This window comes from Neodiprion virginianus, chromosome 1, assembly GCF_021901495.1.
Source record: "Neodiprion virginianus isolate iyNeoVirg1 chromosome 1, iyNeoVirg1.1, whole genome shotgun sequence".
NCBI classification, from domain to species: domain Eukaryota; kingdom Metazoa; phylum Arthropoda; class Insecta; order Hymenoptera; family Diprionidae; genus Neodiprion; species Neodiprion virginianus.
Genome location: NC_060877.1, coordinates 29,447,732 through 29,554,143, shown reverse-complemented (window position 1 = coordinate 29,554,143; position 106,412 = coordinate 29,447,732). Strand labels below are relative to the sequence as shown.

The following is a 106,412-nucleotide window of genomic DNA, read 5'->3' as shown; positions in this document are numbered from 1 at the left end:
CGTTAAAAAAAAATCACGAATATTTAACCGAATAAGGAACAAAACGATCTGAGCAAAAAAAAAAAATGATTTCCGCATTATTTCTCGTTAAGTACAGGGTGAAATCGAAATTTCCCACGGACGCCGGGAGATGGCTGCAAGTAAAAGTTAATATAACTTATACCGGCGGAGTAGTTTTCTGATTGCAAATTACTCAGTTAAGTAGCGACAGGTATTCACGAATGAAAGTTCCGATTACAGGGAACCATCGGTTCCTGCCTTACCTATTTACGTGATTAATGTATGATTTGGTATTGCCAGCTTCCACGTCGTTCCTCCAGTGTTGTTGTTGCCTATCATGACAATTAGGTGTTCCCTAGAATATAGTTCCTATTTTTTAACCTCACGACACGCGTGTGTTACGTTTACCAATCTTATCGCAAACTATCGCAACAAATATAAAAGATGCCACAGAGACTTGCAAATTAAACATTAATTGCATGAATCAGTTGAAGCGGAAAAGGCAAATATTTTCCACGATCCATAAGCAGAAATCTGTTATTTCATAAGACATATTTTCCCGTCTCTCTAGCGGTAGCAACGAACTGTACGAATTCACCCGGAAACGCCATAGATTTCGTCGCCTTGATTGCGAGTACAGAGCGTATAAATCAGTGAAAAAATGAAAACATGACCCACAAAGGCCGAAAAATAGTTGCAACTGTTGCGCTTACCGCACCTGGCGCGATTCAGTGATAACGATTTTGATCTTCGTGCAGGGGCTTCGCAATATGTACGCATATGATATACATTACGTTGTATACCGTATATTCATGCACAAAACCACTCGTGTACGAGCTGTAGAAAATGAAAAAGAAATACATCATCGAAAGATAAGTTGTATGTGTATAGAAATAAAAAATCCAAAATGCTGTACTCGTGACGTCATTCAAACGTCAGAGCTACAGAGTAGACCGTATAATACGTGATAGTCACGAACATTTATACATACATAGTTTTGAGATATTCTTGGCGGACCCGCGGACCTGTTTTCGTGACAGTCACTCCATCAATCACTCAGCTAAGATATAATTAATGATATCCGATTAAAAGTTGAAAACAGAGTTTTTATCTCGACAATTACCTCACCGATTCAAAGTGCTGCACGTGCCTTTATACATCGATACTTCGTGTATGCGAAGATGCCGTCATGTTCGCGAAATTTGCATGTACGTATACATACTCGTACGTACGGCAGTCAGGGTCATTATGCCTAGTGCACGATTTATAGAATGAGCGGCTTCTCGTAGTGGTGAAAAAAAATTTCCCATTTTCTCTAGGCGAAAGGCCACCTTCCGCGACGCTTCATATCCACCCGATATTATCATGCGCAATCCTATGCAAATTTCAACCACGTCTAATATTCGCGATGTCGACTCTACGCTATAATTCGCAGGCATGTATGGCCGTAAGCACTGGGTTTGTGTTTTGCGAAATCGCATCGCGAATGCCACGCACTTACAGGTATTGTACGTTTCAACGCAGCTGAACCTAAGACAGCAGCATAAAAAATATGGGAGGGAAACTGGGAAGACGCATATCCGCGTATAAAGTTATATTGTTCCACCGTTTCCGATAAGGATGCATTTCAAGAACGCAGGTTGTCCGTATCTGTACAGAGTACATATGTCGAATAGAAAATTACTGATTTGCGTTCAAATAAAATGCCCCGCGAACATTACGATCTACCCATCGTTGAATGAAACAAGAAAGTACGCATAAGCTTGGAAAACTGGTTCTCCTGCCAAAATTAACCAAATCGAATCGATCAATTTCGCATGCGGCTGACTCATACGAAACCTGCGCGTGTAGTGTATACATATAATTGACTATGTATCGCGGATTAAATTTGTACATTTTTAAACATCGAATTATAGATTTCCGGTTTTCGGTTCACTGAGAACAATAGGTCAGCGTCTACCTTCGCATTGTCTATGATAACGAGAACGCAGCTTCGATGGTGATTTTATAACTCGACAGTCTCTATTGTGCTGTGCAGCACACGCTCGCCCTTTATCGGTGTGCATATGCGTACAAATACAATGGCCATGTGCCCGGTGTACACATGGTGGTTGTGTGTATGTTGCACATGCATACAGACCTCTGAACAGCGCCCCGCGAAGCTATTATAGAGCCGTGTTATACATAGATTACAGTACGCATAGGGCAAGTTCGAGAACGTTCTGAGATATGCATGTATGTGTGTATGTGTTATTTTATGTAATGCCGCTGTAGTGACAAGTTGATCCGTCAAAAATAATCGGAGAATCGTACAGTTTCTCGAAAAATATTTACACTTGAAAGAGCAACGAGTGATAAACTTTGTTAATTGAAAGAGCACATATAAGACGCTATAATATAACGCGATATGAGATAACCGTGCACATAATACTCCGTATTTAAACAGCAATTCCGATTACAAACGTATATATGGTTTAAGATTTGCGGTTGTATGTTACGATACACGTACAGTGTTGGTGAATCAGCGGCGCGAGTGAATCGCTGGAAGAGTCTCCGGCAGTGAGACCATGTAGATGATAAATTTCAACAAATTTCAAATATTATACGCTCGAGGTGCAGGTGAGCGAAGATCGCAAATGGCTGCGATATCCGACAGCCAAAGAACGACGTTGTAATATTCACCGGTTCTTCTGAATTTCTACAGAACCGAGAGTACCGGCCTCGGTATATTTCAACGCTACGTATTATTTCCGAGACGTTTAATTTATTAAAATCTATTCAAACTGTACGTGTAGGCCGGTATAAGATAATCTGAACAAGGTAACCGCATCATCTCTACCGTAAACCTTCTCTTCCTAGTTTACCAGGCTCCGGAGCTTGTGCATCGCTTTTCTCTGCATCGTAAATTTTTGTACACAATTAGGAAAACGGAAATAAAAACAGAATATCAGATTAAAATGCCGAGTTTTTGTTCCGAACAATGTTCGGAATATGTACAGAGCGATCGCTTTTGCCACTGAATAGACCATACGAGTCTAATACCTAAATTGTTTTGTACAACGGAATAAATTTCTCTAAAGCACGAGTTGGATGTACATACATCCATGAAATATATGTATGTATGCACGAATCCCAATATAACACATTGGCATGGAAGACGTGAGTTTGGAGAACTGGGGAACGAAGCCTGCTTGAAAAGCAACGGGTGAATGAAAAACGGCATGGATTTAAAGAGTTAGTGCACTCGAACCGCTGAACTTAATACCTATATGCGCAACGTTAATTAACTTTAACTCTTTCTGTAGTACCAAGTTACAAGAGCTCGTCAATTATGCAATACAAAACCCATCGTAACTTATACAATTCATGGTACCTATATCGCTCGATCCACGTCAAACCGGACGTTTTTTGGTAAAAAATTATAATAGTGATTCCGAGTTTTCTTCATATTTTTCAGGCACATTCTACACGTGAAATAATGGAGTACGTGTTTCGTGAAAAAATGTCTTTGATGATGAAATGATTTTCTTTCAAGAAGATATGCACGGTTGTAATTTGCAAGAATTCACAAATACGTCGCGCGTAGGAACATTCAAACGACTGTATCGTCGAACCCATTAGTCGCGCAAAAAATGCAAGAGACCGATTTTCGATACCTTGAGTCGTTCTATGTAATGGTGCGTTTCAAATTTGCGTTTGACGTTAGTAAATTATCATTTATTTGTTTATGAATTTCATTAGCCTCTTTCATCATCAACTTATCCCCACTTCAATTCTAAAGAAACAGTGAAAATTTGAAAATGGGATTTATACGGGCTCTATATTTAAAAACATCTTTTTAAAGGTCTCTTCGACAATATTGAATACTTTATGATAAGATGAACGTCAGAAAAAAATCAACCACAATAAAGACGATAAGAAAATTAAATGTGAATAATAATAATAATGCCCAAGTCATCAGTAAATTGTTTGAACAAAACATTGTTTTATAAATTTATAAAAAATTCTGCAAAAATTCATGTGCACTTAGAAAACTTGACGAATTCATTTCACATGACCAAAAAACATTCCCTAAAAATTTGTCGAACGCAATTTTGAAATATACCACTACATATAATGACTTAAAATCATGAAAATCGACCTCTCGCATTTTTTTATACAACTAATGGGCTAGATGATAGAGCAATTTGAATGTTCGCACGACGTTTTTTTTTTGTTTTTTTGCAATTTTCAACCGTGCATATCGTTTAAAAAAATCGTAAATTTCTTTCGCGAAAGACGAGTTCCATTATTTCATGTGTAGATTGCGTGTGCAAATTTAAAACAACAATCGGAATCATTGATTATAATTTAGTGTCCCGTTTGACGTGGAATGAGTGATATACGGATTATTTATAGAAGCTAATGTGTCACGTTATTTTTCATTGTTCGAAGTGTCGCGTAGCGTAATATCAAAATCATTACAGCGATCGAATTGCATACCTAGCTATATGTTCTGCATATATTATAAGTATGTAGGTGGTGAGGGGTAATTAGGTATGAATAAAATCCAAGACATGTAATTTATTATTAAACTTTTTTTATTTTTGTCACTCCTACTGTAAATATTACAAATTAGAAATAACATCACATATATGTAATATATATATATACATGTATATATATATATATATATATGTATATATATATATATATATGTATGTATACAGTTCTAAATACGAAAGATATTGCGAAGAGTCAAGTGATACTAGACCTATATAATGTATGTTTAGAAAATTGGATGCGATCGGAATACACCAAATCGGAAAATTCTACCGGTTTTACCCGATGACATTTATTCAAATATTACATACTATTGTGGCCCGCGTTATAGCTCTGCCTCTATTTATTTCTTTCTCTCTTTCTCTTTCTCTCTTTTCCTCTTGCTCTCTCTCTCTAAACTTTTATTCATATTGATACGCGTGAGATCGTGTTGTTGTCTCTTTGGTGTTTTAGTGAAATATTTTTCAGCTCGTTCACCATTTGGACGAATAAAAATATTTCTCTAAGACCCCTTTAACTTATGATGACTGCTTCAACTGAGTTCTTTCGACAAAGAGAAACAGAAATTTGGTTAAGATACAATACTGTCATGAACTGTGTTATCTATTATTCTAGTACCAATACTTCAAGATATCCGTCAAGAAAAAAACGAGAAAAAATGGAAACAAAAAAATTGCGAAAATTATATACGTATTTACATAAGTTAATTAGAAGTGCACCGCGAAATTAGGCTTCAGTGTCTTTCGCTCGTCATAACGACGTTCGTCAAACACGGAAGCTTGTAATCATGACTTTATACAAAGTTATCAAAGAGCCTGCAATGCATACAGAAGTTCGATTATAATATTCGGAAGATTTTACTTTCTCTTTCTCTCTCGGTCTCCCTGCGCGAGAAAATTCGGTTCTGTCGGTTTTAATACCCGTAAATCTTACCGAAGGTTTTACGGGTATATATAAACCTCGCATTTAAACCTGTACACATTTAGGTAAACCGAACGCAGAAACGCGCAGGAGTCACTGCCCAGAAATTGTCGTTACAAACATCATTCCGCATCTGTGCGTGCTATGCAGATATAAATACTTTATCGTAATATCGTTGTGTGAAAAATTAAATATTTCACATACATATATATATTCTTAAATATATATGTATATATGTAGATATATATTTTATAATTTGTTGTATTATTTTTTTCATCTTTATTTGTATTTTTTGTTATTATCTTCATTATAGACTTTTTAACTCAGTATAAAATATAGACAATAGCATTCTATAATCTGTTTCTAGATAATCATAATAATGATATAAGATCACATATATTGAAATTCGGAGGCCATCCGTCTGGTTTGATAAATTTTAACAAATCAAATAGACGAGGCACCACAATGGCCAGTTGTTAGAATCATGTACGGTATATTTTGCATGCCCTCAACGACCACGGAGTCGTTCGAACATTTGAATTCAAATTTACTATTGATTTTCCATTCGGTCCTATGTAGAATAGATGCAAGTAACGATTTAAATTTTTTTTCTTCTTATTTACTTTTTGTATTGCTTCAAACGGCATACTGATAGCCGCATATTCATCGCACAGCTCCGAAAATAGACAGGAGAAAAAAAACCTTAAAACTTATATTAATCACACTTGCTTTTTTTAATATCACAATACCACCAGCGGATCGGTATTACCTTTCCCTGCGGCGGATAATATATAAAAAAAATTCGAGATTATCGTAATAAGTGTAAAAAAAATATTTGAAAAAAAAAGGAAAGAAAAACATCTAAACAAAGCATTCGTTCGTTCGTTCGTTCGTTCGTCCGCTCGCTCGATCGATCGATCGATCGAAACACCTCAAAATTATTTTTTGACACTGGTTCGTTTAATTGAATCCACAGGTACGGTTTTAAAAACTACGCTAAGGACAGTCGTTTGCACGCATAATTGAAAAGTAGAAAATAATGAAAACAAAAATTATCAAACACTCTACGATTACTAACATGTTACACGGAAAAAAAAAAAAAAATGAGAAAACTAAACCAAGAAACGAAACGAAACGAGAAAATTGGACAAGTCCGTGATTTGCAAAAAAAAAAATGTGAATTACGCGAAATGGCGAATGGGATGACTTGTAGCAGCCGGTAAAAGATTATACAACTTTTATCAGGATGAACGATAGACATGATGGTCCACGACCTGCACTTGAAGTAACTAAACCTAGCCTACTTAGACGACTAATATATATATATATATATATGTGTGTGTGTGTGTATATATATATATATATATATACACACACACATATATATATATAATAAAACATCACTTTTACACTACATATCACGTGAAATTTGTTAAAAGTCTTAATGATGCATCTTCCTTAACGAAGACATTGTACCTCTTCTCAGAAGAGCTGACGCTAGTACTATAATTTGTTTTCTCTATCACAATATACTCCTACTGTTAGATTAAATATGTTTCCGATACATTGCAGCTGATCATCCCTCCAGTTTTCATATCGAATAATCAAAACATATTCAAAATGTGTTACTTCACGATAATGGTTTTAAAATCCTAACCATAGTAATATTACAAGACGATTTGCAAAATTTTTATATACCATTAAATATTCCAGCTGCAGTCTCTCCTCTCTCAGTTTTTGTATCTTCTATTTATGGACCTCTGCATGATTATTACTCGCTGCCCGTGAGGATGAGAAGATCTTCCAAGAGTTGGAGATGTGCGGGCTGCATCAAAGAGTGTCCATACCAACTGGCACGTGTTAAGTTTGTGATCCGTTGTTGTTAATGTTTTTCTCACTCATTGAGAAGTTGTTCATTTCACTCATCGGAATCAACAAAGGGTTCAATGATCTTGCTGGTAAGATCGGTACAGCTTCTTCTTTTCCAGAGTGAAATCTCTGCTGATCATTATTGTCCCACCGCGAGTAAGATTTCTGTAAAAAGAACAAAGGAAATCTCCCATCAGTCCTACGTTTCCAACTCAAGCACCCAGTTTTCAAATTCGATCTAAAACCACATTTTCTTGAAACCCTATTTTTCATCCAAATTAATTGTACTCACTTGAGAAACTGTGGTAGCAGAATATGCCATGAGGTATGATCTTGCTTGAGAGTTAGGTAGAGCTCAAACGTGGAAATTGCACTGGGGTCGCACTGCACTCTGGAAAGCTTTCGGCACAAGCTGTCATTTTCGAAGCTTATGAACAACGTGCAGCCTCTGTAAATAAAAATTAACAATTTCGTTAAATTACGTGAATTCTGACGAGGATTGAAGTTGACAAGCAAACTACATCAGCAGTGTTACGAGTCTTGAAAATGTAAAAAATCTGTATAATTACCTAAGACCACAAGGCTCGTTCTCAGCCATGGCGAGCACTTCTCCTGCAATTCTGGGAAGAAGATCAGCAGGCAGTAAGACTTCGCCGCAAGCGAGCTGGGCATGTTTAGCTGCCCTGAGTTCAACCTCCAATCGCCTTGCCAACGCCTGGCAAGCACCGTCCAACTCTTCAGTAGCATATCCAGCTGTAAATAGAGGAAAATGCAATTTTGTTAGTTGGGTCGTCAATAATTTTCGTGGATTATAAAAATTAATAAAACCTAATTCTTGCTGAAAAAATCTACTGATAGTATGGCGACGTTACTAAAAATACGAAAAAAACATACACGATCTACAAACTGTAAGAATCGTATTTCTTGATTAATGAGTTAAAATCATTCGAAACTGAGAACATTTTTTTACACCACAAAACGAGTTTTTCTGGTTCTTTGTTAAACATGTTTCAACTTTTTTATTATCAACTCGTTAACATCAATAGCATCTATTCGCGACCTTTCTGAGCTCCAAATTAAAACTAAGCACTAAGTTTCAATTGATAAATAAGAATATGCTGTATATCTACATAAAAGAAATATAGACCGGTTCGCCGGGACGTTAGAAGGTCGGATAAACGTGATGCAACAACTCGCCAGTGTACGCAAAGTATGAATACAAACGTTAACGAAGGTAGTTGAAATAGAAATTTTGAATAAAATCGGATATAACCCTTGTGAGAGTTTTCTTGAAATCGTTAATTATCACGCGACATGAGATTTCGAACGAAATTATTGCACTACAGCTGAGATTTTTAGCGAGACCAGCTGTGCCAGGCGGAGAGAAAAAGAAACCGTAGGAACTACAGTGCTGAAGACGGAAAAGAAAACCCGTAATTACAGATTTTCCATTACATTTCAAGATTAGAGATTTTCTTATTACGAAACGAATGAGCTGTTTTTACGTCCGAGAAAAAAAATAACACGGCAAGAAAATATCACGACGCGATTGTCTGGTAGTTACGTACCTCTGTTGTTGCTGAAATTCACATTCACCGGGCACGGTAGCACCTCCATTTCAAATTGAAAAATGATATTTCTCTTATAAACACAGTATTATAAAAGAAAAAGAAAACCACTACTGTTGGTTCGTAAGCTGATGAAGAAGAAGATGAAGAAAATGTTCTGGTCAGTTCAACGGAACAAAAGATTACGTTAAATGAGCCGGCGGAGCTTTAGAAGAGCCACACAACCGTCACTTACTCGTCGTTCAAACAACTTGATTCGCCGGCACAGATGACGCGGTTTATATACCGGCTGCTCCCCTCTATCGTCCCCCACCAAATCGCCTAGCAACACCGGCTACGTGATGTCGCGCTCGCCTCGCACTTTGCTTTCGAGAAATGTCGTTAGGAGTCGGTTTTCCTCGGGTTTCAGGGAGGCTCGCCCATGCCCATCGCCCTACTAGTTTCCTGACAATATCGGAATATGTACGCTCTTTCATTTCGTACAAGTTTCAATCTTCTCGACAATTTTGCCCTTCTAATGTCTTACCAATTTACAATTTGGCAAGTCGCTCACCACCGGCAGAGAGCCACGATTCAGTCTAACGATGCGATCACTCGACGTAACTTAGATAAGCGAGCGAGCCGCGATGAACACCTGAAAGTGACGACTGTGTCATTTTCACGGGTGTAAATTGTGTGAGCGAGCTGTTTCTTTGTTTGGTGTGGCTCGATATACCTACATCGGTTCGCGTATGAAAATCCTACGCGCACGCTCTGTACTAAAAATTTCTGCTGTAATAACGATTTAGGATTACGAACTGTCCAACTTTGTTTCATCATCCCCCAGCCTTACTTGATACCCCTTATTTCTTTGTCGTCAGAAAAGCAAGCGATCGGCTGTTGTTGGTACAGACGTGTGATTTTTTCTCATAATTCCGTTCCATCGCTTGAAGCACATTTGTGCTCCGTACAGCACATTTTCTGTACCAACGTATAATATATATTATAATGTATACACATACGTACGTACAGACCCTTACGATGATTCTGACGGATTCAAGGCCATCGTTGTAATCTGCCGCAACTTGTTCAACGTGTGAAACAGATGCGAACGGTGGCCTTGAATGTGTCAGAATCAATCTAAGGGTCCCTACAACGATCGCGGACTGTTTCATTGTTCGAATCGTATATACATGCATGCACGCATACCCGTACGCTTGCATAATGCAAATGGTGTTCTATCTGCGGTAAATACTTATGTATGCCGGTGTTACAGCTGTACATAGATCTACGACCGGTTCTTTCAATTCAGCACCGATTCTGACTAATCGCAACTCCGATACAATATAGAATTGAAAATCGCTAATTCTAGCTTCATCGTACGAGTGTGTAGTGCGCCGTCATCACTTGCACATAATATTACCATACAAGTATCTCGTATCGATCTGTACATACTAATGAGGTGATATTCCATTTGTTGAAACCTTCAAAAATTCTTCATCGCGAATTTCAATAAACGTGATACTTCAAGTGTTGCGCGAAGTTTGAAAAATTGGGAAACCTCGATAGACGTGACTTAATTTTTGTCTCATTACTGCGGAGGGTTTCCAGCTCTTCTACGATATTATAGAAGCTGCTAGCTCCGAAACGGCCTCCCTCCCAGGAAGTCGTCGTATTCGGCAACAAGTCGAGACCGGTCTCAGCATGCGGTGATCTCGTTTGTGCTCGCACACTCTTGCGGTTCTGCCTCGCTCCGAGGTATAAAAACAATAATAATAATGATAATAACCGTAGAATCTATCGTTTCTGAACTTAAAACTTGACTATCTCTGCGGGATTTTATGAAGTGAAAATACTGTCTAGGGCTTGAAATGCTTTTGCGAAAAACAGTTTTCTTGTCATTTAGTCAACCATGTAGCCTGTACATTACTTTGAACCAAAATCTAATTAGACACACTTGATATAATAATATCCGTAAAAATCTGTAATCTCAATGTGATTATTGATTTTCTTGGCCACACAAAACCTTGCTGATTACTTGTCGTTTAAAATTACTTAGATCAATAAGAAATTTATCACTGTTTGAACAATCGTTGATGGGGAATATTGAATTTGTATCATTTTGTGTAAGCTCATCGTCGCATGCTACGCACACATAGCGTGATTAATGCTGTACTCGATTCTTCCTCTTTGTTACATCCATTTAATTCATTCATGCGTAGTTATTTCTGTATTCACTAAATTAATTACCGATACGAAGAATAAAGGTATTCGTCACCATCCGCAAGCTGCAAAGAGCTAGCATGAAAAGCAGAACCAGATAAAACAATAAAGAAGTGCCAGAACTTTGTAGGCGCAAGTTAGGTTTAGTATTGCGTAAGTTTTGTCAAATTTTCACCGGAACTAACGCGGATAACTGACACACCGCATCCAAACGACTCGTCAACTTGATCGCTTTGTTGCATCAGATTTCGCTTTTTCACGCCGAAGGCCAACTTATAGGAGGTGACTCACGCAAAGCAACGTGAACGTTCCACTATATTGCAACAATTTTGATAATATCGTCGGCAGTAGCGGTTTTAATTTCTACGAATACCGAATGATACGCAACGTCGTGTGACGTCATGCGCCTAATCATACAACTTCATAGATATTTATTTCATTATGTATACCTAATATGTAGACATATGTATTTTTACAAACGAGCAGTCATTTATTCTTCATTACGAATTTTCTGGAACATATTATAGTTAAATGGATTGTACTTATAAACAGCCGCAGAAAATATATTTTGAAAGTAAAGCCTGCAGGCAATCAATCTATCAAATCTCTATCCTTACGATACCTAGGCATGAGGCATCTTATTTTTTGTTGTTTCATTTTTCTCTTATTTTCTGAACAAGAGGTTACATAGATCCACGCAAGGTGAGGTCAGGGACTGCCTGAAATGATGCAAAGGTATCAATGGGGTGAAAACCTGAGAAGCAAGAACCACTGCTAACTGTAACTATATGTATAATATTAGAAGACTAGACTCTGGTTTCTAATGCTTCGCACGATGTGTAACGCATTTGCTGCCGGTCTTGCAGCCAGTTTTCGGGATTATATGTATATGTATGTTACATATCATGTGCATAGAGTTGCTATCAAGCGTTTGTTGTAAACGTCATTGTTGTGTCACTCTGTCAAGTGTGACCAAGCTGACTACGTGCACACATGCAGATATTCGCCTTGACAAGTGTACGTAAATAACAGTTTCAGCGATCGTTTTGTACACGTGCCACCATTTATTCGGAAAATACATAAATTGCTCGTTTCTTGTACCTTCTGTTTATCTGTACAGTATATGCATACAAGGGTGTATTTATAGCTGCAGCAGTTGATACCGATGACAAAATTACGAATAAATGGTATTAAGAATGCCAAAAAGGACGGAGAGTCCAAACGCGTGGATCGGATTAGCATTTCCACTTTTTTTTGCTTTTTGTACGTTGGCCATATCATGCATAAACAAAAGAATATAAAAAATTGATTACCGGGAACTCAGGCGGTTCCATCGAACTACGTGACTGAATGAGCACGTGGAGCATCGGCTACGTAATTAATAGAGATTGAGCAAATCGTCTGTAATGGTGAAAAAAATAATATTCATGAGTTCGATTAGCTGCCGTCTATAAATGGCTTAATAGTTAGGAAAACAAATATGGGCTTTTACCTCATATTACTCAGACAGAAATCAATTAGCGACTTTTGTTTTTTATAATAAAAATTCATTGGTCAATAGTTAGAATACGATGAGTACAGACTTGTAAACAAATGTAAAGTGCAAAGCTATGCAAATCCGCATTTTTAAAAGACTTCATCAACCACACATGAACACATACTTCGTACCATTGTCAACCTTCTCATTTTATGGCAATAAAATCAATGGTCACACCGTTCAAGTTTCTCGTTTGTAATCGTTAATATTTTTCGAGAACTGATTGTGCGGAGTACGGTTATTTCTTGAATTTATTCTAGGCGAAATCAACCAATCGAACCGAATAATTAACAAGCTTTGAGGCAGAATCGGACATGCAAAAGTCCTTTGAATGTCATCGGTGCTGTGCATCAGCTGGGGAACCGGGAGACCAGCTGTGGATACAGCTGATGAGGTGACATTGAAAGTAATACCAGTTCATCGCGACATCTTTTGAAGTCGTTGCGAACTAGTCAGGCCAGCCGACTCATACGTGGTCATGGTAATAATATTTTTTACGAAATTCTGAAGTTTCAAATATTGCGAATTTGATTTAAAACGAATATTCTATTACAGAATAACGAAGTAGTTCTTTGGATTTAAGCACGGCAAGTTGTAAAACATTTTCTTCCGTATCCTTGTCTGCAGTGATGCGAACTACTCTATCAGCAAAAGATGTGTAAAATATATGACTTATTTATTTCCTCGAGAAGCGACGCGCGCGGAACGACTTCTTTTCAAATCCTCTAATTCTATCGATACATAGTTTTCATCAACGCAAGACCCAAGATGAGGTCGGCGGCTTGTTCACATAGATTATTTTGTTGATTCAAAGTAAACAATTTTGGCCCCAGACCGACTGTGAACAACTCTGGAAGATTCACGGGGTGCCACCTATTGATAGGCTAGTTCTTGAACTACTCAATTACAGCCGATACTACAGAGTACATAACGTCTTGTACACCCTGAGAGCCGCTATCTATTTTCCAAAATGTCTGCGCTGTGTGACGTGTAGTTTACATTGAACAGTGCAAATTTAAAAAAACATGGAATATTTCAAAAGTGGGCTAAAATCTGTTCTCGGTGCACCTCCGCCCGGGAACCAGCCGTCCGGTGCTGACACCGTAAGTATATTATAAATATTTTTCAGCGTCGTTGCCACAAAATACTTAGCCAATATGTGCTGTCAAATTGTCACATTTGTTCATTCATAATCTTGTCGTTTTTCGAGTCACCCGGTTTCCATGTAATTTTCCTCCTGGTCCACGTGATAAGATCTTGAGCTTCAATTGAACATCATGAAAGAAGAATATTTGAAAAGCTGTTGTAACATCTGTCTGATATTCGTTGCAGTACGACTCATGACATCCAACCACCTTCGACAGTCATTTTTATCGTTTGAGAATTTCCCAGCTCAATTAGTTGATATGTTTCACTTTTATCTGAAGTTTCGTAACGAAAGTGCAGCTGGAAATCGACACATTTAATGTAATTTCTGTCATCTAAATGTGTCTGTCAATACATATCACAACTTCAAACTTCTGTCCACTTATAACATATATAGCTGAATAATGAAAATTCCAAAATGAGTAATAACGTTCATATCAAGCCTAGGTCATAAACTTTCATACGGATTGCCCATTAGCGATATTCAAGTTGTCAATAAAAGTGAATTGTATTTTTTCCATTGACTACGAAGAAGTTTTCATTTGACTTCTGACCACAGGTAGAACGTTTAGTTGATCGCTTGCAATCGTCAAGTTTGCTGGACGACCGAAGAGATGCGTGCCGTGCATTGAAAGCACTTTCAAGAACATATCGTCTGGAGGTTGGTACACAGGCTATGGATGCACTTAGGCAAGTGCTTGAGATGGATAGAACAGATTGTGAGATTGTTGGTTTAGCAATGGATACTTTGTGCAATATTACAAGTCCTGAAACATTTGAGGCTGAAGGTAATAGATGAAACTAAATAAATGTTTATCTAGTGAAATTATGTGCAAATTTATGTAACTATACTTCTTTATTTTATACAATTCGATTTTCAGTTGAAAATTATGGGCCCAAGAACAAAATCGGAGAACAATTTACAGAAATATTTATCAAACAATCAGACAGCACTACTCAAGTTTTAGCATTTTTAGAGGAATTCGACTTTAGAGTTAGGTGGCCAGCCCTCAAGCTCCTGACACATCTATTAGGTAACCGACCAAAGGACATTCAAGAAATAATTCTTGTCAGTCCATTGGGAGTTTCAAAGTTAATGGATCTCCTCAGTGACAGCAGAGAGGTGATACGCAATGATGTAAGTGTACTTTTATTATTCTGATATTCAGATTTGCACAAGCTACATCATTATGTTTACACAGTGACCCAAGACTATCGTCCCATAGGCTATCAATGTATTCCTCCTGAAAATATGCAATTAAAACGTTTTTCACCTTTGATAGGAAATTTGTCTTTAACGAATTACAGCCAAATTGGCTAATCTGGCAGCATCCAGCATGACTAGAGAAATAAAAATCGTTTCAGACGCAGATTTTCAAAATAATCACATTGATATTCTACGGGCCTATCGTCCTGAGTCACCTTGTATACTAATATCATTAACTCCTGCAATCAAAACTTCTTTCAATTCACAGGCGCTATTACTGCTCATACAATTGACTAAAGGTAATGCAAATATCCAAAAGATTGTTGCCTTCGAGAATGCATTCGATCGTATTTTCGATGTGATATCCCAAGAAGGTTCAGCAGACGGTGGTATTGTGGTCCAAGATTGCTTGTTGCTAATGTTAAATCTACTACGAGGAAACATCAGTAATCAAAACTTTTTCAAGGAAGGTAAGGTGTTGCAACTTACTGTAACTCATAAGGTTTTCAATCAGTTTCTGAGATTTTTCTGCCAGTCTACAAAGAAAAAGACTTCTCTTATCTTCAGATTTTTTAATGAGATTATTACTGTTCCAATAGGAAGCTATATACAGAGACTGACACCTATGTTTGATTTGCCACCGGAAACTGATGAGAATCCATTAAGTGGCTGGAGTCCTCAAAAAGTTTGCAATATGCATTGCATGGTACAAGTTATTAGGGCATTAGTTGCTCCCGGTGGTCCAGCACAGGTAATTTTGGATAGAATTGAACCAAAAAGACGTGGGTAATCTTTAGCAGAACCACATCAAAACTTTGTCAATGAGTTATGACATAATTAGATGTTCTTTAGAGTAATTACGTGCCTTAATTAAAGTTTAGGTGCTCGATGTTTTTCGAAAAAAACATCTCGTATCTCTTCATTATGTTTCTTGCCAAAATTGATCAATTATTCAAAAAGCACTATAATTACAACCATGTTGACGTATAATTTTAACATGAAACGATTGTGGCTAGTTTCAAGGCGAGGAGACAGTACGTTCATCAGTTATGGCTAAAAAATCTAGTAAATTCGCATTATTTTTTCTGTAAGAAATATCAAGTTCTTGGAGAATACTAAGAAACAGGAGATTAAGAATTGGATTATGATTGAGCATCATATGTAGACCTTTTCACTCACTGTTAATTATTGCCTGAAAACAAATATTTTCTGCATCAACCGATTTCCCAAATTCTTTTTATTTAATCGCTTTCTAATAGTCCTCTGCTACTGTGACGTCATATCGTACTTCATTGTTGGTTTCTCTTCCATAACTCTGATAATATTATTCACGTGCCAGAGGATTACTTCAAATGATACAATTTCATAAAATTGTCAATGAATGGTTAAATCGTGTTATTGTTATAACTGTTCACCATGTTTAAAGGCAACAGCCGCTTGTCAACGGACGATGAGGGCATGTGGTTTACTTCAGGCTTTGTGTGATATATTAATGGCCAGTGGAGTTCCTGCTGATGTGTTGACAGAAACTATCAGTGCAGTTGCTGAAGTTATCAGAGGGAATACAAGCAATCAGGAATTTTTAGCTAGCGTTATGGCCCCTAGCAGTCCTCCTAGGTAAGCACCTCGTAATTACATATGAAGTTGATCTCTGAAATTAAAGTGTGATAATAAATTGAAAGATAATGATTCCTCCATAATATGTTTTTTCTCAATGTATTCCATATCTTGTCAAGTAGTCACAGAATAGTATTCAAACATACACTACTCAAGAGTGATACCTAATCGAAATATGCTTTTTTCCATCAGTAGTCTGTTCAATTTTCTATTTTCCACAGACCTGCTATAGTTGTTCTGCTAATGTCTATGGTGAATGAAAAGCAACCATTTGTTCTTCGCTGTTCCGTGCTTTATTGTTTCCAATGTTTTCTATATAAAAATGAAGTAGGACAGACGCAACTTATCCAGACACTCTTACCACAGGGTAACGAAGCAGCATCTCTCACAACAGGTATAAATCCAGTTACAATACATGGAAAATGTATATTCCAATCAATATTGTCATAATTCGTTTGACTATACATTTTTTGGGTAATCTGTCATCCATTTCTCAAAGGACAACTATTGTGTGGTGGCCTATTTTCGTTGGATCCCTTATCAAATTGGTTTTCGGCAGTGGCTCTGTCTCATGCCCTAATCGACAATTCGATCCAAAAAGAGCAACTGTTAAGGGTACTTCTTGCTACGAATATTGGCAAGCCGCCTGTTACATTAATGCAACAATGTGTCATGCTTCTTCAACAAGGAAATAAGACACAATGTAAACTGGGGCTTTTAATGCTACTTTGCAGATGGGTGTCGCATTGCCCACCTGCTGTAAAAGCATTCTTAACTATAGAATCTTCAGTCGCTTATTTGACCGCACTGCTGTCTTCTCAAGAAGATACTGATGATTTGCAAGAGACACTGCTTCAAAGTATGTGCGCTTTATTACTAGGCTTATGCGTACACTTTAATGATGACAGTGTGCCTAATTATACAAAGGTACTGTAGAAGGTTTGAAATATTGACCACATTTCACACTACTTTTGCGAATGCACTTTGAGAGTTGAGTGATAATTGATAGGAAGTAAGTATACTTGCATGTTTTAGGAAAAGTTATGCCATTTGATAGAAAATCGACTTGGATTGGAAAGATTTCAGGATGCTATCGGAGGAATCACCCGACATGAAATTTACTCCAGAACTCTTAAACATCCTCAGCCTTCAACAAAAGATCCGTCTGATTTGCTTCTGGACCACGAGTTTTGTAGATTGCTGAAAATTTTGGAAGGTAATATGATTCCACGTAGTACTTTGTTTATAAATGACGGATGTAAAACGATATCTAATTTTGTGTAATCTACATAGGTGTAGTAGTGAAGTCAGTACAGGATGGAAGTAATCCACAGGAGGGCAAGGATCCTACGTCGACATTGTCGCCATCTGATTCTGCTCTGGTGTCACAATATAAAGAGCTTATCAGGGAGCAGGATGCACAAATCCACAGACTTAACCAGACGAACGAAACTTTGGCTAAAGAAAAAAGGGATTTGGAGGTACGTATTGGTTGCTGATGTATTAGGGTGGTGCAAAAAGAAGAAAAATTCTATTTTAGTCAAAATCGATGTTTTCAGATGACTGTAATGTGTGTTGTAATGATGATAACTATGTTTTCTTATAGAGGTTTGAAAAGCTTGAAAACCAGCTTCAAGGATCTATGCATAAGTTTAAAAAATATTGGATAGTTTACGAGTATTTTAATTTTTAAGGAACAGTGAAATTTTCCCATGTTAATTGAATGGGAAATATAAATTAAAATAGCGGCCTATTAGTATTGAGCTAGAGAGTTCATCTTTTGGGAAGATCTTTTTTCTATCAAATACTAGCATTTGAGGGGGTAAGAGCGAAAAAAATGCAATTTTTTTTGAACCACCCTAATGTAGATATTCAATGAATGCAGGTGTGTGTATATATATATATATATATGAATTTTATGCAGCATAATCATTACTTCTTGTACATTTTACTCTCATTTGCAGACCCAAGTATACGAGCTACAGACTTCCATCAGTCACTTGAGAGACCAGAATTTAGTTCTACGTGCAGCTCAAACAAACTTAACAGAAGCCAAGGAGCTTGTGCCATCTGTAGATACTATTGATCTTACAAATGTAGAATTGGAGAAATATAAAAATACGGTTCGAGATTTGGAAAACAGGCTAGCCGAATGCACGTTGAATTTGCAAAAACAAGAACGAACAGAATGTAATTCAAACAACAGTGAGTATGAAAAATTGTTGAAGGAAAAAATATTGGAACTTGAAAAAATGAAAAAGGATCAGGAAAATTTGTTAGAACTTTTAACAGAACAAGATAGCAAACTGATGCAATATAAAGAGAAACTGGTTGCGCTAGGTGAAAAAGTAAGTTTGAAATACAACTTCCGTTAATTCTTGAGGAAATATATCAATCAGTTGTGGTATTTTTATTACAATTGTTTAACATCTTTTTCCAGATCGAATCAGACGAAAGTTCAGGAGAACTCGATACCGACGAACAGCCAGAATCCAGCAATTAAAATATTACCGAAAAATGTTTAACTCAATCACGGGAATAAATTTTAGATCCAAAATGAAAGAATTATTCATTATTCATGGCATCATCTCTTCTCCATTTAAAACTATATTTAATCAGAATTACCTTGATCAAAGTATTTTTTATTAATTATATTTGTTAATTGGTCACGTTATTCTATTCCTATCTTTACAAATTAAATATTTATTGTGTACTTGTAGTCTCGTATAAACAATTACACATCAAATTCATTGAATTATTCTGGTTCGTTCAGTTGTTAGAAATTTGGTAGCTATTGCACGGGATTTATGAAGCAAATGTTTGGAACTTATTATTGGAAAGAGAACTTCTTTATGTTGTTTATTCATTTTGACAAATCTCATATTGAACAAGGCCGCTATACACATATTCATTTACTAAGGTTTCCATGTTCTAGACACACCCTAATGAGGAAATAGCCTAATGGAAGAAGCATTCCTTTTTTCAAAACTTTTCATGCTTGCTAAATTTGGTTTTACATGATTTGGAAACAAAGTCTCACATAGTCTTCATTCCGAACACGTCAAACAAGTTTTTACGGTGAAAGCAATCTTGGATACATGCAGTAGAGTTCCATTTCTATTTGGGTGTATATTGACAAAAAAAATTAAGTGCATAACAATAACTTACGAGTCTATGATATAAATATCTCAACTATTAGAATCTCTGGTGTAGAATTCTGTTACAAACATGTCGGAATTTATGTTGATGATGTTGTTCTCTATTTCTTACATGTGGTTGACAGTAATAATGAGACAATTCACATGATAATTAATTTTATTATAACAGAATCCTATACTATATACATAAATACGTCAAGCTAAGTTTATAACTGTGCCTGACGTTGCTTAATAACAGCTTGCACGCATTTAGCCATTGTTGGTGATGCACGCGACACAACATCTGTCATAAAGAATTCATCTAATGTCTTCTGCTTTAGTTCAAGTGGATCTGATGCGAAACTTCCAGTTTTCTGAAAATAATCCACTCATTTTAACCTTTTTTCTCACATTTTGTCATTTCTTTTTTAAGTGTAAAACTGAATAATTAGCGTACCTTAGCCAGTTCAAGAGCCTGGGCGAAATAATTTGCTGGTTCAATATCACCATACCTAACAAGGTGTGGGGCCACTTGCTCTAGTCTGCCACGCACATCGTGGATAGTGTCGTAAGGAAGTCGGACACCGATGAACTATTGATTTTACACAAATATTAAAAAATTATTTAATTTTTTTTCTTTAATCCAGGAATCATCTAGTAGTAAAAAGTTAGTACCTCTGACAGTGCTCTGATAATTTTCCAGTCTGGGCGTGCCATTCCTGGTGGATTAACTGCAGTACCAGTCTGTTGAGCCCGGCCCTCTGTATTCACGTAACTTGCATTCTTCTCTGTGTAAGCAGCGCCGGGTAAAACGACATCTGCGATACATGCTCCTTGATCACCATGACTTCCTGAGAACAAAAATAATGATGATCTCTTGCCACTTTCATAATCTATTTGCGTGAAAAATGCATAATGTGGATGGTAGATATAAAGTACTGACCAAGATAAATGATAAAGGTGTTTGGAAAGTCTTCTCTTTTTATATCTGCATCATCCGCTCCTAATAGGAAAAGAACTTGGGGGTTTTGGGCTTTAATTTCTGCCAGACTAGATCCATAGCCAAGATCCAGGGCAGCAACTTGAGAAGCATTGCTATGAAGTACATTTAATACTTTCCAATTTTCCGGGGCCTGTAATGCATTTAAACCGGATTCTCATAAAAACAAAACTCGCAGGAATGAATACTTTTTAAAGAATTGTAGAATTGGAGGTACTGTACCTGAACGGTTTTCCCCAAGGAAGCTGCCAATGCCTGTGTTTCCGCAAGGATCTTACTGCCATCGCTGCGAGCAAGCTGTTCCGCACCTAATATTATGAGTGGTGCCTTTGCATTCTTTAAAGTAGCGCAAAATGGATGAGTACCGTTTTTCAATTGAGAAATCACTTCAGCAGAATCACCAAGATGCTGAAATTCATGATACAAAATGCTAAAGTTGAAAACAAATTAATGCAAGCTGCAGGTACCTAGAAAGCTTAACCTTTATGTACCTCATATTCATATGTGAGATCCACCTCAGGTCCAATCAAGGCGATGGTTTGCTCACGATGAAGATAAGATTTTCGAAGCCTAGTATTCACCAGAGGTGCCTCAAATCTAGGATTCGTTCCAATGAGTACAACAACATCAGCTTCTTCAATCCCAGCGATTTTGTTGTTCATAATATAACTGCTTCGTAGATCAATTCCTGCTCCATCTTTTGGGAAAGGTTGCTCTGTAGCCAAAGTTTCGCTGCCAAGTTTATTAAACAAATCTTTCAATGAAATCAGAGCCTCTGCATCAGCTAGTTTCCCAGTTACTGCAGCAATTTTGGTTGCCGGAGCTTGTTGTAGAGCTCTGCTTGCTGTTTGCCATGTAAAAATTGGTAAAATAAGATTAGATTTACAACTTCTCTGAAGTACAGTTCAATCAACAAATCTTTAATCGTTAAGTTAGAACTAGAAAAATGTGTGCTGTCAATAAGTAACTTTGGATTTCAGGTATAAAAATTCCTGGTACTTTATCAACAGGTGACGCAAGAATCTCACTTACTCACCAGCAACCAATGCATCTTCCCATTCAACTGGTTGTAGCTTTGAGTCTACTTTCATCATCGGAGTTAGGAGGCGCTGACGTTTAAGACCGTCACATGCAAAACGAGACTTGTCTGATAACCATTCTTCGTTAATTTCCTAAAATAATCAAATGATGAATTGACACATGCGTAATTTTATATATTGATGTAGACTGATAATATTCAGGTGCACCTAAATTGGGCAACTTAGTTACTACATCTATATATTGCTGCTACCAACCTCATTTAGCCTTGGAAGAACTCTGAGGACTTCCCCACTTCTTGTAGAAACAACGATGTTGCTGCCTACAGCATCAAGGACATCAATACTGTCTGTTCGACGGGTTTCCCAAGGACGGGCCACAAAAGCATAAGGTTTACTTGTCAGGGCTCCGACAGGGCATAAATCAATGACATTTCCAGATAGCTCAGACAAGAACATCTTCTCAACATACGTGCCTACCTGATATTGATTATTTTATATTGTACTTAAATTGATGCATTATGTTTTTTAAATTTACACGAGCAAATGTTATACGTGAAGAAATCCCACCTGCATGTCAGAGCCACGTCCAGTTGTTCCTAGATCATCTACACCGGCGACTTCAGAAGCAAAACGAATACAACGTGTGCAATGAATACAGCGAGTCATGACTGTCTTGATTAAAGGTCCGACATCTTTGTCTTCAACCGCTCGCTTTCCACTAAAGTTGATATCCACAAAACGGCTTCGGTCATTACCAAAAGCCATGCTCTGATCTTGCAGATCACATTCACCACCCTGATCACAGATGGGGCAATCTAATGGGTGATTGACCAGTAAAAACTCCATCACACCTTCACGAGCCTTGCGTGTCAAATCAGAATTGGTCTTTACTCGCCATCCTTTCATCACTGGCATTGCGCAAGCAGCTACTGGCTAAAAACAGAACAAGTTTCTTATCTTGATAAGTATTTAATAAAATGAAAATTTTACAATTCATAAAAATTGAGAATAGAAAGATTCACCTTGATTTGTTTTTCAATTTCAACCAAACACATTCTGCAATTTCCAGCCACTGCGAGACGCTCATGGTAACAAAATCGGGGAATCTCCACTCCGATTTTAGCGGCAGCCTAAACCAGCAAATCAGACACTTGTATATTTGATTATTTTGAAGTATCTCATACATTGTTTTGAGTTGCATGAAGTTGACTTGTTTCGTCAATTTTGTTGTAATCCTATGAATCGATATTTATCTTCCAACTGGGGACAAACATTTTCTACTTAATTTCTGCATTAAACAATTGCTTTTCATGGTCATAATACCTTCATTTGCTGCTCATTCAGCGCAATATCAAACTTTGGTCAGTATTTATGAATTCTGTTTATTAATCAGCACTGTTATGTTCATAGAGATCAATGTAAACAGATGTCGGAGCAAATATTCTTTCTATGCTGTTCGAGTTATGGTTTAAAAGAGATCAACTAGCCAGAATCTAGAATTCTAAAATTCTTTTCAATGTAAAATTGGAGTTTATAAGAGGGGACATATGAAATTTCGTGTACCTGGAGTACAGTAGTTCCTGGATCAACTAGCACAGGGATGTCGTCAATAAACACCTCGATCTGCTCAGGTGGGGCTTGCAGCTTACTGGCTGTGGTATGGAGTCCAGTGGCACCAAGCCTGCATCCCGACAGACCAGCCGCTCTAATCAGTGGAAGCCGCAACATTTTCTAAAAATCAATCAACAAATCATGCTGATTTTTGTTATATAATAAAACAGTCCTGTAACGCAAAGGTATTTGGCCGATGTGTTAACCTAACTCACGATGTTGTAACAGAACCGATAAAATGAATATACATGGTTGAAGTGACGTAACACTTTGCAAGAGAAACAATGGGGACTAAAAATTGCAAAATGATTTTGTGATAACTACCGATGATAATTGGCCTATAAATTATTGTTGAAAAATCAAACAATTACCGAAGTCAAGAAAAACGAAGTCCCTTACCTTCAGGTGTCAGGACTGTCGCCTTTCAGAGCAGACAGCTTGGTACAATCATATGGAGACTGGTCGAAAATTTGAGAAAAAAATTACAAGTACGAGAAATTGAGTGCAATTAAATTAGTTTACTCAAAAAAAATCTATCAGCAGATGACGGGAGCTAAGCACGGAAAATAGGCGGAATTGCTTAAAATGGGTTTATGTATGCAATTGTATGTTAGAATTTACGTTGCGCAGTTGACGCAGAACAAAAAGGTAAAGTCAGATGCGAAGTCCATTGGTTAGACGAATTTGTCCAATGTTGTTTTTTTCCGTAACGCGTTTTGTACTACACACCAAGTGGTTCTATTGCAGGTGATTTCTAAATTTAAAAAAATATCTATATAAATTAATACGTCCTCTGCTTGAAATAGTCGCAAGAATTCTCAAGTAGCATCGACTTTTCCGGTTGTTCTTTAACGATTCGCGATTCGATTGGCAGAAACTCAACCGGAAATGCATCACTCATAAAAAGTAAAGTATTGTCCGGACTAAATGAACCCTGCGTATCAGCAGCTCTCTCTTCCGGCGAGTAGACTAGAGAGGCAGACTGCCGCAAACTTTCGTATAATATTTATTAATAAAATACACGCTCGCAATGGCCATTGGTGATCTTAAGACTGACAAGGGTTTGAAGGAGTTGAACCGTTTTCTTGCCGACCGCAGCTACATCGAAGGGCAAGTATATTATACGGGGTTTCTGTGCATATTTTAACTCACGTGTTCCACTTGTCGGCATGTAAAGTCAACCTCTGTCGGTCTCTTCCGTTTCAGTCACCAATCTTATTTATTATCCGTACAGACGAAGATTCACTGACATCAATTTTTTTTTGTTAATGTCTCCTCACATCGTCATGTTTCATTCGAATGTCGAGACTTTCTAGCCGTTCGCAACGATATTTTTGCATGCTAAAAGTTATTAAGATTGGCCTGTCAACTATCACCTTGCCCACCCGGCTTTGCAACTTCGGAACTCGTTCCATATTCCCCAATTCGAAGATTCCAAAAATAAATCTGAGCGAGCTGTCTGATGCAACATATTTTTGTGATTCGCCAATTTGTGGTTATGTCTTATTTTCATTGATGAATAGTTTTATTTTATATTGTATACATACATTACAACAAATTATCGTTGGAGTTCTAATACGTTGGCACTCTTACGTAGATGGCAACCTTCGCAAGCGGATGTCGCAGTGTTTGAAGCTTTGGGGAACGCTGCATTGGGATCGAATCCCCATGTCCAGAGATGGTACACACACATCAAATCCTATGAACACAAGTCTCTTCCGGGCGTGAAAAAAGCCCCTTCCATCTTGGGTGGAACTGAGACTGCTCCACCGCCCAAGGCTGCCAAACCAGCTGACGACGACGATGATGTAGATTTGTTTGGATCCGACGAAGAGGAAGATGCGGAAGCTGCTAAAGTTAGAGAGGAAAGGCTCAAAGCTTATGCAGAAAAGAAGTCCAAAAAACCTACATTAATTGCCAAGTCCAGTATTGTGTTGGATGTCAAACCATGGGATGACGAAACAGACATGAAAGAAATGGAAAAGCATGTGAGGTCTATTTCTATGGACGGCCTGGTTTGGGGTGCTTGTAAGTATTCTCTGCTTGTTTTTGGTAATGATTTTCGAATGAATTGTTTTAATTGAGAATATTGGAATTTCTAGCAAAACTCGTGCCTGTGGGATATGGAATCAACAAGTTACAGATCATGTGTGTTGTAGAGGACGACAAAGTTTCCGTCGACTTATTAGTTGAAGAAATCCAAAACTTCGAAGACTTTGTGCAGTCAGTTGACATTGCAGCCTTCAACAAGATTTAAATATCGTCTGCTCCGTCAATATTGAATTAATAAATATTAATTGTTTGTAAATACAAGCTGTTACTTTATACTCCTAGCGAAATTCCGTTACCGGTCTTAAATCTAATGTGCTAATAGTTATTGTTTTTCCTACGTAAGTCGTATGTATAATTGTTGCGGATTAGATCAACTCATCTAATACGACTCTTCCTATAAATTACTATGAAAATTACTGCACTCAACTAGCAATAAATTAATATTTGGCCAGGTATATTATTCCGTCTGAAATGAAAATTTCAATCTTTTCTTTTTATTTAAATCTTGAAGATCCTGGTGAACCTGAGCTATCATTCATTCTAAGCTTTATAGTATTATACTGTTTGAAAGGTAAACAGCCAAATAACTTGTAATCTTTGATTGACCACACTCATTTCCAGTCAGAAAGATAATTAATCGGTGTATAAGAACAAAGCTGGACGAGTATATAAGTGGCATCAGAAATAGCAGTTGCATATTGCTGGGCTAGTATCTTGCAGATTGATCTTTTGAATTATATGTTCTCACGTAATCTAATCTTGTCTTACAAACGACGGAGCTTCTCGTATGTTTGTACTTACAGACTTCAGACATACTCGCTGTTTTGTATTACCGTATTATTATGAATATCATTTCAGGTTTTTCATGAATTGAAACAAACCATACGTAGTCTACGAACAGGAATTGTTTTAAATATTTTCTCTCGAAACTGATTTTACCGCACATATTATCAAATTTCTGTAATAACACAATATTTATAACTGAAAGAAAAAACAAAGAAATTTTAGATTATATAGCATTTGTTTTATTTTATATGTATGTATGCATGTATATTACGAATTGATAGTAATTTTGATTTTTACGTTTTATACAATCTTTGACTTCAGCCAGACTACTTTCAACAGAATATTACTATTTTGCTCCAAATAGGTCATGGAATCGACCTATAACTTCAATTACCGTAATAAAGCCATTGATCGAACGGTAACCGATTCGAATACGCTGTTGTACAGATTGATTGATTTTTTGTTTTCTCATGAAATTAGCATTCTCGATAGATCTACTGAGTTTTACTATTTATAAAGCCGCCAGAGAAATATCTACAAAGGTACGTATCGCCAAAAATAAATCTCTGTACAGGATTAAAGTTCGTTAACCCCTGAACCTTGCTATTCTCGATAATATACCGTATATTCGAACCATATTGGCTATTACGGCATCATGAAACATGCTTCGTAGGAAACCTTTCTATCCACAAAGTCCATTCTCTGCTGTACGAGCGGAAAGGCATCCGCAACGGAATCTTGTGGAGTAGGAATACCTTAGGCGGAGTCGGGGAGGGGGAAGGGGATTTTCGTTGGTCGTGGCGCGCGGGGAGCCGGGAGCTTCGTGTTGGGTTGAGCGCAGTTTGCCCCGGGGGGCTAAGGAGGACGGGCAAATGATCAATGATAATTTGAACAAGCGTATAGACTGATTGAATTGAGAATCTGGAAAGGGGCGAGGGGAAATTGTTATACATATTAGACGGAGTCGAATTTCGATGCATCCATATTGTACAAACGAGTGAACACATTCCATGCTCGAAATTCGGGAGCGTAAAGTAAACATGATTTGTAATTGTTATTTCATGAATCATCGTCCGGAGTTCTGATGAGGGTATTATAAGCGGTAGAAAGCTCGCTTCTGAATATCGTGTGGGAGTTGATTTCATAAAAACATGTTGTTAGGGTCGGAGAGATTAATCGACGTCAAAAGGCAATTGAGGTCGTGCGAAGTACGAATTGAAAGAAGAAAAAAAGTCTTTCCGATTAGGTTATAGCGCGGTAAAATGCTCCGATTCGAATTTGACGCGTGTGATATGATAAAATACCAGTCCAGTCGCATAACCTCCTGGTTGGCCGATTGGTTTCTAGTTTCTCCTAACCGGCGCAGTTGGTTCCCCTCCCGTTTGCGCAGTAGCCCCCATCAGCCATCTTTGTCAAGTGGTAACCTTTGTTGATTTGTGAAATGTGACGCTGTTTTACTAGATAATTAGTGTTTGTGATATCGTGCTAGTAAAGTTACGGTGATACCATACGTGGTGGATTACACATGGACAGTCTGTGACAGGTAATATGGCCTAATATTTATCAATGAATGGTGAAAAATTCGTTGAATATCTTTCCGACGCATAGAGGACAGCGGGGACGGCTAGCTCGGCCCGTACGCCAAGTGTCCACGTTTAGTTTCCAGTCGTTTCCCTTGCTTCTGAATGCATCTGCGTCATCCGGCAAAGGACATAACGAAAGTTCGATGTATACGTGATGCGGATTAACGTTTTATTATCAGGCAAGGGGCTAAATATCAGTTGTAAACTGGGTCGAAACATGAATCGTAACAGTATGCCCAAGATGGCTGCCCGTCGGGAATGTTAGCTTCGAGAATGTTATTCATATGCCTAACTACAGTCGCAATTACATTGTTAAACATGTCCGACATTTTCACAAGGTCGCTCATCCCGCCGCTTTACACCGATTCCAGATCATTACAATTCATTTCCAGATCACCGTCGTGGTCGGAAACGAGTGCATTTCATTCTTCGCCTTTTGGTAAGCGACGGGCGGCGGTTGGCCGCCCGGTCAGGTCGAGCTGCTGCCGCGCGGCAGCTGCACCTTGGGTGAGAGTCTGAGAGGGGCCAAACACCCGGCCTGTCTTACCGGACGGAGAGACAGACAGACGTTCAGCCAGTATTTTATTTTACTTAATAAGCTAAGCGTGCACAGGCCCGAGTTTATTGTCGTCCTTCTAGCGTTTGCGCGCCACTCCAATCCTAGGTCAAGGTGCATCTTGTCTTACTCGTGTCGCGTATCACCGTTTCGTATTCAGTCCCGTTTTACACTCTGATACTCGTTTGTATTATTATTGTCAATAGTTTAATTTCTCAAGCTTGCTAGTTGCGTAATCAATGTTGTCGGGCAGATTTTGTGAATTTTAATGCTGCTGTCCGTGTACTGTAAACGTAAACATCGTCACGGTAAGAACACCTACATTTTCTAACCAATTGCGGCGGCACGGAAATTTTATCGCTGTACGTAGTTCATAAATGTTTTAGTAAAAGGGTATAGAGAGAAGCCTCAATAACGCGTTCAATTGCCCACCTCTTGTTTTCGGTATGTATGCACTCGACTTTCATGTCCATGTTTTTTGGCGGGAAACATTCGTTTGGGATCAGTGATCGAAAGTGTGACGTTGATATCGAACACGTTGTATATTTCATCACGCGCATTCAAAATACAAATTAATTTCTGACGAATATAACATGCTTGACCATGCAGATCTCAAACCTTTCACCGGATGACCCGACATTTCGTAGTACGAATATTGCTTGAGATAGAAATTTCATTCGCAAAAGTAACATTGTAATCACTCGTGTCACGCTGTCAAATCGCTGTTGAGAATTTTGAGGTCGTATTATACCAACTCAGGCTGGAATATACAATGTATCTACACACCGACGGCAATCTATTAATACCACGTTAGCCGGATTATTTTACGAGACAATCTTGAAATCAAACTATTGCACTCTAAGACTCCTCGAGGTATATACCTAAGTATTTTTAATACATACCTGAAATCCAGATCTCCTTCTACAAAGACTAGAAATCTTGGGTTACGTAAATTGAACGACGTTTCCTACTAAAGTTTCTAGTTTATTAGTAGCGCCAGCAATGTGCTTGGCAAACGGGATGAGCCGACGTCTAGAACTAAAAAGTGTGCATAGAGATAGACACATATGCAAACAACATCGTCGCAAATTGTAGCATGTAGGTGTACGTTTTATTTGGATATCAGAGCCGCACATACAGTCGAAAGAATTAATATTCAATCGGAATAATATGGCTATCGGAACAGGGAACGCAATGGTGATCAACCGCGAGCGTAGGACAAGGAGAGAGGATCTCTGTACGTCAGAATCTGTCGTTGTTCAGATCGATTAGTCTCTCGCGGACCAAGTGACGCGTGATACAATACATACTGTGGAGGTCCCGTGATTCTATGCTTTTTAAATGCCTAAAAATGGATATCTCGACTTTCCTTATATTCTTCATTATTGTTATGATGATAAACATGATAATTCTGTTATTATTATTATGGCGAATGATCGCCTCGCACCGAAGGCAGGTTGAATTAATTCTTCGTTTCCGGTTTTTAAAAGGCTAATTTCAAAACGTCGGTTAGTGCTGTCGCTTCAATTAAAATTCATCGCTAAATCGTTCTTGAGATTCGAAACGAGTTATTCAAGTTATTCCGCGTCCAAGAACATTATTACTGCATTGACGGGCTAAATGCATTACGCGCGGCAACATGTGTCTTTCTGTCACATGAATAATTTGTACAATGTACCCACATTGCTAAATTATCATTCCTACAAATCGAAAAATTATAAGCGAATGTCAAGAACAACTTTGTACTTGAATATATATCGATTTACACACGTGAATTCCAACGGCGAGCCTAAATCCGCGAGTCGAGTTTGACACACAAAAAAAAGCAAAAAAAAAATAATTCAATTATAATCCAGGTTGAGGGCAGCAGGTAAACGTTTAACGATCGGGTCATCTATCACCGAAACATTATTTCACTTTCACGTACCTAATCCATCAAATGAATGTACACGATTTTTTGACAGCACTTTCGATTACCAAACTGAAATACGCAGATGGACAAGTGTAGAGTTATTGATACTCGTAAATTCATGACAAAAATTTCAAAAACCATTGTTCACTACCGATTAGCGAAACATTATCGAAAGCGGGGCAAAAATAGGGACAGAACCGTTCGAGTCAGAAATTTACAACAGTATTTCACCTTTCCTTTTCGTATTTTTTCCATGTACGTTCGTCGTCTCTATTTCTCGGCGGTTCGGATGAAAAAGAGTCGAAACCGAGATTAAAACTGTGCTCATTTCCTTGTAGAACATACGCGGAGGAGAGTTAAGGTGGCCGGTGACGGAAAAAGCTGAGGGCGCCGTGGAGCCGGTCGTTCGAGGTGGGACTGCGAGACTCGGGCGACAGAATGTGAATGCGATTGAGTGAATGCGGGACCGGGACTCGAGATCCGAGTCAAGTGATTCGCGAGGCATTCGCGACTCATTGTCAGTACGGAGATGGGGGAGCCGGAGTCCGCGGACACGTGGTCGGCGTGGTTTCTGGACGCAATACGAAAGATACGGAGCCAGAAGCAGCGGCCGAGTGTCGAGCGGATATGTCACGCTATACGGCAGCATCACAATTATCACGAGGAGGAAATCGGGGAGCATCTTGAGGTCGCTGTAAAACGCGGCGATGTACTCAAGGTATTCAACAAGGGACAATCCTCGTACAAGGATCCTGGTGGCCTGCAGTCACGTCCGCTCAAGGTTTCCAAGTCGACGGACCTCAGCAAGGTCTTCGGCAAGGCGGTACGCGAACTTGGCGAGCGCGAGGGCTCGACCTTGAAAAACATCGAGAAGTACATACGGCAGAGTCATACTGTCGAAGAGGACAGCGATGGGGATCTGAGAACGGCGCTGAGATTGTCGGCCAAACGTGCCGTTGACCGGGGCTTCGTCCTGCAGGACGGGAGGTTGTTCCGGCAACCGGACAGGCCTCCGAACACGGGGAAACGGCTCAGCGAATCCACAGCCCAGAACTCGACCCTGGATTCACCGGCAAAAGTGAGTATTCTATTCCCCCCCACCGCAATTTAATTTTAACCACGTGTACTCGTTGTGCAGTCACATTTACGGTAACCATTTACCCCCCACTCCCTAAAATAATTTCGGATCATCTGTTTCTATTTTATTACTTCATTCTATCACGTTCACACTGAACACAAGAGTAGGACAGAAGATTTGTTGTGTACACAGATCAATTTACGCTATGTCGTTGTATTTATTAATATTATGTTATATCATAGGCGATACTAGATTATGGCGTAATAGTGCGGAAAGCTTGTTTCTATATTACGCAAGCCAACCTAATGCAGAAACAAGGTGAAATGCGATCGCAGTCTCGATACAACCTCCTCAGCTGTCTACCGTATATTATCCAACGTGCAGATTATTCCTAATGCATAATAAATTATACCTACGGACAGTGGGATACGCTAATTGGGAATATCAATCTGATTAGAACAACTTGTACAGTCGTCATCACTTATCAGTTGAATAATTGTCGTCGAATATCAGTATAAATTATATTAATAAGCGGTTTATTAGTATAAACTGGAATTTGGCATTAAGTAATGAAGTTGGGATTTATGCAAAAGTTGACCATCTGCTTTTACGTCATCTATGTCAATGACGTCACGAATATCTACCCAAATAATGTTCATACTATCTGCACTATTACAAGACGCATAGTGTACCTACGCAACGTGCGATCGTATTTGCTATTAAACCTGCTCCGTACCACAATGGTTCAACTACCGTTGCCAAGTCGACGTTACCCACTCGCTCGCTTTCTATCGTGGTTTTGTTACGGGTCAGATCTACCGAAAAACATACGATAATTTTATACCTACGAATATAAATTATTATTATTATTATCAATTTTATTATTATGAGCATCGTGATTAGTATTTATGCCACATACGAGAAAGTAATCGTTCAATAGTTCAGGAAAAGAGATTACAAAGTAACTAGTCGTTTCGTATCATGATTTCGTGTTGTCTCTGTAACACGAAGTGTCGAAAATAAATTGACAAATCAGCGTTTTAATTTGCAAACTTAGGGCTGCGATAGACGCGGGGAGTAATATTCTAGCACATTTGTATTCTTAGCTCGTTGCGAGCTAACGATACGGACAAGTGATCACCCCAGTGCAGACGGCCGTTCTTTGCGCCTTCCGTTAGCCTTCTTCGATGTTATCGCGTTCCTTTCGACTCTATACCTATGTACATACACCATATGTATGTATAACGAAGCGATACCGGAATAATTCTGTTTTTATCTTTATTTAAAATTTATATTCTCGCTTGAGAATATAACTTGGCAAACTGAGGAAACGTCGAGCTGAAAATCCGCTGTAGTATAACTTGTATGTCCAGGCAAGCGTGACGAGGGGCTACCAAATTATTTGAATATGCGAGCTTTTCTGTTCACGATGTCAGAGCTTAGAGTATTCGTGTTATAATTACGACTCGCGGTATAAAAATTCGGTATGCACGCCATATCGTCGTGTCGAATTATGAGAAATGAGTAACATCATTTGCGTAATAACTTCACAATTTATTGGTCTTATAGGTACGACACGCGAGTCATTCGAGGATCACCCTAATTTTTTTTACAGAACTGTCCAGCTTCGCAATGATGGGTTTCCTTTTTTCTTTTTTATACTTGCATTCAATTTACACTTGATAATATTACAGGGTTCGTACGAACAGGGAAAACCGGTAAAACTCAGGGAGTTTTTTACAGCAGGGAAAAGTCAGGGAGTTTCGAAATTAAGACTGGAATTTTGAGTCAGTCGTGGAAATAAACTCGTCCTTATACAAAGTACCGTCGATCTCAATAAAAAAATATATCGCACTTGAAATTTTGTTTCGTCGCACCACTTCATACATTCTATGTATATTACCTAATACCGAACCTTCTTTCGTTTTTTTTTCTTACGGAAAATTGCAGGCTGTTTGTAAATTGATAGTCAGACAGTAATAAGTTAGTTGTTAGGTAATATTAAAGGTATTAGTGATAATTTGTAAAAAAATTGTCAATGATCAGTGGCACATTTCATGAAAGATTACTGGAAAATCCCATTTTCAGACTGGAATGCCTGGAAAATTCAGAGAATTTAAGATTCCAAAAAGCGGACGGAACCCTGTATTAGATTGGTTATAAAAAACTTGTGCCTAATAAACTCTTCTGTATCAGTTATCGGTCGTATAATAATAATGTAGAAATCGTATAGTAATTCATTCGCTTCCCAAATAACAGTATTTGACACTTCGCCTGAAACTTTTTTCTACGGCATTATTATAACAAGCAGTATATTTGCAATGAATGGATACTTTAGTGTGAAGTCTCTCAAGCGTTTCAACGTCCGACTGTGATACGTCGGATGATTTACGCTGTTTTTTAAATAACGAATCGACAACCCATTGTACCGATGTAATTATAGCCTCTATACCATCTAATTCGCTCGAGACAAACGCGTCCGTCCCAGACATGTCACAAAGCCGTTTAATGTAATTAGTACATTGATTGATTAGTTTATGGGATATCATGTTGCCGGTCATTTGCCCGCTTAGTTGTAAGACTTGATATATATAACACATGAATGATATTACCGTAATCGCGTGAAAAGAGTTTCAAAATAAGAAGAAATAAATAAGTTTAGTTTATCTGAATTTAGAGTTCAATATCTTTCACGTCAGGTCCCTGAGCACATTTGAATTGTACACTATTTTCCCCTGCATTTTCCATGTTAATTGCAGGATTCATCCATTAGTTCAGTGTTGAAATACATCGCGAAACAATAAAAACTAATTGTAAGGCAATGAGCGCATGTATTATATCACCTTGTGTATGAGGCGGTGCAGGACAAGAGGTATAGAAGAAATGGAGGAAAGGTGGACGAGTCGAACTGTTAGGCCGCGTGATCGATTACCACCTGACTGTTACGCATATATGCATACAGTATAATGTATACATTAGTGCGCAGTGCCGTGGTAAATTATAGAGTTGTTCCCGGATGGTTTGTAGAAGTCCTTTAAAAGTTCGACATGGGCCTCGTCCTGACAATCATTTGAAGGCTTAACATTCTCTTATTCTTGTTACTGCAGGTATTTCCGCAATTAACCATCCTTACTTATCTAAGTAGTTCTTGTCGTTCCTATCCCTGGGACTCGTTGTACATTATACAAGCACGCGTAGCCGTTTGTTGGTTGACATTAATTTTCTATTACATCTCCGTCGATCGCTCCGTTTCGGGTTCTAAAACGGAATTAACCAATGATGTGATAACATCGGAAAGAAGCTCTCCATTTCTACTTTGTACTTCGTTATGCGTGCTTCTCCCACTCCAACTCAATTTCAAAGCTCCAATTATTCACGTGCGAATCTCTTATTGTCAATAACAACGTCCAGCCTACACGAAAAGAAAGAGAGAGACAGAGAGAGTAAGTGGAAGAGAAGCATTGTGGGGGTACTTGAATTTACGGAAAAACTCCCCCTCGGGGGCTTTGGCGCTCTTATTGAGAGGTCGGACTGTACGTGATCAGTTATTTCTACTTTTCATTTTTTTTTATATGCATCGATGACATAACATAATTCATATATATTTGCATATGTAAAGAAGCGCTTTTGTACACGGTTATTCGTGTGAATTAAAAGGAAACAGCTTGACGTCCTTGTTAAGTTTTTTTACTTTACAATATGGTCGAAAAACTGCTAAAGAGATGAGTGAACGCGGGGTGGTATAAATCATGACAGAGGAATATCACACACGTCAACTATGATTATTTTTCATTTCCCTCTATTCCCCAATTTTTTTCTTCAAATATTTCAGTAGAGCCGGGGGGGGGGGCTGAAGTCGCACCGAGTCACGACCACTGCCCACGCCTCGATGGGCCAGTGGTATCTCGGTTGGCTTCCGGTCGCTCATTTGCATATCGTTTCCTTTATTGATCCGTGCACTAGCAAGAACAAAAACCTTTTTTTTCTTTTACCTGCCTTTTTTTTCTTATTGTTTACTCGTGTTACCCTGCATGCTGTGCCGTGCGTGTATGTCACTGCGTCAACGCCGACGGCAACGACGTGCGACGCCCAGCGTTGCGACGACGCGTGCAGCTTGTCGTCGTCGGCAACAGAAAGTATATAACGCCTGATACGAGTCTTACAACCGCGTTCCCTCGCCTTCCTTCACCTTCTCCCTCTTCCCTTCTTTTGTTGCCCCACCACAAACCGGAAAGTTATTATCTGCCTTTCGCGCGCTTTTCGATTCGCTTTTCGACCGATCAAGAGACGCTTGAGGTAGTTGTACTGTAATACGATGTTTGCCAAATTTGAAACGTATTCAAAACTTTTTTAATTTTAATTTTTTCACGCGTAACAATTTATCTACGTATGTACGAATTATTTTTCACTCTGCGGGAAAAGTGCACGCGCGATTCTGGGGACCCCGTGAACTCGTTTTTCTTTTACGTTTTAATTGTTGTTCATTTATAGGATTCCGCAGGTATACCTCGAAGTATGGAAGGTTACGAGCTTTACTGTTCGATTCTTATATTTTGCGATTTAATCGAGAACCATTGTATTCATGTGTATTGAGACCCATATACGAGTATATTATTGTACGTTCAACGAATATACACAAGTATCTTTTTGAATCAAGGTCACCAAGGATTGGTGTCACGATGATGTGCTTGGGATGATATGGATCCTGTTTGTATTTACTTTATTTTATTTTTAGAAAGTTGTTTATTTCCATCTTCATTCTATACTGGCCACTTGAAAGCCATGATATAGCTGAAGCGTGTGAGAGACAGAGAGAATTGTTAACCATTCATTTTGTATCTCATCTACTGTATATGTCGAATGATAGACATCAACTGTCCACAACTTTCTATTATAAGAAATCAATCGAAACTGGCGCTTTTATAGTTTATTCTTCGAGGCTGCATTGCTTCTTCTCTTTTCGACATATTCAACACCTGTCTGTCTGTCTGTTTATATGTTAGGTTATCACTCTAAAATTACTGAAACGATTTTGATTCTTTTTTGTCTGTGGATAGCTATGTCAGGCTAGGTTTTAGTCTACATTTTAATACAATTAGATCAATAGTTTTAGAGGTATACCGATATTTCTAAGCCAAATCGGAACAGGATCACACACTTATGCGAACGCTGACCTAACTGTTACAGATAGAGAAAAATTACGTTTAAGAGTTTCCAAGGATAAACTCTACAAAAACATCCGAGAGAGCATATTGCTATGATCAATAGTTTTGCCACAAGAAGTATTTGAAAATGTTGGATGGAGTCGCACTGGGCTGCTACTATTCTCATAAATAAGTGGATAGAACTGTATATACACATTCTACTGTGTGACAGAACTGTACAACTGTTTAAAAATGAAGGGCAACGGTAGAGTTATTCATCTTGATATCTGCAGGGTTACTTCTCACGTGTTGAAAATGATCAGGAACCTGAATATTAAATTATGAATTCTTTGTGCATTGTCGAAGTAACTTGCAAGGCATTTTAATGTATATGATAACTTCTTGACAACTCACTGTGATTATACCGGGCTGTTATCTCACTTGGTGTAACATTCAAATCAATAAAAAAAAAGACGATTTGACTGATCATCCTAGCCGGGTTGTACAGCAAAACTTTATCAAATTTTACACTACATAACAAAACGTAATTTGCAGAAACTCTTCATGTAAATCAAGGATGGGATGGGTTAGAAAGCATTATAACTACAAACAAATTAAACTTAAGATGCAATAGCTACATGGTTGTATAACATATGTATTTACACATCGTAAATGTATGCATTACTGATAAAATGGAATACATGGAAACAAATGGTGATCTGCTTTTGAGTCGCAAACGTCATGCAAATACTTAGGACAAGTGACTTGCATATTTTCCCCTACAAGTCTTCTATCTTACGGAATCGTTTATACAATGTTTTACATCAAACATACCTATACTTTACATCATAATGTAGCCAAAAGTAATTTCTGAATATTAGTTCTAGAAAAATTCTAGAATTTATTGTAGTGTTATGTTTTATCGCCATTTCACAACTTTAGTCCGTGAACCCATAGTAACCGAAGGTTTCTTCAATTCAAAAAACGTTTTGCACCCGTATTGAAAATGTTATAATGACAAAGAAATCACGCTATACAGTCATTACTTATGCCCTAACTTGAAGCTGAGCATGTCGTTGATCTTGGTTCCTCAAATTCATTATTATTGATGTTTATTTTGTCTAGCCTCCTGCACCATTGCCGATATGCAAAGAGTGTCTTGGGACTACAACAGCTGGAAATAACAACAACAACAAACGTAACGCTGCAGAGAAGTTGAGTAGATGTAGTATATGTGGTGCAGCGCTTCACAATTCGTGCGCTCCTCCAGAACTTTCGATTCTTGTGGACAGAGGTACGTCATGGAGCTGTGACGATTGTTCTCCGACATGCGCTGGCTGCAAACTGGAGCAGGCGTCTCAGAACTATCTAGTTAAGTGTGCTGGATGTATCAAGTGCTATCACCCAACGTGCTTAGACCCCGTTTTGGATAAAAAAAATAAAGCACCGTGGAGGTGTCGACACTGTCAAACTGCACATGCACCCAACACACCAAAGGAAGATAGTAAAAAACATAAAGCGCATGATGCATCTAATCTTGAATCTGGGACACCCACAAGTACAAGGAAAAAACTTAGCAAGATTCGTGAGAATAGAAAGTAAGTTGAAATGTGTGATTCACTCTTAAAATAAAATTACCATGCACAAACACTAGCTGAAAAGGTTTAAAGATAGTTTTCAAAATAATTTTTTCAGAGACAAGAAATGTGATGTTTTCATCAAACAAGTTTAGTGACATATAGGTGACGAAATACTCGAAATCATTTGTTTGATGTTTATATCCATTGAGTAAACACTCTTTAGCCCTAATGAATTATGATGAATGTCGTGCAAAGAATTGAAATTTAGTTAAAGTATGATTCTATAATGGACAATCAATTAGAACTGTAAAAAATTTACCATAATTCTTCGTAAAATCTAATTGTCAACAGCAAATTGACGAGGTAATCGAACATTCCCAATTTAATATGCTACATTGCAAGTATTTGGTTGACTTACAGATTAGGAGTATCACGGAAGAGCTTGGCAGGTGTGACTCCAGCAAAGAAGAGTACTGCGCCCGCAGCTCTGGTGGAGAGCTGCTCGGACGGTAATGCGGGTGTTGTCTCTCCCTGTCAACCAACCCAAAATCCTTCTCCATTACCACAACCCCCCACCCCACTCGCAGGCCAGGGTAGGCTGCTTGAAGAAAAGAACGATAGGATCTCTAAAGAGAAGCAAAAGTTCTTTAGATCGAGCGCGTTTAACGCAGATCATAATAAGCTAAAGCGGGTGGGGGGCGGTGATAAGTCTAGGTCCTCTCAAAGTGTCAGTCCTAAATCGTCTCAGAACAACGTAACCCCTAAAAAAAGCACCCCTAATAGAAGGGTGCCCCCAGTGTCTAGCAGCAGCGGCAGCGAGGTTAGCGAAAGTGATAGTTCTGACGATACAGATAGTTCTGACGACCAGGATAACGACGATGCTGAAGGTAGTTCGAGTAGTTCAAGTGATTCTAGCGATTCGTCTTCCTCCGATGATGACGAGGAGGAAGAACAAGAAGAACATCAAAAATCATCAGGGCCTTTCTCTTGTGATCTTAACGAGGACAAACCTTGGGGCTTTGCTGCAGCTGCTGCTAAACTAAACGTGGAATCGCCGTTTTTTAGCAACATAACAAACACCTTTGGTGCATCATTACCAAAACTTGACTTGAGTACTAAACCTACGTTTGGATTTAATATACAGCCAGCTATAAGTCCTTTGGACAATAAAAAGAAGCAGAAAATTAGCCATGACAGCTCGACTTTCTCATCTGACAGTAAAATCAAACCCGGTGTAGGTCAGTTGAAAGGTCTATTCGACGGTCTTAGCCACTTCTTTACAGCTCCAACCAATAGCAGGGCACGATCAGGTACTCAGGCCCCAAATTATGCTCCTGATAGAAGAAAAAGGCCCAGCCCTGAGGAGCGCAGCAATTCGAATATTATTGTTAAATCGAATAAAATATCGAAAGGGAATCAGGAATGTAAACAGGAGGAGCCAACAGGAAATGTTGGAAAAACTGAAAAGAAAAAGCCTAGTGATGTCACGGAAATTCTCAGAGTACCTAGACCTGGCATATTTATACCTTCTGATGAAAGTTTCTTTCGATCGAACTCACAAGATTCGCAAGAGTTCCAAGATTTTCATAAGCAACCTAAAATGACACCCTCTAATTTAGTGAAAACTGCAGTCAATAGCAAACGTCATGAACAGGACCAAAAAAAATTTTTGAAAGGTGTTGACGAATCACGATGTCTCAAATATGGCAGCATGGTCTCACCTTGTTCATCGCCTTCCAGTCTAATGAAGAATGAGCAGCATTCGCGAAAAAAACAACTGATCACAGAGGCCACCCAGACTCGCCACCCTGAGCCCGCTATTCCAAAAAATATCCCCGGCAGCAATTCCAACCTTAAACCAAATCCAAAACCCAACCCTCGAACCTATACTAGCGCCACCACCACCAACACCACCACGACACCCCGCGCGACACCCTGCTCCACCAAGAAGGGTAAGAGTCTACCCCACCCATTCACGATCCAAACCTGAAAAATGCACCCCATCGCGACTTCCCTTAATCTAATCCTCGCTCACCACCGTGGATGTGTTGGCGGTGTGGTGTGGTGTGATGCGTGCGTGCGTGCGTGTGTGTGTGAGTGTGTGTGTGTGTGTGTGTGTGTATGTGTGTGAGAGATATTCTCTTCAGGATAACGTGATTGTTTTAAGGTTGAATTGAGTGAATTTATGAAATAATCTGCTTCATAAGTCGGTAACCAGCTCAAGTATTTGTAATTGTTATTAACGTGATCAGTAGAAACATTATTTAAACTGAACAATCATGTTTTTTCAATCGCTTAACAAAATCATGGTGTAATTTGAAAAGAGGTATACAAATCAAAAACATTGTTCTGTTTGTTCAATCAACTCATGTGTTATACAAGGATAAAGTACTGTTCAGCTTGTTGTAGATGAATTTTTGGCTTTCCGTATCGGATGTTGTGTTCAAGTATTTGCAAAAAATTAAGACCTTGATAAATTATTATTCAAACGTTATACCTCCACTTACATTACATTGTGAAGTAACTTTCCACATTCATTGCATGATACTTTGATTATTTTTTGGCACTATAATTTTTTTGTTTCATTGTTATGGTGATTTCTCGTAGAAAATGTTTTATGTATTGCTTTTTTGCAATAGCCACCATATTCTGCTGAATTTAAATGCATTTATTCTGACTTCATTGACTGAGACTCAACTTAAAATTTATTAACTAGTCGGCGTCAAGACAGCGAGCTTTTATCAATTTATGCTATTCAATATAATATCAATTACGTTTAGAGGAAATTTATTGTCTCATCTGAACCTCCAACTTAAATGCGCGAGCCATCTTTCCTGGTGTATAAAGAAATTCCTTTTCCAGCCCAAATAACAAAGAAAACAACTATCCTGCATCCAAATAAATGGCACTGGGTGGCAGCTCACTCACTACTACCATTATCATCCATTCTTTATTAACGGGGCTACTGTAGCTGCGGTTCTTGATATCTGACAGGCATAATTATTCATCACTCATTGGTTTCCCTTATTCAATACCCCAGAGTACTCGACACTTTGCCAACACATTCCGCCTTCCCAGAGCTTAGCTTTGTTACTCACAATTAACACTAATTCAATTATTTGCACCTATTGTTATTTGAATTTATTTTTACATATAGCATAACGTATGTAGGATTACAATTAGCATTCATCCCGTATAATTCTATGCCCGTGAATTATGTATTTCTTGTAAATAACACATTGCACTTGTTTTAAACGAACGAATTTTTCAAATCCATAGTTATGTCAAAAATTAGAAAAATGAAATCAATTGCTAAATAATGTTTGCATCCAAACTATGTAGTCATGTATATGACTTTTGAGATAGTTTATTACTACATGAAATGTTGCTTATTATGGAGTATTATAAAGCAACTTGAAGAAACCATCATATTATCCACTTTTGATAATCAACGTCTTTGAATTTATCAGATACAAAATCATATGAAACAAAGAAAATGTTAATGCTTGAACTAAACAAAATTACTGTGAAGTATTCAGGGCTCATTGCTACTACAATAGTATGCTTTTCAAATACTTCTCAATGGATACCTTCATTTAAGTATTCGCGTACATTTTTTTTCTTTGTCTGTATATAAACTATTAGCTGGAAACTGATGAATTCTACTTGGAAGTTGAGAACTATCCATTTACGCTTTGCAGATGAACCCGTTGCAACCCAGACATTACCCCCAGGTGTAACGCAGAAGGATGTGGATCTATTTAAAGAGGCTAGGGAACGAGCTAACGGCTCAACTGTGACATCTGTTGAGGTTACAGACTCGTCTCTGAGTCCTGGTGGTACCGGACCTGGATCTGGTAGCAGAAATCCTGCTGCAATCGTTTTTGGCAGATACGAAGTCGAGACTTGGTACTCCAGTCCATTTCCTCAAGAATATGCTAGATTACCCAAGTTGTTCTTCTGTGAATTCTGTTTGAAGTACACTAAAAGTCGAGCTGTGTTGGACAGGCATATGGATAAATGCCAATGGAGACATCCACCTGCCACAGAAATTTATCGATGTAACGGCTTATCTGTATTTGAGGTGAGTCAGTTTTATTTGTTATGAATAATCATCATCAAATAGCTCATTACTTAACATCTCTTCAATTACCGTATTGGTCTGAATACAATTTGAGGTTTTTGTTACCTGATTCTTTCTGAAAAATTAGACGCGGCTGGGAGGGCACATTCGGGATTGTTTAGAAAATTAGCTTTATCGACTAAAAAAAATTTCGTTGTTGAGCAATATTCTTGAAAACTCTTGTGATACTTTGTTCCAGATTGACGGCAACGTGAATAAAATTTACTGTCAGAATTTATGTCTGCTGGCAAAGCTGTTTCTGGATCACAAAACCCTCTACTACGATGTTGAACCATTTTTATTTTACGCAGTCACAAAGAATGATAAATACGGTTGTCATTTAGTGGGATATTTCAGTAAAGAAAAACATTGTCCTGCGCAAAGGTACAATGTTTCATGCATAATGACTCTACCCCAGTATCAGAGACAAGGATTTGGTCGTTTTCTTATAGAATTTAGTTACTTGTTATCAAAAGTCGAGGGTATTCCAGGTACTCCAGAAAAACCACTGTCCGATTTGGGTAGAGTGTCTTATTATTCTTTTTGGAAGAGTGTTGTTCTCGAGTACCTGGATTTACACCGAAAAGATAAAGACATTAAGCTAGGTGATATCACAAAAGAAACTGGAGTATCAGCTCATGACATTGCAATGGCAATGCAGCTACTTGGTTTTATCAGACCAGTTAATACATCTAAGGATGACAAACCAAAGGTAATAATAGCCGTGGATTGGAATAAAGTTGACATTCACATGGCAAAAGTTCGCAAGAGTTCTCGAATAAGTTTAGATCCAGAATGCTTACGGTGGATTCCATTGCTCAGTCAGATTTCCAACCCATATCTAAGTACTGAGGAAGGGGGGGAGACTGGTTCCGAAAGTTCACCGATACTGGAGCCTAAGCCCATACCGACAATTGTAGAAAAAATTCAGAAGGTCAAAATAAAAAAGAAGCCACGGGGAAGGAGATCGGGACACAGAAGAGCATCTCCTCTAAAACCCAAATCTACCCAAAAAACTGTTCACCTTAAAGAAAAAGATAAAAACAAAGACAAAATCAATGACAACAAAGCAGTGGTCAAGGATAGTCAGAAAGTCGTAGATATTGAAGAAACAAAGATGAATATGGAAGTGGATAAGGAGGTCTTGGTCACATCAAAAAATACGAAAAGTGCTGCTGCAAAAAATCCTCCCGTTACAAATACTCCTAAAGCAACCCCAACATCAACTTCAAGGAGAAGAATAAGGGCACCGAAAAATGTTATAGTCGAACCCCCAGTTTCAATACCTTCAAGAAAACGAAAACATTCCGAAAAGACTGAATCTGAAGATAAAGAAGAGAAAGTTGAAAGTAGTAGAAAACGAACTCGTGAATCTATTAGGGAAAAGGAGAAGGAGAAAGAAAAAGAGAGAGAAAAAGAAAGGGAAAAGGAAAAGGAAAAAGAAATAGCGAAAGAAAAAGAAAAGGAGAAAATTAAGGAAAAGGATAAAGAGAGGGAAAATGAAAGAGAAAAAGACAACGAACGAGAAAGAGACAGAGAAAAGAAAAGAGAAAGTGAAAAGGAGGAAAAGAACAAGGCCGAAGAAACAGAAGTACAATTGGATGCAACAATAGAAGTTCCGAATAGTCCTCCCAAAATCTCAACACCACCATCTCCAGTACCTACTCCAAAGCCTACAAAGAAACAAAGCAAATTGGATGATATTTTGATGAAAGTTACTAGCCGACAAACAAAAAATCTACAAGCAAAACAAGCAAGAGAAAAGAAGGCACTAGAAGATGCACAATGTAATGGGAAAAAGGAGGAAATCAAAGATGTAAAATGTTCTCCAATGTCGAGGCGTAGTAGAGCCAAAGTTGCGGTAGCTACAGTAGCTGACAACTTGAAGATGCCTGAGTTAAAACCTGAATCACCAACTAAGGACAGGACAAAAAGTCCTGTCATTCCTCCACCTTCGCTGTCACCTCCTCCTGAAGAGGTACAAACTAAAGTATCTAGCGAAAAAATGACTATTCCTGAGATATTTCCTTCAAGGCCAAGTAGTATAAAAGATGATAAAGTAGACCAAATCGAAACACCAACAGTAACAGACCGAACTGAAAGCGAATTACCAACTGGAAGTCCAGGTGAATATGAGGGTGGTGATGAGGATGAGGGAGAAGAAGAAGAAGAACCTCCTCCAAGGTCAAAATCGATATCGCAACAAGCACCACTCACACCACCCAGTCCAGTCAAGGACAAGGTAGAGAAGCTAGAAAAAATGGTCGAAAAAGAAATTGTAAAGGATAAAACTATGAAGCAAAAAGAAAAACCAAGTCCAAGAAAAAGTGAAGTAGATAAACCTGTTGTTGAAGAAAGAAACGATGTCTCTAAGGAGCTTCTAAAAAATTCGGAAACAGGACAAATTCCAGAGATAACTGCTCCTGTTCAACCTGCATCACCGTCAAAGGAAAAAATTCCAGAAAAAACGGAGAAAATAGATCAAGAACAATCCATCCCACAGCAACCAAACATGTGGGAAAAACCTAAGGAGCTGAAAGATAGTTTGTCACAAAGTAAAGCAAATAACCTGCTCGCTGAAAAAAGGGAAAGTTCCACTGGCAATTTAGTAATGATGGAGACCCAACTACCTACACCTCAGGAAAAGATAGTACCTGTGATAGAACAGGACACGCTACATCTTCAGATACATCAAGAAGAAAAACAAAACTCCCCTGAAAGTGGTAAAACTACGCCTCATTTAGACAATCCGGGGTCTGTGAAAAGAACTCCTCCTTCGCAGCCAGACTTACCTTCAATGGGTGTTTATACTCCAGATTCCACAACTAATTCCGTACATTCGTTGCATTATGGACAATGTGAACTTGATGTTAATCAGCTTGGGTTAGAATCTCCTACATCAATAGCTAGTGATTTAGCATCTCAAAACAGTGTGGAAAGACCTCCTAGCGCATTACCTATGCCTCCATCTGCTCCAACGAATATTGCAACCTCATTGCAAATCACAGCACCTCCAGTTGCGGTTAATATTCCACCACAAGTACAGTACTCAGATTGTTCAATGCCTCAGCATACGCCACCGGCGCATGTAGCAATACATCCCATGCATCAGCCCCACACACCACAACCGCTGCAGCAACCACGTACACCCCAGTCACATACTCCACAGTCACATACTCCTCAAAGTATTCCAACGCAGAGTCCACAACCCATTCCTCAGAGCCATACTCCTCAACCTCTTTCTCAGTCTCATACACCGCAACCATTATCTCAGTCCCATACGCCACAAAATATACCTATTCAAAGCCCACAACCTATGCCTCAAAGTCATACCCCACAGCCACTCCCTCAGTCGCATACCCCACAACCAATGCAGTTATCTCTTGGAGCTCAGCAACAAGCACAAAATCAAAGCATGGCTCATAGCCAATCACAACAACAACAACAACAACAACAGCAACAACAACAACAACAACAACAGCAGCAGCAGCAGCAGCAACAACAACAACAGCAGCAACAGCAACAACAACAACAGTCTGCACATCAACAACAATCGCAGTCTCACAGTAGTAAGCGAGCAAGTGGATCACAAACGCATAGATCGAGATCTACCCAACAAAGGTCTCATCGTGCTACTCCACCAACCTCCCATGCTCAGAGTTCTCAACATTCAGCAGCCCACGTTAGTCATAATACTATAGCCCACACACATGGATCGCATTTACCGCCCCAGTACCAACAGTCTTCCATGACTGTGCCGCCAATGTCTCATCCTCATTCGCATACACATGCAGCCCACTCTCACAATATGGCTGTTATTTCTCAAGGAAATTATATGGCCGTGGCGTCTCAAGCATTTCCAACACAAAATACTTACGTTATCCAACACAGAGGTGGCAGATCTGGAGCTCCAACACCTTGTACGACAGCCACGAATTTCTACATTCAGACAAGTACAATGCCACCTCACTCACACACACCGGCCCCACCATCACTCACAGGATCTGGTAATCATCAAACTCCGAACTCTTGTAGTTTGGCAAAATTACAACAGTTGACAAATGGTTTGGAAATGATACCTCCAACTCCTCCACCGGCTATGAACTTGACCCCACCCCCACCTATCCCTCATACCATGACACCCCCACAAACATCGAGACAGCTACCTACACCTCCCCAGGTACCTCTAGGATATGGTAAGAATTATTATAATGTAAATACTGCACCACCCGGCACTCCTGGACCATCAAGTAGATCTGCTTCGAGGCCATCGGCAAACGCAAATATGGCATCTTTGAATCAAACATATGCCAGCGAGGGTCTATATAGGCAGTCATTGGACCCAAGTGGTACTTGCCCACAAATGCAAAGTGCTGCTTCTCGAGTTAGTCCAAACGTTACGTTGAATCCAAATATAATGGCTTCACCATATGGCTACAGAGTTGCTCAACCAACGACTGGTTACATGAATCAGGCGGCACAGCTCGGTGGTTTTATGAATCAGGCGAGTCAGTTACCAGTAGGTGTGGTTAACGTGCCGTATTCTCAAGATCCACACCAACAAAACCCGGCAGCCGTCTACACGACGTATCACGGCTATATAAACGGGAGCCTTATGCAACCCCTTAATGGCACAATGAGACCACGCTAGCCTTAGCTATAAACTTCTGATCTTTTTTTTTTTCCCCCCTCATAAAAGACCTGTTCCTGGAAAACAGTATGAGATGAGTTGTAATATTCAGAGTTCATGACAGAGCAAATTCTGTACCTTAATAAACTCATATTTTCTTACTTCGAACCATTCAATCGTTTCAAATGGATGATAATTGGTCACTATCGACCACTTCATTACATCGAGTGTCAAAGCTACTCAATCATTCGAACCTAGAGTAGTGGTATCACATCAATTGAAGTTTGAAAGCTTGTGAAACAGTTCCAACATTTTGAATCACTTCACATGTCTCAAAATGTTTGATATTTTTGTCAATGAACTTTGGATATCATAAAAATAGCCGAGAGAGACCCCACGACAAAGTAAATACGTATTTTTAGTAGGGCATTTTTCTCAAGGTGTTACGTTTGTGTATCATAATATTTATATAAAATACTTATGAATAATATTCTGTTTGATATTATCGATTGTTAAGCATTGTTGTTTACGTTTTGGGGCACGCTGTACTTTATGTATCATAAACTACTTATTAATATTAATATTACACACCATTACACACATAATTATATTTTATTCTTATCACATGTTCACTCACAACCGCTATTGTATGTAATAATATCACTTAGTATTGAGAGGGCACACTTGGTCCGAAAGGATTGTGACTGTATAGTTAGAGCTATTCTGCAAATAATCGCAAACTGTTGTGGAAACTATTTTTTTTTTTTATTGTGAAAAGTATATTTCATATTTTAAACTTTAAATGTGTGGTGCTCGTCCATGTATTTTAACTTTTTATGATTCCCATTGATACTTTGCAGAACAGCTCGTGAAATTATATTTATAATACACATTCAAGTTAATTTTTCCAAACATCTGACAGCAAAAGTAAATCGCTAGTGTTAGTGTAATTATAAATAATAAGGAAGGTCTTTAAAATATAGTGTAAAGATACATCAATATTTATTGTACATAGATATAAATCATACTAACAAATAAAACTACACTCGTAAATAGTTTATATAGAGTATTTTATTGATTAATTTTAAATTCATCTACTGATCTAGTAGAATGAAAACCGCTATTGACGTCGTATAAAGATGAAAGTAGATAATCGGGCTTTAACCTTGCCGTTGTGTAATCCTTGACGAACATTTTTTTATTTATAGTGATATCATTTTATGCTTTGAATCGAACCGAGATATTAAATTGTACTCACCATAGTTTCACAAAATTAAATTGTACAATTTTTACATAGTACCAGAAAATTATATCGACAATTGTTCAATATTTTTGAATAAAAAACGTGAAAAGAGATCGACAGAGAACAAACTTATGAGATGCCAAGATGTATGCATTACGTAAGTATAATTGAGTGGTGTTCGATTTCATTATACTTGGTCGATGTCAATTTGTAAATTGTTGTTATTTGTACTTGGTGCAACGTTTTTTATTTTTTCTTGCTTCTTTTCGCTTTTTTTCAGCCTGTGCTAGCGCAATATATTTTTTTCTTTGATTAATTGACATTTGGCACCATAATTTGCCAGCTTTTCTGGCAACTTCGACCACTGGTTTCTTTGGTCTTTTTCTCTGCATCCGAAGGAAGAAAAGAATGAAGGGGTTGGTTGACCGTGATAGTTTTGAAATACAAGAAATATTCTTTCTTTTAGTCTTTGTTGTACATCTATGTCCACGATTCTTCGACGTATTCTCATCTGTGCTAAAAACAAATACTGTATTGAACGTTTTTTTGGCGTAGCAATCGTCGACCTTACCCATGGTGGCCTCTTCTGTCAACTTTATTACAGGGTGTCGATGCCTGACCACCCATTTTCTTTCTATCGTTCCTGATTGTTAGAACCACTGCGAAAAGGTAGACTTCACTAGGTAATTTTGGTCTGCCTAATTACAGAAATTCAAAGGACAACAAAATATAAATTATGACATTTCCACAAAAACGATTTTCTACTTTCTATTTTGACAACAGGGAAAACATTTGCTTTTTGGTTTCTATGTGAGCAAGTTACATGTATATTCTTTTTATATGATGCGTGCATATAACTTTACATGTATTATGCAAAGTTATCGTAAAGCAGCATATCTTGTGTATACAACTTTGCATGATTTATCGTAATGCAGTGTAGGTTGTTGGCAGAGATAATTGGAGAGAAGATTACAAAACATGATTAAGAATCAAGACAATTGTATTTCGATTCAGTATTTACACATTATTTATTATCATGATTTGCTGATAAACGTATTTCAAAAATGTCGGATGAAAAATCACAATGTTTAATTTCATTCATTAGCAGATACCTAAAAGCTAAATGTTTTTATAAATATTGATGCTAATCCTTATTAGTAATTTTATATTTAATACATATATGTACAGCTTCATGCACATTGCGAAATCACATAACGAATACTGTGATCCAATGTTTGTTCACAAATTCTGTTCAAAGATAGAAGATCACTTGTATACTCGCTTGTATATTCTGATCAAGTTTTGTTATTTCCATGCTATTACCTATTTGGAGAATTCACCAGTATTTTCTCTCTTTCGGCAAAGATGATTACTCTAGATCTTAATGCAAACCCCTGGTGTCTCATATCAAACTGACTGGTGAATCTACAATTCAATTTAAGTTGAAAGTAATTCATCCGCCAGCCTGCGCACCTCTTTTCGTTTCCTTATACTTAGTGTTCTGTCGATCTTTACAATAACACGCATTACTCTGAGCATCCAGGAAGCTTTTACATCCCAGTGTAGTGGTGCCGGAAAAAAGTACTTTGGCCGCTGTTCTGCAAGCTTTAATCATATTTGTGCTGCTAGATTCGAAGCTATCGCAATACTTGTAAAGACAGCGCTTAAACTCGAAATCACATTTTTCTTTATCGTTATTACAGGTATCGTAGCAGATATCATGTGCATTGCAGCAACTTGTAACTTCAGGAAAGGAAAAAAATTCTTGAGCTTGCTAAAAATAAAAATAACAAGCATTACTTTAGTTTCAATGAATAAATGAATGGAATTATTTCGTGTCTAATAAAAGCTGGTTGTTGTTTACCTCCAATCCCAACGAACCACATCCGTTGCTTTGTGGCTTGTGATTCCAGTTTGGTTTTGGTATCATACCTACGACATAATATTTGACAGATGAAATCACTAGTGAATGAGATACATACGGCATTACAATTTACAGGTTATAATTCGTGGCGAACTTATATAAGTTTAAACTGTCTCGCGTGCTCAATTGTTGCAGAATTTTATAGTTTTGTAATACATATACCTGTAGGACATGTATAAACGCATGAATCGTCGGCAGCAGCGTTAATTACTTCATGAACGTCCTTGAACTTCTTTGCAACGGTGACAGCATTTTTAAAAAAATCACCGAATATAGTTTCGGCTGCCAAAACAGCGTCACGAAGGTTTCCCAGTATATCGGCCCCATAATCCGACCATGCATAAGTTGAGAAAGTCAGAATGTATACGAAAATTTTTCTGTATTTCGTGAAACGCATCTTTGACGTTCGTGTGCGAATATGAACTAAAACAGAATTGGTCGTGTATACTGTTTTCACAATTGGAAGGATCCGATAGGATATTTTTAGTCAACAGTCATAGAAACGACGAATAGTACTTGTTTGCCTCGATATTTGCAACGTGAACAGTTTCCTGTCTTACGGAATATTCAGGAATTAATATTAGAGAGGTTGTTATAGTATTTCTTAGGAGTATTACTGAAGTATTATTTACTTCACTGTATCGTGATGTAACGTGAATATCACACTAATCTATCAATCAACTTAAAATCTAATTGTCATTATCTCTCAAATTACGACAAAATGTGCAATACTATTTTACTCTGTACTTGACAATGTCAATGCTGTTGGGTAGGGGGAAAATAACCATTCGAAATAATCAAAGGCTAAATAATCGTAGTCGTTATTTATAATTTACAAGTTTAAAATTTACAAATAAATATACAACACTCAAATGAAAACCTTCTTTTATTATTGTTGACATGGATTGAATTGATATATTCGAGCAATCAACATAATGAATCATTAATTTTCTGTACATGTAAATATTATACGATATCAATGATATTAATGACTTAGTTTCATTGAAAGCTCCCCACTTTCAAACATTTTCTTAACGTCAGTGCCTCCCCCCAAACATTCACCTTTAACAAAAACTCTAGGCACAGTCCTAGCACCCGTCAATTCACTAAGAATAGATTGAATTTCATCGCCATCATCCCGTGAGTCAAGTTCAATCGCTGTATATTTATGTTTCAGCTTATCGAATACCTGCGACATAAAATACACAAAATATAACCGTTGAAAATTGTCTAACAATTATGAAATATTCTAGCTCATGGTGTGTACCTCTTTAGCCATTGTACAGTAGGGGCAGTAGGTCTTCGAGAATATTACGACGCTGTCAGAAGCGATGAGTTCGTTGACAAGCTCTCGTGTTGCAGGCATAATTTTTGATTTGCTGGAACCTAAACCCATTGTATTCAGCTAAACAAATGCTATGTGTCAATTATATTTCTTAGATTTTCACCAGCAAATATCATTAGTGAAATTATTGAATTTGAAAATGATCTGCAGATAAAAAATTGCAAGCACCTAAATCATCTACGTCGTCATACGTGTAGTCTGGACTATCCCAGTCTGCACTATAATCCCCCATTTTATTTGATGAATTATTAAAAAATGGGAAAAATATCTTTTTGAACTTTTGTTGAAACATGAAATACATGGATGATTATTGTATATTTAGGTTAAATTGCCTTGGGAAATGGCGAATATTTTGAAATTGATATGGTTGAACAGTGAAATTTTACTAAAACAAAACACTACTTAAATGCACGGAATGCACGGAAACTGATCATAGAAATATGAATTGACAGATTGGTATCGAATTATAAGCTACATCTTTATTCAATTTTTTTACTAGTGTTCTAAATATACCGAAATCAAGATAAAATGTAGTCGCCCGATTGATTAAGTTGTACGATAATTGCAATTATTCTAATAGGTGAATCTGTGCAATAAAGTGTGTAGATTTTTTGTATCGAAGTTTATGAATATTTCAAATAATTCTTTTCTTACTTGTCCGGTATTTAGCAAGAAAACTTTGAAATATATGTCGGAGAATTTTAAACCTCAAGGTGTGGCAGGATCTCTGTGTAGATGATTTTATATACTAGGTGTTTGGTTCATAAAAATTTTCAAGCTTCAATGAACTCAGCAGGAGTACTGTAAAAAATAGCTTGTCGAACGTCACACTTGCTACGTGTATTTGCATTAAGTATATGATCAAAACGTATACCTAGAGTCACTGGTGTAGGGACTCTACGTATACCGGATAGTGACGCACAGTGGATTTAACGCGAATGAAAACCACGGACACTGGGGTACCACTCCCCACCACTAAAATTCGACTTCGCTGCAAGACATGTCTATAAGACCGTGCATAATACAGAATTGCTACAGTGGTGCGTTAATTAAAGACGGTTAAAGACGGTTATCCTAATGGGGTTTTGCGTGCCTTATGGAATTGCGTGTTAAAGGCTCCCACCGAGAAAGAAGCTACCGGGTCGCTAGCACGACTCCTTGTGGCTGCAGACCCACCCAGACCCATTTACCCACCGAATACTGATTACGAAAATTAGCATGAGTATGGCGATGATCGCTGACGAACATTACACAACTTGGAAAAGTAACGTTAAATAATGTACTATAAGGTTCTAAAATTTTTCATTGACAATCATCTCAGTAGCAGCTATTCACGATGGTCAACTCTGTCTTCTGACCGATAAGCGAGTCAGTAAATGCAGGGTATTACTATTACAGATATTTTTGGCGAACGAGCAAAATGAACCAAAGTATAGCTTACGTGACACACAATATTGATTTGGTACACCTTAGTTGCTATACCAGTGGTTTGCCTAAAAATCTCTTATATGAGTATTAAGTTTATGCTCTTTGCAGCGAGCAGAAAGGAGCCTGCGATAGCCCTTTCTGTATTCGGTTTACTAGTGCTATCTGACAAAATAGGTTATTGGAATTAATTTTCGACAATTCGTGCATGGTCACTAAACGCATGTCGATAGTCGACCAACACTCTTCCGTATACTTTAAAGCAGTGAATAATATAGAACATATTCACTACAGCAGAGTGCCATTGTAGTCGTCGAAAGTGAACAAATCACCAACACTAACAATTGTTGTTAACTGAAGTTGAAGAAATTATTGAAAGACTTTCAAAATTTACTGCAAAAATTGTCTGTCATCTACTAGAAATTTCCAACTAGGGGCTGAATCTGCGTTTACGCTAAGGATTAATTAATCACAACAGCGTTATACATCAATTAACAAATTAGATTACATTGCCGTTTTTTATTGATTATTTATTTACTTACATAACTTCCAATCGTATATTCATACATGAAGAAAAGACGAGGGTTGCGATTTTTTATCCACACCTTATTTATTCGTACGCATATTCTATTTGGTCGAATGTTGTCAGAGAATTCAAATTTACGCCTGACGCCGCGTGTTACGAAAATTTTCGCGCAGCTTGTACAGCGCTTCAGAAACTAACTTCCGAGCGCAGCGCGGCCTCAGTTGCTTCGGAACCGCCGGAGTGAAATCACGTACGCCAAAGGTCCAGAATTTAGATCGCGTTGTTCGGGCCGTGTCACTTTATTCGATAAGTGTTTTCTCACCAATCTCATCTGTGCATAAGACACGAACGCTTTTGGAATAAAAACAGGCTGCGAACATCAAAGGTGAGTTTCTTGTGTCTGTTTTGATTATTTCACGCGACTTCAGCTTTTAACTGTGTTTTTGCGTCGGGTGTCATGTTTTTTTAAAAATTTATTATACTTTCTGCTTTTCAATAAATGTGTACTTGCATTGTTCCCGAGTTTATCAGTGGATTCTGCCACCTAGCTACAGCACAAAAAGTGAGAGTGAGTCTAGAATTGAACATTATAAAGGCGCGAATTTTTAGGTTATAGCTTTCTTAAATTGTCTTGACAAATTACTGACAGATTGAGATTAATTGTTACTGAAAGTGGAATGAGCATCGCGATATATAGCCATCACTTACTCGGCATTCGCGACATTGAATTGTGTTAAGGTATTACTGATTTAACGATCTATGTTTGAATTTACTAGTAGGGTCGTTTAAACGATGGATTCACCTGTGGTTTTAACGTATTCCAATGAGTGTTTAATCGATGAAATTTCAAAGGCCGAAATAACGGACCGCAATAAAATTGCATTTCATATCTTGAATTATTTTCAATTATTTATCAACCAGCAAATATCGACCAACTGCAGGTGTAGCTCGTTTAGAAAAATGCTGATTAGCATACAGGATGTTTCTAATCCATCTCACAAAAGTTTGATATATCGATAGTCAGCCAGTAATCATGAAAATAATATATACAATAACAGGGTTGGCGGAATACTATTGCGATACTGCATCGTGAGATTGAATAAGGAGGGTTTCTTTGAACTTCTTCTCAATAACTTCGTGTAGCAACTGATTGACTATGGTACAAAAACATTTTGCTTCTTACAGATTATCAACGCAAAAGTAAGTCGCAGTAACCACGGCGCAAAAGAGGAGGAATGATGTTTGTTTGAAAGAATGGGGAATCGTTTAGATCGATTATAGCTAACTGGGTAGGTAGGTGGTCGTTTTGGGATCCACAGCCTCAAACGATCACAGTGATTTTTCTTCTACACCGCGTAAAGGACTCAGTGTAAGAGTCTTTGGGTCAAGCTTTGAAATTCTAAGACTGCTTAATTCCCCGTTTTCTAGTACTCTGAAACCATTTTTCAGTCGGTACTCAGTTCAATTATTCAGTCATTATCAATCGTTGTTTTACTCAATTGATCTCTGTGATCGTCTGAATGGTTAACCGACCGTCACGCCACAAATTAATGCATGTCTTCCAACCTCCCTCCCGGACTTGATTCGCATCTGTAAACAACAATCCGCATCGCAATGGGTCGGATTCAAAAAGACGCAGATAGGGGTTGGGTTTCTACAGAATTTTGCAACAAGTCCCAAATATTTAAGGTTTTTTGACTGATTAAGTGGTTACGCCATAATAATCACGGAAATCAAATGTGCCATTCGCGCATCGATTCATGATATGAATCTATCATTTCGCGCATGTCGCGCGTCGATCGCGTAGTGGCATCTAAAAAAAGTAAAGCACGTCTCGATATGTGAGCCTTTAAGTCGTCAGTCAATTTTCTTACGAGCAACGAAGTCTTCACTTTGACCGCGCTTTTGGTGCGTTGACTTGATACCCTTCGGTTCTGAGTGCGAGAGAAAGCGCAGAATTTGCTAGTCAGCTCTCAACTCGCGTGGATAAAAAACGCGGTGTGTATAGTGATAATGAAGAATCTTGTAGTAAGTATTTATGAAATATATCTGAGATCTACAATAGTACGTGTCTTACTGATTTATTGTCAGTTTTACAGCAATGAACCAATATTTTTTACGAGTACTCTGAGAAATATAGAGTGTTTAGTCGAACAAAATACTTACTTCAATAATTCTTGGTAGAGAATTGATGTTGATTCGAAAAATACACATTTCTTCTTTCATCGGTAGAAACAATCGAGTTTAGGACTTTGGCTTCGAACGACATGTTGGGCTCGACATAGGTTTTGTCAGTGTACGCACTTTTGTCATTGTGCTAATCGTTCCTTTACCTGATTCTGATTTAAATGATTTTATCATTAATTATGTAATGGTTTTTTCCTACCTAAGATAATTTTTGGTCTGTTCTGTTCAACAATTTTCATCCACTGCACTACAAAGAACCAAACTTTTCACACACGAATCTATTTGTTTCAATATTTATCAGCAAATGATTTATTGATCGATTAATGAAACATTTTTTTTGTTCCTTGTTTAATTGGAAATCATTTGCCAATGGCTGTTAGAAGTGATGTTTTTCAAATTATTGTTAGAATAATATCTATATGTATTATATATTTTGTAGCAATCGAGATAATTTGCTTGAAACTATAAAATAATAATTTATTAGGGATTGACACATTTTTCCTCTGTTACGTACACAATTAATATGTTATTAATCAATTACTCTCCTCTATTACATAATACTTACATACATATATTTACGAAGCACGTAAATAAGCACTTTGAAAGATATTTTTCAGGTTTTTCCGCAGGTGTTTTGAGTGAGCATTTTGAAACGATTGCAGATGCATAATGATGGTCACTAACCCATCCTTCTCTCACTCCATACAAGCTATCCGCTTATGGAGACATACTCGAGAGGGTGTGGCGGGACTGGCGTGATTATTATTATTATTATTATTTTTATGATGTATATTTACATGTGGTATATCAGTGGTAGCGACGGTAGCGACTGCATTCAGTAGGCTGATAGTTTCTTAGAGGCAGCTGGTAGGCTACGGTTGCTAAGGAAACCTACTCAACAATATTGTCCTCAAATTCGTTAAAATATTCCTTGACATTTCATACAGTAGATCAAAAAATAAAAACTAGTTGTAGTAGAACTAGTATAAACATGGCAATACCGCTGTTACAATCTAAAGTTTTTTACGGTCTTAGAACAGAGATATATGGCAATGCACAGTACGTATCGGATGCCGAAGTTTTGTACCCTGTAGGTAGTGCACTTGCTGTACACAATTTTAATCAAAAGAAACAAAGACTAATCAGATTACCAGACAAGCGTCTTATTAACATTATAGCGCTAACTCCAAATAAGTGAGTATTTTAACACTTATTGAAAATTCATATAATACAATTTGTGTCTTAAAGCAATGTATATGATACTAACATATTTTTCTCGTCAAGAAAATTCGTTGCGGTATGCGAAACTGGAGAAAAGCCAAGCATTTCTGTTTACGACATTGTGTCGTTAAAGAGAAGAAAATCTTTGGGTATCCCCTACGATGCTCCAGGAGTTACGAAGTTCAATTGTATCTCATTTACTTTTGACAGTAAATATTTGGCAGCTGTTACTGGTGAAACTGATCAAACGATGCTCTTTTACAATTGGGATAAAGGAAAGGTAGAAACCAGTGTGAAAGTTGGAAACCCTCAGAATCCAGCAGCTATTGTTAAAGTAATTTGTTGCAATCCAGGCGAACTCGGGGTTGTAGCAGTGGGTGGCCCATATTGCTTCAAATTTTTGACGGTATCTGAGAGTGTCTGGCGTCCTTATGGCTTTGCAAAGGCTGACAATTTGTTAATTTGTTCAATGGCATGGCTCAATACAGACAGACTTCTTGCTGGAACTCGAGATGGCAGAATACTTTATCTCGAAAATGGTGATTTGAAAAATATTTACAAGATGGCTGAAACATTGACCATGAACTTGAAGATTCGGGAAGAATATGTAATGCAAGTCTCTGGATCACTGACCAGCTTAGAAGGTGGAGATGACGGAATCTGGGAACATGATGTTCGTTGTCTAGTAGCATTTGCAAAGGGATTTGCATTTGGCTTTGGATCTGGCACTATTGTCCTCTTTGAAAAAGAGGGCCAGCACAAGTACAAAAAGCGGAATATTTACATTGTACCAGTGCAAGTATCTAAAGAAGACAACACAGAACTCTACCAAATTAACACGATTAATGTGAATGTGAGTTGCGACCGCTTAATTGTAACTACAGGATGGTCCCAATTATTTCGAGCACAATTATGGGGTCCTGATATAAACATGGACCCTGAACCACAAGCTCTGAAACCATTAGGTCAGCAACTTCATCATGGTCCAATTGTTGGGCTATCGATGTGCAGCTGGAAGCCAATTTTTATGACTTGTGGGGAATTAGATCGTACTGTTCGAATGTGGGATTACGAAAATGAAAGCTTAGTAATGATGAAGCAATATATGGAAGATATTTACAGTGTTGCGATACATCCTACAGGTCACTTCTGCCTTGTTGGGTTTAGTGATAAACTTCGATTTATGATCATACTTATTGATGATCTTGTTCCCATGCAAGAGTTTCCAATACGCAATTGCAAGGATGTTGCATTCAGTTACAATGGTCATCTTTTTGCTGCTGTTAATGGAAATATCATCCAAGTTTACACTACAATTGGATTTCGAAATCTCTTCGTTTTAAAAGGGCACACAGGGAGAATTGAAGGTATGACGTGGAGCCAATCGGACTTGAAACTAATAAGTGTAGGATTAGAGGGAGCTATATATGAATGGGACATGACGACTGGTCAGCGATGTGCGGAAGTCATCTTAAAAGGCATAGTTTTGAGTAGCGTAGTGAATACGGCTGATGGAGCAACATCATTTTGCATTGGGAGTGACAATCAGTTAAGAGAGATCAAAGACAGCACGGTAATACATATTTCACATTTTAATTTCATATATAGCAGATAATCACACCTACTTGAGTATGAGGAGAAAATAACAAATGTATTTCGTTGATGAAGGTGATGCATGAATACAGTATACCGGGACACCAGTTAATGTTTATTGTGATGGGAAAGGCAGATCTATTAATGTTTGTCGCGTGCCCTGGAGGGGTTATTTTATCACTCAAATGCCCACTGCAAGATCGAATGGAGTATGCAGATTTTCGTGTCCACTGTAACAACATCACCAAGGTATGTTCAAAGAAAGGTATAGTTGGATTTTATAATTGTTCTTCACATGTATCAACTGTGTCATAGATGGCTCTTTCTTATGACGAACAAATGATGGTCTCCACTGGTGTCGATGGAACGTTATGTATTTGGAAACTATCATTCATAGAAGGGAAAACTGTGCAAATAAAAAAAGATTTTAAGCACAGTAGAGAGGTACTTATAAGTCGAGGCGAGCTAGAAGAAAAAATACAGACTATAAAGGATCTCTCAACCAGATTGAGAGAACTAGAAACGGAGCACGCGTACCACATGCGACAAACGGAAGTTCAACACAATGATACCTTGCGGGATGTTCATCAGGGATACTGTGAAGCTATAGAGGAGTTGAAAGACAAAATTGATAAGCTGCAAGAGGATCAGACCAACGAATTGAATAACATTAACGTTGAGATAGTCAGAATGAAGGCTGCACACGAAGAGGCAATGCAACGGATGGAAATTAGTTACGACTTGAAACTGATAACTGAGTATGACAAGTATCATGCGTTTGAAGAACGTAACAATGCGATGAGAGAAAACTACGAAAAACGATTGGAAGAACTTGAGTCCTTTCGGGTTACTGGATTGGAAAAGTTAACAACTTCTTACGAGGCTCAACTTCACGAGAACGCGGTTCAACTTGAAGAAGCACACGAGATGATGGCACATTCAGTACGACTCCATGAGCAGCTGAAACGGCAAATAGAAGATGATGCAGATCGTGAAATACTTGAAGTTCGTACCAATTACGAAGGTCAGTTGCATTCTGAGAGGCAAACAAATTTAAAATTGACGGGAGAAATTGGGGTACAGCGTAACAAGCTTACCGCAAGTCAGAAAGAGATCGATGAACTGAAAAGACATGTGGTTCATCTCCAAACTGAGCTTGCACAGTTTCAAACTATCATCCAAAGTCTCGAGAAAGATGTTGCTGATCTGAAGAAAGAGATTGGTGAGAGAGATATTGCAATTCAAGATAAGGAAAAATTAATTTCTGATCTTAAACGGAATAACCAGGAGTTGGAGAAGTTTAAATTTGTACTTGATTACAAAATTCAAGAATTAAAAAATCAAATAGAGCCTAGAGATAAAGAAATCAAAGATCTGAAAGAAAAAATACAAGATATGGAAACGGAATTGGTAAATCTTCATAAGACTAATGTTAGTTTAGAGTTGCAGCTGTACGAACTGAGAGAAAAACTATCTAGTGCCAGACATGAAATTCTTTCTGAAGTTAAGCGTAATAGGACATCTCAGCTACTCTTACGAAAAATACGAATTGATTTACTCGATACAGCTAATCTTATACAAGATCCGCATGCTTTGAAAATAGCTGTAAAAAATCTTTACCATAAATATAGTGATCAAGACGAATTTTTGCGCAATCGTGCGGCGGACTTAGAAGCACAGTGTGAATTTATGAGGCAAAGAGATCATTTAGAAAGAACAGTGAAATCTTTACAGAAACAAATACGTCACGACGACTCAGGTAGTAACAAAGATGTTGATAAGATAATGGAAGAAAATGTTGTCTTAATAGTAGAATTGAATGCTTTGAGAAAGGAACTTAATGGAGCGCACAAACACATTTTTGATATGGAGAGTTTACTTGGGTTAACGGGTAAGGAAATGAATCCAAAAGAAGCGAGAAACAAGCTTGCACAGGCCTGTCATGGTCATGTTCTTTTACAAAATAACTACAAGTCGCAAATGCGAGATTGTGAAAAAATGATCGAAGTGTTGAAAGATGATATTAAAAGGCTTCTAGCTAAATTACCTCCTGATAGTCCTGAAGTTTCCAGGAAACCATTTTGAATATGGAAAATTCAATGTACATTTACAGTTACGATCATTATTATCAACCATGACAAAGTGATTACTTGTAAAGTAACCATGAACGTATATTCTTACTTCAAAATACAAGGTTGTTTCTATTGCCAATCATTGATAATCCAATGACAGTATGTACATTGATTTGACATATTCACGAATAGTATGTTTGTCCAAGTTATTAGCTAAACAACATAAGATCTTGAATACATGAAGAGGTGTACGTAATTTCAAAGTGACATAATATACAAAAATACAACAAAAATACAAAACGTGCTGAATTTTACCAGTGATTAGATGGTTTAGAATACAGCTGTCAATTGAAAAAACGGTTTATTTATAAAACAGTAACAGTACATAAATTCTCTAGATTCTGTGCCATCAGAATAAGTGGTTAAGTAGATAAATTAAAAATTTTTTTTGAATATTTCTGGAAATATCAACCCTAGACACTAATTACATTATATTATGCCCCAGTTTATAGAAGAAAAGGTATAATAGCTTTACGGTTGTGAGGATAGTTTGAAAATTCCTTTTTATAAGCTCTATGCTTTCCTAACGCCCACATGGTCATCTGGTACATTCCGGCCAATGCGAATATGCCGGCTGAAAATAAAAATCAAATTAATCCATGCAACTTTTTGGCAAAGAAACTAAAAGATGAACACTGGGCTCCAACATACCTGGAAGACATTTTGTCATGATGGTGAAACCAAGCCAACTTCCAAATTCGTATGTGTAATTTGGGCATGATACAAAGTTGAACAGTGCAGTTAATGGATTTCCAGTACCAACTGGAATTTTTCGGATTGTAGTTCCAGCAGGTCTGAGATTTCTCAAAGCCAAATGTATGCTCAAATTCCCCAATTCGGATATTGCGAAAATGGCGAGTCCAATGTATGAGACTGACTGATCAGGAGCGGTATATAATGGATGATTGATGTGGTAGGCAACATACATTGCAAATAACCAGTAATACGAACAATTCTTGAAAAGATTCCGCAGTGGCATGGTACCATGACTGAAGCGGTGGACGAAAATCGTTTCCAATAACCGTTTGGCATAATGTATTACCCAACAAGCTGCTGCCCAGCTATATTTGAAAAATATAACAGAATTATTCATCGAATTGACAATTCGTTTGCAAATGAATCACTTCTGTAAGTAATTTTTGCTTCTCGTTGAAGAGAAATATTTGAACTAATTTAATGATTTTGGGATATTTCTATGTCTAGATCTTTGATTATCGAGACCAATCATATCACCTAACCGATAATGTATAAAACTTGATAAGCATAGGAATCTATTCCTGATTTACAAATAGTAACTTGAAAAATCAGGAACATTAGTTTTGTATGATAGAATGACAAATGCATCACTGAATCATTTATCATGTTTAGTAGACTGCTTCAAAAAAATTGGCTGTTTTTTTTCCAATGTTACATGTTTAATAGTTATAGGAAAAGGAAATAAGCCACCTGTTATAATTTGCGCCCTTGATATTAATATTTAGTGGTTCCTGAAAGTAAATTTTCACTTTCTTATTTAATTACCATGAGAAAATAATTTTAGTTACTTTTGAATTTTGTAGATCAGTAATGAGGCAATGTACACACATAAATGTCCGCTACATATTTATCTATGGAATTTAATGCTTTACAAAAAAGCGCTTTTATATTTTGTTGATAACTCAACTCTTGCAAAAGTTATTCACGGTTAAAGTTCAAATCATGTAAGAATTCACTTTTTTCGAGATTAACAGCGAAAATACTAGACTTATCACAAAATATTGTGGTTGTTTTTTTTTTTTGTAAAGCATTACAGCTGCCATGATATCATGTCATGCAATTATTATTCGGGCTGATTTGGAATTTATCCGATATTATATGTTTTACATGACTTCAACTTTAACCTTTTAAACAACAATCTTGATAAAAACTTTTAAAGAGTTTATTTATCAAAACATTATAAGAGACCTTTTTTTATAGCATGAAATTCCTTGTGAAAATAATTATTGAATATTTGTGCACATCGCCCTGTTAGTGAGCTATACAATTCGAAAATAACTAAAATTATTTCCGCATGTGAATTAAATGCTAAATTTTGTTCAGAAACCACTAAATATTAATATTAAGGGCTCAAATTATAAGAGGCTTCTTATTTCCTATTCCTACCACTATTAAACATGTGACATTAAAAAGAGAAATGATCGAATTCTTGGGACCAATCAAAATTGTTTGGATGTTAACAAATTGCATGATTTCAGAATTTCATTATGGACTAGACATCATGCCCTTGGTTCAATTAGGAACTGTAACGCTAATTTCTGTTACCCTCGAATATGAACATTCACTAATATAACATAATTGTAGCAGCAATATACACATTAACTTACTCGACAACTGGCTCGACTTTTGCTGTTGCGACGTTACCATAAAATAGCCATGGGCGCTGGTAAAGCCAAAGATAGACAAAAATTGGTCCTGCATACTCAACGAGAAATACGGTTCTCCATCCAATCTGAGGCCCAAGGTCCTTTAAGTACAATTTTCCACCGGCCCTGATACCTAGTGATTTAATAGTTTCTGTATCGGCCAGCGATTTACCTTTGGAATCTGACCGCAAGCTTTGCCGTTCTGGGTATGGTGCTTTTTTCAGCTTGTGTAGTTGTTGTTTTATCTCTTTAACGGTGGTATCAGAGGTCACCTGTAAATTTTCAGTTATAATATGGTTATTTATAATCATTTCGTAAGAATTGATTTTCAGTAGTTTCCACAAAGGTAGTTTTTTTACTTACATTCACCGTTGCTATGAGCTTGGAATTACCAGCGGTACAAACTTCGATCTGGAACATAAAATTTAACGCGAAATAATTAGTTAATCAAGTTATGAGAATTCAGTTATTTTCGTATCGGTTACCTCCATCGCGTCGAATTCGTAGTTGACCGTTTGCCTTCAATTCAATAGATTCCAGTCAGGCCCAATCGGTCCTGCTCCTGACTCAGCTCATTCGCACATGCTTCGCCGAGTCGCCGTCTAGTCGCGCTGTTGCTGGTTACCGTCATTGGTCGATAGACTTATGATAATTATCACGTAGGCCAAAGTCCATTTCACGTTGAAAACAGGTGCTCGATGAGAACAGGAAATAATTACGATTTACAATAGAAATGAATCTTTAGAGACGTCTATCGGCAAACATCGCTTTTGATTGGCTATTTATTATTTCTACTCATTACTCCTTACGTTCTGTAATACGCCTAGAGAAGATAATTTAAAACCGGTATTATTTTAATATTTACCTTTCCCCCGGAGGCACTAAAACGAATGTCATTTATGCCCGACCTTTGAACATTTCGTATTCACTAATTATTCAAATTCTAGAAGTTTTTCTTAATTTATTCAGAAATTCCATCAATAGTCCCTTGCTGACCTTTGTGCGGTTTGGTTATGTTGCTTATGCTATGTACGTGCATTATATAACGTATTTCGATCAGCGGCAAGTGTAAAATTGATTATGTTGCTAATTTTGCAACTTGTAATTTAAACATGCAACTAGTTTTTACATATTTTGTCAAAGGAAATTATTATATAAGTAATATTAAAAATGTATGGTAGGGTAAGCAATGGTTTTTACTTTAATCGGCCTTGCTGTAGCAGAGGCAAGTTATAAACTTACCTGATTTCCATTAAAATGAAATTGAAACCTTCTAGGCGAATCTATTTGAAATTAAAAGTTAGTCGGTAACGTTAGTCTTGATGTGAGGTCACAAGTATTTAGAATACAATCGTTTTTACAAACGTTCAATAACCAATACGGTATACCTATATTAACACTGGCCATACCAGGCCTGCACAAACGACCGGATTTACTATGGTAAGAATAGGGATGTTTGAAGTACCAGTACAGTTAATGTTGAATCGTTTGATACAATTCGGTGTACTGTAATTACATGGCCTTTTGAGTTAATAAATTGATAAGGCGCTACATTAGTAAATTATCGCGATTACCAGCTATTTTCAGACGTACGTAAATATCGCGTAAGTTACGTTGTTATTCTCAGATTGTATCATTTTCGAGAAAATGCATTTGCTCCAGAGTAATTACGCGACATCTAGATATAATGTATAGAGAATATTCCTCGCGAAACGGGACAAGTTTCGGCCGATGGTCAACGAAGTTGGCGTGCGGCTAGAATCTCATTATTTGTTATCTTGTGAAGAGTCTTCCATAGTTTTGGGTCGCAAATAATTGTTGACGCCCCACAAATCGCGATTTTGAAGGAATTTTCCTTAGAATCTATTCGATTCACTTGAAAATTTTACCGAACACAGTTCGAATTGTGAAAAAAGGCTAGTATCATTGTTGGCCGTCCTTTGTTTTTTTTTGTACGTCAGCAATATATTTTCGAAAATATTTGATTAAAAATTGACAGTTTTTAAATGTTTTTTTCCAACAACTTGAATTGAGTTCAGTAAAATTTTCAAGTGAATCGAGTAGATCCTCAGAAAAATTCCTTCAATAACGATTTTTCGAATTATTTGCGACCCATTAAACTATGGAAGATTCTTCATAAGATGGTAAGGAACGAGACTCTGACTGCTCCGAACGTTAAATTCGTTGACCATCAGCCGAAACCCGTCCCGTTTCGCGTCGAATAATAACCCATAGATTTAATTGCAGATCTAAACTTGAATACGTGACTTGCAATGTACAAGGTCGTGGTTTTAAAGTAGGTTTAAAAATTGCTTGCATAGTTTATTATACATATATTTATCCTTACTTATTTACAAATTTTACATTTTACATGGTTACGATAATAATATGACAATTACAATAGTATGATTTATAATGTATTTATTTATGTATAATTGTGTGTATATATATATATGTGTGTATATATATATATATATAAATACAGATGTGTGTGTATATACATACATACCCATGCGTACGTAGTGATAATAATGTATATAGAAACAATGTTTGACACGATTTTGGCGGGTAAAATGGCTAGGATATGCCGTCTGACTCGTACATAAAAATCTGAACATTCACACGGATACATTCTCCCTATTAAATCGATTCAAATTAGTTTGATCTAATTCTTAATTTTGCACATTTTCATTCATGCATCCTCCAATTTACCTTATGCCTATGTAAAATACAAGGATCAATTGCTATACAATTCAATCAATAGGCAGTAGACCTATCTGCAAGTACTTATCAAACAATCAGACACAACGCTACGGTAAAAATGATGAATAAACTGACTTCATTAGTGACGTACACTTTTCAGCACTCAAAATTTCTATCTGCGCATTTACTTTCGTTTGTTTGATTATTTTGCAGAATTCATTCTTCAACTATCAATGATAACACGTTAAATGTGCCAGCCAGCGCATATACTACAGAAATATACTTTGTTTTTTAAATATTTTAGTAAAGTATAAATAGTGAAACTACAATATTAATTTTCACACTAAAAATGGCCTAAATAGAAATGGGGATATAATAATTGTAATAACTTACATAAGTATGAGAATTGTTGATCGATGATTCTGTAGAATATCTTGTGTTAATATATAAGCATGAGTAAAATTAATTTTTAAAACAATAATAGAGCTACAATCTTTCAAGTTAATTTGAATAGCTAAATTCATAAATTCTTTGGCTCAAAGAAACTTCGACATTTTTCGTTACTCGTATAGTTTGCGCTCCCTCCCCTCCACTCCATCCGCATTAATGATTTTTATTTTTTTTTACTAATTAATATTCTTTCTTTTCATTGCAAGCAAAAATCTTGCCGTAGTATGTTATTTTTAACTATCGTCGGGCATCTAAGCTGACTAATATTTTGGAGATATCTAGAATTTATGAGTAAAACATAAAAATCTCACATTTAATAGTGTAATATAATAATTAATAATATTATTAATAAGTATAATTCTTATTTTGAGATTTTACTTCTACACACATACTCATACACTGACTTTTAGTAGGTTGAGAACCGTACCATAGCTTGGATTAACTAACAAACGCACAGTCACACTTAGTGTCATTGAGCTGCTCTTATTACATCTATGTTGCTTTTTTATTAACACTAATACGTAATCTTAAGGACAATTAACTAAAAGAATCTAATTAGAATGGCTTTTGTGATATGAGTTACTCATCCCGAAATGAGCAGCTACTTTTGGACGTACGTGCCAAGTACCGTTCGACCACTCAGAGCCTAAAGCAATAAAAGGAGAAATTTTTTCAAGTATGTGGCAGCAAATATCTATGTCTTTCCAAATTTAAAACTGATAATTTTACTCTTCAATTCACAAATTATTCATTTGACATATTTAATTGGATTTAAAATTAATAACTTGGTAAATAATCACAATTACAGTAGTTTACCGCATGTGAATCATAAATTTGAATAGCGGTAAATTCAAGTGTTAATTTTGAATTAATATTTCAACATATATTATAAAAATGTAATTATTTTTCTAATCATTGTTAAGTTGAAACATTACGTAGATATATAATTTTAGCACTGCATTTTAAACACAATTATCTTACTTTTGCGATCAAGACCTGAGAAATATTATACTAGTAATCGAGAGATGAATTTAGAATGCCCATCAATTGTATATCCATTATTTGCAGCATTTGATTGCAAACACATAACATAATGTTATCTTTTCGTGAGATGTGAACAAAATGATTATAGTTATATTATGGCTACTTTCTCCTTTTATATCTATCGGCAAAAGTGAAAAACGTGCGAACGAAATATATCAAGTGGCCTAAGTTAGTTTCCTTTTCATCAAATTTCAAATTAACAAACACAGTACAGAAAGTAAACATAATCACAGCTGAGTTGGCAGGCAGGCAGGCAAGCAGACAAACAGACAGGCAGACAGACAGACAGACAGACAAACAGGCAGGCAGGTGGGCGGGCATTTGGGCAGGCATGTGTTTCGCACCATCGCAGTTAGATTTTGATGAACATTTTTGATTCGTTCATTATTTTTTGCTTGTTTCTTGACCTGCTGTACGGCCCCATGGCAGGCCGAGTAAGTCTTAAACATAATCATTGGTTCCGGGACTTGTTAATGGTTCCTGAGCCTGTTTGGAAACAAATAATTTAAATTTTACAATGGTTGAAGTAACAAAATTTACAATTCATCTGCTAAATGACATTGATGTTTCGCTTTGATAACAATAGTAATTGACTAATTGAAAGAACCTTATTTTCATGTTGAACTATGACAATAGCTTCAAATTATAAATTATGCTGCAGTTGTTAAGTGTCATAGATACATTTTTTCCAGAAAGATCCTGCCACAAAATTTCATACTTATATGTATATATTAAGAATGATTCGTCGAAGTTGGTCATGGTAAAAAAATTTTTATTGAGTATTTAAATGGTTGCAACGTTTCGATCGGCTATGGCCAATCATCTGCACACAATAATTATTAACGATCCTACGAGCTTAACGTGTTATTGTCTCGCGACGTCAGGAGGAAGCCTGAAGATGCTTGGCCGTAGCTGATCGAAACGTCGCTACCATTCAAATAATCAATAAAAAGATATTTTACCATGACCAACTTCGACGAATCTCTTTAAGTATTTAACCACAGTGGTCACTAATTCAAACACCTATATGTATATAGTTCAAATTCTTGATGATAAAGCTTACCTCTTCACCAACCGTTGCAGCAGGAAGTGGGAAACGGTTTTTTTCCAAACTAAATTGATCTTCAGTTGTTTTTCTGTACACGGGATTGTCAAAGTTCATGCTTGTGACATTGCGATGTAGGTAATGCCTGTAGCACAAAAAGGCTACAAGAGCCAGTAGAGCAAGGCCAACTGTTACCACTCCTATTACAATTCCAGCCACTATTCCACGATCTGTGTTTTCTTCGGAAAAGCCAGCTCCTCCGTTGCCATCTGTCCCATTTGTTGGTCCTATTATAAATTCGTATGGTTAATCTTTAATATTATTGCAACAACTATTGAACATAAATCTGATTTTTACTGGACTTGTTGGGTGTTATGATTTATTTTCAGACAATTCACATAGAATATGAATCGATAAGCTCTATAAAAGAGGTCTTTGTTTTCAGAAAACTGAGACTTGCTGACTGGTAAGAAAAGCTTACAAACTTGCGGATGGAAATTGGGAATTCTAATTGGCATTACTGATTGACGATAGTAGTAATGACAGCAATTGGTATAAGAATCAAATCACAGAATGAGGGGTAAAGATAGTAAGTTGTTCATAAGATTAACAAGTTCACTAATTTTAATGTTATTTTTCAAATTGTGAATTTGAGTGAATGCTCATACCATTGTGTATGGATAAACCATGCACATGCATCATGCTGCATTTCTATAGCCCAATGCTGAATCAATCTGATTCATGCACCTCGTTTTAGCAACAAAATCAAATTTAGAAAACATTGAATATTACCAACATTCTCAATAAATGGCCTGAGCTCATTTCATGAAATATAGTGATGAATAGCCTTTATATGAATTTCAAGGTTTTATGGAGCGATTTCTGAAATAACTATCTGTATACTACATAACTGAATCGTAATTTGTAGAACATTTTGTGTAACTTTTTATTTGATTGTCACCACAATAAGTTTTCTATCGTTAGCCAAAGTTCTTTGACATTGAAAACCATGAATTTATTGAACTCAATCAATTTAATCGGAATTTCGCCAATTTGGTTTCTCTTTAGTTTTTCTTACGGTATAAAACGATATACAACTAAGAAATACAAAGTTAAATTTTGTAGGTAAAAATTATAGGCGTATGCTTATGCATAGTTTCAATGATGGAATCAAGAAGCATGTTTGTACAGTTACACAGCAAGACATTGACAATCACATCAGATATTTGCATATCACAATATATTATCGATCCATCTACATACCTACAATGACTTAATCTAGAGTTGGAATAAATAAAAAAAAAAAAAAGGAATGAAAAGTAAATGCTGAGACGTTATTATAGTATCTTTGTGACAGGGGATTATTTACAAAACACTTTTTTTAGGTGATCTGTATTAAAAAAATGCTGTAAACTACCCAATTGCATACTTACTACTTGAACCTGTGACCTTGGGAGGTTCAAACCTCTTGAATGGCACGGTGACAGCTTGGGTGGTTGGTGCGACTGTTGTTGTTACTGGAATACCCCATTTTCATGCAACATCGATGCAAACGTAAACAGTGAATATTTATAAATATCAAATTTTACGAATTAAAAATAAATTCTTGCACCCCTTGAATGAAATCCAATACAAAGAAATAATAAAACCAATGGATAGATGAGACGTAATGATAATCCGTGGCATTCACACCAGCCCTCATTAGTAAAGTTCTAATTTTTGTCACGCATGGGTGGTGATGAAAATGATACGGATTACTTTGATTCTAAAAATAAATCTTCAAGCTTGGACTAACTGGACTCAAAAACGCTAAGTGTTATCTTGGAAAAAAAAAAGGAAAAAACAGATCCGAGGAACGTGATGAAGCGAAGCATTGAACTTCCAAACAATTTTGAATAATGATGAGATACTGTCACAATGCCCAGTATCAAATATAATCTTTTTCTAGATACGGCACACAATCTAGCATTCCCAAGCAATAAGTTGTTGCCAGCTATTTGTCTGCAAAGTTTCATTGTGACTTACCATTCTCGACACACATGAGACCATCGGGTAAAAGCCTGAGCCCGTCTGGACAAGCACAACTGAGAAGAGGGGATTTTGCACTGATTTTTGGTGCTGGTAAGCAAAGGTGACTACAGTGCCCATTTACTGCCTGACACTGATTTTTTCCATCAGGTTGCCTATATGGATGATACACGTGTACAGCCATTGGGTGTTGAACAGACCTCACAGAAGTTATCGCCTCAACTTCTTTGCCGGTGAATTTGTTTGCTTTAAAAATAGCTTCTTTATCCCAATCTGTCCAGAAAATGTAATCTTCAAACGTTGTAATGCTGAACGGATGCCTGAGAATATCAGGCGAGTATAATACAGTCCGTCTCCCAGATCCGTCGTAGTTGCAAGAAGCAATTTTGTTCAATTTTGCATCTACCCAATATAATTTCTTTCCAACTAAATCCAACGTTAAGCCGTTTGGCCATCTCACTTCGGTTCCTACGATGATCTGTTATTAAACGTAAAATTATTAATAAAACCTATACACATATGTTGCAGGGAGCTTCTGTTTGAGGGACTACCTATTTAGTCAGAGGAATCTTACCGAACGGTGTGAGCCATCCATCCCAGCTCTTTCAATTCTAGCATCGTCACCCCAGTCTGTCCAGAACATCCAACCCTCCAGTGGATTGACAGCAATTGCTCTTGGTTCTTGTACGCGATCTTTTATCAGAGTTTTTCTCATGTTACCTTCAAAATTTGCCAGTTCAATTGTATTTTTTTCAGCATCCGTCCAGTATATGTGATTATAAATCCAATCTACAGCAAGACCATCTGATGTGGTTAGATCACGATCAATGACAACAGTTCGTTCATTACCCTCGTCAATAGGAGCTCTGAAACACATTAAGATGTTAAATAGTCAGTCAGTCAGTAATGTTAGTTTATTGTTTTTATTGTAAGATAAAATTGCTAAGCTAAGTATGAAATGTGATCAGTTGCTTAGTACTTACTTATATATTTTCTTATCACTGACATCGCTCCAGAATATCATACCAGTTCGAAAGACGAAATCCAGAGCTGTGGCCATTTTGGTGTTGTTTACAATTGCTGTCATCTCTGGACGGTCGAGTGCTACTTTTCGAATGTCGTGACGTCTAGCAAATAATAAACTTGCATGGCCCTCAGCTGCTTTGCAGCGAGTCAAGTCTCGCGGATCTCTGAGATAACCAGCATCACAACTGCATTTAAAGGTACCCTTTTCATTTTTACAGAACTGCGAACAACTTCCGGGCTCCAGACATTCGTCGACATCTAAATTTTAAGAGCAAAGTTGACAGTGTCAAATCAACGACTTTTCATAATGACTACTTTTAAATGTGAACTTATTTTCGTAAGTTTCAATTGGCGACTTAGATCTTACCATCACAAGTTTGATTGTTTATTAATCTGTAGCCATTTCTACATTCGCAGCGGAAACCAATTGGAAGGTCAACACATATCTGTGAACAGCCACCGTTGTTAACAAGGCATTCATTTTTTTTACATAGATCTAGCGGCTCATCTTCCCATCCCAGACAATCAGGTTTTCCGTCGCACAAACTGCTGAGTGGTATACACGAGCCATGACCACAATCGAACTGTTTCAACGGGTCACAAACAACGTCTGCCGCTGTACAGTTTTTTTCATCAGCACCATCCGGACAGTTTTTTATTCCATCGCAGAAGAAACGCCCTGTCAAATAAATAATTGGCAAACGATTTAATATGCTAGTTTACACGTTCAACAACCAATTGAATCAAACAAACTGTAATTGTATTTAGTATGTGGCATTTGTGAAAGACAACCTTGCCGCAACTTAATTTTCTGAACGACATTGTGTCATGTATAATATTTCTACCAAATAATAATTTCTCATGAATGATACAATCTACACTTTCAGCTAAAACTTAGCCATCTATTTCTACCCATGTTTACCTGAAATGCAGCTTCGATCTGAGCACTGAAACTGGTCTGGTCTGCAAGTGACTGATCCACAATTACTGGGAGATTCATCAGCGCCATCGGGACAATCTCTACCGCCATCGCAAACCCAACTCTGACGTATACAAGTGATGTGGTCATCACACGAGAATTCGTGAACTCCACAATGGTTCATTTTGTCTTTAGCTGGTCTATCTGTGCATCCCATTTCGTCAGAACCATCAGGACAATCTGAATCTCCATCGCATCGCCACCGTGATGTGATGCAGTAACCTTTTGCACAGGTGAACTGTGTATCAGGTTGACACGTTGATGGTTGGCAGTCTTTTTCATCACTTCCGTCTCCACAGTCATCGTCATGATCACAGACCCAGTGCCGCTGAATACAGTGTTTGTTGTCACAGGTGAATTCATCGGCACGACAGGTATTATCTAAAGTTCAAAACAAAGTTGTTTTTAGTCCATCTTTCTATTTTACGTATCCACTGAGGAAATGATTTTGAATGAACTTGAAGTTTAAGTATGATTATATCACAGATCGTATGAATCATGAGCTGTTGAATATTGAAGGCTTACAAAATTAAATGTTCTTTGCTTGTGCCCAGCAAGCTTTCTATAATGTCAAATTTTTTGCAGTAGTAGCTTAGATTCAGCATTTGAAACATTGGCAAATAATTAATAGCTCATCCAGCTAAAGCTTTGCCAGTATTTAGGCTGGCCTGAATCAGTGGAGCATCTTTGTGAAGAATTATAATGAGGCCTCGAGGACTCTTTTTACAATTAAAAATTTATGCCTTAAAATCAATTTCAAACTATACAAATTTCAGGAATAATTATATATAGAAGCGAACAATTTATCATTAATGTGAATACTCTTTGTGAAGACGTTTTCAAGAATATAAAAGCAAATCGTTACTACATTTTACTAGAATTTGGATTTAAAAAAATGTGGTAAGATTTAAATTCTGGACGATCTCTCGGATTAATGTTGAAGAAAAAAATTCATGACATTCAGTACGAAGTTTTGCTACTTTAGATCTATACTATTTGTGAGGCCAAACATCATTACTACACGCGGACATAGTATGATACGAGTGTATTCTTGCTTGCAAAAATATTGAACATTTTCAAGGATACGTGGCGGCACCCTGATCTTGAAATATTCATAGGCAAGTCACTTTTGACCCTTGTCATGTGTATGGAAATAAAGGAACCCGAAAGATGATCCATTATTTAAAAGTTGGAGGAAGTTTTTTTTATAAATATAAATATACCGGGTGAGTCAATGACAAATTCGTATTCACGAATTTTTTGAAACTAGCATCAGTGGCAAGAGGTATGGCTACGTTTCAGTTGACTCACACTGTATATTGCATGTACTACTCACACAGTAGTAAAACATCAACTAGGTACGTGAAAAGAATCACAATAATGGGAGGTATAGGAATTATATACATGTACTAACGTATAAGGAATTTACCTATATTAATTGGGAACGGGAATTGATATGATTGCTTTGAAAGTTGAGGAAAATTAGAATTTAAAAATTCATATGTAATAAAGGAAGCAAGGGATCCAGAAAGGATCATGTTTTGAATGCAGTGAGGCAAATTGAGAGGATATTGAGGGTCGCTAAATAAAAGCACAATAGATATATTTAAGAAATATTTAAAACTACAGAACAAGGTAGGACATATCTCTCGATGCGGTGAAAATCAAAAAGAAGTGCAACCGAGGTGACATATATATGCAAATAACGTTAGAGCATAGTATCTGCTCGTTTTCTGCCCGAAAATACAAATACATCGGTATAATTCACGTAGATGATTATGATTTCCGTGTATATGATAATCTGTCCGCATGCGATGATAAAAATAGTCACATTTTCTGTTTAGTACGATTTTCCAAGCCTAAAATTGATTCATGCAACTGATATGCAGGGGAGGACGAAAAATAACCGCGTGCTATGTTACTTCAGTGTAATTGTTGAAGGAATAAGCACAATAGGTGTTTTAAACAAGTAGAAAATTGTTGTACAATATATTATTATCAATGACAAGCACAAGCTTACGACTAAACAATATTAAATCAAATATATATAAATCAACATATTTTTTACAGTAACAGGCGTGATAAGCGATTTATAAAGGGACTTGTAAGAGTGCAACTCCACCAGATCTCAGGGATAAGCTTACTGCAGTCAGTCTCGTCCGAACGATCCATACAATCCGGGTGATCATCGCACATCCAGGTCAATGGTACACACTGTCCGATGCTTCCGCGACACGTGAATTGTTCAGCAGTGCAATTCTTGCTTCCTAAAAACGGCGAGGGCGGGGATTATAAAACAACAAGTTAGATACTCGTGTGAAATAGTTAGAGATGAAACCATGTGAAAACACAGGCAAATATTCATGCGGGATCGTCAGTTTGACAATGAACGGATTATTCGCGAAAGTCGAACCGAAAATGACATGACACCAGTTCTTCGCTTTTCACGACGATGAACGTAGATTGCATTTCAACACGAAATTTCACCATTTTTAACAAGCTTTTAAATCGTAAGAAGAAACTACGATAATATCAAAATATTGTGACCACGTAAGGAATTATAATCTGGAACAAGAGTTTAATAACAGATCGAGTGAAAGGTTTAAGATTATAAAGTTCATTCGGGTACAACAACCTTCGATAATTACATGCAGTTAAATATATCGCGGATAGTGAAATTACAAGGAAATATATGCAATCTACGCTCTACGTGAATGGGCAGTGTGCAAAAAGCGCAGTAATTGTACTTTAAATATTTTTCGTCTTGTTCCTGAGTACCAACGTTCACTGCTTCAGGTTAACCGCTTCTAGAGATATGTCACCACCTCCAGGAACATCCTAGATCAAACTTACTTCGACAATTTTTCTCATCTGACCCATCAGCACAGTCTTCATGGTTATCACAGACCCAGACATTAGTTATACAGACTCCAGGACTGCACTCGAACTCCCTTTCGGAGCACCGTCGAATCCCTTTTCGTGACATTTATTAGTTATTAATCTTACCTCAGATGCGGAATTTTGTTTAGCACAGTAATTGTTACAACAAAGAAAATATTTACTTCAAATCGAATTTTATGCTTATACGTTCTTGTACCGTATCTCTCGCGTTTTTTTTACACAACCGTCGTTTTATAGTTCGCGGGACAAAAACAAAAATTACATACATTCAACCGATGTTGGAAATAATTTAATCGCGAAGTTGCACAATGACTACATAAATAAGTTTACCCTGTAAATCTTATTTTCTGCTGGAGACAAGTTTTCATCGGTTGTATTACTAAGTATTCCGGGAAAGAACGTGGCAGTAGTTTTCAGCTTCGAATTCATAATGTCGTTAAAAATGGTTGGTTATATATGCTAGCCGTGCGAAACTCGACTTCATGCGTAATCCAATGGGTGTAACATCGATTCCTTAAATCACAACTAGAATGTGATCGATTTGTATTTCTCTCGAGTAATCGGGTGATATTAAAAATAACGATGTCAATGCCATAATAAATCTAGTTCTAAACACGTATACAAAATTTTCATCGTGCACTTGGATTATAACGGAAATAGCAAGTGATTAAATCTCATAAGTGCAGCACGCGGCGATGGCTATAATCTTTAATCGTATGAATTGTGATCACCAGCTACTTAGTAGACAATTTGTCATTATCGTTATTGGATAAAAATGACGAGGTTTTCTCGTACCTGTCTACGTAAAGCGATATGTCAGCAACTAATGTCACCATTCGTTTATGCCCAGTTTAGTAAATAGTGTAGACTTTGTTTCCTTGTCAAAGGCAATGACGACGCGATGACGAGACGAACACTTTTCCTTGTTGCGAGCAGTATGCACATAATTAAAGTTACACATTTTTTCCCCGTGAAAGTACGGAACAGGCATGTATACGTAAAGTTATATGCAACAGTGATTGATTATACAGCGACCTGGGGTCGTGAAAAATGATTTCCTGTAAGGAAAACTGGTTACACAATCAAGTCAGATAACTGGCGCCCCGTCGCTTATCGGAGCGTGGCGATATGCAAATGATTTAATTGACATGTCACGGTTACCCCGCATTGATGAACGTTACAAATGATAGGTAACAAGTTTCGCAAAGATTACCGACGCCATTTATGGTCTATCAAAAACCAATGAATAGGTCATGAGCGTGCGGATTCTGCAAACATTAATTTACCAGCAAATTCTGTGCTAATATTGATCCTCGTTTTAGCTGTCTGCTGCATTTGGAAACTGACTTCATGGACCATCTGAACTTGGTGTGTAAGCGAAACAGCGAAGCATATAGCGATGTAAGTACATGTGTATTTCCAGCACGAAAACCATCTGATTTAAATATTCACTCGATACAATTTACGTTAGTTTTAAACAGAGTTAGCTAATCTTGGATAATAAAACTTTTTGTGTCAATTTAGACTTCGTAGAAAATGATTCGAATGCCCATATCTGCCGGTGTATAGAAAGCTTTTACGGTGTCAAGTTATGTATTATATACCGTGACAGTGACAGAGTCGGAACATGTTTATAAAACGTTTGAAAGTGTTATATACACCATGATGTAGATTTAATCTGAATGGGAATCTGGTAATACGATATAGTCCTCAATTCAATACCTTTGAGAATATAATATACCGTCGGAAGTGGGGTGTCAATCAAACTTCTTTTACTGGTATAGACGTTTTTGAATTTGAAAGTTATTGAGGAAAATTCAGCAGATCTTTCAGAGAGTCAGATGTGGTAAAGATACAAATTGAAGAATAGTCGCGACGCGTTCGACTTCATGACAAGCTAATTGCCATTTTTAATCTTAACCGACGACTCCGATGAGATGGGCCAGTGGAAAAACTTAAAGGCCCTTGGAAGTCGCTGTATTGGGTGTTTTGAGCTCTAGATCCGGTATGACAGCATTTGGAACGCGGCCAGGGCCCATGCAAGACGCGCGCGAGGAGAATTTTTGCATTGTCAAGTTACCGAGAGAAAATAGCGTTCGAGCTCTTCGAAGAGCTGCAAACGGCGATTGGACATCTCGTTTGTCTTGCAAGGTTAGACATTTAATCTCCAAGATAATCTCCGGCACGTGTGGGACTACATTGGTAAAAACGTTCGACGAGGTAACTGGTCCGAAAACGAGTAGCTAGCTTTCTCGGTTGAACCCAAAGCCCTTTCGTCGGGGTTAATAGTGCAGAGTTCGAGACAACCTTGGATATAGAAAGTGCAAGAGGCATCAGTCGTATATTTTAGCATATGGAACACGTGTGTATATATAAATTTGTCCGTGCAGGTGAATTATTGTCGTCAGCCAAGGCTGTCGAACGTTTAACGAGAATTTCCTCCTCAGGTCAGCGGGTTAGGGTATACGTGGACAGCATCGTAGTGCCCGAATCGACAGAGTAACGAAAGAAGAGCTGCGTCGCTAATTACGTCCGGCAATTGTCGAACTTAATATTATTGTCGAACGCGGATAATGATATTATTGATTTTTTTTAATACCAATTCTCGTTCGTTTATCATCTGTATTTTTCTTGCACCTGCAAATATATGAGTGGCAGATTCTGGAATCCATACGAACGATAAAATTGCCACAGTTTTGAGTGCTTTATGCGCATGACAAAATGGATGATTTTTTTTTTTAGAGACTTCTTCGTCCTTTCGATGTGAATCTCTTTGGATTTACGGGGCTCCATGAATTAAGGACGCTACTTTTCAAGCTGAACGATGACTTGCATTACCTGCCGGATGCTGTATTCATCCTGCGTATTTTCGGAGGCAGTGAATATAAGTGCAAGCATATTGTAAAGTGGATAATTCTTCCCGAAAGTTTTCTATCTACGTTGAAGTGGTGAGTTTCTACGAAATTATATATACCAGCCGATTAGCAAATAATCCGCATGCATTCTACAGAAGTCGATTTTCGGCTTTCCAAACTTCAAATAGTACGGAATCCGTGGTTAAGGAACTGTAGCTCGGGTGCTCAGGATTTATCGAAAGACCAGAGGTACAAATCCACGGGGGAATTGTGAAGTACATAAATTTGTAACCAATAAAGTGACGGGGGGGGGGGTTGAAATAGTTGTTGTAACCTGTGGCTTCAGGCCTGAGGGATAGATTCTGGGCTCCATAAAGTTTTCGATATAGGGGGCCGTTTGATACGGATTTTAACAGTCGGATGAGTTACGGAAACTGCTTTACTGTAGGTATGACTTGTACAAGTTTGACATGAGCAATCGTCGAGTTCCTGAGTTAAACGTTGAGCTGAACGTTGAGCTGAACGTCTGTTAATTTATTTTCCACCGTTTAGCAAATGCAAAAATCTTATCGAGTCTGGGCGAGTGTTCAATTTGCAGTTAGATAACTTCTAAAGTAAAGGAAATATCATTGTTGTGCCACGGGAAGATTATGAAAGCTGCTTACGAACAAAGACGGAAGTTTTATTATCTATCAAAACTACGACGTGAATGTTGTACAGTGTATATATGTACACATGAATATAGATAATAACGCAACAGCGTCGAAATTTTTGTACGCATTTTACTACGTTCTAGAATTAATTTTTCTACCGCTTGAAAAGGGATCAAAGACAAGACTGGAACTGGAGCGAAAAACTTTGAAAATCCGATAACCCCGTGAAACCAATGAGGCAATAACTAACTGTCAAAGATCAGTTCGCTGACTGCAACTCGTGCTCCATAGTTGAGCGGATACATCGTCTAGCTTCGGGTATCGGCATTGGTCACAAATTATTTAAAATGTGAAGGATCTTTCACTCGACAGACGGCAGGCTAGCTCAAACCGTAATTAATTTCGTAGGACTGAATAAATTCCCGTAAAAAATTTATCACGTTTTCGTCGTTTGAGAAAAGTTATTCACCTTTGAAGTCGCAACTTTTAAACTACTTCGTATAGATAGAGTAATCATACATTCATATTATATAACTGATAACGGAAAGTAGGGAGTGGAAGAAATTTGAATGTTACTTCATTCTTTGTTTTTGTTTTTAAGTTCGGTAAATATATTCCGCATGCCGAATTATAATTAAATTATCTCTTCAGCGGAATCGTCGATAATGCGGATTTACACGATGCTCGCTAATTGCGTCGATAATAAATGAAGATTCAACTACTAACGCTCAACATCGAATTAAAAAAAAATTCTCCTCGGGCGTTTCAGGCGGGTGATTGAGAAGATTACCGACGAAATCGAAAAACTTATCGAAAAAAATTTTATTCCGTTTAGACAGGTGACCCTTCGAAATCTTACGTGTAATAACTGGTTCAAGATCTTGGCTAGGTTGAACATTGTCTTTTAATATCAATCAGTGTCGTCGCATCAATGTTAACCATTTCCTTATTATGCTTTACTACATCGCATACGTCAAGACTTATCTAGTGCATATTGCGCCTTCATCGAATGGGCATTTGTATAAAACTTTCGCAATAACGTGTGTGTATATTCAGAAATTAGAATAGGTCAACGGTGAAGGCGATGTCAGCGTTGTTTGATAATCGTTCACGACGCAAATATAATTCTAGCCCGTATTAATGAGGCGACAATATGGATGATATATATATATATATATCATATATATATATATATATATATATACTATAATCATGATCGTGTCTTGACGCACCGGGTAGTGTGCACTTTCAGACACGTGCGCCAAGTACATTAACAAAGTTTCATACTGGATGAGCCGAGATAGCAGGATAAGACCGACATTAGACGCGGAGGTAGCATTTCCTGCAGCCCCGTCTTATTACTTTATGCTGCATTCAAAGATTAATTCCTCTTACGCAGCACTTGGCTGTTCGTGTCAGCGGGACGCAAAGACGTTTAAAATTATAAGTACGTAGATATAGAATGTCGTTTCGGACGTATTACCCCTACGAAACACGGAGTTAAATTATTGAACGGTTTGCATATAGTTAATATACCGTAAAACAACACGTTATTAGCCATATAACTTGACTGACTAATTGTAAATGAAAATATTATCAGTTGTTTCTTTAAAGATTACAACAAATACTGGCTCCCGGGTTATTAAACTTTTTTCAACTTTCAGCTTTTACGATACAAACTTTTCCTGTGCCGCTGTGTACAAAACTTCGATTATTACGTACACGACGAATGCGAAATCTGTTAGCATACAGAAGCGAACCGCTTTTCATTTGCGAATTTCTAATAAACATTATGAACAGGGAGTAGATATTAGTTCAGATAGCTGAATTTTAATGAACTCTGCCGGATATGTGCGATTGAAAATGGTGTTTCTTTTTCATGACACAAATATGGCTTCATTCGGTAAAACATTTATAAGTTGTATAACTTACGTCGTAAAGTAAGACTGTGTTTACTGCAAATAATTTTTTTCCACCCAAATACACTTTGTAAATTGAACAAATCGTTTTTCTGTGTGTACAATGGCTCATATTGTTTGTTCTTGAATCATTTATTTGCAGCGAAAAATAGAGGGTAAATCGATTATGCTTAAACTTATAAGCCCATTCAACTTTCGAGTCGGATAATCGTTGAGTAACTATTTGAGATTGAATTGCTGCAATTTGTTCAAAGAGAGAAACACGTTCAAGGCACCGAAAATTCATTACTTCAATTAATTCAAACGCACGAACAAAGACTCTTTGTAAAGGATGAAGGAAAGCTTGCGCGCAGAATTTGCCATTTTCTCTTTTTTTCTAACAATCTTTGCTTTGCTTCGCAATGCTTTTCATTCCGGTTCTTTTGAATACCAAAAAAAAGATTAAGAACAAACCAACGAGCGCAGCCAGCATCCCCCCCCGGCCCAAATAACACAATGCAAAAAGTTGTACGCGATTGTAATTATGAAAAATACTCACGGCAGATGCTGGGGTTTTCGTCGGATCCATCGGGACAGTCGTTCTCGCCATCGCATTGCCAGTTTTTGAGAATACATCGGCCATTGGTACATCTGAACTCCGCGTCGGTGCAAGCCTTGGTAGCTGTAACATTCGTTTTCTCGTCAAAGATCAGTGCCCCGTTCAATGTTTGACAGACGTCAAAGATGATCACGAAACACCAGAGCGATGAAAACATGAGCCAATCTCTTTTTCGCGGCATGTTTTCGATCCCCCGTGACTCCCAACCCTCCGTATGAAAAATTTGTCTATTATCTCGAGAATTTGAAGAACGGTATAGCGGGAACGTCGGTCAATGTCTCTGTCGGAGAACCACGGAGGCTGCGGATGATCTCTTGGACGGAATCGGCGAACCTCGCGCGGAGCCAGTCTCGGATGCTGTAAACTCGCGAACGCGGCAACTCCACTCTATATATACCAGTCTTCCGCCGATCAAGGGAACGATTATCAGGCGAGGGGGCCGTAGCGGAAGAGAATGTGCGTTCCATGAACGGTGGTCGAGTGATCCGAATCGCGTACGCGGGTCAATCAATCCGTCGAACGGCGACTTCGTGGACGAAGCGATAATAGCTGGGCAAAGGGTCACCGATTCTTCGTGAGTTTAATTCTTACATGTAACTCACGTGTTAGTTGCAGAATCGAGATGAAAAATACTAACACTGATATACAATTTTAAACCATTGCGAAAATTTTCGTAAATTGGACTTAGGATAAAGCCGGATGTAGAACAAAGAAGTGTTTGATGCTTGAAACTGATGCGAAAATTTTTATTCAAAAATTGAATTGAATTGAGGTAATATGTGTATATTTGTCATTCTCAATTAGAGTGCAACTCCGGTCTCTCTATAAGATATTAAGCAGAACTTTTTGGTGTACGATGACAAAATATCACGAAAATGAGACAGAATATCAGACAGGCATTAATTAAAATCCGTTGCATGAAGGGCAAGCGATGAAAATGTCTGAGACGGATAAAAGAAAGAGGAGAGTGAGGGATTCCTATGTATTACATAGTTATATACCTATATACATATTCTCGGGAGAAGAGGAAAAATGTTATAAGAAATTTCTTTTCGTCGCATTTTTCTTGTACTTCAATTTTTTTTTTTTATTCTTCTTTTTTCTTTTATTATTTGTAGTCTGCCTCGCAGTGCGATGAGAGAAATAGAAAGAGTCCTGCGTAGGTATTCCCTAAGACGAATAGCTATAACCATAATATATTTATTCAGGAGGGATGGATGGACGCGTATATATCGTTTCTTTTTTAAATTCTCGTCATTTCGCAGTTTCATGTTTTTCATACCGGTGGTTTTTGAAGCCTGGGTGTTACGCAGTCATGAGGCTTTATAGGCGAAAAGATGAAGGCGACGACAACATTGGCGAGGCAATGTAATGGCGCGATTCGAAGTAAGTGGAACAGAAGGACGATAACTAGGCATCCAGAGGGGGGAATAAGTCAGGCCGAGAGGCAAGATTGGAGTCTTGATCGACGGTGCTGGGCGTATAAAAGCAACATTCTTGCGATCAGATACCCTGAGCCTCCGCTGCGTTTCTATAATCACCGGGTATCCACTTCTCCTCCCGTCACCCTTACCGCCATGCAATTCGCTCCCTCTTTACGCAGAAGCGTTTATACCATACGTAACCATACGGAAGCACGCGACGTGGTCTGATCCATAGACGTCAACGAAGCAGCCTTCTTTCTTGCAATTAATCGCACTTTTTGGCTAACGAGATATAAATCAAGGTGGAGCACTAAAAGAGAATCTGCAGACTTTTTCGGAACTTGTGTGAATTCACTTCAACTTATATACCGGGTGAAATTAGGCGCCTGATGTATCATGGTGTTGAAATCTTTTACTTCAAGTCACTTGAATTCATCCGCTGACGTCGTTTGATCTAACTTTAAATCACGTGGAGTTTGCACTTAATAGTCACATGAATTCATCCTCAAGTTCTGTAAAGAAGTTACACTTGAACTTATATGAAGTCACTTGAGGTCGTTTCAATTCGTTCGTAGTCGGGTGAATTCACCTCGACTGACACGAAGTATATACCTGTATTCAAAACACGTCTAATCACCTGACATCAAGTCAATATTCTTATCTTACATTGCTCATACAATGATCATGTAAATTCACCTGCGCGATAATAACGATATTTTTCAATTCAGGGAAGTCACTTGAATTCAAGCGCCACGCGTCCAATCGCCTAGGGTAATTTTTATTTTCTTTTTCTCTCCTGAAGCATCGAATTGGACTATCGACCGAGCATATCTATAGTGGACTTCGTGCGTTTCTGCATCGGTTCTTGCTATATCACGGGTAGAAACGATCTCTGGCTGACTGCCTGCGGAACGAATAGGTCTACCTGCAGGTTATATGCGATAGAGAGGATGGTAAACCCGGGGGAGAGATTCCAAGGTGCATTTATTGCACAGAGAACGAAGAGAGAGGGTTCTCCTATTTCGCGAGGGTTGATGTGCAGAATTTGAAGTTATTAACGCTACCCGAGACCTCGAATCCCTTACTCGAGTTCCACGAGGGATGGAGAGGCGAGAGGTCGGGATCTTTGGGGGGCCAAGACGGCATGCCCGGCTTCTTGGAATGAGACATGAACGCCCAGCGAGGGATGCAGGCGACTCGGCTCCTCTCCTCGTCTTCTCGTGTGTCTCGACCGCGATGAAGACCTTATTGCAATTACCGCATGCGACTACGTATGTAACTACACGGTATATAAGTAAGGTCTTGTGCCTGCTCGCAAGAATCTGACATACTTTTGTTCTCTTCCACCTACCGCACCACCAGCACCACCGGCCTCATCCTCATACTTAGTCTCGTCGAGTGTCCTACAAATTCAATGGCCAAACTTGGCAGCGCTTCTCACTGATAAGGACCACCCGTGCCCATTTGCAGCGTTGCGGATGATGGTATACATGGGCGTAAATTTAACGGACCAGCGGACACGCGCTCGAATTAGTGCCTCTGGAAAATTGTTAGCCGTATTTAGGTATGTGCATAGAGACACGGTACTCGTGTAGAAGTCCAATACAACCCGTGCAGACACGGCACAATTAAATTCGGAGAAATTGTGATAAAATCGCACAGCGGGGGATGAAGATGAGGAGGAGGTCAAAATGGCACGTTCTGGCACGATAGCAATTATTGGTACACCCTTGAACCATGCGGCCTTTGTTCCTGACCGTTTGAAATTGGCGTTCAGGGTAAAACTGAGGGTTTGTAGAAGGAATCAGTTTTTCCTACACCCCGTCACCGCGTCTACCGCGGAAGTGCACCGGCCAATAGATCGGATTAATTAATTAATAAATTAAAGGCTTGCTGAAATAAAAGTGCCAGAATGAAAAAACGGAAAGTATATCAGGCTGGAAAAATGACGACCGCCAAGGTTGACATATTCGACAGTCTATTCTTTCTTTCTGATCCCTGCAGATTACACATTTCGTTTTATCCACTTATAAAGTATATAATATGTATATATACACGTATACGCGAATTGGGTGTTGAGCGGTGAAATGTTTTATCCCGAGATTTATTAGCGAATCATTGAACGAGCTGTGCCGAGAAACTCATCCCGAAGTATTGGAGAGAGAGAGAGAGAGAGGATTATGGGAATCGAGTGTGCTGTGCAGCGCATCGTCGTCTGGGGTTTATCTAATCCGCGTAGAGCATTACTCGTTTCGCGAACCGCACCGACGGGCTTTCCGAGTGAATCAATAAGGTTCGCAGTGACGATCGTGCGAACTGCGAAACGTGCACGCGGTGTGTGCGGGATAGGCCGGCTCGACGCCAATGTTACGACCGCAAATAACCATCGGCTGACCATGCGCTCCACATGCAGTTTACTGCAGCAGCCGACAAGATCTACGGGGCAGCCTTTCACCATAATAATCCGGTATCAACGAACCCAAAGTTGAATTCGCATCGAGTGACTGATGCAACTCGGGCAAACCTTGCTCGCGCGCCCTAGGCTGCGGTGTTACAGCGGCATCAGGGTTCGAGAATTGAGGTGGTGGAGGAGGACCTTCTCTGTTGGGATGAAAACACCGACGAACGGTTTGTAAAAAAGGGAAAATAAACACTGACGATGAGAGAAGAACAAACGGCGACTCGCCAATACGACCTCGGGTGCAGCCTGGAGGTCGACTTCCTTCGTATTTTGCGGCTGATGCAATATCGACTGTGCTTGCCGTTCCGTGCATTTTCATTTGTCTTTATGTAAAAGCTCGTTGCGTCACAACATATTGTACTGTTTTTTTTTTTGTATTTTTATGCAGTCGTTATTCACACGTGGCATCTATTTAACATATTTAAGTATGTTCAAGAGTTACGCACGCGTCGGCAGTAAATCTTATTCGCGGGTTCAGGTCACCTTTTCATTAGTAAAACAATCAAGAGAATTATTTCTTTAACCGCGAACGAGTAACGGCTCGGTATTTAATATTTAAATATCGAGAAGGGAAATGCAGACGGTAATGAAAATGAAGTGAACGAAAAAAAACCATTGAGAGACTCCTTGGAAGTTTAATTTAACTCGAATTTGCAAGCGGTCCAAATCGACCAACCGATGAATAACGACCTGAGTCATATTAAACATGTACATCAATACACAAGTCAAGTCATATCATTACGTTCGACGGTCGAATGAAAAAAAAAACCAAACACCAAAAGGAACAGTCATTTCCTGTACTCGCCAATCAAACATACATTCGTACATGACTCCGCGAAGAGTTCACTACATTTCAACCACGAAAAAATACCATTCAACTGACTTTGAGAATTAAAGTGCACGATATTTTGCGACGCGTAACGCAGATGTGAAAAATCTATCCGGGGTTGCTGTGACGATCGGAAAATTTTCTTCCACGGTACGTACATACCTAATGGGTATAATGTTTCTTTGGAATACAGCCCAAGTCTGACACTGTTATGCTAATCTATAACGCTTGAAGGATTTCTCCCGAGTCAGACGGCGTACAGGGGGCGCGTCTGTCGCCAAGAATACCAATTATAGCCAATTGATGCTCAATGGAGCTCCTCTATGGAGCAGCGGGTCAATCTTCGCGTCAAATGACCGCGACGACCTCCCCTACAAAGATAAAGCCCTTCGTGGGTACAACGCGCCGGCTTTTAACATCTGATTGTGAGAAAATTAAACTTCTTTGACGGAGGGAAAGGAGAGTGAACAGATGTTCGCTTGGGCTACTGATCATATACTCATTTAACCGAGCGGTTATATAATTGATGAAAGGCGATTAGATCGATTTGAGTGAAAAAATATAGCTACTTGGGAAAAATGATTCTTGTTAAGGATCTAAATAGTATGACAAAGATTTAACCAACCCTTTCAGTCCCATATCTCATGCGTGTGCTGAGCTGTAGTCAATTTGAAATAGCCCATAGAAGGATAACATCATATTCTCGATGAGCTCGGCGCTCGTTGCTTTATGTACTTTGCTCGCGATTCCACCGAGCCTCTTGTCGCAATAAATTCCTGATCCCAATTTAACAATGCTGTTCGAAGAGGTTTTTTTCCCTCTAATGTTCCGTTATACCTTCATCATTCCCGATCTACGTATTCCTGTATAACGAACACGGACGAAATAAACGCGAGTGGAGAAAAAAATTTTAAGTTACATAAGAGAATTTTAGACGTTTCAAAGGTAAAAACATCACGCAGGGAATAAAAGAGCAGAGTATAAACTCGGCTCGAGAGGAGAATATTATATCAGGGTGTCGCGGGGGGCAGAGATGGAGGAAAAGGGAGTCCTTTGAGTTTGAGTCGCGTTACGAGGAATTCGAGCTGGAGGATAACACGCCTGCTACAGCACAGCATCCGGGATAACTGCAAACTGCAAGGCATCTCAGCCGGGCAGGTACGTACCAAGTTGGTACAGACGTCGACCGACCGACCGACAGACAGACAGACAGACAGACAGACAGACAGAAAGAAAGAAAGAAAGACTGGTGGACGGACGGACAGCAGACGGACAAACCGACCGACCGGCCAACTGCTGGCGATCGATAAGTCCGCGTTCTCCTCTTGCCAATCTTATCGTAACTCGGCCGCCTCGTCGCGTCGTTTGTCCCGCGGCTTTGAGTGCGCTTTTTCGTAGTTTAAATGTTTTTTTATGCTTTATTCGCTTTTTGTACGTTTTTTTTCCCTGTACACTCGCGCGCTTTATCTGCATTCCCTCCGAGTCTCGGTAGTCGGTCTTATTCTCGGCGTAAGGTCGGGCATGCGTCTAGTCGCTAATTTAAAAATGATAGATCTTTTTTATAACTACATTGTACGTCAGATGTATGTACACCTTTTCTCTTATACGAACTAGTTGTGGAAACTTCAGAGTGCTGTCATAAAACTGGTTTTTGATAGGCACGGGCAGGCAAACGAAATTTTTTTTTTTTCAACGGTAATAATTTTTTCCAAGTTGACGTTTGTTATTTAAACTATACGAGTTCAAGGGTAACGAGTTTCAATGAATCCACCAAGTAATTATGAACAGTGATTTACCTCGAATGACGGTTCAAACGACAGACGAACGATAAAAACTGAAAACAGTATTACAAGTTTTACTCATAATAAATGGAACTAAAGCGTTTAGTTTTTAGGTTCTCCGTACCTGCAATAAAGAGGACGGCTTTTAATGTCTTCATAGGTACAATTTAGAGATAACGCTATTTGCGAGAGTCACAAAAAACTTTTCTCGTTAAAGTAGTTATCTGTGCAATTCCGATTGATAAGAAGGATACCGGGTAGTATTGGCGTTCGATCCGTGAATAGACCTGCATCTGTATATCCTATACCCATATAATACACCCGTTCAATACCCTGTTACGATTGACACAGTACCTACGCTTCTTTTCTTCCTCAATAGAGTCACGCGATAAGTATCATCGATTTATATCATTCAAGTACTTTTGAACTAATCCGATGGAAGAGATTTCTCGCAGCTTGAATAAAAATTTCGTTCGAGTGCATCAACGTTGAATGATTTTGTATGTAATTGCAAAGTTTTGCCAGGCTCTGGTAGATATCAAAGTAAATATTGTACGTCTAATGTAAAAGAATGCAAAGACTAACTCCTTTTGAACTTCAGATAATATATGTAAAACGCGGCGCAGATGTTGACAAAGAAAAACTTCAACTCTTATCTTACTTCGATACTCGACATTTCTCGATTTTTCCGGGAACATTGAATTCAGCGTTTTGAAGAATTCGAGACGTTCACGAAATCTGGTCTACTAGATATAAATAGGCTTTTTCCAAAGAACAACATTATTCAAATTGAAATAACAAATCAATTTGCTCGTGTTCCTCGTATGCCGAATCATAACACAAAACAGTTGAAAAATTCCATCTTAATGGTAATATACGGTCTCATCCATGAACTTTCCAGGTATTTCCAGCACCTGCCGCTATTCATACCGCGTCAAAGTTGTATAGAATTGTATAGAATTTCGGTCGGGAAAGCGTGGAAGTGTTAAGCAAAAGTAACGAAAAGAAAAATGCATTCTAATAATCGCCAATTTTTTTCGAAATTTTCGCGAATATACGTCTGTTTCTATACGTGCGTGCGTTGTCCAATTTCTGTCTCAATACGACAGATTGGTATAAAAATTAACTTTTCATGTCAAGAAATTCCGATAAAAGAAAATACAAAATTGTAAAACTCGAGCACAATTTACTATCCAGAGTCGACGATATAAAGTTGTCTGAAATTACTCTGACTTCCTATTCTCCGGTGATCACAAAATCAGAAACAATTCATCGATAACGCATTAAGCCGATCGGTCTAACAAGTAACAAAACTACCATACTTTTATTGATCGTTATCTGCAGCTGTATATACCCACGACCCGTTTTTCAGCAAGCGTCATGATCAAATGCAGATGGAGAGGGGAAACGCCAATACGACGCGCGACGTGACGAGAGGTGAGGCGTCGCAGATTATGCTTCGTGTACAACTATTCCTAGCAATGTTATTACATGTGTTTGCACATGCGCATATTTTGCAACTCGATATCCATCCTAACGTAACCCGGGTGATATCTTTGCGGTGGTGGGTCCAACTTGTACAACTCTGTAGGCGGTGAAATTGGCTCAAACCGCAACGTCTGAGGCTGCCGATCCATTCATCACGAAGATTCTATCTGCGCGCTGTATCTTTGACATATGTATCCAACGCGTAGGAATCTATTTATGTAAACACACACATATGTATACATATATATTATATATATGCACGTATCAATGTGCAGTACTCGTTTGTTTACTCGCAGATAGGCGGCCTGTTAAAAAGTGCACCGATTCGAAATTGGCCCGCGGTCATTTATAACCTCGTGTTATACGTGGGCATGATAGATTTTATCTCCTAATTACAGTAGAGCAAATAGGCGTCGTATTAATACGATGTGATTATATGAAAACGAAACAATGTGTACATTTCATATGTATACTCTCTAGTCGATGCAGGTGGGGATGCATAAACATGTTTGTTTGCCAACGGGGATCGAGTCGGTAATTCTAATACGCAGTGGCGTTTTACACCAGATCGTTATAGCTGTGGAATTTGTTAGAGTGTCGTTTAGATTGATCTATTATTTTTACACGAAAAATCATCAAAGCTTGTATACGTATGCACTATTATGCACGAAGGTAAATAAATTTGTAAAATTAAGGCGTACTTGAGCGATATCCAGTCACGCGGCGTACCTATATCTCACTTATTTTCACATGTTATGCAAGGTTAACTTGGAAAAATATGTGTTTGTTGTTTCGTTTTTCTTGAACTATTCCTTCTTTTCAATAGGTGTACACTCTTTTTATCCGCAGGACACGCAGGAGGTTTGCTTAACGTTTGACGCAATTCGAGAGTTATTTTCTTAGCGGTTCTTGAGAGCTTCGCTTTTGTACACTTTGTAAATATATGCTGATAGGTATGACGTGTGATTTGCAAAGTAGCCTAAATCAATGTACGGATCCGTTTATACGATTGAACACATGTGTCCTGTACAGAAATGAAAGTATAACATAGTATGATGGTGTAGGTAGAATCAATCATAAAAACGTGTTCGAAGACGAAGTGTAGATATCTTTAATCACGGCAACAAATGATAAAGAAAGAAGCTTGTTTGTCATTTTGATAAAGTATATTGGAATGTATATTTTTAGCAAACGTAATCGTAGATGCGTGCGACGGTCTAGACTAATATGGCAACACAATGGTCACAGATTAACGAAATATTAATGACCCCATTCGTGAAGTACAATTATCATCGGTTATTAACCGCATTGACACCGCTCAGACCTAAATAGCAAAAACCTTGTGACATTTTTTCCAGAAGATTACACAAAGTAGTCTCATGGTTTTTTCGTAAAAATTTTTTAATTGTAATCATACAGTCGATACAGCTATTGAAGATAAAATTAACATTATATTATATGTAGGTGCATTATATGATTCAAGTTAAATATAACGTTTCTATCTTGTGGTGTCATAAATCTTGTCAGGATAGATATTAGTTTTAAATAGACATGATTCGAATGTTTTCCAAGAAAAGACAGTTCGTAAGAACAAGAAATAGCCAACATAAAACAGCCAACAATAGTATAACATACACGATGATTAAGACTATCCACTTAGAAGTCTAGGCACACAATAATGAAGCTGAAGCTATAATAAAGAAAACACGAGCAGGCGATTACACAGTACCTGGAATAATTTGTTCAATCTATATTGCTAATTTTGGGTTGTTACAACAACGATTTGGAACCCAAATACAATATTCTTCCCATTTTTCAGTACGAGTTATACATCGCCTGCTAGTTTCAACACAAGCTGATTGTGAGAGTGATATTGAAATAGGGGAAAACAAGAATGATTTAAAAATGAATCTCACAATCCGTCATCCGATTCTTCTTAAAACACTACACTGCGAGGGTGATGAATTGGCTTCTTTATTAAAATGGCACACATTGCACCGTACATATGCACAACAGTAGTATGATTTATACATGCAGGGTTTAAGTGCGATAGAGTGCCTGCACGAAAAGACCACCCTCCTCGCAAAACACGTATCCTTGTTTTGCCTGGTGATTAATTCTGTAGAGTACGTACGGTATGAAGGAGGAGGACAGGGTGAACCGGCATAAAGTGGTCGAAGCATTTATTTCAAAGTAGGGAGAGAGAGAGAGAGAGAGAGAGAGAGAGAGAGAGAGAGAGAGAGAGAGAGAGAGAGAGAGAAAGAGAGAGAGAAAGAGAGAGTGTGTAAACTCGGGACCGGCGCCATGTGCATCAGCAGCCCCTTTCTCTATTATATCCTCGCACATACATAATGCATTGTGCGGCGTGTGCGTTGTTATACATGCATCATGGTGCGGTAATTGCTCAGGTATTACGTGGACACAGGAATAGAGGGCGACCGTGAGTGCGTCTACTCACATTTGCATTCCTCCGTACGTTCGTCGGAATTGTCCTCGCAATCGTTATCTCCATCGCAGACCCACGTAACTGGTATGCATTTCGCGTTGTCGCAGCGGTATTGTCGCAGCGGACATGCGCCCGCACCTGAAATTCAAATTAATCGTATCAGTGGAGACTCATTTTAGGGAGAGATAATTACACCTATCTCATCCTGACAAGCAATATGTTTCAGAGACTCGGCGTGTTTCCGCTTTGGTAATCGTGTCTCTGGTTACATGCAGGTGTAAATAGTTGCCAACCGCAGATGATCTGCGCGACTTTCTTCTCGACAATCGGGGCTGCCGCCGTGCGAAGACCCGACTTTTGATTATCTAATCTTAGCTCGCGGTGTGTGCCGAAAGCTTCGGAACTTGCACGGGCTTTGGGCGCGCCTATTGTCTTCAATATGTAAGGACAATGGTGGAGAGGCTTGTCTGAATTTAAACGTGCCTGGAGATCACATAGATTATACTCCACAAACAGTTACCCGTGAACTGCCCGACCGTAAGGTAAGTGTACCAGTTATTGACCATGTCCTAATTACCGATCTTTATTGGTTATATCTGTTTGATCCTTAGTTCTAAAATTACCAAAAAATTAATTTGTAGTGTCTAACCCTCCGGCGATTGGTTTTATTCATCGAGAAACTCACAATTTGTGCTGTCAATTTATAATCTTGGAAAATAAAAGGGTCGGTAATTGGATCTAAACGTGTCAATAACTGGTACACTTACCATATATAACACGTAAATTTAGATAAAGTCTCGACGGATCCGATTAGCCTGGGTATAATTGAGATTAAGGAAATTATGTACAATCAGTTATCAACGACTCGTAAATCGAGAAATTAACCGAACAGTATACAATAATTTATGGATATTTGAAGATGATCGGATTCCACGGACTCGTGACTTATGGAGAGCATTACGTTGTCATTGTACATAGCCACTACAAACCTACATAGAATCTGGCTATATCCAATTTAGTCAAAACGAAATAATAATTTCGATCCACGGACACGTGTGCCAAACGCGCAGAGTTTGTTTATCCGCCGAAAGTCATCGTTCAAGGTTTTAAACACGCTGACGTCGTATTTACATCACCTTGATTACACACTGGGAGTTTGATGAATATTGTTATTTGGATGGATAAAAAAAAATTTCTATACCGAGGTGAATAGAACTGCGCTGCAGCAATAACAATAAAACAAAATTATATAAAAAATAGAATTATCTCTGCCTAACTAATTGTAAGCAAAGATGCGTATACGTTTACCCGATGATGCGAACAATCTTTTTCTTTTCCCACAACACGATTATTGTTTGCTATGTGAAAATTTCACAGACTTATTTTTAGCATTTTCATGCTTATTTTCGGAGACGATGGTTCTGCCAGTTTTTTACATGCTTGTATCTTTCTTTTAGTTTTTATTTTCTTGGCGATTCGAAATGTTTACGCGAGTGTTATACTATATTATTATACCCACACGTGACTTTGTTACGACACGTGAATCGATCAGCTTCACGTGTATTCCTTCATTCACGCGTTAAATTTGTTCTATAGAAAATGAAGTAGTGATAAAAACAAAATTCATCCATCTTATACTCGCGATTCATTCCTTTCACAGCGTTATGGAATTTCTTCAGTAAACGATCAATCGTCGTTCACACAATATCTACAGGATAGGCCTTAGAAGGATGTATGCCGCATTGCGTTTACAAAAGTGATAAAATTCTAATGTACTTTTAAAAATTTTTATCCTAATAGTAACTAAACGTCGAGTCGAGGGTATGCGGTAAATTTGTTTCCGCAGGAAGTATCACGCCACTGAAAAAGCTCCGGTTACACCAAACATAAATTAAGTATCACAGAGTGCGAAAAATGCTCAGTATCCGAATGACGTAATGTTTATGGACATTCGAAATGGCATATTACAACTGAAGTATAATTTGACACGCATCATAAATATTTCTGGGAAGAATATGAGTCAGAATTATGTTATTAATCATGTACAACATGTTTGACCTACGTCGAAGGTGCGACAACCCGATAACGAAGTTAATGAATGAGTGACGTATCAATGTTTGGCTTTTTCTTTCGCGCGGTGGGATCGTACGAATACAATCACCGAATTGCAAAATTCCTGCGAGACGTTATCCGTGTATGTTCTACAGATCAACGGAAGTGAGGAAAGAAGAGTGATTGTGATCGGGCACGCGTGGAAATGTTGGCACACGGGATTATGCGTGCCGTGGCTACTTTCGAAAACAGATTCACGCAACGACGATGACGCGTCAATAAAGAATAGGTATGTACATATACATTCACGTATCCCTACATACATGCATGGACAGAAGGACCGGACGACGTGCGCCTGATGTTCACACACAAACAACAGAGACGCGTGCGTCGAGGAGAAACATTAACGGATTGAACCTAAGGTGTAATGAAAAAGGTTGGAACGTGTAACGAAACAGGCCAAAAGGAAATTCTAGCCGTCGTTGATCGCGAGCCAAAACGGTAACTCGCTGGTGTATAACTGACCATACCCTGGTGCGAATGCGTTGGACGAAAGTCGAAAGTTAAACCCACGGATCCGACAAACCGATTCTACAATTAGGTGGACGCATTTATGTTTGATACAACTATCTTGACACTGGCCCACTTAGCTCTCTATTTGTCAAGTTTACGCCTGTGTATATCATTTACAAGGAGGCGCAGCGACGGATCCGAGGGTCGGATAGAAAAAAGGAGGAATGCTCCGGCGATTAGAGAGACGACTGTCGTTTATCCCTCTCTGACATTTCTATCATCGTGCCGAGACACGCGCGCGTATTTGAAACTAGACACAAACACAGGCACGATTATTAAGCGAGCCGGTCGGCCCGACGCGACACGCGTGAGCCAGTTATCGTCGCGTCAAGATCTTCGCGGCGTTTCCACAAGACAACAACCGTTGGACGAGAAGTGAAACGGTTATAGTCAAGCAGGTAACTCGGACTTACTTTCGGTGGAAAACCCGTGGACGAGGTTGACCGAGGCTGTTATAGCCAGGACGAAGAGCAGGGACGAGGCGGCTGCCGTGAGCCTGCGAATATAGCTCCACCCCATGTCGCCCCTTTCGATGAAACACGACGCACTCCTCTTCCGTCGGATTCACCCTCCCAGCTTCCTCCACCGCCGCCAGCACCACCACACCACCACCAGCACCGATTTGGTAAACACTAGCGGACGACGCGGCGAGAGTCGGAAACGTCTTGCAATCAGAGTGCGCGAGGCATCCGACTTTCGAGCGAATGTCGCTCGGTTTAAAGGTGTCGCCGACGTCGATGTGAGACCGCCGGATTCCTAAGTCTAGCGTTTTGCTAGAAAATAGCGATAAGTCTCGTAACTCAACTCGCGTGTACACCCGCTCCGCACGATTCTACACGTCTCACTCGCCCGGGCGACACGGGAGGAACTGGTGTGATGCACCGAATCGCGCCACCGGCGCGCGCACCGTTGTATGGAGGCCGATGACGAGCCTCGCCAGGCACTTTTCTCCCTTCGCCGGGTCCGTCGAACGTCGCCGCTCTCGCAACATCCGATTTTTACTCTCCGGTTTTGCCTCCTACCCACCATGCCGAAAAGTTGGCATTTAACAATTCGCACCCCCCCCCCCCCTCCTCCTGCCCTACGCGTACCCGCAGCGCTTACGGAAAACCCCTCGATCCAATCTTACGCGAAATTCGGGACTTTAGGATTCGCGCATTCGTGGACAGTCCTGAGGGTGGTTACCAACCGGGGACAGTCGGGCGATTCTCAAGTTCCTGGGAGGGTCTTGACTTGGATACGTTTTATCAACGTGTCTCATGGTGTCACTACCGATACTGCAGAATCCTCCTTCTTTCGTTTTAGGTTCTGCGTACCGAAACACCTTGTACACTTCGTTGTTGATTATGAATTCAAAATTCTTCTATGCAATTGTAGGATCGGAAGTACGGAAAAACAAAGTTTGCGGTTGCTGGTTTTCGCGGTGAAACCAAGGCAAATCACGATTCTGATTATTCCTAATCTGCGCACCTCGTACGCAGCGTATAAGATCGGTAGGCGACGTAACAGCGTGATTGGATCCCACGTGGAAAAACACAGTCGGCAAATCCGAACGGTGACGTCATTGGAACGATCGCCTGTTCCGTGACGTATCAAGCACATGTGTGTGTATTTGTGTAGCTACAAGCTAGGAGAGCGGCGAGACATGACTCGTGGGCTCGACTCTTGTTTACCGTTTCATTCCGCAGGTTTATTCCGGTCGATTAAAAATTGGTGACTAGTTTGACTACGACTCTGTTTCTTTTTTTGTTCCGAGTATAGAGGCAAAGCAGTACGTGTCTCACTACTTAGTTCTCCGCATATCTCAAACACGTAAAAGGGCCTAACAGTCCCATTCTATACGCAATATTGAACAAAAACACTCCAATGCGTTTTCATCTGACAAAGAAATAAAAAAATGGCATGGATTCTACGAAATCGCAATAGTAAATTCGTAGAATTAATGTTATTGCTTTGCTTCTGCGTCAGATAAAAATGCTTGGAAGTGTTTTTGTTCAAAATTGTGTATAGAATAGGGCTGTTGAGCGCTTTTTCGTGTTCCAGATACGTAGACTTTGATATTTGGAGATATACACGTCAACGTCGAAATCGACCAGGGCACCTCCTTAAAATTGAAGAGGATCGCCGCTACGTGTAACGGTGTGAAAACGTAGAATATGTAGAAAAGCATTAGCATTATGTTATGCGCAGAAGTTATAACTTAGACTTTGCATTTCCTAGTTACAGTTTCGTGTTTTCAAAACTTATTCGTTTCTGCACGTGAGGATTGACCAGCGTGGCGGATGTTTAAAATATCTCGAGTCCCACAAGTTCGCGAAAGTTTTTAGAGCGCGGCGTCTTTTATTTGCTACTCGTTGTAATTAAAAATAGATATCCGCACAGCTTGGAAAACCCTATTCGGGCTCACCTCATAGGCGTAGTACATTTCGTTCCCTTTGAAGGCATCTACTATCCACTCATTCCCAGGATAATTGTCAAAATTAATTGACGATTAATTTAAATCATTTCAAATGGTTTATAATCTGTATAATACGCTTATTGTTTGACGGCGTATGCGGTAAACGCTTGGTGCTGCGGTATGTATGCTTCGTGCACTGCGTGTAATTGTGCGGTCAAGTTCTCGTGTTGCATGGTAATTAGTGGTGCTAAATGAAAATATTCAAATAATAATTTTACTACCGTATTCTGCGAAATGGCAGAAAATTTCATATTCGTGTGATGTAGAAACTATATTTATGATCATTTTCAACTTTTTCCTCAGCATAAGTGTTTGTTAGTTACGGCACAGAGAACGATTTCGTGTTGATGCTTATTTTTGCGAAGGATTTTAATTTCAATGTTTTTTTCTAGGCAAGGGTATTCCTTCTCGTACTTATTTAAACATACATTGTCATTTTGGCGGTTTCCGAGTTTGAAAGTAAATTTTTCTTGGCAGCTTCCACTTCAATGTACTTGGCGCAAGGTTTTTGCACCAGAGATACTTTTTGCGAGTGACAATCTTCCGCTCCCAGACAGCACAAAACTTGACGTCAACGAAAAGATGTCTAAAGGACGTCTTACGCGACATTTTCTGACGACTTCAAGTTTTGTACCGTCTGGGTTAACATTTGTATGTATATTTGTATAGTTGAAAATTTACTACGACGCATTATATTCGGTAATATAATATTTAAATTACATTAATGAAGTGAACGCGCGATAAAACGTTGTTGGAATTTGTCAAGTTCAATATATCCTGAATTAATATGCATTTCGCAGCCACTGTACGTCATACCTAGATACAAACAAGTACAAGAAAATAATTCGAACCAAAGTACCGGGCTTTTATAGTGTTTTTATCTCGAACAGCCTTCGCTTCACGGCTTGAATATCGGCTAGGTTTCGTTCTCGCTTTCAGTTATCAGCAGTATAATTGTTTATTGATATTACCGACGACCCCAAACATATCCAATAATATGCATTCCACCGTATTATTCGTATCATAATACTTTTTGTGTTGCGAGTTGGCTTGAATTGAAACATATGGTAGATAACGAATAATAACAAATATCACCACACCAAACACATGTATGACATAGCTTCCACGTTATAGACGTAAGCGTATTTTCTGTTATCACGTTCGCCTCTTTTTTTCCTTGTTGGTAAGATTTTATCACAATCCTCGGAACACTAAATTCGCATGCGTTACATATTTGTAAAATAAACCACAATAGAAGCAGGTTCGGGCATCGTACTACGTACAATAAAAGCTGACGCATCACGTGCGACGAGTAAATGTGATTTATTTTCTTGCAGAAAAATGTCAGGATAACTGCAGTCTACGTTTAAATCGATTCCATCGTGGAAGGCTCAGTGTAGTTAACTACGTACATGGTTTTATTAATTAAAAAGTGTTCCGTGACTAATGATGAAAATATTCTTTACTAGTACATCTATAGAACCGTTATTTTGTCGTAATCGCGGCAACATTTTTTGTACGGTAACAGAAATCTGTGGTAGATTTATACATGTTCGTATAGGCAACGAAACGACTGGTATAGCAGACTTTTATACAACTGTTTCAAAAAACTATCGAAATCTAATATAAAAATACATTCAATTTTTCTTAAATTACACAGGCTTGTATTGAGTATAACAGTATTCGTGATGCATAGATACATACAAATATTAATACAATAAATAAATCGATGAGTATTTGGTATCGGGATTATTAGGGGCTAAAACTAATAACTAGCCAAAGTGTCAACAGGATTTTCTTTCTGATGAATACAATCTAACGTTTAATACTTAATTGTGTGTGTATATAATGCTATTGCCTAATTCAGGTAAAACAGTTTTTTTTTTTTTATATATAATAATAGTGTTTGAGAGTATAACTCGTTAAGAGGTTATTATTTTTAGTTATACTTTAAATACCTTAAAAATATTGTAACACTGGTGTACATCAGTTGAGCGATAGCAAAGATTCTATTCCATTAATCTTTATAGTAAAAATATTCGTATTGTCAACACACGAATTAAGCAGTACATACATATATGATTAGCTAAAAATTTTCCCGGCATCTTTACTATCATACACATATACACCAATCTAATATCTGTTCTGTGATAGTTTGTGGATTCATAACAGCTTAAGTCTAAATTATTCGAGTTTATTTACTTTAATTTTGTTCTTTAACAGTCTGAAGAATGACCGGCGCCTAAGCCATTCACGTTACTTTTCATTGTCAAAATTCAATAAGATTAACTTCTCTGGTTAAAGTGTTAATTCCAGAGGATGTGATGACGGTAGATTTAAGATTTCGAACGTGAGATTTGAAGCTGGGCATGTTCTCCCAAGCTTGATCTCTAACCACCCCTTGATTTCTTGGGTACATCAGCAAGGGGTCTTTACCAGTTTTCTTACACAGCCTTTCTTGTAACGTAATCAGCCTAGATCGCCAATATTCGTAACTTGACTGTTTTAGTATCATTACCCACTGCTCGACTTTTGATTCCGATTGAGCGCTAAAGACATGACGCTTATCATGCTCATCCCTAAACGATATACTAAATGCAAATGCACCCTCAGTCGTTGTATCCAAATTAATACTGCAGTTTTCCAAAACCATTACACCCGAGGGCTGCCTCTTGTCGATTTGACCAAGGTCGTTGATGTTGAAGTAAAAGAGCAGGTTCCATCGTAGCTTGAACCATTTTTCTTTAAAACCTGAAAAACAAATACAAATTATATGCTTATGTTCGACATGAGTTTCTTAACAATGTAGTTTTATTACTGCAGTACTTTTCTAGTCTTATCAAATAAAGTGATGCAAGCATTGGTTTGTGAATTGAAAAACAGTTTTTTGCAGAATGTTTTGTTCTCTTGATTTGCTTTTGTTTTGAAGTCCAAAGCAGTTACCAAATATTTAATTGCATTTCTCGGGAAAAAAAAACACTGCTGGATACTCTCTTACTTTCTATTTCTTCGATATTGGTTTGTAAAATATCTAGCGATGTTTTCCTGTTTACTGAACTGTTAGATAATTTGCGGTGAGATCGAAAAAGTTCACAGTCTGTACAAATTCGTCCGTCACGGTCGGATGCAGTCAAAGTAAAAGTAATTACTGCAAGATAGTGCAGACTGTGTTCCACATAAAACGGTGTGTAAAATTTGTCAACAATACTCTAAATTGATGCAATTTTCGTGCAGATCAACAATATCGCAACAAATGCAAATTACGTTTGTTTGATCTATATTTCTAAATCTAAACTAGAATAAATTTAATTGAATAATTGCACTAAATACAGTTGACTGCTTATTTATCATTATATATTTAATAATTTTTCCTTCGAGATATTGTACTCTTTTAAACAAATCGCTCAATGCTTGTGTTGCAAATTACGTTGCAAAAAGATGAGATTTAGTATATTTAAACGCTTCTTGGATCAACGAGACTTCGTAGCAAGAACGAGACGCGCGAAGAGCGTCAAAACACTAATATAATCATAATAATTCAACGGATATTTTTTGCCCGAAGGTGAATCCAACGTTGAAGATTAGCACGTCTTTGAGGTTATGTAAATGAGATAGCGTCGATAGTAATTGTGACGCGGTGATTGCTGACATCACGTTCTCAGTGTCAGGGAGTGTATGTGAGCTGGTTAAGCAAATTAGAGCTACAAATTCGGGATAGGCCGGATTATTGTCAACTTTTTACGTACTAACCCGACTTGTGTGCTCTCTTGTGATTTAGTCGACCCTCGAGGTCGGCGGGTCCGTTGCTGGCTTCAGCGAGTTCCTTTTCATTGAATTTCATTTTTTGAAAATGATTAACCTTCACAATACGACTGTCATTACGCAGCCATGGATATAAGATGCTACCAATCGGTGCTTCTGCGCTTCTTATCAACCACAACGCAACATAACCTTTTTCAAACATCGACTCATCTGACAGATGAGCCAGTTATTATTGCTCAGCTTCCTCGGATTATTCCTAGGTGACGCTAGTCGTTCAAATTCCGTACCGTCGCGCAATTTGTTTCGCGCACATTTTGTACCGCGGTGTCGAACAAACGTTTTGAAAACTGGTTTCACGTAGACTCGTCGCTATTATTACGGACGTGATGTACCACGAAGATGGTCAACTTTAACCCTCACCAGTTTCAATTTTGTTCAAATTTTTTTACCTACCAGTAGCTTCTTTAAAATAGCCAATTTATTTTCATACAAATTTCTATCCAATCTCCTCTGAGTCGCAAGTACGTTGACCAAGTATTAAAATCTTTACAATTTGCTATACTTAGTATTTACTGACTAAACTGTGACATATTTTCACCATTATCGAAACCTTCGCAGCATTGATAAAAGAATGCCGTAACCGAACAAATCTGTTCAAAAACTTTTTGGTTGCATGCGAATATAACGAGCGGAAATCTATTCCTGCACTAAATAGTGATTCAATGACAAGAATACATTTCTTGGCACTACTGTTGCGTATTTTTAGGTACTTGTATTCGGTATAGCGTTTAAAATTACGCTATTCCAACATTTTCACATTAGTGATGCGTAGACTTTGATGATGGTCAAAGTAAGTGACCCAGTGTCCGCACCTCGTCAAATTATTATTACCGTCATATCGTATAGGTACTATTGTATATTTTCCTGTCACAGAAGCACAAATGGTCACGGCTCGTTCGCTAGCGCACGTAAAATGGAACGGGTTATTTTAACTAGAATGTTTCAAACAGTTAGATCTTTTCCTGAGGTGTACTGTACCGATTTGTTGTAAGCGAAGTTTGCGATTACGGAGGTTTGTGAGTGATTGCTGAAGGCGCCATTGCGCTGGTACACTTTCAATATCGTAACCCCGTAGTGTGCAATTAATCGGTGCCCAGTCCATCGTAAACAAGGGACCACGATAACTAACGTGATTGCTTCCTGATCGGACTATTCGTGTTACAGTAATTAAATCGTTGATGGATTATACTGGCTGTAAAAATTATACTCATACGGGTATGTTTATAACGATTTAAATAGCACGGCTAATTCATCCGTACTTATTCATGTTTGTTTATATTCTAAAATTCTTGTGAATTCAGGAATGGAAATTCTGTATAATGACGATAAAAGCAGTCTTTCGCAGGAAGAAGCTTTTTAAGTTAATCTGTAGCTGTATAGATTAATATAGAAATCGAAGCGAGAATCAGTGAAAGTCAAGGTCTAGACCGATCATTCGTAGAAAGAGATGTAAGTCCTTGATTAGATAAATTCATGGGCAAGCAACCAACGTTGTCATTGCACATGGTTATTTTAATCATCTACAAAACGTATAATCTACGTACATATTTATCGTCGACACGAATGAGCAAGCTACATGAAGCAAATGTAATTAATTTCGACGGTGATTCGACTCAAATCTTCCTCTGAATTTCCACGAAAGTGTAAATATTTTTTCTCATGATCGGTGAGAGAATAATAACTTCAATAATTTTAATGTCATTTGCAATTAATACGTACACGATGTGCGTATAGATAGCTGCAGTTAACGTCTTGAGCTGTACGAGATGGGCACGGCGATTAATTGGTAGGTATGAGTAAAAATTTACCGTGGTGAATAATAAAAATACTTCCTCCTTGTATTAAGCCTATAAAATTGTATGCAAAAGTAAGAACAAATTTAAATAATCATTTTCCCATAAAGCAGACATGGAAAAGAAGAATAAAATTGATTCAGAAGGTGACTATCAAACGATCTACGCGTCGATGGCTATTACATGTAAATCCTTATAGCACGCAATTTTCGGCTTCCCACAACGAACAAGCCATAAATGTATCTAATTATTACCCTCTGTATAATGCCTCAAGAATATAATTGTTATTGGGGAGATGACCATTGTATACGAAGTTTATGAATTTTGTAGTTTACTTTCTTTACTTTCTATACCGTGGTCGTAAAATGAATAGTAGCTTAATCCGTCACAGGAAATATATGACAATAATGGGAAAGGAAAGCATCGCCACAATTTCATTTTAATTTTTGCTGATCAACGAAATATGCCGAATCGTGCCGCCAATTCCATAGCGAGTAGTATTATCACACATACATCTTTGTTCCTTAAATGCATGGGCAACATGTGTGAGAGGTTGGACTTTTGCAAATTAAAACACAGAAAATAATTTAATCAAATAGCTACCAGACAGGTATGCTAAATAATTTTTTCATCTTAGGTGGATTGCAGAATGGCTTGAAACAGGTGCCAGTGAAGAATTTTTCGAAACTCATATCGAAATATAAATATTGCGCAAGTGGATCTTGGAAAATTGAGGTAAGCTTGTTGGGCTACGACTTTACAAATTTCAAAAGGGTATAAACTTACGCAATGAAGAATAGCACCGAGACTTTGCCAGTTGACTCGAAGATATATCGCGAAATTTTTTGCGGAGATATTATACTTTGTACTTATTATTTGCAGGCCGAAACTACATTGACTTTTATGGGGTAATCCCCACTATTTTGTGATGAAACTCAGACCGTGTAATTGCCTCGTTATTACTTGCCCGGTGAAAGTAATACCGCAGATTTGTCACTTTTCGTAAATATGGCGAAAACGATTTCGTATCGAGTATGGATCATGTGTAGATTATTACGACTTATGTGACATGCTATGCTAATTCAGCAAGTTCGCCGAAAATTGATTCTGTGCCTTCATCGTTCGTATCGTAATCGATTATTTTTACTGCTCGTTGGTATACTGTTTTTTGCACTGCCATGTGTTTCGTTGCTATAGCGTAGTTGCCTTTCTCATACAGATGCAGCTCCAATCTGACCTGTACGAATAAAACTGCGAAAACAGGTACCAGTAATCCTTTGACCTTTTGTCAAGGCTAGGCGAAGAGTTTGAATATTAACAATTTTTGTGATCGGTGTGATACTTTCTTTTTCTATTTACGAAAAGCGGTGGGTTTTAGTTACTTACATATTTTTAATACCTTGAACGGATTTGTTTTTCAGAAGAAGCAAAAATTGCGAAAACTGACAACTGAAATAAAAGGGTTCCAATCAACGTTGCGAATTTTCAATGTAGATATGAGCTATCGGTTTTTTCTATTAACGTTCATGGTGATAGGAATGTGTGACACGTTCGGTGAGACCAAGCAACTTTCGTCATCAAGTTATCCAAGTATTAGCAATTGATCACTTTGCACATTATAACATTTACTATAATACATTTCGGTTTATTGTATCATACAAAAATTCATCGTTTAAATTTTCATCGTATTTCCATGGCGAATTTGAAACCACTTTTTAGAATATCAAAATAATAGTTACATTTTCAACTTTTCTAAATCACTTCAATCATTTATTTACCCAGGTCAATCTTTTTGGCGAAATAATTTGCCGATTTCCTTGGATGAATCCACGTCGCCAGACGTTCAGCTAGAACGTGATACTCTCAGTTATCTTGAGCCTGCATCGAGAGCCAAACGGTAAACATTACAAAATTACAAGTTTGCTTGGCGTGAAATTGAGATTCCATTTAAAAGGGTTTAATATTTTGTGTACCTACTCGCAACATGGTTCTTGATGTTGAGCGTTACACAAGTTCAGCATTTTTACGGTAATCCTGGGCGTTGATTCAATTATACGAAATTAGTGAATTAAACACTTACGCCTGTACGTAGGAAAATAGTCACTCGGTACGATAAAATAGAATGAATAAAAAATTTAAAAAACAAGCTGAATCATTAATTTTATTTTATAGGTTTGATGACCGTCAAAATATGGCGAACAGCTTTTATAAACGCAGACAAACGTCCAAAAATTCCGGTAAGAGTTCATAACTTATACAAGTTTTTTATTTTTGTCTTGCCTATATGTAATATATGGTACTGCTAATGAGTAACGCTATTACGGGTGAATTGCTACCATTTATTGCTACTCACTATCGTGTTTTGCATTTACCTGGAGATTTTTGGGATTTGATAACTCACTTTCCTTGACCCGTCTGCATTAGTCGATTGAACGTAAATAATTCCTTCACCTGATTATTCGATTTCTTTTTTTCCCACCTATGTTTCGTAATCCCGTATATTTTACGGCACGCACTGTTAAATTCCAACGTTTGAAAAACGTTATGGTCATTTTGAAACACATGACCGTGAGAAAATCATACGCAATCTATCATGATGTTCATCTGGAACTAGAATTACCAGATGCGCGCTACACGATATTCAATTACGGTCCCAGCAATTCGATGAGGGATCTACGGGTTTTGAACCGGTCCGAAAAAAAGTTTGCGAGGTCTACTCGATGTAAGAGCAACAAGAGGCAAGTTTCTGAACGAGTTCGCACCGTGCCAACCAACCGTTTATTCGATAACGATGGAGCCAGGCAGTCTACTCGGTAAAACAGATAGAAAAAAAAAAGAAAAGAAATATCAGTCACAGAAATGCTATGCGACCTGAATTCTAATATATTTCTTGCTTCAGGAACTGGAAATCGAACGCTAAGAGGCCGAATTTTGATCTGGAGGTCGCCGGCAAAGATCGTAGCAATAATCTTGATTCCGCAACAGACGAATCTAATGCCAGACGGTTTTACTGGGAACCGATCTTTGACGGTGGTGTAATTGAATCTATTGGAAGTCTTTTTAGTGATAGAATCAAAGACGAAGCGAACAGGTGGGATCACCTTAACAGGCCATGATGATGATCCCGTCTCGAAGGTTATAAATTCAATTTGCATTTTCAGGGAAAGGATAGAAAGGGAAGAGATTCGGAACGAGAAATTGATAAAGAAATATACAGCACTATTGAATGATCCTGAGCAGTATAAAAAGCTTCAACAAGAGTCTACGAATTCACCCAGCTACATCAACCAGGTGATCAGGCGAACTTTATTGCCGAGGCTTGAAGAAGAGATGAGAGAGTATGCGGCGAACAAGCCGTTATAGTCTTTGACCAGGCGTGGTTCAGACGAATTGAACAAGGCTCGTAGAAGCGATGATCTTCGCAATGACGATACCGCATCGTTCGATACTAAATACCAATAAGAAATTTCGTGAGTCTCCGGAGTGGTCGACACCTTCACGACAGTAAGACTCGGATAATGGCAATGAATACGTCGAACCATCATCAGTCGCTATTAGTATGACAAACTATTTCGAGTAACAAAATAGACTCGAGTTTGATTGCAGGAAGCAAATGGATTCGTGGCGTTGTTTTCTGAACGCGTGCAAGATATGTATTTTTGGATTGTAGTTTAGCCAGTCTGTCATAATTTTATTACCAATATTTCGACTGTACTTACTCATAACCTGGCATATTTTTCGGAGCTCTTTCGTACGGAAGTAGAAAAAACGGCGAAAAAACTGGTTTCTGATCAGCAAACGCTTAAGTTGCGAGCTCCGAGTTCTTGCCGAATCCATTGGTATTAGTTACATCGTCGTTTAATAACAAATTACAAAGAGCATTGGAATTCACCGGGTGATATTACAACTTTACGCAATCGTGCCGATCGGCACGTTTTTGCTGGGTATTCATTTCGTTAAGCCGCTGTTATATCCGCCTTTAATACCCGCGGGTAGTTACACGAGTATAAGTAGAGACGAGGATCAAGGATCATCTGCGGAGCGCAACTTACAAGCCGAAGAATCACCTCAGGAGCGATCCACCGTGAAAAACGAGTGGTCATTAATCAGAACGCGGTTCGTCTTATCGAACGATTTGCGTTTAGTACCCCACATTTATTCACATAATGTATCATCTTATTTCGACGGGAAAATTCGGGAAATAAGGTCCGTAAAAAAAAAAAACCCTAGAGGAAGTTCAACGTA

At 38.1% G+C, this 106,412-nt stretch overlaps 13 protein-coding genes and 1 long non-coding RNA gene across 26 annotated transcripts; 7 read left to right on the top strand and 7 right to left on the bottom strand.

Annotated features, from left to right (window-relative positions):
- Nucleotides 1-4,801: 4,801 nt before the first annotated feature.
- On the bottom strand, nucleotides 4,802-9,161 carry LOC124302134 (protein charybde-like). Its single transcript, XM_046757944.1, has 4 exons — nucleotides 8,901-9,161; nucleotides 7,902-8,085; nucleotides 7,625-7,780; nucleotides 4,802-7,497 (listed from the first exon to the last, which is right to left on the bottom strand). The coding sequence occupies exons 1-4, from the start codon at nucleotides 8,947-8,949 to the stop codon at nucleotides 7,407-7,409; spliced, it is 480 nt and encodes a 159-aa protein (XP_046613900.1). The 5' UTR covers nucleotides 8,950-9,161; the 3' UTR covers nucleotides 4,802-7,406.
- Nucleotides 9,162-13,588: 4,427 nt separating this feature from the next.
- Nucleotides 13,589-19,739, top strand: LOC124301963 (general vesicular transport factor p115). 2 transcript variants are annotated; one of them, XM_046757643.1, is made up of 12 exons: nucleotides 13,589-13,742; nucleotides 14,345-14,573; nucleotides 14,667-14,923; nucleotides 15,261-15,462; nucleotides 15,592-15,743; nucleotides 16,419-16,609; nucleotides 16,831-17,003; nucleotides 17,109-17,536; nucleotides 17,645-17,825; nucleotides 17,903-18,090; nucleotides 18,574-18,961; nucleotides 19,050-19,739. In XM_046757643.1, exons 1-12 carry the CDS (start codon nucleotides 13,665-13,667, stop codon nucleotides 19,256-19,258), a joined length of 2,676 nt encoding a protein of 891 aa, XP_046613599.1. In that variant the 5' UTR covers nucleotides 13,589-13,664; the 3' UTR covers nucleotides 19,259-19,739. The 2 variants fall into 2 exon arrangements, with proteins under 2 accessions (XP_046613599.1, XP_046613601.1); XM_046757645.1 differs by having other exon boundaries at nucleotides 18,574-18,957; nucleotides 19,050-19,171.
- A 167-nt stretch (nucleotides 19,740-19,906) lies between these two features.
- LOC124301987 (NADH-ubiquinone oxidoreductase 75 kDa subunit, mitochondrial) lies at nucleotides 19,907-24,010 on the bottom strand. 2 transcript variants are annotated; one of them, XM_046757701.1, is made up of 12 exons: nucleotides 23,769-24,010; nucleotides 23,350-23,517; nucleotides 22,809-22,916; nucleotides 22,354-22,719; nucleotides 22,042-22,263; nucleotides 21,783-21,918; nucleotides 21,238-21,590; nucleotides 20,969-21,154; nucleotides 20,690-20,879; nucleotides 20,422-20,597; nucleotides 20,204-20,338; nucleotides 19,907-20,120 (listed from the first exon to the last, which is right to left on the bottom strand). In XM_046757701.1, exons 2-12 carry the CDS (start codon nucleotides 23,512-23,514, stop codon nucleotides 19,974-19,976), a joined length of 2,184 nt encoding a protein of 727 aa, XP_046613657.1. In that variant the 5' UTR covers nucleotides 23,515-23,517; nucleotides 23,769-24,010; the 3' UTR covers nucleotides 19,907-19,973. The 2 variants fall into 2 exon arrangements, with proteins under 2 accessions (XP_046613657.1, XP_046613645.1); XM_046757689.1 differs by having other exon boundaries at nucleotides 23,797-24,010.
- A 339-nt stretch (nucleotides 24,011-24,349) lies between these two features.
- Nucleotides 24,350-25,705, top strand: LOC124302101 (elongation factor 1-beta'). Its single transcript, XM_046757893.1, has 3 exons — nucleotides 24,350-24,507; nucleotides 24,995-25,425; nucleotides 25,500-25,705. Exons 1-3 carry the CDS (start codon nucleotides 24,428-24,430, stop codon nucleotides 25,652-25,654), a joined length of 666 nt encoding a protein of 221 aa, XP_046613849.1. The 5' UTR covers nucleotides 24,350-24,427; the 3' UTR covers nucleotides 25,655-25,705.
- A 1,379-nt stretch (nucleotides 25,706-27,084) lies between these two features.
- Nucleotides 27,085-48,195, top strand: LOC124301867 (histone acetyltransferase KAT6B). 2 transcript variants are annotated; one of them, XM_046757405.1, is made up of 6 exons: nucleotides 27,085-27,778; nucleotides 30,625-31,364; nucleotides 37,634-38,106; nucleotides 38,509-40,040; nucleotides 41,790-42,172; nucleotides 42,411-48,195. In XM_046757405.1, the coding sequence occupies exons 2-6, from the start codon at nucleotides 30,816-30,818 to the stop codon at nucleotides 46,860-46,862; spliced, it is 7,389 nt and encodes a 2,462-aa protein (XP_046613361.1). In that variant the 5' UTR covers nucleotides 27,085-27,778; nucleotides 30,625-30,815; the 3' UTR covers nucleotides 46,863-48,195. The 2 variants fall into 2 exon arrangements, with proteins under 2 accessions (XP_046613361.1, XP_046613372.1); XM_046757416.1 differs by having other exon boundaries at nucleotides 27,087-27,778; nucleotides 38,509-38,597.
- Nucleotides 48,196-49,066: 871 nt separating this feature from the next.
- LOC124302109 (group XIIA secretory phospholipase A2) lies at nucleotides 49,067-50,723 on the bottom strand. Its single transcript, XM_046757905.1, has 3 exons — nucleotides 50,171-50,723; nucleotides 49,949-50,016; nucleotides 49,067-49,858 (listed from the first exon to the last, which is right to left on the bottom strand). The coding sequence occupies exons 1-3, from the start codon at nucleotides 50,403-50,405 to the stop codon at nucleotides 49,538-49,540; spliced, it is 624 nt and encodes a 207-aa protein (XP_046613861.1). The 5' UTR covers nucleotides 50,406-50,723; the 3' UTR covers nucleotides 49,067-49,537.
- Nucleotides 50,724-50,876: 153 nt separating this feature from the next.
- Nucleotides 50,877-52,198, bottom strand: LOC124302139 (glutaredoxin-like). 4 transcript variants are annotated; one of them, XM_046757968.1, is made up of 3 exons: nucleotides 52,008-52,198; nucleotides 51,276-51,413; nucleotides 50,877-51,197 (listed from the first exon to the last, which is right to left on the bottom strand). In XM_046757968.1, the coding sequence occupies exons 2-3, from the start codon at nucleotides 51,402-51,404 to the stop codon at nucleotides 50,994-50,996; spliced, it is 333 nt and encodes a 110-aa protein (XP_046613924.1). In that variant the 5' UTR covers nucleotides 51,405-51,413; nucleotides 52,008-52,198; the 3' UTR covers nucleotides 50,877-50,993. The 4 variants fall into 4 exon arrangements, with proteins under 4 accessions (XP_046613924.1, XP_046613938.1, XP_046613929.1 ...); XM_046757982.1 differs by having other exon boundaries at nucleotides 51,276-51,387; XM_046757973.1 differs by having other exon boundaries at nucleotides 51,276-51,394; nucleotides 52,008-52,196.
- Nucleotides 52,199-56,381: 4,183 nt separating this feature from the next.
- LOC124301933 (cilia- and flagella-associated protein 57) lies at nucleotides 56,382-60,719 on the top strand. Its single transcript, XM_046757573.1, has 4 exons — nucleotides 56,382-56,685; nucleotides 56,776-58,285; nucleotides 58,381-58,554; nucleotides 58,621-60,719. The coding sequence occupies exons 1-4, from the start codon at nucleotides 56,483-56,485 to the stop codon at nucleotides 60,388-60,390; spliced, it is 3,657 nt and encodes a 1,218-aa protein (XP_046613529.1). The 5' UTR covers nucleotides 56,382-56,482; the 3' UTR covers nucleotides 60,391-60,719.
- Nucleotides 60,720-60,721: 2 nt separating this feature from the next.
- On the bottom strand, nucleotides 60,722-63,519 carry LOC124302085 (very-long-chain enoyl-CoA reductase). Its single transcript, XM_046757873.1, has 5 exons — nucleotides 63,325-63,519; nucleotides 63,203-63,250; nucleotides 62,801-63,111; nucleotides 61,089-61,498; nucleotides 60,722-61,011 (listed from the first exon to the last, which is right to left on the bottom strand). The coding sequence occupies exons 1-5, from the start codon at nucleotides 63,328-63,330 to the stop codon at nucleotides 60,884-60,886; spliced, it is 903 nt and encodes a 300-aa protein (XP_046613829.1). The 5' UTR covers nucleotides 63,331-63,519; the 3' UTR covers nucleotides 60,722-60,883.
- A 1,726-nt stretch (nucleotides 63,520-65,245) lies between these two features.
- Nucleotides 65,246-95,070, bottom strand: LOC124301939 (low-density lipoprotein receptor-like). 6 transcript variants are annotated; one of them, XM_046757588.1, is made up of 13 exons: nucleotides 94,508-95,068; nucleotides 91,482-91,607; nucleotides 80,981-81,103; nucleotides 74,968-75,087; nucleotides 74,259-74,381; nucleotides 72,058-72,495; nucleotides 71,503-71,814; nucleotides 71,093-71,393; nucleotides 70,684-70,975; nucleotides 70,107-70,587; nucleotides 69,515-69,598; nucleotides 68,100-68,368; nucleotides 65,246-67,522 (listed from the first exon to the last, which is right to left on the bottom strand). In XM_046757588.1, the coding sequence occupies exons 1-13, from the start codon at nucleotides 94,611-94,613 to the stop codon at nucleotides 67,478-67,480; spliced, it is 2,820 nt and encodes a 939-aa protein (XP_046613544.1). In that variant the 5' UTR covers nucleotides 94,614-95,068; the 3' UTR covers nucleotides 65,246-67,477. The 6 variants fall into 6 exon arrangements, with proteins under 6 accessions (XP_046613544.1, XP_046613553.1, XP_046613572.1 ...); XM_046757597.1 differs by lacking the exon at nucleotides 69,515-69,598 and having other exon boundaries at nucleotides 94,508-95,070; XM_046757616.1 differs by lacking the exon at nucleotides 74,259-74,381 and having other exon boundaries at nucleotides 94,508-95,067.
- On the top strand, nucleotides 68,367-70,151 carry LOC124302165 (uncharacterized). Of its 2 annotated transcripts, XR_006907650.1 has the most exons (3): nucleotides 68,378-68,670; nucleotides 69,467-69,635; nucleotides 70,030-70,151. It is a non-coding gene; the product is annotated as an uncharacterized LOC124302165 (long non-coding RNA). The 2 variants fall into 2 exon arrangements; XR_006907649.1 differs by lacking the exon at nucleotides 70,030-70,151 and having other exon boundaries at nucleotides 68,367-68,670; nucleotides 69,467-69,900.
- On the top strand, nucleotides 76,342-89,757 carry LOC124302130 (uncharacterized). The gene is made up of 3 exons (XM_046757937.1): nucleotides 76,342-76,416; nucleotides 77,758-77,963; nucleotides 88,908-89,757. The coding sequence occupies exons 1-3, from the start codon at nucleotides 76,366-76,368 to the stop codon at nucleotides 89,131-89,133; spliced, it is 483 nt and encodes a 160-aa protein (XP_046613893.1). The 5' UTR covers nucleotides 76,342-76,365; the 3' UTR covers nucleotides 89,134-89,757.
- Nucleotides 95,071-97,859: 2,789 nt separating the features above from the next.
- LOC124302094 (pleckstrin homology domain-containing family J member 1-like) lies at nucleotides 97,860-101,187 on the bottom strand. The gene is made up of 2 exons (XM_046757885.1): nucleotides 100,303-101,187; nucleotides 97,860-99,303 (listed from the first exon to the last, which is right to left on the bottom strand). Exons 1-2 carry the CDS (start codon nucleotides 100,514-100,516, stop codon nucleotides 98,822-98,824), a joined length of 696 nt encoding a protein of 231 aa, XP_046613841.1. The 5' UTR covers nucleotides 100,517-101,187; the 3' UTR covers nucleotides 97,860-98,821.
- A 1,464-nt stretch (nucleotides 101,188-102,651) lies between these two features.
- Nucleotides 102,652-105,870, top strand: LOC124302077 (uncharacterized). The gene is made up of 8 exons (XM_046757861.1): nucleotides 102,652-102,664; nucleotides 102,805-102,902; nucleotides 103,589-103,757; nucleotides 103,950-104,064; nucleotides 104,340-104,404; nucleotides 104,716-104,980; nucleotides 105,067-105,258; nucleotides 105,329-105,870. Exons 3-8 carry the CDS (start codon nucleotides 103,664-103,666, stop codon nucleotides 105,528-105,530), a joined length of 933 nt encoding a protein of 310 aa, XP_046613817.1. The 5' UTR covers nucleotides 102,652-102,664; nucleotides 102,805-102,902; nucleotides 103,589-103,663; the 3' UTR covers nucleotides 105,531-105,870.
- The last annotated feature ends 542 nt before the right edge of the window (nucleotides 105,871-106,412 follow it).

Excerpts from the sequence above, each read along its gene's own strand:
- LOC124302134 (XM_046757944.1), bottom strand. The coding sequence starts at position 8,949 with ATGGAGGTGCTACCGTGCCCGGTGAATGTGAATTTCAGCAACAACAGA. Across the intron at positions 7,781-7,901 it reads AACGAGCCTTGTGGTCTTAG|AGGCTGCACGTTGTTCATAA; the intron begins GTAATTATACAG and ends TTTTATTTACAG. Across the intron at positions 7,498-7,624 it reads CTGCTACCACAGTTTCTCAA|AAATCTTACTCGCGGTGGGA; the intron begins GTGAGTACAATT and ends TTCTTTTTACAG.
- LOC124301963 (XM_046757643.1), top strand. The coding sequence starts at position 13,665 with ATGGAATATTTCAAAAGTGGGCTAAAATCTGTTCTCGGTGCACCTCCG. Across the intron at positions 15,463-15,591 it reads TCAAAACTTTTTCAAGGAAG|GAAGCTATATACAGAGACTG; the intron begins GTAAGGTGTTGC and ends CTGTTCCAATAG. Across the intron at positions 18,962-19,049 it reads TGCGCTAGGTGAAAAAGTAA|ATCGAATCAGACGAAAGTTC; the intron begins GTTTGAAATACA and ends ATCTTTTTCCAG.
- LOC124301987 (XM_046757701.1), bottom strand. The coding sequence starts at position 23,514 with ATGTTGCGGCTTCCACTGATTAGAGCGGCTGGTCTGTCGGGATGCAGG. Across the intron at positions 22,720-22,808 it reads AAATTGAAAAACAAATCAAG|CCAGTAGCTGCTTGCGCAAT; the intron begins GTGAATCTTTCT and ends TTCTGTTTTTAG. Across the intron at positions 20,880-20,968 it reads CCTTGGGGAAAACCGTTCAG|GCCCCGGAAAATTGGAAAGT; the intron begins GTACAGTACCTC and ends AATGCATTACAG.
- LOC124302101 (XM_046757893.1), top strand. The coding sequence starts at position 24,428 with ATGGCCATTGGTGATCTTAAGACTGACAAGGGTTTGAAGGAGTTGAAC. Across the intron at positions 24,508-24,994 it reads GACCGCAGCTACATCGAAGG|ATGGCAACCTTCGCAAGCGG; the intron begins GCAAGTATATTA and ends ACTCTTACGTAG. Across the intron at positions 25,426-25,499 it reads CGGCCTGGTTTGGGGTGCTT|CAAAACTCGTGCCTGTGGGA; the intron begins GTAAGTATTCTC and ends TGGAATTTCTAG.
- LOC124301867 (XM_046757405.1), top strand. The coding sequence starts at position 30,816 with ATGGGGGAGCCGGAGTCCGCGGACACGTGGTCGGCGTGGTTTCTGGAC. Across the intron at positions 40,041-41,789 it reads ACCCTGCTCCACCAAGAAGG|ATGAACCCGTTGCAACCCAG; the intron begins GTAAGAGTCTAC and ends TACGCTTTGCAG. Across the intron at positions 42,173-42,410 it reads ACGGCTTATCTGTATTTGAG|ATTGACGGCAACGTGAATAA; the intron begins GTGAGTCAGTTT and ends ACTTTGTTCCAG.
- LOC124302109 (XM_046757905.1), bottom strand. The coding sequence starts at position 50,405 with ATGCGTTTCACGAAATACAGAAAAATTTTCGTATACATTCTGACTTTC. Across the intron at positions 50,017-50,170 it reads CGTTTATACATGTCCTACAG|GTATGATACCAAAACCAAAC; the intron begins GTATATGTATTA and ends ATTATGTCGTAG. Across the intron at positions 49,859-49,948 it reads GTGGTTCGTTGGGATTGGAG|CAAGCTCAAGAATTTTTTTC; the intron begins GTAAACAACAAC and ends TTTTATTTTTAG.
- LOC124302139 (XM_046757958.1), bottom strand. The coding sequence starts at position 51,654 with ATGTATTTCATGTTTCAACAAAAGTTCAAAAAGATATTTTTCCCATTT. Across the intron at positions 51,395-51,521 it reads TGACGACGTAGATGATTTAG|GTTCCAGCAAATCAAAAATT; the intron begins GTGCTTGCAATT and ends CAATGGGTTTAG. Across the intron at positions 51,198-51,275 it reads ACTGTACAATGGCTAAAGAG|GTATTCGATAAGCTGAAACA; the intron begins GTACACACCATG and ends TTTATGTCGCAG.
- LOC124301933 (XM_046757573.1), top strand. The coding sequence starts at position 56,483 with ATGGCAATACCGCTGTTACAATCTAAAGTTTTTTACGGTCTTAGAACA. Across the intron at positions 58,286-58,380 it reads GAGAGATCAAAGACAGCACG|GTGATGCATGAATACAGTAT; the intron begins GTAATACATATT and ends TCGTTGATGAAG. Across the intron at positions 58,555-58,620 it reads ACTGTAACAACATCACCAAG|ATGGCTCTTTCTTATGACGA; the intron begins GTATGTTCAAAG and ends ACTGTGTCATAG.
- LOC124302085 (XM_046757873.1), bottom strand. Across the intron at positions 63,112-63,202 it reads AGCTCATAGCAACGGTGAAT|GTGACCTCTGATACCACCGT; the intron begins GTAAGTAAAAAA and ends GAAAATTTACAG. Across the intron at positions 61,499-62,800 it reads AAAGTCGAGCCAGTTGTCGA|CTGGGCAGCAGCTTGTTGGG; the intron begins GTAAGTTAATGT and ends TTTCAAATATAG.
- LOC124302130 (XM_046757937.1), top strand. The coding sequence starts at position 76,366 with ATGGACCATCTGAACTTGGTGTGTAAGCGAAACAGCGAAGCATATAGC. Across the intron at positions 76,417-77,757 it reads ACAGCGAAGCATATAGCGAT|AGACTTCTTCGTCCTTTCGA; the intron begins GTAAGTACATGT and ends TTTTTTTTTTAG. Across the intron at positions 77,964-88,907 it reads TTTCTATCTACGTTGAAGTG|CAAGCGTCATGATCAAATGC; the intron begins GTGAGTTTCTAC and ends CCCGTTTTTCAG.
- LOC124301939 (XM_046757588.1), bottom strand. The coding sequence starts at position 94,613 with ATGGGGTGGAGCTATATTCGCAGGCTCACGGCAGCCGCCTCGTCCCTG. Across the intron at positions 72,496-74,258 it reads TTCGGACGAGACTGACTGCA|ATAATACCTGTCGTGCCGAT; the intron begins GTAAGCTTATCC and ends TTTGAACTTTAG. Across the intron at positions 68,369-69,514 it reads CAAGGTCACAGGTTCAAGTA|GACCAACAAATGGGACAGAT; the intron begins GTAAGTATGCAA and ends AATTTATAATAG.
- LOC124302094 (XM_046757885.1), bottom strand. The coding sequence starts at position 100,516 with ATGTTTGAAAAAGGTTATGTTGCGTTGTGGTTGATAAGAAGCGCAGAA. Across the intron at positions 99,304-100,302 it reads CAAGAGAGCACACAAGTCGG|GTTTTAAAGAAAAATGGTTC; the intron begins GTTAGTACGTAA and ends TTTGTTTTTCAG.
- LOC124302077 (XM_046757861.1), top strand. The coding sequence starts at position 103,664 with ATGAGCTATCGGTTTTTTCTATTAACGTTCATGGTGATAGGAATGTGT. Across the intron at positions 103,758-103,949 it reads TTCGTCATCAAGTTATCCAA|GTCAATCTTTTTGGCGAAAT; the intron begins GTATTAGCAATT and ends TTATTTACCCAG. Across the intron at positions 104,405-104,715 it reads ACAAACGTCCAAAAATTCCG|TCATTTTGAAACACATGACC; the intron begins GTAAGAGTTCAT and ends AAAACGTTATGG.